The sequence below is a fragment of the Thamnophis elegans genome, chromosome 1, assembly GCF_009769535.1.
Source record: "Thamnophis elegans isolate rThaEle1 chromosome 1, rThaEle1.pri, whole genome shotgun sequence".
In the NCBI taxonomy this organism is placed as follows: Eukaryota; Metazoa; Chordata; class Lepidosauria; order Squamata; family Colubridae; genus Thamnophis; species Thamnophis elegans.
Window position 1 is genome coordinate 13,311,909 of NC_045541.1, and position 144,179 is coordinate 13,456,087.

Here is a 144,179-nt window from a genome sequence, read left to right on the forward strand (position 1 = left end):
CTGGAAAATCAGGGGAAAATCAGCTTTTGCAATCCAGAATCCTCGGAGTATTAAAAGATATATTTGACATCTAACACAGACATTTCAGAAATATCCTCTGAGAAAACTTATCTCATAATACAGTATCTATGTTCTCCACCACCACCCCCGCCAGCATTTTCCATTGTGGAGAAAGCAATTGATACCTGACCTATAAAACGGATCTTAAACAGCTGAGTGTGACATTCATAGCCATTTCATTTTTTTTTTAAAAAAGTAGAGAAATCTAACTTTTAAACAACCATAGACAGTCATTCAATAGCAGCGCAATTCCATGTAATAATCTCCTATGACGGGATGGGGGGGGGTTGGAGAGACAAAGGGTTAGAAATTCAGCAAGATCATTCTGTAGAGCAGACAGAAATATGAGATTCTAGGAATGCTTCTGCTAGAAATCCATTTGAGATGTCCTTCAAATGACAAGAAGATGAATTCCAAGGGATATGAAAGAGAAAACCCCGAAGATGGGGTCTGACTTTGATACATGCTTAGTGTGATAGAATAACTTATTCACCACACAGATCTCTCGGTATAAGGCAAGAAAGGACACGGAGAGAAGAAGGAACCAATAATGTGTCACCTTATCTAAATAAGATACCTGTCATTCCTGAGATATTGTTTAAGCTACGATAGTGGTTTTAGTCAAGAGGAAAGAACAAGATTTTACTGCAACGAAAGCCGGTCTTTTTAAATACAAAGGGTTACAATAAGCCGACATTTCCTGCTTGATGATGGATGCGGAGAAAGAAAGAAGAAATCCAATTTTATTTACAGAGAAGCTGCTGTATTTCTATTTCCTTGTCTTTCAACTTGGAAGTTTATTAGAGCTGGATGAGCACTTTGCACATTGTTGGTTCACACCAGGGAAAAGACTGCAAATTGTTCTGGTTCTTACTGGCCTGAAGAAAAGAATTTCACTCCTATTTAGAAATGATAGCTATTAATGGAGGTAGGCGCGTACACATACATTCGAACCGGCACCGAAATTAGTCAAGTTAGAGGGAAGGAACAAAAGAGGAAGCTATGATTAAGAATGAAAATTAACAGGTGCAGAATGTCTGCAAATGGTAAATGAGTAAGTTCCTGAGAGCTGAGGGAGTTTTGGCATTATCATTTTCACAATGAGAGAAGGACCCAGCTTTCAGCATTTAATCACACCCTAACTATTCAGGTCAGTTTCCAATTCAATAATGAGATAAATGCGACAGGCAGTGAAAAAACTTAAATGGCGCCCTCCTCACCTCCTAAGAGAAGCGTAGGGTGTTTCAAGTGCAGATGTTCCAGCCATTGAAAGAAAAGATCGTGCTTCATCGTTATACTTCAAATCACCCATGTCTTTTTTTCAGAAATAGTTCATTCCAATGCTCCTGGGTCTGAGTTTCAACTAGCTGGACAAATAATTCCAATAGATCTAAAGAATGGATTCATCACCACTTCTATGGTTTCCTGTTCTTTGTCCAATGTTCATCATTTTAAGACAATTAAACAAAACCAGTCCTCATTAAATAGGAGGGGGAAGGAATTCACAGAGGTTTGGCTGTTGTTTGGGGGGTTTTTTTGTTTCTAATATTTCTTTTCTTTGTCCAAACATGGTTCTTAGCATCTGTGGGTAGTCCTCGTTTAGCAACCACAATTGGGATCAACAATTCAATTGTTAAGTGAAGCAGCCACTGAAACTACCACTGTGATCTTGCTTCAGCTTTCTTTTGTTTTACAGACCAGTGAAGGTCATAAATATGAGGATTGGTTGTAAAGTCATTTTATTATTATTCGCAACAACAGAATTGTATCACAGCGGCCAGTTGTTTCACCGGATTTGGCATTGATTACTAGTCGGGCCCCACCCAGGGGCCTAGGACGTCGTAACGTATTTTTGTAATATGCGTACAGATCCAAGCAGTGCGGCTTTTTGCATTTGACTGATGGTGATTTTGTCAATTTTTAACTGTTTTAAATGTAATTCCAGTGCTTTTGGAATAGCACCCAGTGTGCTGATTATAACTGGAATTACCACTGCTGGTTTGTGCCATAGTCATTGAATTTCTATTTTTAAGCCCTGGTATTTTGCGATTTTTTCACATTCCTTCTCCTCTACTCTGCTATCACCTGGTATTGCGATGTCTATGATTGTAACCTTATTTTTCTCAACCAGTGTGATGTTTGGTATATTATGCACCAGTATTTTGTCTGTTTGTATGCAAAAATCCCACAAGATCTTGACCATCTGATTTTCGGTGACTTTTTCAGGCTGATGTTCCCACCAGTTTGTTGCTGTTTTAATATTATAATTTTTGCACAAATTCCAATGGATCATTTGTGCTACTGAATTGTGCTGCAATTTATAATCAGTCTGCACAATTTTTTTACAGCAGCTGAGTATGTGATCAACAGTTTCATCAGCTTCTTTGCAAAGTCTGCATTTGGCATCAGAGGATTTTTCGATTTTGGCCTAAATGGCATTTGTGCTGATAGCTTGTTCTTGCACAGCCAGGATTAGTGACTCTGTTTCTTTCTTTAATGTACCTGCTATTAACCATAACCAAGTTTTTTTCACTGCCCACTTTATATTTTATTTTTTTCCAGAAATTGGCCATGCAATGCTTTGGTCTGCCAACTCTCCATTCTTGATTTTATCACATCTTTTCTGTATTCTTGTTTTGTCTGTTGGACCTTCAATAGATTTTTGTTCTTTACTTCGATTAATAGATGTTCTTGACATTCTTTTAAATAATCAGCCAGTGCATGTTTTTCTTCTTCAACTATTTGCTTCACTTGTAATAATCCTCTGCCACCTGATTTTCGGGGCAGGTATAATCTATCAGTATCACCATGCGGATGTAAACTGTAGTGCATTGTAGTTTCCTGGTTTTTCAGTCCAGAATGTCCAAATCAGCTTGTGTCCAGTTAACTATACCAGCTGTGTATCTTATAACTGGTATTGTCCAGGTATTTATGGCTTTGATTGTATTTCCACCATTCAATTTAGATTTCAAAATTTTCCTAACTCTGTTGGTGTACTCTCCCCTGACAATAGTCTTTACTTCTCCATGATTGATGTTATCCAACTGCAGAATGCCTAAGTATTTGTAGGCTTCATTTTCGCTGCATTTAATTAGTTGGCTATTGGGCATTTCAATTTCCTCACATGTAGTGATTTTGCCCCTTTTTATGGATACAGTGGCACATTTTTCCATGCCAAACTGCATTGAAATATCGGTGCTGAATACTCGGACTGTGTTTGTCAGTGATTGGATTTCTATTTCTGACTTTCCATAGAGTTTCAAATCATCCATACATGATAAGCGAAATTTTTTCAGCTTCTTTAGCTGTTTGGTAGCCTAATTTCATTTTTTTTTTAAGATTACTGATAGTGGGATCATCGTGATGATGAAGAGAAGAGGTGAAAGTGAATCACCCTGGAATATTCCTTGCTTGATATTAACCATTCCATAGTTCTCATTCCCTACTGCCAACTCAGTTCTCCATTGTTTCATCGCCTTTTCAGTAAAGGATGTAATATTTTTGCTAATGCCAATTGTTTCTAAGCATTTTATGATCCAACTATGTGGCAATGAGTCAAATGCCTTTTTGTAATCAATCCAGACCATATTCAAGTTCGTTTTTCTGTTCTTACAATTTTCTAATATCATTTTATCAATTAGGAGCTGATCTTTTGTGCCCTTGCTCCTTCTTTTGTTGCCTTTTTGCTCTACTGGCAAGATGTTGTTTGTTTCCAAATAATCCATCATGTTATCTGCAATAATGCCTGTGAGTAATTTGAAGGTTGTTGGCAAGTATGTTATTGGTCTGTAGTTTTCAGGTGTTGTTCCTTTAGTTGCATCTTTCTGAATCAAGTATGTTTTTCCAGTTGTCAACCATTCATCAATTTGAACCTTTTGTAAAATTTCATTCAGTTGCCTGGCCAATATTGCATGTAAACTGTTCAGATATTTGAGCCAGAAATCATGTAATTGGTCCTTTCTAGGTGATGTCCAATTCTTTACTTTTTTTACTCAATTTTTGACCATCTCAGTTGTTATTTCTAATACTTGCATTTGATTGTTGCCAATGCTTTTTTCAAAGTCATGTATCCACTTTGCTTCCTTATTGTAGTCCTTTCCATTTTTCCCACAATTCTTTCCAGAATTCAACTGTGGCCTGCTTTTCTGATTTTTCACTTTTGGTATCACCATTCACATTAAGACTTTGATAAAAATGCTGTTGGTCTGATCGAAATTGCTGATTTTGTTTATATTGGATGATTCGTGCCTCATATCTTTCAATTTTTCTAGCTGTTGCTGTTATCTGCTGTTTTACAATCTCTACAGCTTCATTGATGTTTCTTGTATCCAATCTATATCTTCTGATTAGCTGATCTATGATTTTGCTGTTTTTAAGCCGTTGCTCATGCATGTTCTTTAAGTTACTAGCATCTGCCCTTAATTTTTTGACTTTTTGTTCTAATCGGATTTTCCACTTTGGCTTTGATGCTTTTTCCGATGTGTGACTAGGTACTTTGATTTTAATGCCTAGTTCATTAGCGACTATTACAGCTGCACTGTACATTAATTGGTTCGTTTCCAAGATGGATCCTGATTCAATTGTTGAAAACACTGCATTAACCATTTTCATGATAGGGACCAAAATTTTCTTAGGCACAGTTTTTAGTGATGGTAAACGCTGCCTTTCCTCATTAAGCAGAAAATGGTCCATGATCTTATCCTTCAATTCTTTTTATTTTTGTTAGTTCATCAGTTAGTTCAGTGATAACTAGTTCTAGTGGTAGTGTTGTTATTTCCTCCCTGACAGCTTCTTCTGGGAGTTCTACTAAAATGTCTTTAGTTGTGTCTTGAATATCAGTTATTTCCGCTTGTGATGTTGTTTTTTTGGTTTTGCAATTTGTCTGAATTTCCTCAAGTTCAACTTCACTAAACACTTTATTCCGTATAATAAATCGCCTTTGATCTGCTAGTTGTTGTTCACTAACATTTCAATCTGGATATTGTTGTTTCCATAATTCATACATTTGCTTTAAATAACCTCTTTTTTCTGGCTCTGAGTTGTAGTAACAGGCCATTATGGCACGGTTTTCATCTGCACTATATTTTTGTCATTTTGTTGGCTGGTCCACTTGTAGCCCACTTGTCAATGGATGTGCAGGGACCTCAACATCCGCCGCAGCCCTTGTTAACCCGTGCGATGACCAATGCGGTATAGAATTTTTATTCATTACTTTCACCATATTGTATGGGTTGGCAGTTTTTTTTAATGGGGCCAGGTTGCCAATCTGACTCCAACCCTCCTCCTTTCTCATCCGGGCTTGGGACCGGCAACGGCGGAGTTGTTGTTGTTGTTGTTGTTGTTATTTTTATTATTATTATTATTATAACAGTCATTAAATGATGCAGTCATTAAACAAGGACTACCTGTAACCTTTTCATCTGCAATACTGTTGGCACTGTGGAGTTTGCCATTAGAAGCAATGATGACCTGCTCATCTCTGTGGCCATTGACTGTCACATAAGATTTATGAGCCACCAAACTGAACCCAACTTTCAGGAATCACAATATTTTTCCAGGAATAACTGAGGGTAGACAAAAATGTCTAAATAGAACTTCATTATGTTGTTGCAAATATCCTTAACTTGGCTTAGCAATAAACACTGGCAGGTGGGGAATGGAGCTGCGATGCTGATCAGCTGGGAGGCCAACAGCGAATGGATCCACTGGGCATCAGAGCTGATCAGCTGGGAAGCGAAGCACCAATCAGTACAGTGCAGAGAACAGGCCAGGAGCTGAGTGTTCTAGGGTGTTTGCGGCATTTGGAAGACAAGGAGGTGGGATAGTCGCACGCAAGGGGATTTAAGAAGCAGCAAAAAGGTCATGGGTAACCCTGACTTTGTTTGTATGTCACTCAGTGCTGGTTTTCCGAGCTTTCCAGGATAAAATGCTTCAAACAAAAACTGTGTTGCTTGTGGTTTCTGGATAAATGTAAGGTGACATAATCATTCATAAAGGTAGCATTTTTTTAGCATTTTGGTGCAAGTTTCAGAAAAACAATATAAATTCAAAATCTGCAACCCATGATGTATTGTTTGTATGCATTTTTGTTTGCCCACTATTGGAGGGACTGTCTTATACCAGGGACATGCAGGCAGGGGAGGTAGAGCCTCACCACTGTCATCCTGAAAAGAAAAAAAATTAAAAGGAAAAAGGCAGAGGTAGTTGCTGCCAGAGTCACAGTGGATGACTCTGCTTAGTGCTTAACTGCAGGAGGAGGTGAGAGAACCACGTGCCTCCTTTACTCTCTCTTTATGATCACTTGAGCAGAGTTAAGCCAGGGTTAAAAGGCGAAAAATTCCTTATGCAAAGGAAGCACGTGGTTCTCTCGCCTCCTGTAGAGGGAATTTTTTAGAGGCTTTTTAGAGTTCCCTGGGAACAACTAGCTCAGTCTGACCTCAGAGCTCTTGCCTTTCTCCTTTTACATGTTTTTTCATGAGTGCAGACAAGAGCAGAGTTGAAATCCTCTCTGAAACAGCTGGAAAAGGTGCGTGTGTGGGGAGGGGTGAGGAATTCAAAAGGTTTGATTGCATGCAGAGCCACTTTGCCTTTTCAAACACACACACACACACACACACACACACACACACACACACAGCTGGATAAAAGTATATAAGCCCAGCTTCACTGATTACAAGTTTGAAAAGGCAACATGGCTCCACCTGCAATCAAAGGCTTGGATCAGAAGGCAGCAAGGGAATGATGGGGGTATGGCAGAGGAGCCATAGGAGGCGAGGTGGTGCAGTGGTTAAATGCAGCACTGCAGGCTACTTCAGCTGACTGCAGTTCTGCAGTTCAGCTGTTCAAATCTCACCGGCTCAGGGTTGACTCAGCCTTCCATCCTTCCGAGGTGGGTAAAATGAGGACCCGGATTGTTGTTGGGGACAATATGCTGACTCTGTAAACCGCTTAGAGAGGGCTGAAAGCCCTATGAAGCGGTATATAAGTCTAACTGCTATTGCTATTGCTATTGCTGCTTTCAAGCCATTGGAAAATACATCCAATCCAACTTCTGTGTTTGTGTTTGTTTGAGAGTGAGTGAGTGAGAGAGGGATCCAAATTCTCTGTGTGTGTGTGTCTGTTTGAGAGAGGGGGGAGGGATGGAGAGAGGGAGGAAAGAGGGGGAGGGAGAAGAAAAAGAATGAAGGAAAATTTATTTTGCAAGGGGGAAATGCTGTTGCTTTAAATCAGAACTGAGCATGCCTGGCTGTGGAATTTTGGGAGTTGAAGTCCACAAGTCTAAAAAAAATTGCTGCCTCACCAGCCATAAAGCTCACCGCATGTCACTGTCTTATACATACTGTATATCAGGTACTGAAAGCCAACTGGTTTTGCATTAATAATGCTTCCCAGGTCTACCAGTTCATAATGCTACTTGTTTTGTGATCCATCATGATGTGAAGTTGTAAAACAATGTTGAAGGTGAGTTCTGCTAGGCAATCAATGAATATTTCATTCACTGAGGGTTTCGCTGTTTGCCCTATCTTTTCATCAATTTGCTGCTCACCAAGCATGGAAGAATCTGATGGACAATGCCTATCTAATTTAGCCTATGTCTGCCCAACATCTCAGCAGGAATAGAGTGTTGTGCTTTTGAACTAGGTAAGCAACATAATCCGATTCCAGTGAGTTTAAGGCTAACATATTCTCTTTGGGTGATGCTTCACAATGCCTATTGTATTATTTTTATTTTTTCTCAAACTCAAGCAGAATCCATTTTAAAAAGTCAGCTCAAGATGACTAAGTTCACTCTCTCCACTTTTTGCCTGTGGATAATGGGAGTTATAGAGGTGCACATTTGGATAGCAACAAGTCAGAGAATACATCTTAAAACTTACATTTCCTGTGAGGGCATTTTAAAGGCCAAGATTTTGAATGTAATCATCTACTACTCTTCTTCTTTTCTAGTGGTGATTAGGGGACTTCATGGCTTTGAATTTTTACTAGACATTGATTTATATTATATTTATAACCTAGCTTTTTTTTCCTTTGAGGTCAAAGCAGCCCAGGGGTGGGTTTCAACGAACCGGTTGGTCGGCGAACCCGGAAGTAAGTAACTTCCGGGAACGGCGAAGGGCCCACCCGCCTGCCCGCGCTCCTTACCGGTCTTTGAAGGCTTCTGCGCTTCCACGCAGGCGCATGGCACATACAGCGCCTGCGCGATTCTCCGCGAGCAGCTGGATGGCACATACAGTGCCTGTGCGAGTCTCCGCGAGCAGCTGGAGCATCGCGCAGGCGCTAAGACGCATGTGTGAACTGCGCGCGTGCATGAGGATGCCGCCGGCCCCGTTCCAACCGAACCGGTTGGAACGGGATTAGCAACCCACCCCTGAAGCAGCCCTATATGTAGGTATCACCCATTTTATCCTCCCAAAAACAAATTTGTGAGGCATAACAATTGTGCTTGTTTGAAAGAGACTGGTAGACTTCAAGCCACCTTGTGAGCCGTCCAATATGCTATATGACTCTGACTCTCAGACTTAAGAACTTTAGATTAGCTCTGTCTTAAATGATGACAGGCATATTGTTTTGATGAAGAAGGAAAGGTAGTCATATTAATGCTCATTTCTAACTGTGCAATAAGTAATTGGGTCATTAACCAGGGCTGGAATGGAGCTATTTTAATCTGCCAAGGCAATTCGCCATTCTTCATCCCGGCATCCCTTCAGTTGTACCATATGAAAAAGTCAATAGAATACGATTCCAGCCTACATATCATAGAGATATCAATCTGGGAGAGGTGCTATAAACCCATGATTAGGTATTTATGCTGCTTTGCCTGCATCCTCTCCTTTCTGGCAACAGCTGTTCAGCCCTGCAGCTGAGGTTCTATGCAAGACTTCAGAGCAATTGAAATGTCTGTTTATGTTTCTTTTTTCATTTAAGGACATGCTTTTAAGATTGTCACTGTTTGAATAGAAGACAGTTATTGAATTGCCAGGGAGCTAATTCGCTGCTAAAAGGAAAGAAAAAAACAGGCAATGTTGCTAAATAAAAGTAGAAACACAAATAAAAAGAAAAAAAATCTTTTTCGGGGTTTACATAAATTTTTTTTTGGGGGGGGATTAGAAACTACTTGAAGGAAAACAAGCTTCTAACTTGTGCTAGAGCTTCATGGTTGAAAGCTTTCTGGGAGCCACTGAAGGAATCATTCTGCTGTCTCCCTCAATGACTTTCCGGGAGTGGAGGACCCGCATTCCGCACCCCCTTCCAAGCCCCGAGTGGCCAGCCTTTCGCCTCCGTGGCTCTCGCTCCAGCCTCATCCAGGTTCCTCCTTGGCGGGCCTGCCGGAGCTCTGGAAGAAAGCAGCAGGAGCCGAGGCTGGCCACTCGGGGCTTGGATGGGGGAGCAGAATGTGGGTCCTCCGCTCCTGGAAAGTCTGGGTAGGGAAGCGGGGCTGGCCCATTTCGTCTCGGGGCTTCTTGTAGACGGAACCGGGGCTGCAGAGACTTGCCCACGGCTGGCTTTTCTGGAGCAGTGGGGGGGGGGGCGATTGAAGCGGAGCTGAGCCTCTTGCCACTACAGGCCTGGCTTGCGGAGTGCAAAAAGGGGAGGGGGCCTCTTGGAACATCCCCCACCCCTCTTTGCCTTTCGCCTCCGTGGCTCTCGCTCCAGCTTCGTCCGGGCTCCTCATTTGAAAAAGTCAGCTTCCTTTATCACTTTAAATATTCTTCAGGGAACTATTTCTGTTTCAACTGGTGAACCAAATAATACATACATGTTGCAGTGAATTTTGGGAAGTGTTCAAGAATAACTATAATTTTCTATAGGAAATTGACCATTTCAAAATGATGTCTCATATTACTATACTTATATACTCAGTCAAACATCAAATATCACTTTATAGCTGCATATTATAGGGGATGAATGATTGGAATTTTGAATTTCTCTCCCCTGCCCCCTCCCTCGGACCCACCTTTTCCAGCTGTGTCAGAGGATCATTTCAACTCTCCTCTTGTCCCGCCATGATGAAAATGTAAAAAGAAAAGGGCAACTTAGGCAAGACCTGCTGCTCCCAGACCAGGAGGCAGAGAACCGTAAAGGAATTTTCACCTTAACCCTTGCTAACTCTGAGCAAGGGTTAAAAGGCAAAAATTCCTTATGCAAAGGAGGCCCGTAGTTCTCTCGCCTCCCCCTGCAGTTAGCACTAAGCAGAGTCATTCTGGCAGCAACTACCTTAGCCTTTTTCCTTTTAATGTTTCTTTCTTTTCCTCATGACACTGGTGAGGCCTCACCTCCCCTGCCTCCCCTGACTGCACATCCCTGCTGACTACTCTGAAGAGGATTTTTTTTTAAGTTTCCTTTGCAAATGAATTGGACACATAAATACCATCTTGAGATCTTCCTTTGCAGAGATGACCTTAAGCACTGCAATTTTTTTACCTGAAGACCTTTTGGAACTTCAGATCTCTCTGAGTGAGCTTTTCATATTGCAATAACCGTCACAACTAAGTGGTGGGATTTGAAGGCATACGGGTGCTTTGAGAGCTTCAAGGGTCCTTGTATACTGTAACATCATCTGCAACTCAAGCAGCTGTGTCTTTTCCTGGCATCACAAAGTCACCCAGCCCTTCTAACTGTAACATGTCCCACTAGCATTATTTTTGAAATAGATGGATACTGAATTGATCTCACACTATAAGCCAAATTACAATATATCGAACTGTTAGCCAATAAGGTGATAGGCATACCAAAGGTGACTTTATATTGACTGATTAATTCCTAGATGACCAATCAATCAAGAAGCTTTCCTCTTAATCTGACTTTGTCTTTTTCCTGCTATTTCATTTTCTTTCATGCAGAAGAGAAGATGGAGAATACTGAGCTCAACCAAGGCCATTTTGTCAAGTTTATTGGGAGAGGGGTTGGAGGGGGTTGGCAAACAATTAAATCGTTAGAACACACCCTATTAAGCCATGCACACTTTCATTGTTCTTATGGAATTAATTATAAATTTCCACCAATTTTCTACCCATTTTTAGAATTGTGAGAACAGTTGAAAGGTTTTAAAAGGGGGTAAAATGGAGGTGCTCTGAGTCTTATAAAGGCTTAATGTCCTCTCCCAACCATATGGGGAGTGGAAGGAGGAAAGGATATACGTATCAAGAGTAAGCACGCGTTGTGCTTCTAGAGTTAGATATTTATTTATTTATCTGCTTATTAGATTGAGGTCACTCTGGGTAGTGTACCATATATTAAACCCAAAAAGAAGGGACATCTTTCATAAAACTCAAGATCCCCAAAGCTCTCAAATAGCCTTATCCTCCAGGAAGGCTTTGAGAGCTGCAACGGATTGCAGAGGAACACACATTTGACAATGAGTTGTCCTCCTAATTCCTACGCCATATATGTCAGAGACTTCTTTATCCAGAACTACACAGATTGATTATTTAACAATTTTATGTAGTCAGCCAATTCCCACCACAGTGACACAGTTACTGCTAAACAGAACTATGTAATACTAACTTAGGGATTGATTGATTTTATTTTATTTTATTACATTTATATGCCGCCCTTTTCCCCAAGGGGGACTCAGGGCGGCTCACAATTCAAATCAGGGTAGGGGGGTACAGACAAGAATAAAAAAGATGGAACATAATAATAAATAATTTAAAAAACACACAGCAGTCACACCATTCGAGACGGGGGGGGGACAGTCTTTAGCCCCAGGCCTGTCGAACAGCCAGGTTTAAGGGCTTTGCGGAAGGCCTGGACGGGTGGTGAGGGTTCGAATCCCACGGAAAAGAGCAATGTATTTAATGAAAACTGATAAAGATGTGCCCTGCCTAACAACACTGGCAAAGAAAGCTCTTGGGAAGGGTTTTAAAAAAAATCCTGATATTCAGAAGTCAACTGAGAAACCCTGTTTGGCCTAGATAGATAACTATTTTAATGCCATCATCAATTCCTTACTGCTTCCATAGAGAAAGGTGTGCAAGCTTTACCTGGGACAAACTAGCATTGTCCCAGCATTCACATTGTTTTCAAAGCAGAGAGTCTTATATAAAAGATGTTTGCAACCACGAAATGGAATACCCTGGGGGGCTCAGCTGTGTATTAGATTATTCATAATTGCAAGTCTCGGCTTCTCTATGAATCAGAGACACTTTGTTGGCATGGTAGTAACCAAACATGACTGGAGTTTTCTTGTGATTTTTCAAGCAGAAAATAGCATTCCTTATTCCCCTTCAGCATGTGAGAATTACCTTGGGGAAAAAAAAAAAAACATGAGATGACAGATATGCATACATACTTTATTAAATATCATTGGCAGTGAAGTTAAAAGCAACGTTCTTACATTTCCAGGACTTTGATTCTAAATGTTAAAAACTATCAGTATTAGGAGACATGTTATGATACCATGGTAGATCTTCAAGAAACCACAGGAGACAATGAAATTTCCATTCCTCAGTGTTGAGATTCACTGCAGGAAGCACCTCATCCAACAAGAGCAATCTCTACTGCTTTCGCTGCTGAGACAAGGATACCAACGAGAAAGAATAGTAAGAAAAAAATGAGATGAGTCAGAGGCAAACCAGAAGTAGTTTCAACAGAGAATTACAGGAGCCAAAGCACATTGTTCTTTGGGATGCCTCCCCCAATAAAAGAGATGAAGAAAATATTCTCATCATTCAACCTGGGCACTGTGGGAAGTTATCATCCAGCCCTCTCCAGAAAATGAAGAAAATCCTAGGAAATATTGAAAAGGCAGAATATTTCTCTGATATGAAAAGAAAGAAACATGTTTAAAAGAGAGAGAATAGTGCCTGTAGCTTCCTGCCCATCCCCACTGTAATGGGCATTAAGAAAGGCAAGCTAGTAATTACATAATAAAGAACTTCTCCACTGCAGCCCCAGGGGGGGGGAGAGTAAAGGCATGAATATTGGCCCTTTACTCAACTGACAACATGGCATCTGAGAACTCAACTAAAACTGGATTCAAACACGCAGCCCAGAGAGTGCCCCTGCAGGGCCTATGGGAATCTGACAACCAATCAGACATTTCTTACAGAGGAACAGGAAAACAGAGAGGTGGGACGAAAACAGGTTATAAAAAGCCTAGCAAGCCCTCCTTGCAACCCTTCTACTCCCACCAACATTGAAAACATGTGATCACCTTTTCGTTCAGGGCTCAAAGCCATGAGCCATGTGGTCCGTCCAAACAATAAAACCATCTTTCCAAGCCAGCCTCCAGGGTCTCAGTGTTTTTTTCCCCACTGGAAATGAACCCAGAAGGACATTCTTTCATCAGCCACACAAATATGGCTTGAGTTTGACTGTTGTAGTTTCTTTTCCAGGGGACTTTTCCTCCAAAAGGTCATATATTTTACTTTTCAGTGCATTCTTGATGCAATTATGAAACCAAGCCAAACCTGCCATGTAAGCAAGATAAGTTCCTCGGTGGGAATTACCTCTACAAAAGCATTGAGAGGATTTCATCCTGATTATGAGCTAAATGATGATTATTATAATCCAATTTGGGTATAGCATTGGTTAATTTACAGTACCATATGGTACAGTGCTGATTCTCAAGAGCACAGTGATATGACAGGGAAGTTAAAGGAGGGGGGAAGAACAGCGAAATAGAACATGTGCAATGGGAAAAAAATGTTTGCCATTAGCATGGCATTTTAGCCCAGTTTTTTTTCCGTGGACAGTAGCTGAAAAAAATAGAAAAAGCAATAGCTTGAGAAGCACTTTTTTCAGTCATTTGGAACAATGCACTTCTACAATTACAGACATCACAGATATTTTAAATGATACTTCGATACCTTTAGAGAGGAAGTGGTTTTAAAAAGGGAAATGAAAATCCTCTTCCAAAGGGAATAAGCAAATAACAAGGAAGTCATTTCATAACACTAAACAGTGCAATAAATGACAAGAAAAAAGCAACCAAGTCCTGGCTGTTCCAAGCAACTGGGGGGAGCTGAGAAGCATCTACCTCCACAGAAATTGTGAATGTTGGTTTTGTTTTAATACGTTGTCTTTGTCTCGTTCCCCCCTTCCTTGTCTTGTGTGAGCCAACCGGAGTCGTCCGGGATGGGTGTGGCATACAAAAGAAAGAGAAAAAAAGGAAGAAAGGAAAGAAGAAAAAAAAGAAAGAAAAGAAAAAAGAAAAGAAAAAGAAGGAAAGAAGAAGAAAAAGAAAAGAAAAGAAAAAAAAAGAAAGAAGAAAAGAAAGAAGAAAGAAAGAAAGAAAGAAAAAAAAGAAAGGAAAAGAAAAGAAAAAGAAGAAAGACAAGAAGAAAGGAAAAAGGAAAGAAAAAAAAAAAAGGAGACAAAAGAAAGAAAAGGAAAGGAACAAGAAAGAAAGAAAGAGAAGAAAGAAAAAAAAGAAAGAAAAAAGGAGGAAAGGAAAGAGAAAAGAAGAGAAAAAAGAAAAAAAAAAAAAAAGAAAGAAAGAAAAGAAAGACAGAAAGAAAGAAAAGAAAGAAAGAAAGAAAAAAAGAAAGAAGAAAAAAAAAGGAAAAGAAAAAAGAAAAAGAAAGAAGAAAGAAAAGAAAGAAAAAAGAAAAGAAAGAAAAAAAAGAAAAAGAAAAGAAAGAAAAAAGAAAAAAGAAAGAAAGAAAAGAAAAAAGAGAAAAAGAAAGAAAAAGAAAGAAAGAAAAGAAAGAAAGCCAGATCAAGACAGGTAGAAAAACACCTTTTCCATGAAGTTGTTCTGCACTCAGGTAAGACGTCAGTGGCCGATAGCTGTGGATATAAAGAAGATAAAGTTTATTTTGAGTCATGCTTAATTCTGGTGACTAACAGGGGCAAACCATACACTTTCATATAAAGGGATTTGCAACTGCCTTTTTTCTGGCATGTTTTTGAATTTTCAGTCTAGCTATGCATTTGATACAGGAGATTCACTGAAATCGTTTTTTAATGACCCCTCTTAGCTTTCCTACAGTACATCTCCCTTGTCAGAAACAGTATGACCTTTTTTTCTCAAGAATTTTTTATTTTTTATTCTCTTGCATACATTTTAAGTATCTATTCACTAATTGTTATTCTTCTTCCATTTATCATTCTTATACATTTATTATTTCATTTAATGAGTTATAATGCACAGTTTGGGTTGCTTTATTTACCATCCCTTCCTTATTTGTAACACTCCTTGTTTTCCCTTTCTTTTCTCCTCTCCCTTCTCTACTTTCTTCCTTCCTCCTTCCCTTCCCCTTCCTTCTTCCCTTACCTTCTCCTACTGCTGCTCTTCTCTTCCTACCCCTCTCCCTTCTCTTCTCTCCTTCCATCCTCCTCTCCTTACCTCTTTCTTCTTTCCCCATCTTCCTTTCATTCTCTCCTCCCTCTCCCTTTCTTTTCTATTGTTGTTAGTTGTATTTCAAAACTCAGTTTATGTTTCCTTGGGATGGTATTTCCGTCAACCCAAATAGATTTAGTGTCATTTCTTATTCCATTACCTTCACTAGTCTACCCTAGTTATGTTCCCTCCCCTTTATATCTCGCTCTTGAATATATGCTTATATATTTAATATTTTCTTTTCTGTTTTCCCTTCTTCCCCCCATCATTTTTCCATGTAATAGTGTATCATCTGCGTTCTGTATCTTCTCCCTACTTTCTTTTCTAGTTTGCTTCCTCAATCATAAAATCTTCCCCATGTCTTGAAGTACTCCGATTCCTCTTATCCTTTATTTTCATTGTCAACCTATTCATCTCTGAACAATCTATATATTTTTATTATCTCTTCGTCTGTTGGTAGCTTATTTAATTTCCAATTTTGGGCAAATAGAATTCTCACTGCTGTAGTTACATGTATAATCAAATAAATATCCCCTTTCTTGAATTTCTCTGGGATAATACCTAATAAAAAATCTCCGATCAAAAATCCATTTCTTGTAACATTTTTTAGCCATACTCTTATTTAGTCCAAATTTTCTTGCTTCTGAACATGTCCACCACATATGATAGTATGAACCTATTGTTTGTTGACATTTCCACATTTTGCTGACTTGTCTTTAAACATTTTTGCTAGTTTTCCCAGTGACGTGCCATCTGTAAAACATTTTGCATACGTTTTCTTTGTAAGCTGTTGACATGGTTAATTTGTAATTCCTTTCCCATAGTTGTTGCCACTTTTCTAGTTCAATCATATAGCCAAAATTCTTTGCCTAAGTTAACATTGTTGTTCTTAATAGGTAGCTATATAGTTCCTTGATTTCTCTTCTTCCGTTCCCATAGTATCTTATCCAACTCTGAACTTCTAAGTTAAACCATACTCCCTTTGATCTTTTTCATATCTTGATTGTATCTGCAATTGTGAAAACCAACCTATACCAGTCCCTTGTTTTCTAATTCTTGTTTTTGTTTTAGTTCCCCCCTTTCTGTTAAGATATCTTGGTATCTAATATTTTTCATACTACTAATATTTGGATGTGTCAATGCTTCCATTGTTGAAAGCCACATTGGTGTTTCTAAATAATGTTTCCCTTTCACTCTTTTCCATATTGTTAATAATCCATTCCTTACATAATGTATTTGAAAATAGCCATGTGCCCTACTTTTATCATACCACAAAAAAGCATGCCAACCCAATTGCAAATCATAACCTCCATTGTCAATAATCTTGTATTTCTCATTAAAATCCATTCTTTCATCCAAACTACTCCCACTGCTTGATAGTACAATTCCCAGTTTGGTAATCCAAATCCACCTCGAATCCTTGGGTCTTGCAACATTTTTATATTAATTCTTGCTTTTTCCCCTGCCATATATATTTCCCCACTATTTTATTCATATTTTCAAAGAATTTTTTCTCTAGTTTTATCGGTATTGTTTGGAATAAGTATAGCAATCTTGGTAATATTCATCTTTACTACTGCTATTCTTCCCATCAATGATAATTGTAGGTTTTTCCATATTTCCAAATCTATTTCTATTTTTTCTCACCTTATAATAGTTATCCTCCTTTAGTGTTACACACCTTGATGTCAATTGAATACCCAAATATTTCACTTTTTCACCACCTGTATGTCCAGTTTCCCCATGAACTCTCTTTTCTGTTTTCTATCATATATTTCACCAGAATTTTATTTTTTCTATTAATCTTCAAGCCTGCTACTTCTCCATATTTTTCTATTATTTTAACTAATTTTGGCCCTGTTTCTATTGGATCCTCCATAATAAACACCAGATCATCTGCAAACGCTTGTAATTTATATTCTTCTTTCTTGACCCTCATATCTTTTACCTCTTTATTTTGTTGTATTTCTCTATTCAAAATCTCTAGTGACGGTATAAATAATAATGGTGATAGTGGACATCCTTGTCTAGTTCCCTTCATGATCGCTATATTTCCTGTCATATCACCATTCACCATTACCTTTGCCGATTGGTTATTATATCTCATTTTAATCATTTTTAAATGATCACCCTCACCAAATCTCATCATTTGAAGTTGCATTATCATGAATTTCCTCTTCACATTATCAAAGGCCTTTTGAGCGTCCAGAAACAACAATGCCATTTGCTTTTCTGGATGAACTTCATAGTATTCTAGCGTGTTCAATACAATTCACATATTGTCTCTGAACTGTCATTTTGGTCTATGTGTATAAATTCATTTAAAAGTCTCTTCATTCTTTCTGCCACTATTGATGCAAAAAATTATAATCCACATTTAGTAGTGGATTATAGTGGATTACTCACCATCCAACAAAAAAGAGTCCCCTTTGCTTGTGGTAATGAGTGAAACTGACAAAACATCGATTTCAGCAATGAATTTGCAAACATTGATTTATTAATCAGCATACACTTATCTGTGCATAGAAACATTGTGCTAGGGAACCTTGCACACACACAAAACACACACACACACAGAGAGAGAGAGAGAGAGAGGAGAGAAAAGAGAGAGAGAGAGAGAGATTTAAATAAGGATTTTTGTTGCTGCAGGATGTGCAGTTGTCTGGAACAATGATTTGGGCTCCTTATTTTCACTGTTCTAAGCTGCAGAAATGATGATCAACCACTGATCAATTTCATCTATTTCACTGTGAAATGATATTGAAAATGCTAGCAGTGTGAAAGTGCCTAGAAACAGGAGCTTTGCAAAAAATCTGGAATATTTTCCCCCAGGCTCTCCATGGAAAGAGAAGGCCAAAGTACTATAGAGGCAGAGAGGAAAAAGGTGACACTTTGAGAGTGGCAACTCTGACTCCTAGTAATAGCAGATGGATTCATCTAGAGTCCCCAGTCACCAGGCATTAGTCAAGGGAAGTTGAATAAATAGATTGCAGGACTATTTGTCCTTGATCCAATAAATAAACACACAGGCACAAACACATACAATGGATGCAAACAAAACAAAAACCCTGCATCTCTTCATCAGATTCATTTTAGGAAAGTTTGCATTGCAATTTTTTTTCCAGTCCTGCCGAGAAAGTTCTAAAAGTAGATATACTTCTTTCCATTTTAAGGAAATTGTCAGGTAGTAAGCTGATTAGGAACCTACCACTGATCCTAACAATTAAGCCACTGTATGCTCCCATCTGTCCTGTTTGATTTTTTTTCTAGACATTTCTCCCCCACATCCTCCAAAGTCATTCTCACATACCATTATGGAAATACAGAAAGTTTTATCCAAAATTATTGAAAAATGTATTCCAATTTTTCCATTATAAAAATTCATTTGTTGATTTCTAATAATTGCAAATGGAAATTATGAGGATACAAACCTATAATCAAGATTTGAGGCAAAAATTAAATCAAGGATTTCAACACTGCCTCCTTCCCAAATAAGGAAAACAATGGAATTTTTACTAAATCAGGGTATAAAATAAAGCCTTCTATTTAATCAAATTCAATATAATAAATTTTGTTGAATTAATATTATGTTGGCTTATCTGTATACATTTGAAAATATCGTTCTAATTTGCTTAGTGCTGTCACAATCCTTTGCCTTTAAAAATGTATTTCACATAATATGATAGATAGAAGAAATCCCAATACCAAATCTTCCCTTCTTACCTCAGAAAAGGATTTTATAGCTATCTGCTCTTCAACATGAGCTTGATTTGAGAAGTAGATGGGTGAAGAACATGGCATGAGCAGATGACGGGTCACTAGGTCTAATCTTAAATGCACCTTCTCTGTGATGTCTCCAACATGGAGGGAAAGTTAGACTAGAGCTGAGAGGATTCATTTCCATTTTCTTCACATAATTATGAGGGAAACACCTTCCTAATGGTAATTCCACAGGCCTCCACCTTTCTACCCTTTTAGAAGGCCACTAAGATTTGGATTTTTACTGAGGGGCTAGGATTGTATGCATGAAAGGTATAGAAAGAGGTTAGCTGAGCTTGCTATGGGGCTTCCCAAGGGGGACAATTACAGCACAGGATTTTTGTTTATTCTGGTTTTATTTTTGATTGTTTTATTTTAAAAAAATAAATAGACTCCATGCACCATGCAGTATATAATGGCAAGATCCTAAAAAGTGGCAAACAATGATCCTTCTTAATGTCTTTCTTAGTATTACAAATATGTGACAGAACTGGATTTTTTAAAATACTCTAATGCTGGAAAACTCTGAAAAGGACATTAGCGATTCTGTATAATGGAATAAAATATAGTATAGCCTGCAATCCTGTGAACACCTCCTACTGAGAACATAGCCCATGGAACTCAGTGGGGCTTACTTATGAGCAAATCCACAATGGACTTAAAATAATACTATTATTATTGTAGCTGGTGCAACGAGTTGCAGAACTTTTCACTGTGTATCAAATGCATGTTCCATTATAAAAGACTGCTAGCCAATCTTTTTAGTTATAATAGTAATAATTAATGTGATTTTTCAAAACCATGTTTTCCTTTTAATCAGAATGCCATTTAAATTAACCTTTTTCCCCCCACCGAGAAACCTAATTAACATCAACTCCCATCGTTGCAAATCCATCCTCGGGGAAACATTTCATCAAAACAACAGAAGGAGCAATGTGCACTCTTTTCCTTTCAGTTCTCCCCAAAGGTCTTGCTTACAATCATTTCTTGGCAATATTCCCATAATGTGACATGGAAAATGGGACATTGAATATTTGATGAGTCACCCCAAAAGAAACTATGCCTGTGCAAATATTCCAAGAAAAGGTTCCTGAGGGCAGAAGGACAGATATTCACTCTATTTGTACACAAACACTGTGCAATATCTAAAACAATCACTTATATTGTTATGTATTGTATATAGTTGTCAGTTGAAGTTCTCAGTCTGGTCCTCTGTTGGAGCGGGAAAATACTCTCTCCTGATTGGTTGTGGGCTGATCAGTTTCCCTATAAAAGGAGCTGTGTCAGTCAGGGAGAAACAGTTGCCTCACAGGCAGAATTGAATAAAGCGCTATTAGAAGTCACTCAGTCCTTGCCTCCATTCTTCACCCAGAACATCATATATTATCTATCTTTTTAAGTTTCTGGTGGCAGTTTGCTTTAGCATTATCCCAGTTGTACACTAGTTAGACAGCAGACATTCTCAGTAAAAATTTTCTCCAAGAGAAAATTGAGAATATGGCAAAATCCAAATCCCCCCCCCCTCAGTTCCAATCCTATGCTAACAAGATTTTTTAAAGAAAACCTTGTCCTTTTGGGGGGAAAAAGGCAATGGTTGGATGATATGACTATATAAAGGAGAGAAGAATGGCTGCTCTCGTAAATCTTAATTTAAAATTATAATCCACAAGAATCAGGAAGAAGAATGGAAACAAGCAGAAAATGTTAGATAACAGGTTTAGCTAGAGATATGACACAAGATTATTTTTGAATGTGTTGCTATTTATTAATTTGAATTGCTATTTGTCAATAACCTCTGAACAAGCTCAGTAGTTGTGTGTTTTATTCAGCTTGGACCGTAAGGAAACTTCTAGAAACTTCAGCAGTCCCATTCATACAGCTTAAATTATCAATCAATATGTAGGTAACATTTTTGTCATATTAAACAAGGCATCGCTTGAGAATACCCATGAAACCAGCAACATCATCTTCAAAGAAAAAAAGTCACAAGGGAAGAAGAAAATAATGACACAGGTATCCTGGATATTCTCATCAGCAGAGAAAATGGCGGCATATTAGAAACACATCTACCATTGAATTATCCACATTAACCAAGTGTTCCTCTATCATAGTAGCCAGTGGCGGATTAAGGCTCACTGGTGCCTAAGCACTGACAAATACTCGATGCCATTCCTTTGTACATACTGTACAAATCTTCATGGATTTTTTTCTTTTCAACTTGTGGTTGCCCCCTTGGGCCTGGTGGCCCCTAAGCACATGCTTTAGTCTGCTTAATAGTATACACCACTGATAGTAGCAACCCAAGAGGAGCCAGTTAAGAACATTATTCACACAGCAGCAGCAGCAGCAAACAAGAACAACAACATCTGCCCATACAACATTTTCGAACAAAACGGATACCCATGCAATTTTATTTAAAAAGTGCCTGACTATTCAACTCACTACTGCACAATCAACACAAGCCATGAAAAAGATAACACTGTCATGTATTAAAAATGTCTCAGAAAGACAGTTGCAACCACATGGCATCACTGTACTAGACAAATCAATTAAAGCCTGCCAAAACATGTTAAGTAAAGCAAAAGACCCAACCCATGGGAAAAAAAAAACACCACAGGAGTCATCTCCAAAATATAGTGTAAGGATTATAACAGCCACTATGTAAGCCAGACAGGCAAAAGACTAGGTGAGCATATCCATGAGCACCATCTAGCAATTAGAAGATAAGATGAAAACTCTCTAGTTTTACAACACAGAGGCAGATTTAATCATAAGAGCCGAGGTGGCACAGTGGTTAGGGTGCAGTACTGCAGGCCACTTCAGCTGACTGTTATCTGCAGTTCAGCGGTTCTAATCTCACCGGCTCAAGGTTGACTCAGCCTTCCATCCTTCCGAGGTGGGTGAAATGAGGACCCAGACTGTGGGGGCGATATGCTGACTCTGTAAACCGCTTAGAGAGGGCTGAAAGCCCTATGAAGCGGTATATAAGTCTAACTGCTATTGCTATTGCTATAATTTCAAATGGAAAACTGTGAGCATCCTAGACCAAGTTAAATGTGAAGAGAATTCCTGGAAGCCTGGCATTCATATAAATATGCCATCAACAGGTACATCAAAATAAATACCATTTATGCATCATTCAAGAGAGATAATAAAAAGTTTAAAAAGAAACAAAAACACCTTCTCGCTAACAATCAATCAGATAAACAGGCATTAACATCAAGATTAACACCAGACAATCAAGCAGTAAACAATAGTCTAATCAAGGAACTACCGACTCAGACAAGCAATTAAGCAATAAACAACAGCTCAATCAAGGAACTACCAGGAAGAAATGAGTATCCCCAACAACACAGACAGATATAAACTACTTATATAAACAGACAGCAAATCCCATTCCTTTCTAGCACTTAAAGATATATTTAGTCAGATAATAAAATGTGTGCAGGAGAACAATCAAGCTCAAACAGAACCAAGGACTCCACAGTTTGGAACTTTTTCACTTCAGGATTGACTCTAAATAGAAAAAAACCAGCATTGTGGTTTCTGGTCTTATCTTTTCCTATATTTTTTTCTTAAAAAAAAAATTATTAACAAACATGTAAAATACACTCACACAAAAATTAGACGTACACCACATTTATACAATACAATATGAACAGGAACTTCCTGTTCTTTATAATAGCAATCATCAATCGATACCACTCACCTTATATTATTTCACGTTCTATTGTATTTCATTTAGCAATAGCAATAGCAATAGCAGTTAGACTTATATACTGCTTCATAGGGCTTTCAGCCCTCTCTAAGCGGTTTACAGAGTCAGCATATCCCCCAACAACAATCCGGGTCCTCATTTTACCCACCTCGGAAGGATGGAAGGTTGAGTCAACCCTGAGCCGGTGAGATTTGAACAGCCGAACTGCAGAACTAGCAGTCAGCTGAAGTGGTGTGCAGTATTGCACTCTACCCACTGCCCCACCAAGAATGATTTCACTTTTCTTAACCCTCTTATTTTACTCATAACTATTATTTTTTTGAGTTTTGTTATATTCCTTCATTGATTTTTGTTTCTTTCCTCCATCCACCTATACCATTTATCCCATATCTGGTAGAATTCTGATTCTTCTTTTCCCTGGATTTCTTTAGTTAGTTTGTCCATTTCGGCACAGTCCATAACCTTTCTTATTATTTCATCTTCACTTGGGATTAATTTGTTTTTCCATTTCTGGGCAAAGGCAATCCTCGCCACCGTAATTATATGTAGTATTAAATACTGGATTTCTTTTTTGTATTTCGCAGACAGAATTCCTAATGAAAAAACTTCCTATATCTTTTTCTATCCATCCTTTTAAATCACTCTCACAGATATGATCGACTGTGTCTTTTAATCAATCTCCTTTGCTCCTGAAAATTTGCTGGTGATTCTTTAAAAGCAAAAAGGGGCTTCTATATTTGTTTTCCTAATAATAAATAAAATTTTGGTTTTATTTTTATATTATTTTATGAGATTGGTGTTTTATTTTTATGTTTTTATTTTATTTAATGAGATTGGTGTGTTTGAAAAAGGATAAAAGGTAGGATAAACTGATTCCCCTGCCAAAAATGACACCTAAGAAATAGTTTCTCAGGGAAGATAGGACACGAGAGTCAGTTTAACCAAGATGAAAATAGAACACAGTATGTTTAGTGAAAATATGTACTAGTAGGTGGAAAGATCTTGGGAAGTGGGGCAAAGAAATGCTATCTAGGGAATAAGATAAGAGACAGCATAGCCTGCAGCTGAATAGCAGATGGGCAAGAGAGTCAAAAATAATTCTTCCTAGTTTTTGAACTTAGAAAAAAGATGGTGGGAGATTTGTCCTTTCACACTTACAAAGTTCTGTTGATGTAGCTTTACAATAAGTTGGAATTAACTGGTTGTGTTTCCCATCTGATCTTCCTAGTAAGTCTGAGAGAATACTGTAATACAATTTGATCTATCTGTGAATCTATAACTCTGGCAATTAAAAAAAAAGGCAAAATTGTTGAAGAAGATGAATTGGAGTTAATGAATGCACATGCCATAGGACACCTGGCCCAGAAGAAAGACTCAAATACTTAGAATTAATGGACGCTCCTGACATGACCAAATTAAAAAAGGACTTCTACCTCTTACACTTGGCCTATTCCAATTCTTCAATATACTGCAAGTATAATTGATTGGACACAAGCTGAGTTAGACATACTTGATAGGAAAACAAGAAAATTAATGACCATGACTCATTTTCTCCACGCCAGAAGCGACGTTGACAGGCTCTACTTTGCCAGAAGTGAAGTTAAGAAAGAATTACCCCAAGTAAATCAAACACTGGAAGAAGAGAAACACAGCTTGAATTATTTTATCACCCACAGTAAGCAATAACACTGATGGGAATTTGTAAAGAAAAAGAGAAAAGGAAAGAAAGCAGACTGAAAACCAGATTAATGCCTGGAAATCTAAAACTTCTTCACAGTCAATATATCTACATGATACTAAAGGGAACTCATATCAAGATTTGTCTTCAAAACAGATTTTCAAACAAGGACCTTAAAAAAAAAAGAAACTGCAGCACAAGGAAAAAGCTATACAAACAAATATCTTCAAAACTGAAGGTATTTTAAATGCTAGTTCATGCTAATTGTATAAGATCAAAGATGAAACTGTAAATCACCTCATTAGGAGTTGTATCAAAAATATCCAATAAAAGTATAAGCAATGGTATGACAGAATTGGAAAAAGCATGCTCTAAAGTATGTAAAAATTTGATTTGTTATATACGCCATCAAGTCATTTTCAACTCCGAATGATAACATAGATTTTCTTCCTGGCCATGTATCTATAACCCAGTCTTTCAGATCTTCCAGTGATGCACCCTTTGTCAGATTGCAACAGTCTGAGAAAATCAAATTCATATAAATGTCATCTGTTCTTCCAGATAACTAAGCAGGGGTAAAATGCAAGAATTGTGAATATCTCTGCTGATGCTAAAGTATTTTTTTTAATTTATTTGTAAAATTTGTTAGCTGCCCATCTTATCTTAGGGTAACTGAGGTTAATATCACATGTTCAGCTGTTTCAATATCTTTTGAAAACTTGGAATATCTTTTCTCTAATAGTAAGTAAAGTAAAGTAAAATATTAACTTTCACTTAGAAAAGGGCTTTCCTTAACTTGGAAATTTTAATAGAGGAAAGACAACTGACCACTCTCCAAAAGCCCTTTGCCACTCAATTCCTACTTCCTTCTTTGATCTTGATGGAAGGTCATCAGCCAATATTAGTAGGATTAAGCTCTCGAGGGGAATATTTTGCAAATAATTTTACATCAGCCTCCGTTGGACAACTTCAGTTTTAAGTATCCCTTTTCTAATTTAAGAAGGGTGTTAGCTGGTAACTTCCAAAAATCTAAGGCCATGGTATTTCCAAAAAGGGCCAAAGTACAATGTATATGTCGCAAGCATAGATCTTAGAAAGTTGGTATGAACTACAACAAGAACACTTTTTTTCAAACATAAAGATCCACCAGGCTCCATTACAATACTTAGGCCAAGATTTTAACTTGAAAAGGTTTTATGGCAGCCTCCTTCCTAAGGTTGGCACAGAGGAGAAAGGGAGGGAAGGAGAGAGGGAGAGGGAGAGGGGGAGGGAGAAATGGAGGGAGGGAGGGAGGGAGGGAGGGAGGGACGAGAGAGAGAGAGAGGAGAGAGACGAGAGACGAGAGAGAGGAGATGAGAGGAGAGAGAGAGAGAGAGAGAGAGAGAGAGACTAGCCCAAGGTCACCCAGCTAGCTTACAGCCTGATGCTTTACTACATCAAATTAGCTCTCTTTAATTTAAATACTAAATACAAAATAGGATCTTTGTCTGAGAGATACTTGTATTTCCTTACCCTTAGGTGGATAAAAAAAAGCAGTGGGAGCAGGGGATAGCTTCAATATCCAAAGTATTTTCTTTCCAACAAAAATGTATTTATTCTTTACAATTAATTTCAAATTCAATACTCAAAATCAAATATTCAAATGTTTTCAGAGTCCTTAATCTGTTTAAATTTTTCTATAGCCAAACCTGGCATTTATTTTAAATCTTAAAACATACAGTATAAAGATTTAATTTCATTTTCTTATATTAAAGTTTGAAAGCACTCATCCAGTGTTCCCAGCCCTGTTATTTTAAAGCTAATATTTTTTTTAAAGTAGCTAGCACACAATTGGAAAGATTAAAGGAAGAAAGATGAGCAGCTTTTCTGCGGTGTCATCCAGGGCCTTTCCCTCCAACAAAGCCACCTCACAAATGAGATTCACATCTTGAAAGATTCAGCTCTTGCAGGATTCTAACCATCCACACAACCCCAGGACTGAAATGGTACCTATTTATCTACTCACACAGAACATGCTTTCAAACTGCTAGGTGGACAGAAGCTGAGGCAAGTGAAAGGAACTCAACTTGCCACATGGTGCAGGACTCAAACTGCTGGAACAAAGACCATCTCCAGCATCATTAAGCCACTAAGCCAACATGCCTCACTAATCTTCCTGTAGTGGTTGCGTTTCACTTTTGCTATTTTCCCTTAAATAGGAGGAAATAATAGTATTATTTTTTAATATTTTTTTATTTTTAATTTAAACAAACACAATCCTTCTTTACATGCTGTAGAAAGTGTATCAGTTGGTTACAAAAAGACTTATGTGCATCTCTTCCACAGTCAACAAACATAATTCATATTAACTCAAACATTTTAATTCAATATTTAAACATGTCACCTTCATCATATCTCCCTTTTCTTTTTTTTATTTTATTTATTTTATTTATTTCTCATATCTACATTCACAGTTATATGATCTCATAACTGTTATTAATAATATGTGTTTGTAACAATTTTTCTCCCCTGCAATTGACAATATAATGAAATTGCTTTCTTACCATCCCATAGACCCATCTTATTTTACAACAATCCTACTTCTTCTTCCTTCCTTCCCTCCTTCCTTCCCTCCTTTCTTTTCTTTTTTTAATAAATGTTTTTTTTAATTTAATTAAAACAAGTACAGCATCTTTCTTTACATCTGTAAAAAATGTATCAATCGATTACAGACAAGCTTTGGTACCTCTCCTCCACGGTCAACAAACATAACTCATATTAACTCAAGCATTATCATATATCCATTTTCATTTGACTGTAATTATTATTTAAAGATATTATAAAAGTAATAATCTGAACAATACCTGCCCACACCAGTGGGAAAAGAAAAATCAAAAGAAAAGGCATAAAGAAAAAAATAAAGCAAAAAAGGACAAAAACGACAAAGGACAAGGCAGGAAAAAAAAAGCGAAACACAGGTATCTATCATAAAAAAGAAGAAGTATATCAACTGGTTCAAACATGCTTTGGTGCTTCTCTTCCATTAGCTCATATTAATTCAAATATCTTAACTCAAATGTTTACCATATTAACATCATTATACCTCCAGTTTTAATTACCTATAGGTTATTTAAACATCCTTCATCCTTAGCTATGCCAAAGAATTAATCCATAACACATGCTGACATTTCATTTACTTACTTGTAAAATCCTCTATTAATATCAAATCCTCATATCCTATTTTAGCTGAACATCCATAATATTTAATCATATCATATATCACAACATTTTCCCAGTATTGATTAACATTTGATTATATGTATTTATCAGTTTTTATAATAGTGATAATTATTGTAATTAATACTCTTTCTGTATAATCCAAAAATGTTTTCTCATATCCAATTATTATTTATCATATCGACTCCACATTATATACATTGCTATCAATATCAATTATTATTCAGCTATATCTGTTACAAAAGAGCAATTAGATTTAGCTAGTTTTCAATGTATTCTTCAATCTATCAGCCAATTCCACATTATATACATTACATCAATATCAATTATTATTCAGCTATATCTGTTACAAAAAGAGCAATTAGATTTAGCTAGTTTTCAATTGTATTCTTCAATCTATCAGCCAATTCCACCTTATATACATTACCATCAATATCAATTATTATTCAGCTATATCTATTACAAGATAAAGTAATCAGATTTAGCTAATTTTAAATTATATTCATCCATCTGTCAGCCTGTGTCCCTCCAATCGCCAAATTTTCTCAAATCAATTGCCATTCATTGGATAATTTACCAAATGTTTTTATAAGCAAGTCCAAACAAGATATCTTCGCACCTTTTGGCTCTGAATGTCAGTGATGAAATAATAATGTTGTCCCGGGCTTGTAAAACTTTTCAAGTTGACTTTAATTCTCAAGGGTGGAGCTTCCATTTCTTCTGCACTCTGTCTCTTTAAATGAATCTTCTTTATAGCTCCCCCCTCCTTTCTTCCTCGAGATAGCCCAGACGCCATTTCTCACATTTTCATGTATTTCAGGAACATTCAAACATTCAACGATCTCAGTTTTTCCTTCATATTTAAAATCAGATGATCCAATTTTCTTTCCAATCTCTGAAAAGATGTCAAAAAGCTCTCGACATGCGGAAAAAAGAATCTGGAGTGGGATCTTAGAAGTATTTTCCGACACCATGATCTGTCACAGTTAAAAATTGCAAGTAAAAACACGCTGGAAACTCGTGCAATTCTTATCTGATCGTAAACACAGCCAAGTAATCAAAATGTCAGATCGTGAAGGGCTAATTAGTAGAAATTGACTTTACGATCCACTTAGAAAGAGTTAGTGGGGAGGACTGCCGAAGGTCCTTGAAGCGTTTAAGAATAAAAGTAGCCACCAGCCATTAAATCCATTAAAAAAGACCAATTCGCCGCTAGATTCTTCTCTCTTTGGTTTCAATTAGCTTAAGCTTTTAGTGCGGACAGTCTCTCTTGAATAATAAATCAGCTTACAGATGACATCACTTCTACCAATTCTTAGGAGCAACCTGCAGTTTCAGTTAGCACGGAGCTAATCCAGAAAGGAATTGGCACGAGGGGTTAATACCCCCCCCCAGAGATTTGCGAACGTCTCTGAGGTCACTGGGTCTCCCCTCACCTTTCACGTCGTCTCCGGGACAGCTAGGGTTCAAAGAACCCGTCCAGAAATCCTTCGGTATAGAGGAATTTCAGGAATAGCCTGAAACTCCATCTTCTCACTTGCTAAGCCCCGCCTTCTTTCCCCTCCCTTCTTTTTATATCTCCCTTTCATTTGACTATAATTGTTTAGCATCCCTCATCATAAAATATACCAAAGTTTAATACAATAACCACATACTGGCTTTTCAATTACTATTTCTAAACTCCTCCACTGACACTAAATCCTTAGTCCTATTCTAGCTAAACATCCATAATAGTTAATAACAAAGTTTTCTAATCCCTCCTTTCCAAATCACTGTTTAAAATTTACATCCAGTTTCTATATTATACCCATATCTCTATATACGTTGTTATTCTTTATCCCTCCTTTATTTGACTATATCCTATATCGTAACATTTTCCCCCTAATAATCAAACTTTAACTGTATCTACGTTTGGTCTTTTTTAAAAAATTAACCTTTATGTATAATCAAAGGGATTTCTAATCTTTCTTAAAATGGGAATTCATATCCAATTATACTCATAATAAACCACTACACATTGTATACATTAGTAACATTATCAATTATTTATTAAACTATATCTATTGTCAATAAATTTCACTAAGTTTAACTAGTTTTAAATTATATCTTCCATCTATCAACCTGTACGTTTCCAATAGCAAAACAGCCTCAAATCTTCTGCCATTTGTGGTGCCAGTCCTCTAATCATGATCAACTTTGTATGGACTCCTCTTAGCAACTCCTTGCTTAAAAGAGCTCTCATGTAAACTTGATGTCCTTCTTCTGTTTCCTTAATCAACTATCTTTGATTGTCAGTAGTGTTATCCATGCTATGCTAATAAAATTTCTCCTTTTAAATCCATAGATTTTTTGTTTTTTTCTTCTTCTGTATCTTGCCCTCTGGGATAAATTTCCCCTCCCTTTAATTCCCCTTTCAGTATTCCACTCTTTCCATTTTCAGAGACCAGGCAATCACCCTAAATATCAGCAAATTTAATCTCTTTTTATTCATTTTCCACTTCAATTTTTTGAGTTTTAACCACCACATTTTGCATTTGATAAACATCCAGCTCTAGCTTGGAAGGTTAAAAAAAAATAAACATAGATTCACAAAAACGTTTGTTTTCACTCTTGTTAGAGATATACTTCAAAGGGACATATGTATGCTTCCCTTCTTATCACTCTCTATAACGAAGCAGTAAGACCTTGCAGTGCCAAGCCAAAACAATCAGCGAAGAAAAGAAAGTGTTCCATTTCCAATACACAAACTCCAATACACAAGCCCTCCAGCCTCCGAGCAAGAGTGTACCATTGCAAATCTATTTTTTTATCTTTTTGTATTTCAAGTTATAAAAAAGAGTCCAATCTTTAAATGAGTTAGAAAAACACCCACAGCAATGAAAGAGGAAAACTTTAGTCCATAGGTTACAGAGAACAATAAAGAAAAATAGAGAAGAAAATGAGTCCATTCATTTCAAAAGGCTTGCATAAATTCCATCCATGAAGATAGCATTTAAAAGTAAGATAACCACTATCCAAAACCATTCCAAATTTAATTCCGCCACTTGTTCTTCTGTTCTCCAATTTAAATTAATTTTAAGTTTTTATAGGCAGCCTCTTTTTAAACAGTAAAAATTCCTCACCAGCTGGAAACACTTTCTTTTTCTGTATCCTTCCATTTGGAGCCACCCCGACTTCATCAGGCTTGGCTGGATTTTTTGTCACCAACTTGAAGAACTTCTCTTGCATCGATCAGGGACTTTGCAATGTCTCTGAGGTCAGCAATAGATATTCTTCCTGTTCACCGTCTCTGCGGGATGGTTTAGGTCCGATTGGACCACCCAGCAGCAAAGTATTGGCTGCAGTCTCAGAGCATCAAGACCACATGTCCATATCATCGGGACGTGGATCCTCCTCCAAAAAATAATAGCATTCTTAAGTTGCCAGGCACAGATTCAATTTCCACACATTGAACTAGCCACATGGCCACTTATTCCCACACATTGAACTAGCCACATGGCCACTTATAAGCCAACTAAAGTAACTGCTTAATAAGTTTCCACACACCAGCTGCATTTGTAGATTTACTATTATATTTACAGTTTGTGGTTTCTTTTTATCACCTTTTCCCCTAAACACCTCAATTTGCTGAATTTATTTCAATCCTATTCTTCCACAGAGGACTATTAGTATTCTCCCCCTTCCCCGCAGGTTGTTCAGGAAATTTGGTGTGCTGCTAGAAACATTGGTAAAGCATGCAGATCACAAAGATACATTGTACTGGAGAAATTTCTAGGGAAACTGTACATATTGAGAATAGGGCATATATTAAGGGCCAAACTCAGATCCTGACAGGTTCGGGAGAACCAGTAGCGGAAATTTTGAGTAGTTAAGAGAACTGGCAAATACCACCTCAGGCTGGCCCCACCTCTATTCTCTGCCTCCTGAGGCAGCTGATTGGGAGGGAATGGGGATTTTTCAGTAACCTTTCCCTGGAGTGGGATGGGAATGGAGATTTTACAATATACTTCCATCAGGAGTGGGAAGGAATGGGGATTTTGCAGTATCCTTCCCCTGCCACTAAGCTATGCCCAGAGAACCGGTAGTGAAAAAAAATTGAATTTCACCGCTGGCAAAACAAGTACATTTCATGTAACTTGTTTCACGTTTGTGATATCAAAAAAAATAACCAAACTTATCAAAATGACTCTTTGGCATAGAAGAAAGCCATACTACCGTCTCTTTCCCTGTCACTACATCTGCAACATTATTGTGAAAAAATTGAAATAGTCATGTGTAAAAAGTTTAAAGCTTCCATATCCAGTAAAGGCAATGACAGTGATCCCTACTTAGAGGAGTTACCTTTGACAGTGGTCATGTCAAATATACTGTTGGGTCATCTCAGATTTTTCAAATTAATTTATAAACATGTGGGACATCTTTACTGTTCTATTATTCTGAAATACCATACTAAGTTTGGAAAGGTTTGAAAAAATGTAAGTAATAATAAAAATGGAACATGATAAAGAAAAATGGAAATTAATTTAAATTAGCACAGTTTATGTTTTCTTTTTTAAAAAAAGATTATGTGAACTTTAATGTAAATCTCCAAATAGTTTGGTGGCAGAGAAAGAACAAATTGTATACATAGTATAATAGATTTAGACATTTGATAAGAGAATCAGACATTTGAAACCTAAGTAAACAGGTAACCTGATGAGAACGCATTTCTATTTTTCAAAGGTGTACTGTGAGAGGTTTTATATCTAAATATATTTTATTCTTTATAATGTGTCCATCTTCCTTTAAAACATTAACAGAATCCATAATGGTCTAAGAATCAGCATCTCCACTAAATAATTGCAAATCAAGCTGAAACTAAATTAATCAAGTAAAATAGCAAATGGGGGGGGGATCCTTTACCCAAATGTCCTCAAACTCCCAAATAGGTTACCCAGACCTAATCCACATATTAAAGGATAAGGACTGCAAAGACAATAGAGTTAATTAAATTAGGGCTTCCAGCAGAATTGCACAAGAATACATACCTACCAGGGGTGGGTTCCTGCCAGTTCTAACCTCTTCTATAGAAGAGTTTCCACAAATCTACAATGCCGTTTAGAACCAGTTCTAGCTTCCTCCCCCTGCCCGCCTGCACATCATCAAGATGAAGAGCGAGAGGAGGAATTCTGGGAGTTGAAGTCCACAAGTCTTAATGCTGTGAAGTTTCAACACCCCTGGGGGTTAGGGGTGCAAGGGTCTTGTAATTTGATGGCTTTAAGACTTGCGTGCTTCAAATGCCAGAGTTTCTGAGCCAACGTTTTGGTTGCTAAGCAAGAGCACTGTTAAATGAGTTTCATCACATTTTACAAGTTGGCCACGCCCACCCAGTCACATGGCTGGCAAGCCACTCCCACCCGGGCACATGGCCAGCAAGCCATTCCCACAAAGCAGGCCACACCTACAGAAGAGGTTCTAAAAAAATTTGAAACCCACCAGAATACCTACACACACATACACATCTCTCAAGTGTCATCCTAGAATCACTATGTAGACACTTCCACATCCCAGACAAGCTCCCACTATAAATATCTGCTGCTGTACCCAATTTCTCTGCAGCCTGCCCCTAAATGCAAACTGTTTTGCTTTTAAAAATAAATATTTCTTCTTTCTTCATAGCTGGATTTTTATTTATTCTTGCATAACCTCGGCTCAAGTTGAAACCCCAAATTATTCTTCTGACAGTACAATATGTAATTTTTGGCTTTTGAATGATTTTCAGCAATAGTCAACTCGTGTGTAGCTAAACAGTAATCTAGTAGCTATTGACAGTTACAGGAATATTATAACCTGAAGGTGCCATGTTTGGTTGGAATCTCAGGCTGACAAGGATTCATAATTCATTTGTGTCACGATTAACTATAGGCTCATCCATTTTCATAAGAATTGCCTTTCTGTCTATTTATAGGGGGGAGGGTGGAATTACAGAAGATCCCCATCTTATGTGCACCTGCATAGAGGTATGTGTTCAAGTATGCATAAAGGCAGGTGGGTGTTGTGATCTCCTGGCTCTTTTGTATATCTTCAGAATCACAAAACTGCTCACCATGGAGAAGATTTTGACACGTGCTTAACTTTAATACTTCAGAAGAGAAGTGAGTTCTAGTGGGAACTAACCTATTTTGCTGAAATTCTGATTAACCCTATCCCTTTTCACTTCAATAAATCTTATTAAAAAAAACTTTCTGTTATTCAGGAAAAGGATTGCTTATGGACCCAACTCTAACAATACTAGATAGTCTCATCCATTTAAACATTGTTCTTTTTCCGCCTTTAGTTTTTATCCCTTCGTGAACTCTCTAAAGGTTTCCCTTATTGTAATTTGCTAAATCAATTGAACTGCCAGATTTTAAAGATGACATAGTAAATGACTGAGGGGATAGTAATAGTCAACATAAGCAATTAAAAATTATGTACAATGAATTGACATATTTTTGTCTTCTTTTATAATGTCCATGTGACCAGGCATAGTATCCATATTCATGACCCGACAAATGCGCAAACGTCAAAAGTGCGCAGACGAAACCGTGGCGCGAAAATCGTGATGTCAACGCGCCCACAACAGCATGCCGACAACAATGCGCCAATAGAAGTGTGATTTACGTTAAGGTAAGGGTTAGGTTCAGGGTTAGGTTTAGGGTTAGGTTTAGGGTTAGGTTCAGGGTTAGGTTTAGGGCTAGGTTTAGAGCGCGCTTCTGTCGGTGCGCTGTTGTCGGCACGCTTCTGCGCTCATTCGTCGGCTACCATTTGAGCTACAGAGTTAACTCCCTGCCTGGGAGGCAATAGAGCACAGGTTCGATTCCCAAAAACTTGGGTATGGCTAGCTGATGAGAGCTAAATAGCTTGAAATAGATCTATACTAGTCTCCCTTTATTTATTTATCAGCATAAATATAACAAATGTAACAAAAAGGCAACAGTAAAAATATTGGGTTTCTGTCTGGATGGACTCTTGTGACGAGCCTAATGACAGAGAGTGGAAGTGTGACCTTCCTCCCATACTTGGGCATACCAGGGGTTGTGACTTTAAGTATATACCTCCCACCCTGGCTGGCTGATAAAGGAGTCGTTCTCTGTAGCTCAAATGGTTAACTCCCTGCCTGGGAGGCAATAGAGCACAGGTTCGATTCCCAAAAACTTGGGTATGGCTAGCTGATGAGAGCTAAATAGCTTGAAATAGATCTATACTAGTCTCCCTTTATTTATTATCAGCATAAATATAACATATATATATATATATATATATATATAATATATATATATATATATATATATATATATATATATATATATATATATATATATATATATCAGGGGTGGGTTTCTCGCCCCGTTCCAACCGGTTCATGTGGAACGGGGCCGGTGGCATCCTCGTGCACGCACGCAGCGCAAGCATGCATACTAGCGTCTGTGCGATGCTCCAGCTGCTCCTGGAGGATCGCACAGGCGCTGTATGCATATTGCGCATGCGTGGAAGCGCAGAACTCGTCAAAACCGGGTAAGGAGTGCGGGCGGGCGGGTGGGCCAGTCACCGTTCCCGGAAGTTACTTACTTCCGGGTTCGCCGACCAACCGGTTCGCAGGGACCGTATGTGTGTGTGTGTGGTGTATATATATATATATAATATATATATATATATATTATATATATATATATATATATATATATATAATATTATATATATATATATATATATATATATAAGCTGGATATCCATTCTATAGAAAAAGAATAGTTCTCTGTGTTATTTGGTGACATTTGCAAAGGCAGCTTGACAGAGATGAGAGAGATAGCAGAATCGATGGAATGGTCTTGTTCTTTTCTGGTTGGCTTGATCTTTGCGGATTACATTTTCATACCACAGATCTCAAAACACTGAAAAGATCACTAAGTCAAAGACATCTGCTTCCTTTTTCCAACTAAATTATATGCACACACACACAAAGGACAATCATCCACAAAGCAGGTTTTTTCTTTCTTTCTTTCTTTCAAGTTTCTACTAACTGGCTGAAGAGCCTAGCTGCTTTTCATTTTAAATGTGAAGATAAGAGTTGTCTCTGCAAGCTACAGTGGAAATCTTTGGCTCTGATTACAGAGGTATTTCATTAAAAGAAATTTGGGGAATATTAATACAATGTAACATTAGCAATAGCAATAGCAATAGCAATAGCAGTTAGACTTATATACCGCTTCATAGGGCTTTCAGCCCTCTCTAAGCGGTTTACAGAGTCAGCATATTGCCCCCAACAACATTTCGGGTCCTCATTTTACCCACCTCGGAAGGATGGAAGGCTGAGTCAACCCTGAGCTGGTGAGATTTGAACAGCCGAACTAGCCGAACTACCGAACTGCAGTCAGCTGAAGTAGCCTGCAGTGCTGCATTTAACCACTGTGCCACCTCGGCTCTATAAGAGAAGTACTTTCATCATATTTCACAACAAGCCTAACATATATTATACATATACTGTCAGTGACCAGCATTTATGAAAAGTCTGCTGAATGGCATGAGATGACAATTTTTTCCCCCCAGGCTAGCTCTAATAAAGAATTTTCTACTCTGATAAACTTACAGTTTATAGGCTGAAATACTGAGTAGGAACGCCCCTTAAAGGGATGAGATATGAAAGCCATGTCTTCCTCTATGGGAATATACCAAACCTGCTAGAGCTTCAGTTCTGCTGAAATAAATGAAAGTGCATTATTTGCCTGTCAGTAAATAAGAAGAACAAGAAAAGGATTCACAATGTAAGACCAGAGGCCGCGTACGATCTCTCTAATTCTCATTGAAGAGAGACTATTCTAATTGAAAGAGACATCAGTTTAAAAAAAAATGGAAAATTGGATCATCAATAAAACAGAGTAATTCATGTGGACCCGAACAAAGTAATGCAAGAAGATTGCAGAGCAGTTTCATTTCCTAGTCAGTTTCATCATCAGGAGATTGTTTCTAAGCAGCCTTGGTTGAGATATATTATTTTCTAAGAAAAAAAGCACTGTCTTAGCAATGTATAGAGAGAGAGCAATGCCCTAATCTAAGATTAAAGAATATTTGCATATACATCACTAACCATATCGCATCCACAATATTTTTCATAAAGTGGTCCTCATGCGAAACTCATGTGAAAACAATCCCGATCTTCTACATCAGACTAAAGCCTATTTTATTTCAGAAGCTTTTTTTTTCTCACAGTGGCCAATATGATGCTCACAAGGTGCTCACAAGCAGGTGATGGAGAAAACTGATAATTAAAAGTATGGTTAACATTAGATTAAGATGACAGGGTGAGGGAAGAGACCTGTCTAGGCTTCCCTAACAGGTTCTCCCAAACTCCTTGTGGCAAAAAACTGTGTGCCAAGACAAAGAAAGAATATAACTAGGACAGGGGTACCAACTCAAGGCCCGGGGTCCAGATCCAGTGCAGAGGTGGCTTCCTACCAATTCGCACCAGTTCGGTAAAACCGGTTCGTCAAATCTACTGAACCAGTTAGAAGAGGTTCCACCAGTGGACCCGGAAAGGTTTATTTAATTTGTATGCAGGCCACACCTACAGAAGAGGTTCCAAAATTTTTTGAAACCCACCACTGACACACACACAGAGACACACAGACTCACACAGAGAGAGAAAGAGAAAGAGAAAGAAAGGAAGAAAGAAATAAATAAAAAAAGGAAAAAGGAAAGAAAAAGTGAGAGATGAAAGAAAAAAGGAAAAAGGGACAGAGAGACAAAAGGAAGGAGAGAGAGAGAGAGAGAGAGAGAGAGAGAGAGAGAGAGAGAGAGAGAACACATGGCCGGCAAGCCACTCCCACCAGGTCACATGGCCGGCAAGCCACTCCCACAAAGAAGTCCACACCCACAGAGTAGGTTCGGAAAAAAATTGAAATCTACCACTGATCCGGTGCTTAGATCTGGCCCATGGAAACAGCAAAGAACCGGCCTACAATGCCTCTGCCAGAGAAAATGGAGCTCGGGAGACCGTGGGCAACCCTACGAGCTCCATTTTCGCTGGCAGAGGGTTGCAGGAGACCACAGGCAACTCTCAACATAAGCGATGTTGTGACTGTCACACCCACCCTGGCCACATCCACCCCAGCCCCTCTGATGCGGTCCTGGGTGAAATCGAGTTTGACACCCCTGAACTAGGAGATGTGAAAGGAAGCAATCCTCTGGAACGACTGGAAGAAAGACTGTTGCAAAAATATAAAGAAGATGGAAAGTAGAAATCAACATAGTCTTGGTGAGTTTGTTTCCAGGAGAAATAGAGAATTATTTATTTGTTTGTTTGTTTGTTTGTTTGTTTATTTATTTATTTATTTATTTGTCTTGTATGCCGCCCACTCCCGGAGGACTCTGGGCGGCTCACAAAAGATAAGGGAAAGGAGGAAAATGAGACAAAGACAACATTACTCAGGCAGGATAGACAATAACAGTAGTGAAACTGAACATCTCGTAGGATTAGAAATGAGGGAGGAGGCTGCTTAAAAAACAGGAAAATATTCAGGGAGCAAATAGTTTTGTGAGGGGAGATGATGGTGATAGAAATGACTTTCAGGGACCCATGATAAAGTGCTAGGAATCTCTGGACTGGTGGGGAGACAATCTACTATGCCATAATTCAGAAATCTCTAAGTGGCAATCCTTTCTGGCAGGCTGGTCAGGAAACAAATTGGTTCAAGAATGATTGAAACTATATTGATATGGACTATAATAACAGAATCTTGAAAGTCTGATTGGGAATTGTTTTTCCTTCCCAGAGAGATAAGCAGGAATCTGTTTGAGTTTCTTTCTATAATACTTCATTTCCTGGACTTTAAGCCTCTTTTGTAAATGCAGCCATAATGTAGCCACGACTGAGCAGGCAAGTTTCAATTCTTGCAAGTCAAGGATTAATCAGGACCACTTAACTAAAGAAGGAAGCTGAAGTGGGGGAATGAAAATAGGTGGAATAAATTAGGATTTGCGTTCAGATTATTTGTTTTCAGATTTACTCACCTGATTCCTGACTTTTGGAATTTGGAAAATGTTTGTTAAGTATTTCAAGGAATTTCCCTCTTGTTTTGTTTTATTTCATTTTACCTAGTTTTAGTTTTTTCTTTCTTTGGTCTTTGGTCTCTTTTTTCCACTGCTATCTGTTATTTTTAAGTTTACTTCATTGTAAACCACCAGCCATCATGAGATTGGAGAGAAAATTGGAATACGAAATTATTTTTTCTGTATCAGAAGTTTGGATTGTCTTAATAAACATGTACTTCCCCCTCCCAGATATGCAAACAATAGCAAGTTAAATAGTGTCCTTTATTGATATGATTTGTTTGAAGTCTATATGACCAGCAAGATGAATGGATACTGCCAATTTGTCTACTGAAGGAGAATTTAACAAGAAAACTTGTACAATCCTTATCATTCTAATCCAAACCATCAGCAAGCCGTGACCCATCAAAACCGCGCTCAACTAAGCCGCGCCTGACTAAACCACGTCGCTGATGTCATCAACAGAGCGACAACAGCCAGCGCGGAGAAAGAAGGGCGCTTTAAATAGCGCTTTGAAAGCAAACCGATTCAACTTAAGGTAAGGGTTAGGTTTAGGGTTAGGTTTAGGGTTAGGTTAAGGATTAGGGTTAGGTTTAGGGTTAGGTTAAGGGTTAGGTTTAGGGTTAGGTTTAGGGTTAGGTTAAGGGTTAGGTTTAGGATTAGGTTTAGGATTAGGTTTAGGATTAGGTTTAGGAGGGGTAGGTTTAGGTTTAGGGGTTAATTTTAGGTTTAGGGTTTACAGCGTGCTTCTGTCTCCGCCCTGTTGTCGCCCTGTTGATGACGTCAGCGATGCGGTTTAGTCGGGCACGGTTTAGTCGAGCGCGGTTTTGTGGTGGAACCCAGCAAGCTCCTTGTAAAGCATGTTATGTCTATAGCAGTCATTGGAACCAATAATTTGCAAATGCTTCAGTTCAATTGGCATCTTCAGACAGGGCTGGGAAATACCTGTATCTGAAAAACAGCTCCCAATGCTGCTGAATTTACAGGCATTCTGGGAGTAAGTGGCTTCCACATTTCTTGTTGTTTGTTTTCCGAAACAATATTTTTTCAACAGTCAAAACGTTCCGCAGCTACAATGCTACAAGTGGAATGCCCACAGCAGTCAGTTCCCCAAAGCCTTCGATCTATTCACAGTCCAATTTCTTTAGGTAGAACAATGACACAACAACATCAGATACCCTCAAACTATTCACTGATTAGTATGGATGAAATATTATAGGTGAAATATTCTGGGAAGTGTGGAGGTTACAAAAAAGGCTATTCACATATTGGATTTCCTTCGGCAAACCAGCATATTGCTTTTTTATTTTAATTTATTTGTCCAGCCATTGGGCACAATGAAGTGGCTGCTTCAACAGCAAATGTGGAGAGATGAGGAGCAGTTGTTGGAAAAAACAATAAGGTGCACTTTGAAAGCTACTTTTAATAATCTAAGAAATTTACGATCCTTACATGTAAGGGTGCCACTTTATAGTCAACGTTGAAATAAAATTCAGTTCTAAATCTGTTTTTAGATACCAGGGTCTACTCTTCTGGAAGAAAAGTCCTGCCTCTTTTATTTTAGACACTCTCCTTCACCTGGAGCCTGGCTAAAGAGTGCTCCAAAAATAAAGGGGGAAGGGAATCTTCTCCTTTTTATCCTTAAAAAACTGTTTTTTATATATATGTGGGGTTTATGTACTTGTGATTCCACAGAGTCCACAACTGTTTACATGGCAATTGGTTTTGCTCTCTATCATGATCCCCACTTCTAGGTTTACAATTCATCTAGTTTAGTCCAAGCAAGGCTTCTTGTCAACATGACAGTCTTCAAAATCACAGGAATTGTGTCCATGTTGCTGTAAAGGGGGATGAGCAATAATTTTTAAGTCTTGGTTTTATGAAAGGCAGAGTGGAGATATCTGCTTAATAAATCATGGAGCACAGGATATGTGGGGAGTGATTGGTAAATTTTAATGCTCCTTGCTCAACTATTGGTTGGACTGAAATGACAGCTGATTGGTTAACAGAGGTCTCCAAACTTGGCGACTTTAAGATGTGTAGATTTCAACTCCCAGAATTCCTCAGCCAGCCAAGCTGCCACAAATCTTAAAATGGCCGGGTTTGGAGACCCCTGGGTTAAAGATGTGTATAGAGATCCTAAATCATCCAGCTCATGCTTGTCCCAAAGATACTTTTTCAAAAAGCAACTGGACTTTCTCTGGGTTTTTTTTCTCCTTAAAGAGATTTTGCTTCTCATCCAAGAAGTGTCTTCAGTTCTAAAGAAACTTCTTGGATGAGAAGTGAAACAACTTCAAGGGGAAAAAAACAAAGAAAGTCCAGTTACTTTTTGAAAAAGCACCTTTGGGACTGGCTTAAAAATGCTCTACTAGGTTGCATGTGGGTTACAGTTGCAAAGAGTAAACGGAGGAGAAGCAATGGCTTAGCTGAGGACATGTCAGGAATGAGTTGCTGAAACAGAATAACACATGGCAGAACTTAGGAGTAGGATATGCTATGTTCGCCTATGCCTCAGGCAGCAAACATTTTGTGCTAGTTGTGCCTTTAATATTGCAAATGACATGTACGAAAAGCAGTATGCAGCATCATTTGAACTGAAAGGTAGGGATTGTGGGACTCTCCAGATGTTGCTGAAGCACCGTTTTTAGCATCCTTTACATACTAGCTGAAGCTGCAGGGAATTATTGTTTTGTTTTGCAACATCTGGAGATTCCCTATTCCTGTGCTAAATAATAATTTTCCCAGTTACCTAATTAGCTAGATAAAATGTCAATTATTTTGAAACATTATATGATTATCTTGGTCACTTGAGCCTTCCTCATATATCTATTTCTCTCGAACAATTTAATTTACAGTTCAGAGAACTGAGAGAAGGAACAAAGATTTCAGAAGGGTACAAATCCTTGGCTAACAGTTACATAAAAAAGCAGTGACGTGCGGTGAGGTTTATGGCTTGTCAGGCACTGACAGTGGTGGGTTTCAAATTTGTTTAGGCTTGTGGACTTCAACTCCCAGAATTCCACAGCCAGGCATGCTCAGTTCCAATTTAAAGTGACAGCATTTGTTTTTCTCCTTTGCGAAAGAAGTTTCCTTCTTTCTTTTTCTTCTCCCCCTCCTTCCTCCCTCTCCTCCTCCCTCCCACCCTCTCTAACACACACACACACAGAGAGAAGTTGGATTGAACTATCTCTCCTACCCCCTTCCCTCTCTCACTCACTCTTTCTCAAACAAACACACACACACACACAGACACACACACACAGAGAGAGAGAGGAGAGTGAGAGAGTGAGAGAGTTGGTTTGGAGGGAGAGCACCAGCGAGGAGACCACAGGAGGAGGCAGGAAGCCAGTCAAAGAGCCATACTGGAGCACACATACTTTCCCCCAGCCCCGGAAGGATCCAGCCCAGCTTCACTGATTACAGGTTTGAAAAGGCAATGTGGCTCTGCCTGCAATCAAACTACACTTGGGGAAGGAGAGCACAAGTGAGCCAGCCTTTGCCCAAAGCCCCACACCAGGAGGATGAAGTTTGAATTCCTCCCCCTTCCTCCGACCCACACATATCTTTTCCAGCTGTTTCAGACAGGATTTCAACTCTGCTCTTGCCTCAGGTCCTCTGAAGAAGCCCAGCCCAAACGAGCGTCCTCTACTACGAGGCAGGAGAACTGCGTGCCTCACCTACGTCAGGAATTTTTAGGCTTTTAACCCTTGCTTAACTCTGCTCGAGTAATCATAAAATGCCTAAAAAGTCAGACTAGATGAGGCACGCAGTTCTCCTGCCTCATAGTAGAGGGCACTTTTTAGAGGCTTTTTTAAACCTCTGAGGTGGCGCAGTGGTTAAATGCAGCACTGCAGGCTACTTCAGCTGACTGCAGTTCAGCAGTTTGGCTGTTCAAATCTCACCGGCTCAGGGTTGACTCAGCCTTCCATCCTTCCGAGGTGGGTAAAATGAGGACCCGGATTGTTGGAGGCAATATGCTGACTCTGTAAACCGCTTAGAGAGGGCTGAAAGCCCTATGAAGCGATATATAAGTCTAACTGCTATTGCTATTGCTAAACAGTTAAGCAGAGTCATCCATGGTGAGGCGGCAACTAGCTCAGCCTGACCTCAGCTCCCACCTTTTTCCTTTTACATTTTTTTCCTTTTCATGATGAGAGTGGTGGGGCTGTGCCTCCTTTGCCTCACCTGACTGCACGTCACTGATAAAAAGCAATACTGCTCTATGTTTTTTTAAAAGTATGAGCAATAGAAAAGTATGAGCAATAGAAGAATAATTAACTGTTAGTAATGACATCTGCATTTTGAACCTTATGAGACAAATACAAAAGTAAGAACTTTTTTGTCATTCGTCATAAATGGGAATTTTATTAAACATACACCGTTTATTTCCTTTTATATCTATACGATAGTGATAAACTTTGACAGATATATGAGATATAGTATAGGGATATATGCATGTTTACTTATAAAAACAAAAATTTGAAAGACATATGTTTTAAAGGACAAATAAATTGGCCAAAATTCATTTGTAAAATAGGAATGTACATACTTTGAAGTTCCCTGAATGGTTTGATTCTCAACATCCCTAATAAAGGAGAATATTGAAAATACCTATTGGAGAAATTCAATTTTGCCATTTCATAGCTTAAATCTGATCTATAGATTTCTATAAAAAAAACTAATGTCTAATTTGAATTTCAATAGGATCTAGTTATTCATAGTTTGAGTCATTTATTATTCTCAATTCCTTTATTTTTTAATATCGGATTACTATATTTGCCCAGAGCTTCTGTACTTCTGAGGCTGCAAAAAGGTCATTTTCATTCATTTGTGATTAGATATGATCTCAGTACTTTATGAATTTTCTAGTCTCAAGAAAACTGCATTAATGGTCACTCTCAGTCATTCTTTTACCTACTAGAATGCAGACTTTGGCAGAAAAGGCTTGAAAAGAATAATGGAAACGCAAATGTGAAAAACAAAATCATGCTTGTGTTACTAAGCTTGATTCATAAGTGGAGCTGTCAACAGATGAGATGACGTTGGAGTAGTTCCAATTATGTCTATTTCCCGGACAAATAGATGATTAGGGGGATTAAATTCTCATACCCCTTTGTTCCTTCTTATTTATTTATTAATTTATTAATAAGATTTATAGGCCGCCCAATCCCGAAGGACTCCGAAGGACTTATGTCCCTTCATATCTGATATGGAGTATTGAGAGGCCTTCAGAAGAAAAGTTAGTAGACTTTTCCATGGATTAGAAAAGATGCAAACAAGAAACTCATATCGATGGAAGGAATGGCACACTCATATGGACTTTAAGCATCCTGCTACCATTTTCAGTAATTCACATTGACTTGTGATTTTGTGATGTGTATGATTTTGTATATGCTTATTGTTATTAACCGAGAACAAATCCAGTTCTTCTCAGTCAAATCTTATGTCCAACGTTGTCCGATTTTTGCACATGTATATTTAGATGAGCCAAGTCGTCAATTTCATTTGAGAAATTGAGAAGTTGGCATGAATCCTTGATGTCTTTTTCACATTTGCTATACTTTTATCATCTCTTTTCTTGCTGATGGTGCAAAAAAGTTCAAGTTTATACTGGTGATCCCAAATAATCTCAAAGCATTAAGAGATGAGAAGGCATCTGTTTTAATAAAACTTCTGACAGTCAGGTGTGATATAAAGTCTTAAAATATGAAGGAATACCTTTCATTAATTTGATGGTTACATGGTGGAGCTCATGGCCTGGCATATAAATAAAGTATTAGCAAACTCCGTCCAATACCCATTGTCCTCTACCATACTTTGAAGGAGAAAAAGTGATTCAGCATAAACCTCAAAGTACATGACTTTCTGTACCACCATAAAGTAACCACATCTTTTTGTGCATAGTTGAGATTTGTGTGAGGAGGGGGTGTCTGTGTGTATGTATGCGTGCACACGCATACATATGTATATTTATATGATTTATACATGTATAGCATAGGTGAACATCTCACAGCATGCATGAAATAGTAGTCCAAGTTAGAATTGTTTCAGTGGTTCTGAGATAATGTATGCCAGCTTCTTCAGAACCATGGGATGTAATCCATCTGGTCCTGGTGATTTAAACTTATCTAGAGTGGATAGGTGTTGTCTTACCATTTTCTTCCCTATTTTGAATTGTACTTTAATCTGTCTTTTACAAAACTGCTTTTGATAGGTTGGACTGTTTTTTTCCCCTTTTGTGTTAAAATAGATGCAAAGAATGAATTAAATTCTGCTTTCTCCCTTCTACCCATCATTTCTCATTGGCATCCTCTCTCATTATGAACCAATCATTTCATTGACCTTTTTCTTCTTGTTTACATGTTGAAAGAAACTTTTGTTGTTGCTGCTGTTGTTGTTATTGTTGTTGTTGATATTTGTTCCTAGTCTTAGTTCATTCTGATCTTTAGCTTTTCTGACTTCATCTTTGCAGATTCAGTCTATGCACTATGATTCTGCTTTGATTATGTGTTCCTCTTTCTATTTTGTATACCTATCTTTATGCGGCCCTTCTGGTTTTTTCTGGGATTTCTTCTCTTTATTTTTCAGTGGTATTGTGCTAGCCTGGGCTTTTATAATCTCATTTTTCAGCGTTTCCAAAGCTTCTTTTGTTGTTCTTTTTATGATTTCCATCCATGGAATACTTTCAAACTCTCTTTATGTTTTTTTTAAAATCAACTATCTTAAAGTCTAAGACACTAGTTTAACATGTGCCTGCATTATGTTGAATTCCAATATCACATGGTCACTCTTCCCTAAAGTTCCTACAACTTCAGCCCCTTCTATCATTTCATCCCTGTTAATGAGAATTAAGATCAGAATAGCTGACCCTCTAGTTTTTTCTCTCTACCTTTTGGGAGACAAAGTTGTTTGCTAGATTCATCATGGACACTGTGTCATTCCAGTTTTTGGCACTGAAAGAAATACAAAATAGATGTTGCTGTTCTGTTGTCTGAGGATGCCTTCAACCATGGCAGTCTAAGGAAAAAAAACATGTGTATTTCCTGCTATCACAAATTGGCGACAAACCACACTACAGGAGAGTTTTATTTTTAAGTTAATTGTTCTTGCGGCTTGGAAATAAGGTACATTACTAATGCCTCCAGTTATGGGAGATCCATTCTTCTTGGCACTTACTTGAGAAAGAATGGAAATTGAACACTTGGGGCCCATTTTGTCTGCTTTTCCATTTGCCCTAAAGCAAATGCACACCTCTAACGAGAGCAATCATCACAATGAGGTCCTCTGGGTTTTTGAGAGTGTTAGCTAGTTTGGAGGTCAGTGTAATTTTGACCAATGGCAGGATTCATGAAACTTAAAGAAGTTATTTTTGAAGCTATACAAAAGTTTCCCAATTATTTTTTGTGCCATCTTGAAAAACAGGCAGATAGGCAGGAAAAAAATTTTAATACATGGACTCCAGACTCAGATTCAGTATCTAGAATCAGATGCCATTAAAATAAGATTTCATTTGTTTTGCCATTCAAAACCCAGAAAGAAAATGAGGGTTTAGGGAAAGCTTGTGTAGAGTTGGTAGATTGGATCCAACAGGGTCTTCTTCCAGGCTGAATGGAATTTATTACAAATCATTAGGGGAAGCAGATTCAATGGGCAGAGTTAAGTTTCAACAGGGATCACCAAGAATACAGTCTCCTCCTTGGATAAGTGAGACTCCAATCACATGACCACATTAAGAACAGGCTCAGAAATCTGAAACATTGCTCAGGAATTCATATTATATCTCTGTAGAAGAGATTAATTAGGGTAGAGCCTTCACTGAATATTAAATAAAAGTTGTCCTAACAACTTAACCTTAATCTTAAATGATTTGACGAAAGTAACCTTAAATGATTTGAGGGCAGTAAATTGATGACAAATGGTGGGGGGGGGGGCTTGAATTAACTACAATGCTTCACTGTATTGTTACTTCAATATTCTTAAAGTCATTCTTTTTTTTAACCTGAGACTTGAAATAGAGCCCTCTGGGTATTTAAAGCATTTAATCTGCTTTAAAATGTTGTCTTACCTATTCCAATTAGGCATCTTGGGAACTTTTATTTAAATTTCATTTTTAACAGCATATTTTCCTTTTGGATTAATCTTTTCCCTGCGAGTGAACTACTGTTTAGTGCTATCTATCCTCTTTATTGTTTTTAGGTTCTTCCTTTCTCTGATTTGAAAATATGTTTTTATTGCTGGCCATCCCCAGGTAGCAACACAACTGACTTGTTACGATACAGTATGCAGAATCTGTAAGCCTAATTTAGGAAAAAAAACACATTTTAAAGCATTTGATTACTCATTAGCACCAAGAACACCAAAGATCCTCATCAGCCAACCAGAATTTATTTCATAGATATATGTCAAAAAGGACACTTGGAAATATCTTTTTTGAGGACTTTCTTTAGACAGAGTGCCATAACAGGTATAGGTCAAGAAGAAAGAACATTTTTATATACATATGTAGGAAGTTAGCACCCACCTCTCTCCTAGGAAAATGAGATATCTTAGGAATTATTAAAAGGACAGAATATTTCCCCTAAAAGGGAGGAAGAAACTCAGCCCCCCCACACACCTTTGTCAGTGGGCCATTAAGGCTGAGCCAATCTATTCTACATAACAAAGATCTACCTCCTTCAGGTAGAGCCATAATAGGAATCCCAAACCCTTTTGTTACCCAGCAAAGTCTCAATCAAGCCTGAGAGTCAGGACAGCCTACCCTGCATGGTCCCATGGGAGTCTGGCAACCAATCAGAATGCAAGCTGAAATTCAAAAGCCCAGAGAGGGCATAAAACCAGAGCATCCTCAGCATCTCTTCCCTTTTTTTCCTCCAGGACTTCAAACCATGTGGCTCTGTCCATCATCAATAGGCCTTCTTTCCAAGCAACTTCGATGAATCCAGTGTCTTTTTCCTCACTTAGAACTGAACCCAGATGGGCATTTCTTCCAACACATATATATCCCTATATAGGACTTAAATAAAACTCTTTTATCGCCATAATAAAACCCTATTACTTCAATCCAGTTCTAAGCAGAAATATTGGCCAGCAAGTTTAGGATTGCATCTGATACCTCTTAATTAGGTATTAAAATTAAAGGTTAACAGTTTTAACCTTTACAATTGCTGCCATTATTTTACTCAGTCCCATGCAAATAACGCTACAAAAGAGAAGACGTTCAATCAGGAAAAAAGAAATCTCTTAGTGACCATCCTTTCACTATCCCCACTCCAGAGGGATAGCAGGCAATTTCTCCTTGTATCTCCAGTTCTCCGAGTGAAACAAGCAGGAATAATCTTCTAACCTTTTATTAGTAAGAAATGTCACACGGCTCAAAAAGAATTCTTCAAATGGAACGTGTTGGGGGTTTTTTGGTCAGTCTTACATTCCAAACCCACTGCTCTACTCGCAGGTTTCAGTTGAACTTTAGTTAAATTGTATTATTTACAGCAGAATCTGTGATATCAAGGTGATAAGAAAGGTCAGTGCAATTTGAAACGTCAGTAGTTTGTGGCATGGCAAAGTTTGAGAATCCCTGTCTTATTGGTGGTTGTGATTTCCTGTGTCTTTGCTGATATCATAGCATTTTAAAAAAGAATTACTGGTATGGCCTGGTTATTGACTAGACGAAGGTATCTTTGGAAGGGCTAACTTCAGGACAAAACAATTGTTGGAACCAGTCACTGCCCAGCATGTGTCGTACCATTAAATGGTGTTATCTGTCTCCTGTATGGAATCACAGTATCAGCTCTTGCATCACTGCCCTTAAAAACACGAGCGGTAAAACTTTGACCTGCAAAGTTCCTTTTGTGGGATTTGTTTCCATCCTCAGATTGACTATTCCACCTCAAAGTAGAGAACGTTCTACAGGGAAGATGAATGCTGCATTGCGCAAAGCATAAAATTTTTAATGGCAGCCATTATGTATAGTTATGAAGCAATTTGGTATCCTTGGAGATGAAAGACACCACGGAAGTGAAAAGGCAAACGATATTATCTCAAGATTTCTGATGTCTTTAATATTACCTGACTTGCTTTTTCCTTCCAGGATCCCAAAGCGCTTTATGGTGTTTTGTTTTTTTTGTATGTTCAAAGGCAACGATCACCTCAAGTGACCTTGTCACCAAGCCTTCTTTCTTATACATAAACATACAAAATGGAGAGACCAGTTCATGACACCAAAGAGCGTAGGTGAACTAAGAAATCACCTTAAAGTGGTTGCAATCACATTGACTCAAGCAGTACGTTATATCCAAATGATTGTTTATTTTTCAGACAGTGGTACAGGATCTCAATAATGCGGGCATGAAAGGTCTTCCTTAGAACAAATGTTTGTGTGTGTGTGTGTGTGTGTGTGCGTGCGTGTGTGTGATGGGAGATACCTGGGGTTGACGAGTTCCCTTCCCCGCTCGAATTGTGTGACTGTTGATTGTTTTTAAATTTTCTCTGTATCCTGTTTGTTGTGTTCGCCTTGTCTGTACTACCCCCCCTCCCCTGGGTTTGTTAGCCGCCCTGAATCCCTCCGGGAATAGGGCGGCATATAAATGAAATAAACCTATAACCTATAACATAGATACAGTTCTCTCAGATGATTAGTTCATATCAGAATGGTGTGAATTGTGCCTTCCAAAATCAAAACCTCTCTGTACATGGAAAGCCCATATGTTAAAACAGGGATCGCAAACCCCCGGGGCCAGGGTCCAATACCAGGCCTCAGCTTTTTGGAACTGGGCCATAGAAGCAGTGGTCGAGCATGTGCATGCAGCTCCACTTGCACAAGTGGCAAGTAAGCATATGCACATGCACATAGCTCCATTTGTGCAAACAGCAGATGTTCTCTGAGCTTGTTTGTTTTCTTGCAGACGTTTCATCGTGCTAACTAGGTAACATCATCAGTGCTAGTACTTGAGAGACCGCCTGCTGCCAATTACCTCCCACAGACCCATTAGATCTCACAGGGTTGGCCTCCTCCGGGTGCCATCTACCAGCCAATGCCACCTGGCTATTACCCAGGGGAGGGCCTTCTCTGTGGCAGCTCCGGCCCTCTGGAATGAACTCCCCGCAGGGATTCGGACCCTCACCTCTCTCCAGGCCTTCCGAAAAGCCGTCAAAACCTGGCTTTGCCGACAGGCCTGGGGGTGATGAGTTCCCTCCCCTCTCAACATGTATGGTTGTGCGACTGTTGTTTACTTTTATTATTTGTATTTTGTTTTTATGTTCCCCTTTTTTCCCCCTTGAATTGTTCGCCGCCCTGAGTCCTCCCGGAGAAGGGCGGCATACAAATAATAAAATTCTAATTCTAAGGAGTGCAGTTTGCTGTCAGTTTATATTCTGGTGTCTTGCATGTTTGTATGGGTAGGGGTCAGTGGTGGGATTCAGCCAGTTCGCACCTATTCGGGAGAACCGGTTCGTAACTTTCTAAGCAGTTGGGAGAATCGGTTGTTGGAAGAAATCTCATTTTGTTTTTTCCTCACTTTACAGGGCTAATCCTGTAAGGAAGGCAGGAAGGAAACATTCTGGTGTTGTTTCTAGTCTAATCTTTATTGCCCTGCTTACAGAAACTGCCTCTCCGGTTAACCCTTATTACATTGTGACAGCTAAGGCGAAGCTCCAATTGACGTGAGTGATGTCAAGTTGGCCATGCCTATCCAGTCATATGACCACCAAGTCACGCCTACCTAGCTGGTCATTAGGGCAGAGAACCAGTTGTTAAATTATTTGAATCCCACCACTGGTAGGAGTGGTCTTAGGGTTGGGCTGTTTACGGATAGCTCTTTGGTGTTTTGATCTTCATAATCAGCATGCAACTACATTTAGTCAATGGCAAGGTTTGTATTAATTTGCTCATTTGTTTAACTGATACCTGGCATGTATTTAAATACAAGAGGAAACATAATTGTCAGCTTTTCCAAGTTAAACTTCATTTTTCAATATCCTACTTTTTTTAAAAAGAAATCAATTTCACATGGAGAAACATTTTCAGAGGAGATGACGCCGTTGGGTGGAGAGCTTCCAGGTTGCAACCCTTGAAATCAGTACTACACCATCTAGTGCAGTGGTTCCCAAACTTGGCAACTTTAAGACTTGTGGACTTCAACTCCCAGAATTCTCCAGCCAGCAGAGCAGAGCTGGCTGGAGAATTCTGGGAGTTGAAGTCCACAAGTCTTAAAGTTGCCAAGTTTGGGAACCACTGATCTAGTGGATATTTCTAACCTGCTGCATTTCTGGAAGCTGAAAACAGGTGGTCTAAATAGTGCAAAAATGCAAATACCAAAAACTAAACGTTTCATAGAACTGATAAATTGAAAATACAACTGAGGATTGATAGTAAACACAATATATTCTGCCTGATCCTACATGGGTTGGAAATGTGTGGTAGTGCTTTGACTTTTATGTAAAAGATTTTGAAATGTAGGTTTTTTAAAATTTCTGGCTTTAAAGACAATCTACATTTGTGGGGGGTTAAACTTATATAGTTAGCATCTTTTTAAAAAAATGTCCGTTTTTATTCTTTTCTAAAAAAGCAGCAGACACTAGAATGAGGAAACATTGGTAAGAATCCAGATACCTTTCCATTTTAGCTTTTATGAGAAAAATAACAACTCCAACAGGAGCTGGGCTAATTTAAATAGCTCTTCTATTTTGAAACTATTAGACTATTATGAGGCTTTTGTGTACTGTACTATACAATCGATGCCAAAACAATAAACATGTACAGCCTCCAAAATAACTATGAATTTTAGTCACCTCTGTTTAATTTCAAAAAAACATCTGCTAAAAGACCTAATGTCCATAATTCCAAATCAACTAAACATACCATTTCCTCTGTTACTCTTCGCATCAAGACAAAAAGGAGTTTCAAAATTCTGAAGGCTGTGAGAATATAGGCAAGTTGGATAATCTACTTACTTTCCCTTGAAAGGAATCAAAGGTAAAGGTTCCTCTCCCACATATGTACTAGTTGTTCCCAACTCTAGGGGGCGGTGTTCATCTCCGTTACAAAGCCGAAGAGCCAGCGCTGTCCGAAGAAGTCTTCGTGGTCACGTGGCTGGCATGACTAAATGCCAAAGGAGCACAAAACGCTGTTACCTTCCCACCAAAGGTGGTCCCTATTTTTCTACTTGCATTTTTACATGCTTTCAAACTGCTAGGTTGGCAAAAGCTGGGACAAGTAACAGGAGCTCACTCCATTACGTGGCGCTAGGGATTCGAACTACCAAACTGCCAACCATTCTGATTGACAAGCTCAGTGTCTTAGCCACTGAGTCACCGCATCCCTTTTTGGAAGGAATCAAAAGGAAAACACTATTTTATTTCCCTGTTTTATGGAGGAAAAATGATCTTGGTTCTTAAATTCTGATTTAATCTACCTGCTAATGAAACCATATCTTTTCAAAAGGCACAGAAGCAGCAATCTTCTTTCCTTTTGCAGAACCCTTTCATATTCAAAATGTGTTTTGGACATTTGGGAGATGTAGCACAAAGGAATTTTCCAGGTGACATTAGCATACGAAAACCAGTAGATCAAGTAGTGAAAGTTATCCTCATCAGAGTATAAATATTCAGTTGGCAGATAAACTTTATCCCATTATTCCAGGGCGATTGGAAGGATGTGATTCATATGTCTCCAAGAATGAATAGCTACCATGGCAGTTACATGTTTAAGGTCAGTTATCATGTATCTTGCACAAGGTGATGGAAAATGGAGCATGGTGTTGCAACATGTAGTCTTCATGACTTTCACCTATAAAATCCTAATCATTTGTATCAAGTATTGTGATATATACATTCAGTGTCATGCCTGGTAAATTCCTTTTTAGCAAAGGACTTCATGGGTCCCTTGGCAAACTAAGAGAAAGGATTCTATATTAAATCAAATATACTTCTTTTATTCTTATTTTTGTAGGTCTATATAGTCATGGAATAATCTAAAATGGGTGGGAATAGCTTTTTCTGGCTTATTATCAGGAACTCCTGTAGATATGGGGTTATGGAACCAGGTAGTCAGAAGCAACATTTGTTGCACAAATTTACATGATTAATAAATGAATAAATAAAATAAAAAGCTCCCTGTTTTGGCTGAAAATCTCAAGTCATCTTACACAGGGTGACACAAGATGACATTATCTTTCTTCTTAAAAGAAAAAAAAATATTTTAAGTGCTTTAAGATTAAAAATCTTATTTTTTCCTCAATTGTCGCACAAAGGACACTAAATATATTTAAAATTGGTTTGCTGATACTGGAGTGGCAAGCCAAGAATTTTAGCTTACTTTACAACTACTTGAACCTCCTCCAGACTAAAAGTTTGTAAACATTTTTTTTTACAAAAATCCCCAGATAGACTATTCTTGAAATCTCCCTCAAGTTGAGTTTGGGATTACATGGATATGAACCAACCAAAATGGCACCAATGAGCATGAATGTATGAAAGCTTTTAGGGTCTCCAAAACTGTTCATTGTCATCAAATAGGGAAAACAAGGGTAGAGAAAAATCCCAAAATAGACCAAAGGCAACATGGAGTCTTCAGTAGGTGTTACAAATAATAACACCTAAATATTACCATGAGATAAAGCAGCCACAATGTAAAGATTACACTATGCTGCAGTGGTGGGATTCAGCCAGTTTGCACCTATTCGGGAGAACCGGTTGGTAACTTTCTAAGCAGTTCGGAGAACCGATTGTTGGAAGAAATCTCCTTTTGTTTTTTCCACTTTACAGGGCTAATCCTGTAAGGAAGGCAGGAAGGAAACACTCTGGTGTTGTTTCTAGCTTAATCTTTATTGCCCTGCTTACAGAAACTGCCTCTCTGGTTAACCCTTATTACATTGTAACAGCTAAGGCGAAGCGCCCATCGACCTGAGTGACCTTGAGTTGGCCACGCCCACCTAGTCACATGACCACTGAGCCCCACCTACCTAGATGGTCATTAGGGCAGAGAACCGGTTGTTAAATTATTTGAATCCCACCACTGCTATGCTGGTAGATTTAATGACTACTTTTTGGTGTGCTTATATTCCAGAAAAATATATCAATAGTGAACTACCATACCTTTCTTTCAAGGAGTTCTGAGTACTGTACTTTGAGGCAATTCGTTTAAATGCTTCATCAGATTTCCCACCCCCCTGGAATTAGTTTCCAAAAAAATACTTTAAAGATGAAATGAATGAGTGCCAGCCTCAGAAAATTTCACACATCTTCCAGTTCTCATTCAGGAAATATGTGGATTTGCTTTTGACCTTTACAATTCCTATAAATGTTCATGAGTGAAGGGTGTTTTTCTTGCCCTTAGATATGAGATGACCAAAGAATGTGTCCATGCATCTATCCTGATTTTTGCTCGCACAATTTTCTTTACAGAATTTGAAGCCTCCCTGGATTTTTTATATTTTAAACGAATGCCACAGAAGGACATCATTTGTTATTCAATAGTAGTAGTAGTAGTAGTAGTAGTAGTACTGTCATTCAAAGGAGAAGCCCAGTCTTGAGAAATTATTGGAGAATTTCTCTCTCACCTAGAAAAATTAGAAGAAATTGTCCATCAAATTGTCTATTCACAATTTGGTAATGAACTTCAAAAGTCCAACTCTGTAATGCAATATCAAAGTAATCAAGCCCTAAGTTAAATATAGAATTATTAAATCATATTAAAAAAGGGTGAAAGAAAATGTAAAGTTCATCTCATCCAATTCCATGCTCCGTCAAGAAATTTACTACTAGCAGCATCCCCCACATACTGTCCATCCTCTCCTTGAATGCATCTGATCTCTCTGTTTCATTACTGATTTTTTTCTTACTATAAGGAATTATTTCCCTTATGCTTATATAATGCTACATTTTAAAAACATGTACAACATGTCATTCTTGCTGAATACATGAGCTGACTTCTATAAAAAGTGCTGAGTTTGAAATGACATGAACTAAAGTTTGAACTGCACAGATTGGTGATGGCCTAGTGTTGGTTTCATCAAACAATCATTTTGCATGTGTGAACCAGAGCAAAGTCTGTCATGTAAATATGTCCCTACAAGCCACTTTTTAGCATTACCATCTGTTGCTGGTTTTGGTGAACTGTTCACATTTTTTGAGCTCTCCCATCATAATTTTTAAAAACAATTTAGTATGAAGTGAATATGTCCATATTTTCTGTAAAAGCAGAAATATGTTCTCAATCCATTTTCCATTGTGCTACCTTCATTTTCAAAACCATGTGTTGAAAAAGCCAGGGAAGAAAAACAGGTGCAGCAGTTCTTGCTCTTAAAATAATAATAATAAATAAAGCAGGTTATTTTCCTGAATTATTGGCTAGGTGTGATTGGACACACAAGGAATATTTCTTCGGCGCATAAGCTCTCAGTAACTCTGGTCCAAAAATCTGTGTTCATTGTGGAAGTTTCTTTCTTTCTTTCTTTCTTTTTTTCTTTCTTTCTTTCTTATTTTCCATTGTATACCCATTTACCTAGAAATAAACTTCAATGAACTCACTTGCATAGGTATAGCACTAGTTTTTCAGGATTTTTGAAAAGGTGAAATCTCTCAATCTTGTGATTATTATGGCCAAATCATCAGTCCCAAACATCGATCATGTTGATTACAAGAAATGAGAAATATAGATCAGTGATCAACAAATAAGATACTGGTTGGAAATGGATAGGTGTCTTGTCTGATATTAACAATGATAGCTGACCTGAATTCTCTATGAGGTGTTTGATGGGTTTGGCCATTATGCAACACTTGTGAACTTCCATTGTTATCTTTGACTCATTTGTAGAGACAGAGTGTTGAGGTCTGAGTTGACAAGGGAAGCCTTCTATCTTTCTTCCATCACCAGCTAAAGAATGACATGTCCTTTCTGGCAAGATAGACATAATTGTCTACTTTTACTGTAGCTGTTACCCATGTTGCCCTCCTTGTGTTATAGAAAGAAGCAAGCACAAGATGCTGCCACCAAAGCTCTCCCAGCAGCAATATGAGATGAATGGGCATAGCTCCAGCAATTTGCTTTCTCAAGGAGAAATCAACACTAGGTTTAGGTTTAGGTTTATTGGGATTTATATGCCGCCCTTTTCCCTGAGGGGACTCAGGGCGGCTTACAACCACAGGGGGGGGGGGTGCAAGGTCAAAAACAAAACAATATGTGAACAAAGAAAAGATAGTAAAACACAACTTTCATTCAACAATCAAACACTCGGGCGGGTGAATTGGAAGCCTATCCCCAGGCCTGCTGGGAGAGCCAGATCTTGAGGGCTGCGCGGAAGGTCTGGATAGTGGTGAGGGTACGGATCTCCATGGGGAGCTCGTTCCACAGGGTCGGAGCAGCAACAGAAAAGGCTCTCCTCCGTGTGGTCGCCAGTCGGCATTGACTGGCAGATGGGATTCGGAGGAGGCCCAGTCTGTGCGATCTAATTGGTCGATTTAGGGAAGTAATCGGCAGAAGGCGGTCTCTCAAGTACTCAGATCCACTACCATGGAGTGCTTTAAAGGTGGTCATCAGTACCCTGAAGCGCACCCGGAGACCAACAGGTAGCCAGTGCAGCTCGCGGAGGACAGGTGTAACGTGGGCGAACCGCGGTGCGCCCACTATCACTCGCGCGGCTGCATTCTGGACTAGCTGCAGTCGCCGGATGCACTTCAAGGGCAACCCCATGTAGAGCCCATTGCAGTATTCCAGTCTAGAGATCACAAGGGCTCGAGTGACTGTTGTGAGAGCCCCCCGGTCTAGGTAGGGCCGCAACTGGCGGACCAGGCGAACCTGGGCAAATGCCCCCCTGGTCACAGCTGACAGCTGGTGATCAAAAGTCAGCTGTGGGTCCAGGAGGACTCCTAAGTTGCGGACCCTATCTGAGGGGTATAAAATTTGACCCCCCAGCCTAAGCGTTGGTATATTAGCCAAATTAATGGGGGGGAAGCACAACAGCCACTCGGTCTTGTCCGGGTTGAGTACCAGTTTGTTAGCACTCATCCAGTTCTTAACGGCCTCCAGACCCTGGTTCATCACGTCCACCGCTTCATTGAGTTGGCACGGGGCGGACAGATACTAGGAAGACATGACTGGCTGTTGTTCTGGTTTCGGTTTATAAAACCCACTCGGGGTGTGTGTTAGGGGTATCTTATCCCCCACAGTATTTTTTCCAGAGAGTGTTTCCAAGTTTCCAAGTTTCCAAGTTTCCAAGTTTAATAAAATTTGTATGCCGCCCACTCCCATTGGGATTCTGGGCGGCTCACAACAAGACAAAGAAACATTTAAAATTTAAAAATAGAAAATACAATATTAAAATTTCCACATCATCCATTCCATCTAAGTGGGGCTGTATATCAATCAACAGCCCCAGGCCTGCTGGAACAGCCAGGTCTTGACGGCTTTACGGAAGGCCGGGAGAGTGGTAAGGGTCCTGATCTCTGTGGGTAGATCGTTCCACAGGGCCGGCGCAGCAACAGAGAAGGCCCTCCCCTGGGGAGCTGCCAGCCGGCATTGTCCGGTTGACGGCACCCGGAGGAGGCCCAACCTGTGCGATCTTGTTGGTCATTGGGAGATAAGTGGCAGGAGGCGGTCTCTCAGGTAGCCAGGTCCTAAACCATGTACGGCTTTAAAAATAACGACTAGCACCATGAAGCGGATCCGGAGACCAATGGGGAGCCAGTGCAGCTCGCAGAGGATAGGTGTAACATGGGTGTATCTAGATACACCCCATATCGCTCGCGCGGCAGCGTTCTGGACCAGCTGTAGTCTTCGAACACTCTTCAGGGGCAGCCCCATGTAGAGTGTCAATTATGCTGGGACATACACACACAGCCGTGTGTGTGTGTGTGTGTGTGTGATAGATAGATAGATAGATGATAGATGATAGATAGATAGATAGATAGATAGATAGATAGATAGATAGATAGATAGATGGATGGATGATAGATGTCTCCTAATAAAAATGCTTTTCCTGCATCTTATTTTAAAGCCAGGTTTTCTCTTCATTTAAACAATAGGCTTTCGCAGCAATTATTTCTGCATTATCACATCTAATTTAGCTGGTAGTTCTGGATGAGGTCAGTTTGAATATGGCTACTTACTATCTTTTTCCAGAAGAATTCACTGTGATATCTGAATCATGCAAGGCCCTGCACACCAATGAGAACTGGGGGAGTTTGCATCTCAGGAGCTCCGTTTAACTGGATTATGGAACAGCCAGTCTGTTCTCATCTAATTCTCTGTTGAGAAAAGCAAATCATGATTCATATGAAGAAAAGCATATGTTCCGAGGCAACAGGATGCTATCAAATTGCATCAGTAACTAAAGTGGAACATTATCTTCCCCACCCTAGCATGTCAAAAAAAAAAAAAGATCAGTCAGAAACCTGCTCCCCTTGGGCATCATTTTCTTTACAAACAGCCACTATTCTGTAGCTCAGGTTATGAAGAAGAGGAGAATTTGATTTGCTGTCATTTAAAATTGAAATTATTTCCAACCTGTGAGAGATTGGGAAAGCTTTAAATTGGCTATTTGTAAATCAGTCCTCCATTTCTCTCCCTTCCAGCACCTATTTTTCTAAGATGCCTGCTTCGGGGAGAGCTAAAAGCACTATGTTATTTATTTTAACCAACTGCGTGAAGAATTCCAAGTTAGGTTTTTGTTGAAAGCGTAGGAAAGAATTGCTTACAAAGGCCAACTCTAATTAACGATCAAAACACTGCTTCAGAACTTTTCATCAAAAATGTAAATAGCTAATCAGCACCAGTCTAATGGCTTTGTTTTTTAATTAGCCCCATGCAAAGCCTCCTTGAGGTTAGAAGAGTTTGGTCTCCTGCCTCAGATTTTGCAGGCTAACCAATAGCTTCAAGCTGATGTTCTTTGAACTGCTTTCTCAGGAAAGAAAAAAAATCCAGTAGCCTAAATGTTACATTTACATATACTATTTTTCACCGCTGTACTCCACAGAGCCCCAGTGATTCAATCCCTGAAGTTAAAAGTATGGGAACAAAATAGTGAGTACTTTGGAATAATAATATAGATTTTTTTAAAGCATTGAAAGTTTGCTTTAGTTATGTTACACTTTAATTTGATTTGATTATGTTAAAGGGCCAAATCTCTCTGTATGAGATAGTGATTCTTCTGCCTCCAGATCCTTCCCATTCTACTGCTTATCCAGCCTGGTAGATATCAGCATCTGTGGGACTGCCTGTAACACCTGGCTTCAGTCGTGGATTTAAAGTGACAAATGAACAATAACAGAACTAGCTCAAGCCTCAGCTCAATATTGTCCTTAGGGCACAATTCTAACTGAACAGAGGAAGAAGCAGTTCTATTTAAACTACTGAGCTTATTTGTAACCCTCACTTAAACCCTAAAAGAACTCCTAGAAAGGCTAAAACAACCAAGAATGATCTGTGTTTGTGTGTGTGTGTGTGTTCCAGCATAACTCTGGAACACCTTGAGCAATTTCAACCAAACTTGGTACAGATGACTTACCCTCTGGAGAAGAATACCGTGGGGGGTAAGACACCCATAACACCCCTTGGGGAAGGTATTCTGTTAAGATAAAGCCTGTTGTGCCGTACTGCTATACTGGCTTCTACCGTACTGTGCAGTGGAGCTGCCATGGTAACGGCTTCACAGTACTCGACAAGGGGGTTCCCTCTGGTAAGGGGGGAAAATCCAACATTAGAAATTATGTTTCCTCTGGACATTTGCCCCCTATAAATAAATACCCGGGCAATGCCGGGTTATCGGTTAGTTGTAAATAAAACAATAATCTGCTCATTAGCACATGAGATTACTGTTTAATTTGTTTCCTTCAAGGGCATGAAGGTATCTATCTCTACCTATATTTTTTCCCTATTTTCTTCTCCCAATAACAATCCTGTGGGGAGAATTAGGCTGAAAGAGAATGATCCAAAATAATTCAGTTTAAGTTCCATGGTCAAATCTTAGCTCAACACCTTAACCACGCCGCTAAACCGTAATAGTTGAACAGTAGCAGATGTTCAAACCATTTATTGTTAATGTGACAAAACACCTAGCAGCTCCTAAAACAAATATTTATTTGGAACGGAGAAGCTGGCAGGCAAGGTTTGCTACAGATGTTCTCCTGTAAAATTGAAGTACCATAAATCATTACTGAGAAGGTCTGTCGGTAGCCATTTATCCAGTTTGGGTAAACTGCAAAGGATTTGGGAAAATGGTTTAAAGGTCGGAGTTGGCCTGTATCTGAAGGATGAATTGGTCTTTTTCCTCCCTGGGTTACCTGTACTGATTCAAATCAGAAATCAAGAGGGTAAAAGTCATGATTTCATAATTTTGCTACATTGAATTTGCAGTATATCCAGCATTTGGTAACCAGAATTCTACATCTGATTTGATATTATGCTTCAAAACAAATCTCAAAACAAAATGGAGATATCTGTGAGAGACTCTTAAATCTGACCTTGTTAAATAAAGTACTTTCTTTAGTAACCATCCTGGACTTCAGTCATCACTTATGTTCGAGACTTAAACAACTATAAAATAAGATACCTGCACTTCATATAAAATAAATGGGATCTATCTATTCCTAAATTCCATGTGTGCATAGATATCCACAGGTCACCAATGTTTCTCTTCAATTTCAAAATATAAAATCAAGGCTCCTGTAGTTAAGAGCCAAAAATGACTCATTGCACTCGCTGTCATCATCCTGTAAGTTATTGATTGCTATGTTGCAGTGTATTTACAGACTGGCATGATCAATATGCTATTTCTGATCCAGTCATTCTTGAAGATTCTACAGCCGGGATATTTTATAGGGAGATTATCCAGCACACGATTATCTATAAAAATTTGAAGTGTGAAATATTACTAGCAAAATAGGTGAAGCAAGACTTTTGATCTATTAATATTGAACAAATTACAGCAGGGTGATGCAGTGCTCAGAGCACTGCAGACACATTGTGAAACGTATTCTCTAATGTAGTTTCCCCAAAATTAATAGCTTCCAAAAGTTTAGGTAGACATAAAAGTGTCAGCGTTCCAAGTATCATGTAGAATTAAATCAGAGTCCAAGGCAAAACGATCCTTAAAGTCCCAATTTAATAAATCAGACATCTTGGCATTATGCTATGAAATCCCAATTCTGGAAATTACATCAGAATCCCACCCAATTAAAAGTTCATGAACTTGTCCCCACACCCACAATCCATCACATGTTCCAGTCCTCTTCTTCCACACGCTAGCACCTACGCCCAACTGCTTCCGATCAGGTGCAAAAGTGCAGAGACAAAAGATGACCTTGAGCTTCTAGAAAGGGATTTTTTATTTTGAAAACAACACATTCTACCCCTTGCTATCCCCCACCCCTTTAATGAGAGTGTGGCAGGCCAAAGATTCTTAAAGGAACCGCTGCAGGCATGATAAAAAGTCTATACAGATTCTCAGTAATCCTGGTTGTGGCTGTCCCAAAGGTGCTTTTTCAGGAGGTGACTGGACTTCCTTGTTTTTCTTTGAAGATGTTTTGCTTCTCTCATCCAAGCTGTTTGCAAAGAATATAAATCCTTCCATTCTGTTGCTTCCTGGAAAAGTGTTATGATCCAGGTGGTCTTGGTTAGGCAAGCCTCCAGAGAGTTCTTTATTTCTCTTGGGAATGGTTAATCAAATGACCCTCCACCAATCAGTAAGCCTCCACCCTCAGTCTTCCAAACATAGTTCATAGATTACCTAGCCAGTCCACAAGGCAAAAGTCCAGACATAAGCAAAGGGCAGTTCCGAAGGCAAAGTTTTCAAGGCTAGGAGAAGACAAGAAGAGTCCTCAAAGCAAGGCAAAGCAGTCCTTGAAGTAAGGCAAAAGAACTCTTCACAGCCAGGCAAAAGGACTGAGTCAAGGCCAGAGATGTGTCATCTGAAAACAAACACTTGTTCCTGGCATCTCCCTAAATACTATTTCCCTTATGAGCCTTGTGAAGAGGGTTGGGGCACCCTCCTCCTGATTAGCTGGGCAGACCTTCTCTGACTCTGACTCCTCCCCATTTTCCGCATTCTGGGATTGGGCGGGGAGGCAGCTGCTCATCTCCTGAGCTTCATAGCTCCAGAGCTCTGCTCTGCTGCCTGCCCCTTCCCTCTCCTCCCCACTTGCTCAGTCATCCTGCACCCTTTCTTCCTCCCTGCCTACTCTCCTGAGGCCCAAGGGACCCAAGATATCTTGTCCTCCTCCCCAGGTCATTCCTCTTTAACCATAGGGACTGTGCCATCCCTCTCTGTCAGTCCCAGCTCCATGTCCTCCTTCTCCTCTGACCCAGGCTCTGATGAGGTCATGACAAAAAGCACCTTTAGGTAGACAGTTCACATCAAGTGAAACAAGGTGAGGATGATGGAAGCAACAACTCACAACATCCACCAGGTTAAGCAAAATAGCTGTTTTGCAATATTTCTTAATTATAGCAAGGCCTATCCCATGTGACCAGTGGGATTATTTAAAAACTTATTTACATTGGTAAACAATAGACCTACATCCAGTTTCTCACTATATTTCAGGGTCAGAGTATGAATGCATTCTCTCTGCCCAAGATATGTTTCCAAGTAAGGTCTACACCAGTGGTGGGATTCAAATAATTTAACAACTGGTTCTCTGCCCTAATGACCATCTGGGTGGGTGGGGCTCAGTGGTCATGTGACTGGGTGGGGCTCAGTGGTCATGTGACTGGGTGGGCGTGGCCAATTCAAGGTCATGAGATGGACACTTCGCCTTAGCTGTTACAATGTAATAAGGGTTAACCGGAGAGGCAGTTTCTGTAAGCTGGGCAATAAAGATTTAGCTAGAAACAACACCAGAATGTTTCCTTCCTGCCTTCATTACAGGATTAGCCCTGTAAAGTGGGAAAAAACAAAAGGTTCTCTGAACTACTTAGAAAATCACCAACCGGTTCTCACGAATAGGTGCGAACTGGCTGAATCCCACCACTGGTCTACACAGATGAATTAGTTGGTAACCTATCACCTTTTCTACTTTCTTGGGAAAGGCTTCCCAACTTTCATGAAGTTAAATATTCCCAATGGTCACATCGACAGGCCTAGTTATAAGTAAGAAGAAAAGGTATACAATTTGGAGGTCTTTTTGGTCTTACAGTTGTGAGACAGGTGGCTGCTGTGGCCAGTAAGGTGTTTGCCCAGCTTCGTCTGGTGCTCTAGTTGCAACCTTTCCTTAGATTGGAGAGCCCTTCAGAAAGTTACTCATGTCCTGATAACCTCAGAACCTGATTAGTGAAATGTAGTAAAACATGGGGCTGACCATGAAGACTACCTGGAAGCTTCAACTGATGATGCAGTGGCTCAGGAAGTGATATAACACACCTCTATTTTGTGAGCTAAGCTGATTGGCAGTTTTCTTCTGGATGCAATTCAAGGTGGTGGTTGCTACCTATAAAGCCCTTAATGATATTGGGCCTGGTTACTTGAAAGATTGTCTCCCTTCCATAGTATCTAGCCAAATAGTTCAATCTCTGGGTTCCATCAGTTAATTTATGCCACTTGTTGGGACCCTAGACCACTTTCTCTGTAGCAGCACCTGACCTTTGGAATGAGGTTCCTCCTGAAATTCAAACAACTCCCACCTACTGTTATTTGGGGGGGGGGGCTGAAGACATGGCTCTTTACCTCTAGATCTTTGGTAAGAGCAATAGTTGCGCCTTTCTTCCTTTTCTTTGCTCCAATCTGTGTTTCTTTTCTCTGTCGTCTCTGTTTCTTTATTTTGTATTTTTCTTTGTTCTCTTTTCCTATTTTTTTAAATTAACAACTAGTAAAATGTTTACTAGTTATTGGGGTTATGTTACTACATTTAGCAAATTATTTAAATTATTAAAGAATCTGCTTTCTTTTTTAAAAAATATATTTTTATTCTTTTTAAACAAAACAACCCATACAAAACAAAGCAAGAGAGGAAAGAATAACAACTTTCCTCCATTTCATCAAGCATGTCATTTGGTTACAAGTTTTTGTGCATCAATTCTTAAACTTAAATAATCTGCTTTCTGTTATAGTTATTCCTCATGGGCTAAGAAAATCAAACTGCAGCCAATAGCTTGCCATTTTCTACCTCTGTAAAACTGGGCAGCTACTTTTATACCTGTATTACTTATACATGTGGTATACATCATGCCACTTTTCAAATAGGATGTCATCTACTTCTAAGGCTTTCCCCAATGTGGAAAAAATAATGTTTAATATGTATTTATGGGTATATGATTTTTCACTTGAGTGCTTTTAAGAAAACTAGCTATTATGGAAGCCCAGGTAATGTAGTCTCTCAGTGTAGATATTTAGATATTTAGATATTTTTAGATATTTTATTAATATTTATAGGCTGCCCTTTTCCCCGCGGGGACTCAGGGCGGCTTACATAAAATAGGGAGGGGGGGTATAAACAATAAACATAAAACAATACATAAGAGTAAAATAGTACACAACATTCATTCTTCATTCGGGTGGGGACAGATTGTGATCTTATCCCCAGGCCTGACGGGATAGCCAGGTCTTGAGGGCTGTGCGGAAGGTCTGGACGGTGGTAGCAATAGCAGTTAGACTTATATACCACTTCATAGGGCTTTCAGCCCTCTCTAAGTGGTTTACAGAGTCAGCATATTGCCCCCAACAACAATCCGCGTCCTCATTTTACCCACCTCGGAAGGATGGAAGGCTGAGTCAACCCTGAGCCGGTGAGATTTGAACAGCCGAACTGCAGAACTGCAGTCAGCTGAAGTAGCCTGTAGTGCTGCATTTAACCACTGTGCCACCTCGGCTCTATATGGACTATCACCTGGTTCCTGATATTTGTAAAGGAGAACTAATTCATGTTTCATCGTAATTCACTGAGGTCAATTCACTCCAAGGTCAATCAGTAAGCTTTACAATTGAGCAATGATTTGGCAACTGTTTTTCTGGGCTATGTTCAGCATATATTTGAAACACTTCATTGGTTCTCAAAAACAATGTAATCCCTTTAAAACATCATTCTGTGATCTTGGTGAGCATTATTCACTTTCTTCCTTCCAAAATCAATGCACAAAGGAGCGGGAGGTGAGGTCCAACCTTAGATTTGCCTTCTTCCCCCACTCCCATTCTTCAGGGGTAGAAGATTGTGGCCCCTTTAATTTCATTCCAATCTGAAGAGATTGTAGAACAGCCACTTACTTGTAAACTGGAAGAATGTTAGTTTGTTCAAAAATTGGGGAAAATATTTATTTTCCTTTTCATCCTGCCAATTTTTCAGGCCATAGATTTTGAATATAGCACAGATGTCCATTATCAAAGATTTTGAGTAGAATGTAAAATTGTTCAGCCAGCTATTAATATAATGGTTATTTTAACAATAACTTTTTGAGGGGGAGACAGGAAGTCTGACAGCAAAAGAATATTAACAATATCTTTAATTGTCCTTTGAATAAAACTATATTGATCTAAAACTTATACAAGCCTCAGCCAAAATGAGATTAGGTTATTCTTGGTTGAGCAAGAACACAAACCCACCCATTTCTGTTTAACAGACCATGACTAAAACATTACAGCATTGTGAATGGACACAATCTTTACCTAAACAGATGAATTGATTAAGTAGTTGCAAATTTTCCCCATCATTTCAGTGGCTTTTGTTCCTTTAAATAAAACTTTGTTCTTTTTCTATGCTTGCTGTCAGGGTGAATGCAGTACTGGAGAAACTTAAAATCTCTTGGGAGATATCAGAAATTGGAATTTAACAGGAAGAGTATATTGCTACCTAAGGCCAGTGTTTTAACCAATACAGTGCACCAAAATGCTTTCAGTCCAATAAAGAAAGACAGCAGTTGAATGCAATTGGGTGTTTCTTTTGATTTCCACAGTAAAGAAATCAATAATAGAACCGTTGATGAGTTGGGGTTACATTTGCTATGAAAAGTATCTTTCCAAATTTAATTTTTACAGAATTGATCTTGGAAACTAAAACATTGCATACCATTTATAAATATATTGATTGTAGTGCTATTTCACTGAAATCCATAGACATCTATAGTAGACTATAAGGTGATTTCTCAACAGCAGTACAATAGACAGTTTTGATTTATAGAATTATAGTGTGCCTTGAGAATATATTTTTAAAAAATTAACATTTAATGCCATCTGATATGAACCTGTAGACAAAAATCCACTTTCCTCCTAGATACTATTTTTTCCAGATAGCTCAAAGAGATCACATCAAACAGCAGCGAAACACCATTTTTACAAAGTTCCCAGAATTCTATTACCATGGCAGAGCCTCCGTTCAAATCAAAAAGAAAATTGAAAAGGAGAGCTGCTTAAAAATGCCTGATATCAAGCTGAAAAACTTGGGGTAAGAAGGCATCCTCCAGCAGATTACCTTTTGGCATCTCTTGGGTGTTTTTAGAACAGTGGTGTCTTTCAAACAGCCTCGTGATTTCTGTTCATTTCAACTGGAGACACTTTCACCTGGAGACACTTTCTCCATTACTCAGAGCAACAAGAAAGAAGTAAAGCAAATATTAGCAATTTAGCTTCCTTGGTCTCAGAAAAAAAGATCCGAAAATGCATCTGAGGAAACCGAAGCCTTCTCCCATCCCTCAGGTAAGCCTGCCCAATGATTTTCCATTTATTCATGAACATTTGAGATGGGATTCTAATGCCACATATAGCAGGTCCTATACAACAGTGAACTGAGTGATATAGGTAGAAGCCCTTCTGAATCTCTCCTAAAACTTCCCATCTCTTCCCCCCATTAAAAGTGGGAGTTGTACTTTCCACAAGTACTTTTCTGTTTGGCTTGGTGGTGCTATTTTCAGGAAAAGAAGACACTTCCTTGAAACAGGATTCAACTGCCAATAATAACTACTGCAATGCGCTATATATGAAGCAGCCCTTGAAGTGTATTCAGAGACTTCAACTCATCCAGAACGCAGCCGCACAAGCGATTGTGGGTGCACCTTTGTACACCCACGTTACACCTATCCTCCGCAAGCTGCACTGGTTACCGATCAGTCTCCGGATACGCTTCAAGGTGCTAGTCGTAATTATAAAGCCCTTCATGGTATTGGATCTGGGTACTTGAGAGACTGCCTGCTGCCAATTACCTCCCACAGACCCATTAGATCACACAGGGTTGGCCTCCTCCGGGTTCCATCTACTAGCCAATGCCATCTGGCTACTACCTGGGGGAGGGCCTTCTCTGTGGCAGCTCCGGCCCTCTGGAACGAACTCCCCGCAGGGATTCGGACCCTCACCTCTCTCCAGGCCTTCCGAAAAGCCGTCAAAACCTGGCTTTGCCGGCAGGCCTGGGGGTGATGAGTTCCCTCCGCTCTCGACTTGTATGGTTGCGTGACTCTTGCTTATTTTAATTATCTGTATTTCGTTTTATGTTCCCCTTTTCCCCTTTTGAATTGTTCGCCGCCCTGAGTCCTTCCCGGAGAAGGGCGGCATACAAATAATAAAATTCAATTCAATTCAAATTAAGTTCTATATAACAATGGAGGTAGGGAAACAATTTGTCCTTTACTTCAAGGGAAAAAATATTGTGTTACTTATATATTTGCTGAATGGTCACCTGGGATGGAAATTTCACCCAGTTCTAATGTTCCAGCTCTCTTCCACTGTTAGTAAATCATGTTCACCCTCCCTATCTTTTTTCCATTTGAATTTTAGCCCATTCTTTTTTTCTTTGTCTACATTAGGTAAATACAGAGAGAGTGTCTTATAGATTTGAAAACAGCTAAGATTGTCTGCAATGCTGATTTGCTCCATATGCACTGCCAAAACTGGTCTTTTGACAATTCAAGTTCTGTCTTTCAGAAAAGCCAAAGCAGGCAACTAGAACTTATTTTATTTTAATTACTTTTTATTTTATTTAGTGCCCCAATCTGTAAACTCTGGATAGCATCCAAGAGAGCAAAGCTACGGAACAAAACAAAACAAAACAATACAAAACAGTAGTAGTAGAAATTCCATTGATGAGAACCAAAAGCACTGAATTCTGTTAACAGCACAGCGGAACGCTGTTATTTTAATAGCTTCATGAAATGCCAGGCAGATGGAGACTGCTGGAACCTCTAGAGGCAAGGGCTTTCATAATACAGGACTTCCAACAGAGAATGTCCATGCCATCCTCTCCTCGCATAGAACAGATACTCTAAGCAAACTTTCTCACACTATTCTTACCAAATCTCACACTTCACTGGCTGACCTGCTCATCTTTGTTGTCACATGAGCTGTGCAAAATTTCCAAACATACTGAAATACAGTCTCCCGTTGCTTGTGTAGGCGAGGTCAGTGCAAAGTAGCATAATTGTGTTTTTATTCTTTCCCACCCGAAGGCAAGCAGGAGAGAATTTGTATAAAAAGGAAGGGGGTGGGGGTGGGTGCTCATCTATCCATCTGTTCATCAGCATGGTAACTCTCCAAAAACAAATCCCCAAATTTGTTGGGGTGGCGAGAAGCTGCCAATCCCATTCTCAAAATCAAGTTCAAAAACGACCTGGATCAGAATAGAAGCTTGAGGGGCTAGGGGGAGAATTACTCAGATGCCTATGAATGGCAGTTCAGATGCCCATGAATGGCAGTTCAGATGCCCATGAATGGCAGTTCTGTATGGCAGAGTCATTTGGACGGTGGCTTAGAAGGTTGCTGATGCTCTAGTCTAAGCCTCTATCTCTCCTCCCTGCCAAACTTTCCTCCTTATGTTGCCCAGTAGATACTTGCAGACAGATACAAAGCTGAGGTTAATAACATAAGTTTGAAAGAATTCCCTGTCATTTTTCTTCTTACTTCTCTCAATGTCCCAGAGTTGCCTCTAGTGAGGTGTGTGTGTGTGTGTGTGTGTGTTAAATAATAAAATAAACCCCTCTTTTATCCTCTCTCCAACATGCTGAACATCTTGAAAGTACCTTGGGAAATGCTAGCATACATAGCTCCATTATTTCGCTTCACTGCATAGCTTCATTATTGATTTCTACTAACTGTGTGATCTCATATGCTGTCTAGGCCAAAAAGTCAGTGAAGCGAACCCATCAGGGGCTAAACATTCATTTGGCATAAGCTGGGAGGCATGTTCTCTAGGTAGTGTTCTAGCCATGTCCTTTGGCACCAGAGCCATCTATTACATAGCACCCGCTGATACCTTTGGTTTATATCATGCCTTTAAAATATTATCAAGTGTCTGACATTCAAGTGGTTGAGCTCTAGTAGGTCACAAATCGGTTCTTAGATTTCACCACCCAGACTTCACAGGAGATAAATTTTTAATCCAGCACATCATTATTCCATATGTGGTTAGGCGATGAGAAACTCGGTGTACCCATTCTGAAACTAGTGTGGTATTCGGTTATCTGGGAACAGGAGCAGAAAACTTATTTTAATCACTCTGTGTGTGCTTTTTCTGTATAATTTATTTTCCCAAAATGTATGCATGTGTGTGTGAGTGGGGAAGCTAACTCCAAAATACTGTATTTTACCTATACTCCATAATGGGAAAGCATTGAAAATTTCCCTGCAAATGTATGCATTTATCTCTTACCAGGGCCTTTCTGTATAGCTAGAACAGGGCCCACTGAGGAAATATTTTAATCACGGACAATGCTTGGTTAAACAGCTCTATGGCTTCTGCAAGTAGAGTCAGGCCAGAATACCTTGAAGATTTATGGAATTCATAACAGAAGGAAGGAAGAGTTTCATTTGGCCTTGGAAGTCATATGTTATACAAAATAACGGCAGTGCAGTTCAATACCAACTCTATTCTTCAATTTCTTAAAAGAGGCTTTTCCTTGTCTATCCAATTCATGGGTATTTTAGATTTTCCGTGTGATGATTTGCAATGTACTTGATGGTTACTAAAAGGCTATGTATATATGTAATGATGTGATATACTGTATAGAGATAAAGACCTTCGCTAACATTCTCTCTGGCTTTTTATGGTTTTTCCTCAGAAAGCTCCATGGAATTAATTCACCTGAAATACATAGAGGTGTGAGACACCAGGAAGACTATTGATCCCTAGATAGCAGTAGACTTATATACCGCTTCATAGGGCTTTCAGCCCTCTCTAAGCGGTTTACAGAGAGTCAGCATATTGCCCCCAACAATCTGGGTCCTCATTTTACCCACCTCGGAAGGATGGAAGGCTGAGTCAACCCTGAGCCGGTGAGATTTGAACCGCTGAACTGCTGATCTAGCAGTAGCCTGCAGTGCTGCATTTAACCACTGCACCACCTCGGCTCTTGATAACCAGATAAATGGTTCCACAATAAAAGATACATCACTCAGATAGCAATAACACTTAGAAATATATACTGCTTCATGGTGCTTTACAGTCCTTTCTAAGCGAGGGGGTCATCATATTGCCCCAAAGTTGCAAAAAGAAATATTTTGACTATATCTTTCACACGTCATATAATTCCCCCCTCCCAATTTCCCACAGCATTAAACGTGGCAGGCCTGAAGGCCCAATGCAAAAGATGGCTTCCAGGCCTTCCTCATTTTACTGACCTCGGAAGGATGGAAGGCTAAGTCAACCGGTTCACCGACAAATGTGCACCCGACAAATGCGCGCCAACAAAACCGCGGTGACAAAACCGTGATGTCAAAATCACACCCACAAAAGCGCGCCATCAACAAACAACATAGTGGGACGCGAAAACAATGTAATAATCCTAACCCTAAACCTAACCCTAACCCTAACCCTTACCCTTACCCTTACCCTTACCCTTACCCTTACCCTTACCCTTACCCTTACCCTTACCCTAAACCTAATCGCACTTTTGTGAGTGCGGTTTTGTTGGCGCGCTTTTGTGGGCGCGCTTTTGACATCGCGTTTTTTTCACCACAGTTTTGTCGGCGCGCATTTGTCGGACGCACATTTGTTGGGTCACGAAGTCAACCTTGAGCTAGTGAGAATTAGCAAAATTAGCCTGCAGTACTGCATTCTAACCACTGCGCCACCATGGCTCTTGATATACCTGGCTACGCAAGGACATTCCAGAATACCAGTTCACCAAAATCATATTCTTCTTTAAATAACTTTAGGAGCCATATCTTTTGTTTTAGAACATTAGGATCTCTCTGTGTCATCATGTACTAAACCTGTGTCACTCTTCTGATTCCAAAGCAAAAGGGACCTTTGGAACATATGTATGTCAAATGCTATACTTAGCTGCACTCTTTAAAGCAGCTACTGTATTTTTGGACTATAAAACACTCTTGATTATAAGACACACCGAGCTTTGGGGAGGAAAACAAGAAAAAAAAACCTGCCTCTGCCTCCCAGCAATTTGCCTCCTTGCAGCAAACAGCCTGTTCAGCTTCAGCACAGCCTGATTTAGCATGAACAGCTGATTGGTGGTTGAATCTGCCTTCTGAAATACTGCCTATCAGCGGTTCCAGGCTGTGGAGATTGCCACCACTGTCGCCGCCCATTGCCGCTGTCGCCTATTGTCACCTCCATGTGGCCCATTTTTTGCTACCGCATGTCCCATTTTCAGCCTCCTGTGTCCTATTTTCAGCCCATTCCAGGCAGTGGGAATCGCCACCACCATGGCCTATAGACATTTCCTGGAACGGGCTGAAAATGGGACACGGGAGGCCAAAAACAGGCCACACAGAAGCCAAAAATGGCATGCGCGGAGCCGAAAATGGGGCATACAGAGGTGGCAATAGGTGGCAGTGGCGATGGTGGGTGGCAATGATGGTGATGGGCGGTGGCGATCCCTGCAGCCTGGAACAGCTGATAGCCACTATTCTGGGAGGCAGATCCAACCACCAACCAGCTGCTTGTGCTAAATCAGGCTGTGCTGAAGCTGACCAGGCTGTTTGCTACAAGGACACAAATTGCTGGGAGGCAGATTTAGATTTAGATTTAGATTTAGTTTATTTGTATGCCGCCCTTCTCCGGGAGGGACTCAGGACAGCGAACAACTCAAAGGGGGGAAAGGGGAACATAGAACACAATACACGTGATTAAAAATAAACAAGAATCATACAGCCACACAGGTCGAGAGGGGAGGGGAACTCATCAACCCCAGGTCTGCCGGCACAGCCAGGTTTTAACGGCTTTCCGGAGGCCTGGAGAGAGGTGAGGGTCTGAATCTCCGCGGGGAGTTTGTTCCAAAGGGCCGGAGCTGCCACAGAGAAGGCCTTCCCCCGGGTAGTAGCCAGGTGGCATTGGCTGGTGGACGGAACCCGGAGGAGGCCGACCACCAGAGGCTGAAAAGTGGGGGCTGGTAGGTGGGCAGGGCTTCAGCAACATTCATTATATAAGACACAGACATTTCCACCTACTTTGGGGGGAGAGTGCGTCTTATACACCGAAAAATACGGTATTTGGCTTAAGGAATTGTGGGCATGTGCTATGGAGCACTTTTTGTCTTGGAATCTAAATACATCCTTGTATGTATAGAGGTAGCCCCATCTTATTGAACCTCTCTGGGCTAAAAAGCTAAATAGGCTCATAAATTTAGATGAGAGAATTTCAGATGTGGAGTCTAGATTAGGAAGTTCCAAAATGTCCCAAGCAATAGCAATGGCAAACCATGACTCTACTACCCAGACATATTTTGGAAGTCACCAGAAATCAGCCTTGACTTAGAAAAGAATTTTGTTACAATTGCATATAAAAGAGGAACTTGTGAGGTTTTTTTTCACCTTTTCTTCAAATATTATCAGGATATTTCACTTCTTCCAGTGACGTGCAGTCAGGTGAGGCAGGTGAGGAACAGCCTCACCCCTGTCATCATGAAAAGAAAAAAAATGTAAAAGGAAAAAAGCAAGAGCTGAGGTCAGGCTGAACTAGTTGCTGCCTCACCTCTTTGATTGGCTTCCTACCTCCTCCTGTGGTCTCCTCGCTGGTGCTCTCCCTCCAATCCAACTCTGTGTGTGTGTGTGTGTGTGTGTGTGTTTGAGAGAGAGTGAGTGAGATAGGGAAGGGGGTAGGAGAGATAGTCCAATCCAACTTCTGTGTGTGAGTGTGTGTTTGAGAGAGGGGGGAGGGAGGGAGAGAGGTAGGAAGGAGGGGAAGGGAGAAGGAAAAGAAAGAAGGAAACTTCTTTTGCAAAGGAGAAAAACAAATGCTGTCACTTTAAATCGGAACTGAGCATGCCTGGCTGTCAAATTCTGGGAGTTGAAGTCCACAAGTCTAAAAAAATTTGAAACCCACCACCACTGTGTCAGTGCCTCACCAGCCATAAACCTCACCGCACACGTCACTGACTTCTTCCTATTCTTTCTCTGCTAGTAGAAGGACCTAGTTAAAAACACAATGAGAAATTGAGAAGAGATACCTGCTTCTTTCATCTCCTTTTCTAAAGGCACCAAAAATGACAAGAAATTAAAGTTAACTCTTGAGCCGTGGTAAATAGCTGCATTTACCAGGCCACGTAAAGTAGTCTAGCATTAGTAATTTACTTGTAAAGAAGGTTGCAATCTTGTTTACAGAGCATGCCTTTCTGGTGAATCCCTGCTCATCAAATTAAATTATAGTGTACAGAAACCGACAGAAAATATATAAAAATAGATGCCATATTCCCCTTTGGAAATGAAGGATATGTTTCAGTTTTAAGAATTTATCTTTTACTGTTATTTCATTCAGTCCAGAAAAGATGAGCAATAACTTATGGGACATGAGGTCACCTTTAAAAAAGTACATCTATGGGTGTTATTAAGGGACGCAAGTGGCTCGGTGGCTCAGTGTCTAAGATGCTGAGCTTGTCAATCAGAAAGGTTGGCAGTTCGAATCCCTAGTGCCGCATAATGGAGTGAGCTCCTGTTATTTGTCCCAGCTTCTGCCAACCTAGCAGTTTGAAAGCATGTAAAAATGCAAGTAGAAAAATAGGGGCCACCTTTGGTGGGAAGGTAACAGTGTTTGGTGCACCTTTGGCATTTAGTCATGCCGGCCACATGACCATGGAGACGTCTTCGGACAGCGCTGGCTCTTCGGCTTTAAAACAGAGATGAGCAGCACCCCCTAGAGTCAGGAATGACTAGCACATATGTGTGAGGAAAACCTTTACCTATAGGTGTTATTAGATACAGACATTGCATTGCCTTGATTAATTAATTTTAAAAGATTAATGGCTGCCCAATTCCAGATAACTTGCCACATTAAAAGTCACATCACACACATAAAATCCATAAAAAATACACCTCCACTCCCATGGCTTCAGCAACACAATCAAACTGATCACTTGATCAACCCCATCTCCATTCAGGGGCCCCAGGGCCACTGACAAAACCATATTTTTGGGGCCTTTCAAAAAGCAGCAGGGAGGAGCCAACTGCACCTCAGGCCAACAGAAGGAAGGGGTCAACTTCATCTCTATGTTCCACAGAGAGGGGGACACCACCGAAAAGGCCGTTTTACATGGTCCCATCACATGACAATCCCTAATCAATAGTATATAATACACCCTTCTTTGCAGTGGTGGGTTTCAATTTTTTTTATTGCTGGTTCTGTGGGCGTGACTTATTTTGTAGGTGTGTCTTGGCAGTCATGTGATCAGGTGGGAGTGGCTTGGTGGTCATGTGACTGGTTGGATGTGGCCAATTTAGCCGTCCATTTTGCCAATTTAGCAGTCCATTAAACCCCCTTTTCTATTCTTTTTAATACTGCATGAAGTTTTTGCTAGGGTTTTCTTTTTATTAGGTGGGAGAGGTTGGCAATGCCTGGGGATTTCTGGGAATTGCTTCTCTGTGTTAGAGGCACCAAAATAACCAAGTTGATATAAGGTCTCCTGCTGGAGCAGGGGGGTTGGACTAGATGACCTCTGAGGTACCTCCAAGCCCTGGATTGCTGTGCTATTTCAAAGCATCCTCTGAAGCTGCATCTAGTGCCAGGTTTGTGGTCCTTCCTTCCTCTCCTTTTTCTCTGTCTCCCTCCCTCCCTCTATCCATCCATCCATATCTCATTCACATTCTCTACCATCTTTCTCCCTTCCTTCCTTCCTTCCTTCCTTCCTTCCTTCCTTCCTTCCTTCCTTCCCTCCCTCCCCTCTTCCTTTCTTTCTTTCTTTCTTTCTTTTTCTGCCTTCCTTCCCTCTTTCTCCCTTCTCTCCCTTGTTCTTTCTTTCTCCCTTCCTTCCTTCCCTCCCCCCTCTTTGTTTCTTTCTTTCTTTCTTTCTTTCTTTATCTTTTTTCCTTTCTCCATAGCTAGGGGGGTCTAGCGAGACTTACCTGAAGGCAGGAGGAGGCAGCTCAGTTGGGGTGCAGGGCAGGCACCACTTGGCAGCTTAGGCAGGGAATCCCCCTAGGAGGTGAGGAGTGACTGAGTGGTGCTGGTGAGCAAGGCGACTGACCGGAGAACCAGTTCGGGGGTGAGGCAGGCCTCGGTCGCTGCCAACTCCAGCGATCCAAGCTGCCAAACCACTACTGGTTCAGCCAAACCGGTCCAAACCAATAGGAACCCACCACTGCTACCTTGCCATCCTGGTAGGTCAGGTGGATGTAAATAGGAAAATTGTGATTCTTCAAATAGCCTGGCGCCAAACCAAGTAGCATTTTAAAGGTGATAACCAGCACCTTATCTTGTATGTGGAAACAGATTGGCAGCCTGTGCAGCTCCCACAAGAGAGGTAACAAATGTGTATGTCTAGGCTTATACGAAACTGACTGCTGCATTCTGAACCAACTAAAGCTTCCAGATATTCTCCAAGGGCAGCCCTATGTAGATCACATTACAATAGTCCAGACATTGAGGGACCAGGGTGGAAGTAACTATGAGAAGGACATGCTGATCTAGGAATTGGCATAACTGGGGAACTATTGATGGGCAACTATTTAAGGCAGCAATCCCTTTTTAGCTATTCTAGAAAGTAACCATGGCATAACAAGTCCTTGAAACTGACAGTTATTGGGAGCAGGAACAATTTGAGTCAGATCTTCTGAGAATCTTTTGAGAACCAAGGGATTAGAATACATCTAGGGAGGCCCAGATTAACATCTATCCTCAGCCGTGAAGAGAAAACCTAGATGTTGGCTATGATTCAATCAACACTGGGAACTGTACAACCTATTTGAGATTACTAAATTGTTTGTTTATTTCTCACATGACACCCTTCCTTCCTTCCTATCATTAATCCATTTATTTACGATACTTTTCTCCTTTTCTGGTCTTTGTGCACCAATAAATAAACAACAAATCAATACCATATTTGCATCATCTTACTGTTATTAGTAATATTTATTGTCCATGGGTTTATTGGCTTTTAATGTTTGTAATTCACTCAGAAGTCACTCAAAGCAAGATGGGCGGTAAACAAACAAACTAAATAAAATAAATAAAATAAACTAAATAAAGTAAACTAAATAAAATAAACTATATAAACTAAATAAAATAAACTAAATAAAATAAACTAAATAAAATAAACTAAATAAAATAAACTAAATAAAATAAACTAAATAAAATAAAATAAATAAAATAAAATAAATAAAATAAAATAAATAAACTAAATAATAAACTAAATAAACTAAATAAACTAAATAAAATAAATAAACTAAATAAGCTAAATAAACTAAATAAACTAAATAAACTAAATAAATAAACAAACAGAAGGAACAGCTAAAAAACTATATTAGAACAAACTCCAAATAGATTGTGTTCACAGCTCATGTATTTATACATTCCAGTTAATAACTCCCCTGCCACGTAACTGAACGTCTAAAGTTCACCGTTAGAATTTACAGATGTGTTCTGTGTGCAGAAAGGACTCTTGCTTGAACAGGCAACATTGCTCAGTTTTTCCATTTTTCCATCCATGTTATTCTCCCACATACATATGCAGTATTCCCGAAGGACATTGGGAACATGTGGGGCAAATGCGGTGTATTCCAGCCAGGAGGACAATGAACCAAGAATTCATAAATAAGACACTTCTCAATCTTGCTCTAAGGGGGGGGGGGAGAGAGAAATCCTACATTTGTAAATCTACATTTGTGTTTACAAACTGGCTGAAAAATCTACTGTATAAAATTTGTCTCCATTACAACTCACAACAAAATTGTCTATAAGCCCATCAGATCAGTTCTCCCAGCCCTTTCCTAATGACTGCATTGGAAATGATTCTACAATTGCTTCTTATATTGATTCTTCTCTTTTGGAAGATGCTATTCACTGGAACATAAATCCAAGTAATGTTAATAATGGTCTCAGCTTATGTTTCCATTCATTGTAAAGAAGGGTCACTTGTCCAAAGTTTATTCAGCAAATTTGATGACAAAGTAACCTAAAGTTGCCAGTGTTTGATTGCTTGTATTAAAAGAAATCTTGCAGTTTGAATTCCTCAAACCATATGCAGACAGCACACAGGAGGGGAAATCTCCCAAGACATATCTAGAAGTAGCATGTGTGCTTGTAATATATTGGAACAGCTGCCACAATATATTTTGCAGTATAAAGACTAGTAGAGACACACTCTGCTAGAGAGAAATTCCCTGAGGATGATCTCCAGCACAAGTCCGAAAGCTCAGAAGACTAAAACTCTGGTCCTGGTGACCAACCCAGATTGGATCCTGCAACATTATCCTGGACCTCATATTTGTCTTCATTTGTGAAAGACTAGTAATTCTGAGATTCTATTTTTTTGGGGGGGGGATGCCTTTGTCTGATGCTCTGGGAGGGGAACTTAAATGCCTTTGGAGGACAAAACTTAGCAATCACTTTATACTTTCTTTACATAAGAAGTTTGTTCGTAGGAAAAAAGTGGAGTGTATTTATATCAGCATAATGATTTATGTAGAAGCCGATAAAATAATCATTTATATTGGATTGGGGGCATACCAGCTGTGGATGCTAAGGGACATCCATTTACACATGCTGTAATTAGATAAGTAGGCTAATCTCCCATTCTCTACGTTCCCATCTTAAATCAGTTTTTCCCCCTCTTGCTTTTGGGAAGATTTTGGTTTAAGCTGAAACTGTGGCCATCAAATGAGTGCATATCTCTATAGCACGGAGTGCCTTTTAAGCAGAAAAGCTAGATATAAATATTAACAAAAATAAATTTGTTCTAGGCATGAGGCCAGCAAGAAGAAAGTGATGTCAGCTCGAGAGGAGGTTGTGGCAATAAAAGCTCTGATGTTTCTTCTTTTACAGTTTCATATGGTAGCTGCTTCTCTGATACAGCATGAAATGGTTACTTGTGACGTTCTCCTATGGCTCTTCAAATTGCTGAAATACCAATTGAAGGAGAACTGCCCATCAGGAATAATACTTTTGGCTTTTGGGCAAAGAACTAGATTCATTGAACAATCAAGCAAAAAAAATGGGCTCCTTTGCTCAACGCTCAACGGAAAATCCAGAGACTGAGTAAACAACTTTTTGCAAATATTTTTACATTTTTAATTAAAGTTATCTTAAAAGTCATATTTAATCATAATAGCGAGAGCAGCAAATACATTCTCAGTTGCCTCTCTGCAAATATCCTATCTCATAAATTAGGCTTTGTGGTATTTAATATTCCAATGTTCTTTTACTGAAGCCAGGAGAACATAATGTGAGAAACTAGGAAAACTAAAATGGGAAAAGCTATAAATGAATGGATCGGCTTGTATGTTGCAAAAGTTCAGCAGGCATCTTAAACTTATCTGTTTGGTGGGGTGGGGAGACATTTTGTGGGTAGCTGATTAACACATTTGTTTGTTATATTTTTATTTTATAGGGAAGAGAAGATCCAGATTTTGCATGGAGTTTCCTGCTTTTCCTGATACTGCTCCTTTCTCATATGTCAGTTTCACACTTGTCTAGAACAGTGTTTCTCAACCTTGGCAACTTGAAGATGTCCAGACTTCAACTCCCAGAATACCCCAGCCAGCAAATGCTGGCTGGGGAATTCTGGGAGTTGAAGTCTGGACATCTTCAAGTTGCCAAGGTTGAGAAACACTGGTCTAGAACACTGCTTGCTATTTGCAATTTAGACATTTGTTCGGAAAAGGAGAGAAAATGCCTCCAAATTATGCAATCTCACCCTCTTCCCCCCTCTCTCTCCCCAGTCTTGCAAGATTGCACTACCAAAGCAATGAAAGGAGAATATTTCATTGCTGAAAGAAGAAAAATACTGAAAGTTGGTAGTAGATTTACAATCTACTTTATGTAGGAAAATGAGGGTGATAAATTGATACATCTATAAAAGAGAGAATCGCCCCACCGCTGCTATTAGAAAAAAAGGTTCAGCAGCTTCATCTTGAGTCCTTTGATTGCGTCATCCCATTACTGCCCTTGACCCCTGGAAAACATCACAGTGAGCCCTATGTGGCTTGATGCACCATGTAGAACATTGACCCTTTCCTTTAGAAGCTCAAGAGATCAAACTTCTTCATTTATGTAACTGATAAATGAACATGAATTCCTGCTCTCAACCCAATCATGCCACATTCTCTCAGAGATAGTTCATCAAAGGTCAAGACTCCGCTCAAATCCCATGATGGACCAGTTTCATAACATTTTTGCAAATTTCTCTAACTACTGATGAAGAGAGAGCACATACTTTTTTGACTCCTTTTCCCCAGAACTTTAGATTAAATAGTTTGTGACAAAATTATAAGTCTCTTAATGATTTGGAGAAACGCTTACATTTACATTGGCACAAAAGTGATTAGTCTCCCACAACATCAGTGGTGGGTTTCCAAAAAAATTGGAACCTACTCTGTGGGTGTGGCCTCCTTTGTGGGAGTGGCTTGCCGGCCATGTGACCTGGTGGGGAGTGGCTTGCCGGACATGTGTTCTCTCTCTCTCTCTCTCTCTCTCTCTCTCTCTCTCTCTCTCTCTCTCTTTCCTTCCTTTTGTCTCTCTGTCCCTTTTTTTCTTTTTTTCTTTCATCTCCCTCTCACTCTTTTTCTTTCTTTTTTCTTTTTTCTTTATTTATTTCTTCCTTTCTTTCTCTCTCTCTCTGTGTCAGTCTGTCTGTCTCTGTGTACGTGTGTTTGTTTGTGTGGCAATGGTGGGTTTCAAAAATTTTTGGACCCTCTTCTGTAGGTGTGGCCTGCTTTCCGGGTCCCACTGGTGGAACCTCTTCTAACCGGTTCAGTAGATTTGACGAACCGATTCTACCGAATAGGTGCGAACTGGTAGGAACCCACCTCTGCACAACATAGATATATTTTTTAAATGTAGCCAGACAATGCTTATAGGCAGAGAAAGAAGAAAAGGCCTATAGGACAGTTTGATTTTTTTTTCCTTTTCCTATTCTCTTTCCTCCTCTTCATTTATCAATAATTTATCTTTATTTATCTTTCCCCCCATTGCTTTTCAAAGTGTGGAATTCAATTCCTCCAGTTAAGATTAGTCCCTATGCTCTCATTGTTTCAGAAAGCGCATCTCTTTAATTCGGCTTTAAAAAAAAACTAATAACAAGTTTTAAAACAGTGATTTGTTATTATTTTGTTATAGCTTTGATGCATTAATGTAGATAAATCAATAAGGATTTTAATTTTTGTCTGTTTATCTTTGCTGTTGGTCTGCTAATTGTGACATTTGCCAAATAGCATTGTACATCCACATTTATTTATTTATTTATTTATTTATTTATTTATTTATTTGTCTTGTATGCCGCCCACTCCCGGAGGACTCCGGGCGGCTCACAAAAGACAAGGGAAAGGGGGAAACAAGACAAAGACAACATATTAAAAACAAAACCAACATTCATAATTTCCGTGGAGGTAGATGTTTCTCAGACCCCCCCCCCGCCTGCTGGAATAGCCAGGACTTGGTGGCTTTGCGGAAGGCCGGGAGGGTAGTAAGGGTCCGGATCTCGACAGGGAGCTCGTTCCAGAGGGCCGGAGCTGCAACAGAGAAGGCTCTCCTCCGGGGAGTCACCAGCTGACATTGGCTGGCAGATGGAATCCGGAGGAGACCTAACCTGTGAGATCTGATTGGTCTGAGAGAGGTAATTGGCAGGAGGCGGTCTCTCAGGTACCCAGGTCTGATGCCATGTAGGGCTTTATAGGTAGCGACCAGCACCTTGAAGTGGATTCGGAGACTAATAGGTAGCCAGTGCAGCTCGCGGAGGATAGGTGTAACGTGGGTGTACCTTGGTGCACCCACAATCGCTCGCGCGGCTGCATTCTGGACTAATTGGAGTCTTCAAACACTCTTCAAGGGCAGCCCCATGTAGAGCGCATTACAATAATCCAGTCTTGAGGTCACAAGGGCATGATTGACTGTCTGAAGGGCCTCCCGATCCAGGTAGGGTCGCAATTGGTGCAAAAACTCTCATTGTTTTTGGTACCCACACTAGTAACAGTTACAGTCAGATATATTCCTCTGAGATTAACTCTCTGTGCTTTGGAATATCCTTTTCTAAATGAGATGATACATTGGCTTAATTACACTTCCCATTGACTAGAGCAGGGGTGTCAAACTGGCGACTCACGGGCCAGAGGCATCATGCAGGCCACGCCCACCCCCACTCCGTCAAGGGAAAAAAAACACCATTTGAGATAACGTGGCATCATGTGATGCTATCGAGTTTGACACCTGTAGACTAGAGGCTTAAAAGTATCTCTACAAATCAGAGGTGTGTTTCTTCACTCTGAAAAATATTTTTTAAAAAATGAAGACAGTTTATCCTCTTTGCATCTTCCCTCCTTGAACAAACCTTTTCTACACTGAACCTCAGCCAGGTAAAAGCTGCTTCACCGCCAAGGTGAACCTGCACCAGTGAAAGGCCTTCAGTGTCTCGAGCAATGTCTCCGGCTAGTTCCAAATTTTTGGGGAACCAACCAAATTGATCATGCTGTAACCATAGATTTGTGCTTAGGACAAGCTATAATCGTATGATTTTTTGTGGAAATGCTTCCATAGAGTATATGCAAAGGAAGTTTGACTGCCCTTTAGTTCAATCATTATCAACCTTCACAGATACACCAAACAGGAAACTTGACTAAATATGCTAATTCTACTTTATTGTAAGGTTAGATTAACAGACTCTTGCTAGTCTAAAGCAGTGGTTCCCAAACTTGGCAACTTTAAGACTTGTGGACTTCAACTCCCAGAATTCTCCAGCCAGCTCTGTTGCAGAATTCTGGGAGTTGAAGTCCACAAGTCTTAATGTTGCCAAGTTTGGGAACCATTGGTCTAAAGGTACAAACTTTCTATTGCTACTTTAAATTGTTTGATCAATTAGGGCAGGCCCTTCCTAAGGTTCTACCACTGTGGTCTTCTCCCTTTCTTGTCTGATTGTTTCCTGGCTAGCATCTCTTTCCCTCATTTTGGAAGGTCATCCACACATTCCATTACAATCATTCAGAGAAGCTTGGAGAGCACCTGAGCATTTTCCTGGAAGGGAACTGGAGGCTAATAGTTCAGGAACTTCAGTCCAGAAGTTCAAAACACAAGCTCCTTCAAAATTTCTGGACAGTGACATTGGAAAAGGTCATAATCAGCAAAATGACATACGGCGTGTGCAATGACATGTGCAAATTTGAAAAGAGTGGAGCTTAATCTTTTGCCAACTGTGAAAGATATATAGGATATTCCCTACAGGCTCTGTTGCTTTTAGGTTCAACCCTTGAAATGCAGCAATAGCAACAGCAATAGCACTTATTTATTTATTTATTAATAGGATTTGTATGCTGCCCAATCCCGAAGGACTCTGGGCGGCTTAAAGTGACATATAGCACTTAGACTTATTTACAGTAAATAAGTGTAAATAAGTGATTTACAACGTAAATAGATTGCTCCCAATAATCTGGGTCCTCGTTTTACCTATCTTGGAAGGATAGAAGGCTAAATAAACCTTGAACAAGTCAGAATTGAACTCCTGTCTGTGGGCACAGTTAGCCTGCAGTATTGCATTCTAATGACTGCACCACCACAATTCATTGGAACACTATGCCTGCCTCATATGGAACACTAATTATAAACTGTGAAGAACTGGCTATATTGAAATTATGTTCTAGTAGATTTCATCAGGAATGTTCTCTATCAGAGCAAGTTGTCCTCCTCACTATCTACATTGTACAGTTGTGAGGAGGATTATATTGATTTTACATAATCTGCTGTCACTTCAACCTGGAAACAGTATTCTAAAAGTTAGCTGTATCCTATTTCTTTCCAGAGAGTTTATTTTGCTAGGCAACAGGCACAAATAACTCTCCCCTCCTGTTTTATTTCTAATAGTTTCTTTTTGCATTACTTAATAAAAGCAAGAGTAATGGGGCAGTTCTATTGCCCAATGACAAATCCACATCTCTGCCCTGCCCTGCATGACACATCAAGGCCATTTCAACAAGAAGAAAGGTTGGAGAACAATAAACCCTCAACAGAGCTAGTTCAATACATTCAGAACCTCTTTATAACTGTATTATACTGCAAATTTAAAAGTTAGACCTATAGTAAGAGGTTTGTCTTAAAGTTGATGTTATGGATTTATTTATTTATTGGTCAACGAGTACAAGGAAACAAGTGTCAGTATAAACATAGACATGGACACATGAAAAATGGCACAAATAGATGGATATAAATAATCAAAACATAGCCATAAACACATAAAATGAGTACATATTTTATTTATTTATTTATTTGTTTGTTTGTTTGTTTGTTTGTTTGTCTTGTATGCTGCCCACTCCCGGAAGACTCCGGGTGGCTCACAAAAGACAAGGGAAAGGGGGGGACGAGACAAAGACAACATATTAAAAACAAAACCAACATTCACAATTTCCGTGGAGTAGATGCTTCTCAGCTCCCCCCTGCCTGCTGGAACAGCCAGGACTTGGTGCTTTGTGGAAGGCCGGGAGGGTAGTAAGGGTCCGGATCTCAACAGGGAGCTCGTTCCAGAGGGCCGGAGCTGCAACAGAGAAGGCTCTCCCCGGGGAGTCGCCAGCCGACATTGGCTGGCAGATGGAATCCGGAGGAGACCTAACCTGTGCGATCTAATTGGTCTGAGAGAGGTAATCGGCAGGAGGCGGTCTCTCAGTAGGGCAGGGACAGTAGGCTTGCTGGTGTGTGTATGCACACCCCCTTAGGAACTCTTAAGAAATGTGTACGGTCCACAGTAGAGGGTTTAAGGAAAAAAGTATGGGGTTAGAGGAACTAACAACAGGATCAGGAAGAGTGTTCTAGACATTTACTACTCTATTGCTGAAGTCGTATTTTCTGCTATCAAGATCAGAGCAGATTACATTTAAATTGTATCTATTGATAGACCTTGTGTTATTGTGGTTGAAGTTAAAGTAGTCATTAACAGGTAGGACGTTACGTCCATGTCAACTTGTCATCACATTTTCCTTCAGTGTTTTTCAAGTGCTGTCCATGCAAAGCTTTGGCTTTCCATCTATTTAATCTGTCATCCAGCTGTTTTTCCTTATATTCTGCCTTCGTTTTTGTTGTTTTTATGCTGTTCTCCGTTTTCACAGCCTGCAGCAATTTTTCTATACTTTGGTTCATATAATCATTCAAACTTCATTTTTCCTCTTCTACAGTTTGATGGATTTGCAATAGCCCTCTGCCCCCTATTTTTCTTGGCAGGTACAACCTGTTGATGTCACTTCAAGGATGTAAAGCGTAGTACATATTCAAAAGTTTGCGTGCTTTCTGGTCCTGGTTTTCCGGTTATTATTATTATTATTTTATCCTTGTCCTCACTTCTTATTTGTTCCGGAACTCAAAAAGTCATTGACAGCAATCCTTTCTTCTATTTTGCTCCACTACTTTACAAGCCTATTTTACAACCCTGTGATGTAGTTTCAGGGGTGAAATTTAGCAGTTTCTGACAGGTTCTGGAGAACCATTAGCGGAAATTTTGAGTAGTTCGGAGAACCCGCAAATTCCACCTCTAGCTGGCCCCAGAGTGGGGAGGGAATGGGGATTTTGCAATATCCTTCTGCTGCCACACCCACCAGGCCACGCCCACAGAACCAGTAGTAAAAAAAAATTGAATTTCACCACTGTGTAGTTTCCAGGGTGGAGGGTGAATCTGAACCTCAGATTCCCCACACCTAGTCCAATTCTACATGAATGGGTGTGCACCAGTGGTCGGATTCAAATAATTTAACAACCGGTTTTCTGCCCTAATGATTTCTTCCGACAACCAGTTCACCAAATTGCTCAGAAAGTTAACAACTGGTTCTCCCGAACTGGTGCGAACTGGCTGAATCCCACCACTGGTGTGCACACAAAGAGAAGTGTGTGTGAGAGTGTGTGAGAGAGAGGGGGAGGGAGGGAGGGAGGGAGAGACAGAGAGAGAGATATTAGGAAAAAACATTTTCTCAATAAAACTACTTTATAACCTCGAGAGACCCTACAATACTGTAATTCTATCACTTTTGTTGCATTGAGAGATATCTTATCCTTCCCTCCCTCCCTTTCTGACATTCCTTTTGCTGGATAGAAAGCAAGCTGATAATGATAATTAATATAGTAGTGATTTTTAGAGAATCATGACTTTGCTGCGTATTTTTGGCCAAGTAATTGAAATAGCTGATATTTCATTTGCATACCAAAAAATTAATAAAGCTCCAACCATCTCTGATTTTGCATATTATATTCGTTGAACTGTCAGAAATCCTGAAGGTTTTTTTTTCTCCCATTCCCACTTTGCCCACCCCCACCCCCAGCCATTTCTCTAGATGACGTCCAATGATAATAGCTGTAACATGATGGGAAATTAATTGAGAGAACATTTGTACTGTGCCATAATTTTATAATCCATTTTACTGCCTGCTATTAGCAGGAATCCAAACCCCCATGGGTGCTTCAAGTGAATATCTCTCTCTTAGCAGAAGTTACAGTCTAGAGGTCAGAATGTTAGCTCCTTCCATCAGCCAGGTGTCAAATCACTGTCAAAAGTAAATTATTGGCTTTTTTTATTATTATTTTACCTTCCAGCCTTGTACTTTGGCATAGGAGTTGATTTGTAGTTTGCCACGGGGGACAAGAGAGTGCTGGTGGCCATTTGAGGCCTCTTTCACATAGGTACTTAGCGGGATCATTATGTGTTAACTTGAATCCATGCAGCTGTGTTTGTGATTGAGTGGCCCATTATAAACATTAAAATGGCATTATGAAATCATGGATTCTGACTCATCTGTAGCTGTAGCAATAACTTACTACAACACCATATGTTTTCAAAAGGGAGAAGAGCAGGGCAGGGGGGGAAAGAGCTGTTTGGAGTCAAAGGAAGCTTTTGTTAAGGCAAAACAAATATATCAATCACTTTATTGTCACTAAGATCACAACCACAGATTGACAAACATAGATTTAGATTTTAGATTTAGATTTTAATAGCATTTATAGGCCGCCCTTTTCCCTGAGGGGACTCAGGGCGGCTTACAATAACAAGGAAGGGGAGTGAAGACAAAACATAAAAAGAAATGTGCAATAACTGAAAAATACTAAAAACACAACATTCTCTCAGCATTCGGGAGGGGCGGAAGAGTTTATCCCCAGGCCTGACGGGCTAGCCAGATCTTGAGGGCTGTACGGAAGGCCTGGACTGTGGTCAGGGTACGAATCTCCACGGGGAGATTGTTCCATAGCGTCGGAGCAGCAACTGAGAAGGCTCTCCTCCGGGTAGTCGCCAGTCGGCACTGACTGGCGGATGGAATACGGAGGAGGCCCGCTCTATGCGATCTGATGGGACGAAGGGAGGTTATTGGCAGAAGGCGGTCTCTCAAATAGTCAGATCCACTACCATGGAGCGCTTTATGGGTGGTAAGTAAGACCTTGAATTGCACCCGGAGATCCACAGGCAGCCAGCGCAGCTCGCGGAGGATAGGTGTTATGTGGGCGAACCGAGGTGCGCCCACAATCACTCGCGCGGCCGCGTTCTGTACTAGCTGAAGTCTCCGGGTGCTCTTCAAGGGCAGCCCCATGTAGAGCACGTTGCAGTATTCCAGCTTAGAGATCACAAGGGCTCGAGTGACTGTCGTGAGAGCCTCCCGATTCAGGTAGGGCCGCAACTGGCGCACCAGGCGAACCTGGGCAAATGCCCCCCTGGTCACAGCCGATAGATGGTGATCAAAACTCAGCTGTGGATCCAGGAGGACTCCCAAGTTGCGGACCCTATCTGAGGGGTATAAATTTTGTCCCCCCAGCCTGATTGATGGTACGGTGGTCAAATTATTGGGAGGAAAACACAACAGCCATTCGGTCTTGTCTGGGTTGAGCACCAGTTTGTTTGCTCTCATCCAGTCTTTAACAGCTTCCAGACCCTGTTCCATCACGTCCACCGCTTCATTGAGTTGGCACGGGGCGGACAGATACAGTTGAGTATCGTCCGCATATTGGTGATACTTTATCCCGTGCCTCCGAATGATCTCGCCCAGCGGTTTCATGTATATGTTGAATAGGAGGGGGGACAAGACCGACCCCTGTGGCACCCCACATGTTAGGGGCCTCGGGGACGATCTCTGCCCACCCACCAACACCGACTGCGACCTGTCCGAGAGGTAGGAGGAGAACCACTGCAAAACAGTGCCGCCCACTCCCACCTCCCGCAGTCGTCGCAGAAGGATACCATGGTCGATGGTATCGAAAGCCGCTGAGAGGTCAAGGAGAACCAGGATGGACGCAAAGCCTCCATCCCTAGCTCTCCAGAGATCATCGGTCAATGTGACCAAAGCAGTTTCTGTGCTGTAACCTGGTCGGAAGCCGGACTGGAAGGGGTCAAGATAGTTTGCTTCCTCCAAGGTACGCTGAAGCTGGAGGGCCACCACTTTCTCAACAACCTTCCCCACATAGGGAAGGTTGGAGACTGGACGGTAGTTATTAAGAATAGCTGGATCCAGAGACGGTTTCTTCAGAAGGGGTCTCACCACCGCTGCCTTAAGCTCGGTGGGAAAATGCCCCTCCCGAAGAGATGCCACAGCAACCGCTTGGATCCAGCCTCGTGTCACCTCACTGCTGTTGGCAACCAGCCAGGAGGGACACGGGTCCAGTACACAAGTGGAGGTACTCACAGCTCGCATAGCCTTGTCCACATCCCCAGAGGCAACTTCCTGAAACTCAACCCAGAGATGGTTTGCCAAGTCTTTCCCCTGTGTCTCAGCTGGCTCTGCAAGAGTGGAGTCCAGGTCCGCTCGAAACCGGGCAACTTTGTCCGCCAAGAACTGAACATACTCCTCAGCCTTACCCTGTAAGGGGTCCCCCGTCTCCCTCCTATTTAGGAGGGAGCGGGTTATCCTAAACAGGGCGGCTGGGCGGGACTCGGCGGACGCTACCAAGGAGGCAATGTATGTTCTTTTTGCCGATCTTAGAGCGCGAGTATACTCCTTGGTGCATGCTGTTACAAGTGCCCGGTTCAATTCGGACCTGTCTAATCTCCACAGGTGCTCTAGGCGTCTCCTCCGGCGCTTTATCTCCCGGAGCTCCTCGGTGAACCAAGGAGGCCTCCGGGGGCCGCTGACCCGGAGGGGCCGTAGTGGCGCAATCCGGTTTAGAGACCCCGAAGCTGCCGAGTGCCAGGCAGCGACAAGGGTCTCAACCGAACTGTGGGCGAGAGTATCTGGAATAACCCCAAGCTCCGTCTGGAACCTAATGGGGTCCATCAGTCGCTTGGGGCGGAACCACCTGGTCGGTCCCTCCTCCCTACGGTGGGGGTTTGGCCTCCGGAAGTCTAGCCTCAGTAGGCAGTGGTCTGACCATGACAGGGGTATGATCTCATTACCCCTCAGACCAAGATCGTAACTCCACTGCTCCGAGAGGAATACGAGGTCGAGCGTGTGACCCGCTGAGTGGGTTGGGCCTCGAATTACCTGAGTCAAGCCCATGGCTGTCATGGAAGCCATGAACTCCTGCGCTCCGTCAGAGCGTTCACCGAGCGAAGGCAAGTTGAAGTCCCCCAGAACTATGAGTCTAGGGAACTCAGCTGCCAGCTCGGCTACTGACTCGAGGAGCGAGGGGAGGGCTGCTGCAACGCAGTTGGGAGGCAGGTACGTAAGCAGCAGACCCACTTGACCCTTGAGGTCCAGCTTCACCAGCAGGGACTCACACCTGACAAGCTCCGGAGCAGGGATCCTACGAGGTACTAAAGACTCCCGGACTACAATAGCCACACCGCCACCCCTTCCCTGGGCTCTCGGCTGGTGTAGCACCTGAAATCCGGCTGGGCACATCTCTACGAGGGGGACTCCTCCCTTCGTGCCCAGCCATGTTTCAGTAATACATGCCAGGTCTGCGCCCTCATCAGTTATCAAGTCCCGGATGAGGGGGGCCTTATGAACCACAGACCTGGCATTTAGCGACAGCAGCCTGAGACCAGGGTCCTGATCACTCGCGCCATCTGACCTTGGAGTGGGACTCCTAGGGCCGGAAGGAGGGATCTCTGTAATATAGTGAACCCTCCTTCCCCAATGATGGCCTGCCCTAAAGTCCCCGCCGTATCTGCCTCTCCCTGTTATGACCGCAATGCCCCGACCCTCTCCCGTGGATATAGCCCCCCCAACCACCCCAATGGCCCCCATATAACCCGCCAGGTCCTCCGAATCATTCATACTCAAACTCTCACACAAGCAGTCCTCACTAATAGAATAGAATTAAAACACAAATACAGCTAAATAAAGATAAAAGTGAGATCATTCATACAACCAGACAATCCCATGCACTCAACATACCAGTTAAAATTAGAAAATGATAGGGTTGCGCAGGTTCAAGATAGTATTAAGTTCGTAATAGTCCAACGTAATAGTCCAACGTAATAGTCCACCCTCTCCTGAGGGGGGGAGGGGATCACACCCTAATGGGGGGCTTCATAGAGATTCAGTACTGTTTGATCTTAGATAATTGTGATTGCCCTTTCCTTGCCCAAGCATGTTTAGATCCATGCTGCAAGTTGTTTTAAGAGTGCTTGTCAGGTGGGATGAAAAGGCTGATATAAATGTTTTCTCCAGATGTACTAAGATAATAGCTGTCTGGTAGTACCATTATGGAAAAACAGCTAGAGCTCCTTACAAAATTCTCTGGTACATTAATTTCAGTGTAGCATATATGAGGTTTCTTAAAAACTATAGGAGATAAGTTGCAGAATTTCTTTGCAACAGCCATTATCAATGCAATGTCCTCCAGATATACTGTATGTGACTACAATTTTTCTACGTTCCCTATTGCAGAGATAGGAAACTGAGATCTTTCCAGATGTTGATGAACAACAATTCCCAGGGTCCATTACAATTGCCAACCTGGTGAAGCATTTCTGGCATAGTTGTTCAGCAACATTTTGGTAATGCTTGGTGATTTTTCTGAAGCTGTTGTCTAATACATAGACAAGGTAGGGAATACAACAGCAAAAGCTGTATTACGGGATTAGTGTGCGAGTAAACTCCAGATACAATTTGAAAAGCTCTAAATTGTTGCTATGATTTTTTGTTCTTTTTAAGAGCTTTGTTCCTGACACCATCCTTGATTTATGTTTTTTTTCATCACATATAATATAATACTTGATGGCCAGATCATTTATCTGATCATGTCTTATAAATAACTTATAGCTGAATAGTTGACTTCACTTTGAAAAACTTGAATCTTAACATTATACTATAGAATCATAGAGCTGGTGATAGTGTTAAGTATTGTATTTTTGCAGCTGCTCCTGGTTTTAAAGAAAATAAAGATGAGTTTTATTTAGTAAATAAAGAAAGTGATGCAGAAGTCTAAGCTACTCAGATCTAGCTACAACTACGAGACAATAGGGAGAAAAAGTAACTGAACTATGTAAGTCCACCTCAAAAGAGAAAGATAATTGAAATAGGGAGGAAGTAAATCAGGAGTCCCCCAATCTGTAGACTGGCATCAGATCATAGGTACCAGAAACTGGGTTGTGCAAACAAGCAAAACTCCATCCACGGGATGCAGGAAGAACGCGAAGCCACACCCCCTCTGGTCCACAGAAAAATCTCTCTCCATGGAACTGGTCCCTCGTGCCCCAAACCAGTGCTGGGATTCAAAAAAATTTACTACCAGTTCTGTGGGTGTGGCTTGGTGGCTGTGGCATGGCTTGGTGGCTGTGGCAGGGGAAGGATACTGTAAAATCTCCAATCCCACTCCAGGGGAAAGTTATTGCAAAATCCCCATTCCCTCCCAATCAGCTGAGACGTGGAAGGCAGAGAATAGATGGGGCGGGGCCAGTTAGAAGTGGTATTTACCAGTTCTCCGAACTACTCAAAATTTCTGCTACTGGTTCTCCAGAACTGGTCAGACCCTGCTGAATACCACATCTGCTCAAAAGTGATATAAGTGATGAAAATATGTGTCTATTCTAGGGGAGGCAAAGACATACAAAGGAAGTTCTTAGTCAAGAAATAGGTACTTAATAGAAGAGCAGAGACCTATCTGTATGTAATATTCAATAGGTTTATTGGTTGCATGAAACATTGAATTCCAATCTTAAGTGCCAAATAAAATCTGGGACTCCAAGCTGTAACCAGCAAAATGTAAGATCCGGTAGCATTAGAAGTAAGACAATTCCTCTCTATCCTTCTGGATTTTCAAAGAATGACATGTCTGATATTAATATATGCTCGGTATTAATTGTGAAGGATAATGCAAAATACAGTATCTGCAAGTTGGATTAAAGCTGCAGAATTGTGCAGTGTCAGAATACAATTTAATAATGTAGCCATAATCAAGCCCAATCTGTCATCCACCTTCAGCATTACTACGGTAAGTACGATGGTCACACTTCTTTGCATGTGTGTGTGTGTGTGTTTGTGTGTGTGTGTGTGTTTTATGAGGAAGGTCTGAAAGAAGCTGCTATAGTACATCTCATGTTCTTACTTCGCAGCACATTTATTACAGTAGATATTTTTTTAAAAAAATGTGTTATTTTCCATTTGTTCTCTCCTTTGCCAATTTGTTATACCACGTCTTCAGAGAGGAAATAGAACTTTTGATGTATTCTTGATAGAACACAGCTTGAATGTAACTTTCTGTATGCCAGTTGGCAGGCAAAGACTATCATGAATGACAACAGACACATAATTGGCTGAAAACATCTTCAGAGAAAATGATCTTAAACAATAGGGGAAATATATGTTATTTGCATGCAAGAAATCACTTAAATCCCTAGATTTTTCAACTAAGTTTGGAAGCTGATTGGATTGGCCATCTAGTTCAGTAGGTCAGGATAAAACAACCTTGCTGACAGAAAAGACATGGGGCATACAATTTGGTGTCTTCTAGAAGTTTTGCGTTGCAATCCCCATTAACATTTATTATTAGCGAGATTTACTAGGATCAAAGGCAGTTGCAGTATAAAACATTTGATTGGCTGCTTAGAATTTTTTAGAATTAGAATTTTATTAACATTTATAGGCCACCCTTTTCCCTGAGGGGACTCAGGGTGGCTCACATAAAATCAGGAGGGGGAATACAAACAATGACATAGACACATATAAGTAAAAATAATGAGCAACATTCATTCATCATTCGGGAGGGGCGGCTATCTTTGTCCCCAGGCCTGACGGGCTAGCCAGGCCTTAAGGGCTATGCGGAAGGCCTGGACGGTGGTGAGAGTACGAATCTCCACGGGGAGCTCGTTCCAAAGGGTCGGAGCAACTACTGAAAAGGCCCTCCTCCTTGTAGTAGCCAGCCGGCACTGGCTGGCCAATGGAATTCGGAGGAGGCCCAATCTATGAGATCTAATTGGTCGCAGGGAGGTAATTGGCAGAAGGCGGTCTCTCAAGTACGCAGATCCACTACCATGCAGGGCTTTATGGGTGACTAGTAGCACCTTGAAGCGCACCCGGAGATCGACAGGTAGCCAGCGCAGCTCGCGGAGGATAGGTGTTATGTGGGTGAACCGAGGTGCACCCACAATCACTCGCGCGGCCGCGTTCTGGACTAGCTGAAGTCGCCAGATGCTCTTCAAGGGCAGCCCCATGTAGAGCACATTGCAGTATTCCAGCCTAGAGGTCACAAGGGCCCGAGTGACTGTTGTGAGAGCCTCCCGATTCAGGTAGGGTCGCAACTGCTTGACCTTAACTTTAATCAATCAATCAGAATAGAGCTGGAAGGGACAGAATAGAGTTGGAAGTCTTCTATTCCAACCCCTTGCTCAAGCAGGAGACCCTATACCATTTTAGAAAAGTGACTGTCCAGTCTCTTCTTAAAACCCTTCAGTGATGAAGCACCTACAACTTCTGATTTCACTGGTTAATTGTCTTCATTGTTAGGAAGTTTCTCCTTAATTCCAGGTTGCTTCTGTCCTTGATTGGTTTCCATCTATTATTTCTCATCCTGCATTCAGGAGCTTTAGTAAATAAGTTGACCCCTTCCTCTTTGTGGCAATTCTCAAATACTGGAATACTGCTATCACATCATCCTGAGTCCTTTTTTCTAGACTAGCCAAACCCAAATCCTGCAACTGTTCTTCATATGTTTTAGCCTCCAGGCCTTTAATCATCTTAGTTGCTCTTCTTTGCACTTTTTCCCAAAGTCTCAACATCTTTTTTGTAATGTGGTGACCAAAACTGATCCAAAGGAAGAACAACTAAGATGTTTAAAGGCCTGGAGGCTAAAATATATGAAGAACAGTTGCAAGATTTGAGTTTGATTAGTCTAGAGAAAAGAAGTGTTAGGGCTGATATGATAGCTTTACTCCAGTATTTGGGAGATTACCACAAAGTGGAGGTCAACTTATTTACCAAAGCAGGACAAGAAACTTTAAATCTTGGAAAACTCCAGACCTGATATACGAAGAGATGGTAAAGATAACTTGAACCCCACTTTTAAAGGAGCCTCTGGGACTCTTTAAAGATAGACAAAGTACAGATTGATTAAAATGCGATCTTGGTATGTTAGGTAAGTTTGTATTAAATCTAATCCTTCTTTTTCATAGAATAGTTATGAGCAGGTATCAATTTTAGGTTTTCTACTTAACCTCCCTGTACCAAATTAGTGAGAACACTTTTTTTCATTCTTTTCTTTTTTCATTATCCTACATTCTCCTTGCCTTGATGCCAGGCAGGGAACTAAGAGCAACTGAACTTGACATTCCTCCTTTTCTTGCCATGACATTTCCCCATCCCATTGTTGGCCTTCAGCCTTCTTTGTATAACCCTCTCCCAGTACTAAATGTTTAACAAACTCATTCTTCTTAGCAGGGTCACCTGAATAACTTACTTCAGAATTATTTTGGAAACTGCCATTAGGCAGTATGCCTTCAGTATTGAGCTTTCCTATTAACTGCGTTGTCAATTTTATTTCAAAATCAAAATTCACATGGAAAGAGTCTTCAGGAATGCTGTTCTTTTCACCCAGCCTATGGGAAACCATAGGCGGTCACAAGCCCGGATAAATGGTGAGTGTTGGTTCCCGTGGCGACGGAACCGTGAAACAAGCTGAGAATCCAATGGCAGGACAACACACGGATAAACAACTCTGTAATCCGTGACATTCTGCCTTTGGCCTTCACAATGCAACGGTCACTGCCTTGTGGACATTGACATTTACGAAGATTAAGTCCAAGTAAGTCCAAGTCTGTTCTTTTCATCTTATGGTACATAACTATTTCAGACTATGTTTTTCTATCAGATAGCTATGCTAGTAGGCTTGAACTTACTCTGGACATAACCTGGACTTAATTCAATGATCCAATGTGATTCTATCTCCTTGCTTCATCTTCAAATAGACATCAGTAGTAATTTCCCAGCTCATTGGGTACACATTCATCTTAATGCAGCATCAACATTTTAAATGATGATTCATTCCATTCATTTAATCCTCCAGAGACCGTACATATTAAGGACATGAAAACAGAATGGAACTTTATTTCCGGAACTTCACTAGCAGGTATTTCCTGCTTATTAAGAAGAGAAAGAGAGAAAGAAAGGGGGGGGGGAGAGGAAGGATTATAAAGTAGAATCTATCAATGCATAATTCTATCTTGCTCTTTTGCTTTTCACTAAAGCAAAGAGCTGAGGGACTATTTCTTTGGGAGGGAACTTAGTTCAAAAGTTTAAGTCAGCTAAAAGGAAATCTTCATGCAAAAAAGAAATTATCAAAAGAACAGCTATGGTGGGTCAAATCAAGTACCGTAATTCATTATACCTGCTTCTCAAAGTGGCCAACTAGATGCTTCTTTGAGATCTTCAAATCTACCAGAAAGATGATATACTCCCTTGTTGCTGCTTCTAGCGACTGCTTTCAATTACTTACTGAAGTTGCCATAGAGTGCTTGGGCCTAACAACCGTTCTCAGATTTATGATGCCATTTAAATGGCATCTAATCTATTGACCATCAACACCTTTTTATGCAATGAATTAGTCCCTACAAGGCAAATTTTCTTTGGCATATCCTGATTTTAATCAAATTCAACACATTGTCCCTAGTTCAGGCTGCATCATGCTAGAGCGAAGAGAGAAAATACCATTAAACCATGCCCCATTTCATAAACTTTCCTATGCTAAAAACCCACATCTGCTTTAGCTTTCACTTAAAGGTGAAAGGTGCCCTTTGATCATTTGTCTTATCTTTTCCAATCCACATTTTAGCACTACTGTAGGTAAGGTAGATATTAATCAGAACACTATACAATATTTTCAACATGATAACACTATAGATAACAATTTACTATGTTATATTATTAAAACTGGCATTTTGTAAAGGTTTAATTAATGCTAATGTTTATTACAACAATCATATTACTGACCACATTCTAAATCCTTTTTCTAGAAAGTAATTATCCCCAAAATTTTCTCAATGCAGGGAGTTGATATTTTCAATTATCCATACGTGGCCCTGAGTGTGCTTTTCTTTATTATGCAGTATCTGTTACTTGTGAGTTAAGACTCCATCCCTCTGAATTTTACAAATGGTTTGGTTGCCTGTTGATTGGAACTGGAATCAAGAATAGCTGTTTTATACAGAGACATCTACATCCTTAAATGTTCAACTCATGAAGACTGAAGATCCTACTATTCTGTCTGTCACAGTGAAGATGTCAGAAACATGACTCTGAGTTAAAGCTCAAATTAGATGCTGTAGTGTTTATTAGACAATAAAGGGTTTCCTAACTCTCATTTGACAGTTATTAATATTTTCTGCATCTACAAGGCTGTAATTTGGAATGATTTAATATCTACATCCCATCCTTTCCTCTTATTAGCAACATGCCTACAATCCATGAATGTTTGTCCTTTCTACTTCTGATGCTTTTGAAGCTGGTTTGCCTTCAGCTACAAGTCCATATAGACCTCTTTTTTTGTACATAATATACACAAGAAACAGCCAGTCAGAGAAGCAATATGTTCTGAGGCAAGGTGATAAAAGAGCTCTATATTAAATGCACCAAGTGAAAATGTTGGAGTCAAACTCAGGTTTATGAATTATCACAGGATCACCCATGATATAGGAAGTCTGTAAGTAGAAGCAGTTATTACCTCAGCTGAACTGAGACATGGACAAAATGAACTTAATTTTCTCACCCATTAAAGATCTCCCACCCACCCCAAAAAAAGTTCTAGGACTTTCGTTTGTGGCACAATTGTTGCTATTCTACTAAATAAAACTAAAAATACCTTATTATATTGAGCAAAACAGTAGACGAAATGAGCATACTTGGTAGTCAAAATAATATCCTTCATATTAAACATTAAATCCAAATTACAACAATTCTCACAGAGTATTTCAATACAGCATTATCTTAATTCAGCTTTATGTTGATGAGAATTTTGATGTGCAGTACTGAATTGGATTATTCTCACACTCAGAACAGCACAGAATAACAGAGTTGGAAGGTTTGTAGGTCATCTAGTCCAACACCACACACACAGAGAGAGACACACAGACACACACACACACACACAGACGCCCAAGCAGAAGACCCTATATCATTTCTGCAGGCCTGTTTTATTTTATTTATTTGTTTGTTTATTGCAGATCTTTGCAATTTTCACCCTGCAGCAACAAATTCCAGAGGAAAGCAACGTTTCAATAACGAAAGACTATTTGTAGCTCAAGGTAACTCTGAGCCAAAGCAACACTTAAACCGATGTTTAAATTTGGGGATCTCCAAAGTTGCAACTTCAAGACTTGTGGACTCTGACTCCCAGAATTCCCCATGGCTAGCTCCAGGAATTCTGGGAGTTGATGTCCACAAATCTTAAAAGTTGCCAAGCTTGAAGACCCTACTTTAAAGTTAACCAAGGAAAGCAGAAACTGACCTCTCCAGTAGAGAGAATTTCTCTGCCCTTTTTAAGCCCTATCTATGCTCTTGCGCTCCAGCTGCCCTCCCCCCCACAAAAAAATTAAGAGAATATAGATCATATGGGTGAAACTTGTTCATTCCATATGCTATTTGGGTTATTTTTTTGTTTCTATTTACAAGTGTCCTAATATAGCATTCCTTTAAGTAGGTACTCAATGGAAGGTTTCCCATTCCTCCATGACTATATTTGGTCCCATCAACAAACCTGTGTATTCTTTATTTCTATTCTTTGTTCTGTTTCACCAGCCACCCAATACTTTCTCATTTTGTGGACCTAGTTCCTTGAAACTGTTTTGAATACTTAATGAATAAATGAATTAAATTGTGGGATTGATTATATCCCATCAGATCAATACTGACTCTTAGCAGCCACATAGTTAGATTTTTCTCCAGGAAATTAGTTAAATTACAGATGGTAAATTGCTTTGGATGCTGAATAAATATTGTTAATTGTGAACTGTTTCTCTCAACACTTGAACCATAGTTACCTGCCAGTATCAAAAGTGTAAAGAAGAGTTTTTGTTTAAAATCAGGAAGTGATGCATCAGGATGGAGTTCTCATTCCTATTTTATTTCTTAATTTTCATTGCAGGCAATACTACATACAAAAAAAAAAAAAACCCCACAACCTCACACCAATTTGAAGACAGTTTCCAATGTCTGCAAACTGCACTGGAATTTTACCAAGTTCTTCATCCCATATTTCTGGAGTGATTACCACCCTAACCAATGTATTTTGTTTCTGCAAAGCCCCCAACATTGCAAAATAGAGCAATTTGTAGCCTCTAGAGAGCTTTCGTGTCAACTGGTGCTATATCATGTAGCCCGTGGGAAATGGAACAGAGGTATTGCTGAGCGATAATAATAAAAATACAGCTACTGTTTAAAAGAATTATTCTGATTTATGTGGCATTAAAGAATACTATAATATCCTAAGCTATTCACATCATATAGTGACTCCATGCTCAAAATGTACTGTGCACTCAGTGGCTATTGAACATAATGACCTATTTAAATGGTGGTCCAGGCAACAAAAATTTACTGAGATTTTTACAGTATTTCTAGAAAAAAAATAGCAATAGCAGTTAGACTTATATACTGCTTCAAAGTGCTTTGCAGCCCTCTTTAAGCAGTTTACAGAGTCAGCATATTGCCCCCACAGTCTGGGTCCTCATTTCACCCACCTCGGAAGGATGGAAGGCTGAGTCAACCTTGAGCTGATGAGATTTGAACCGCTGAACTGCAAATAGCAGTCAGCTGAAGTGGCCTGCAGTACTGCATTCTAACCACTGTGCCACCTCGGCTCTATACTGACAAGGAAGTTGGAGGTGGGGTGGGAACATCATGGAGCATGCTACCCAGTGTATCAACAATAATCATTTATCATTCATGAGCTAACTCCCTCCCACAATATTGCAGCTGGTGCTACCATGTCTGCTTACTGCCTGCCCTGTCTTAAAGGATTAAAAAAAAGCATCTTGTTCTTTTTCCCTTGGAGATGCATTGCAGCCTACATCAATAAGATTGCTTTCAAGCAATATTTGAGTCCGCCTTCTGCCTACAGACATTATCCTTTTTTTCATTCTTGTATGTATACTGTGTGAAATTCTAGGAACATTCGCCCTTGAAGATGTAACTTCTTCTCACATATATAGCTATTTGGAATACAGCAAGACCACTGCCCATTAATATCATCCTTTGGTCCTTTCATTTATGATGCCTAGACTAGAATCAACAGTTATGGATCTACCAATTAATTCAAGAACTCTTCACATTAGAAGATTAGATCATTCTTTGAATGTGGGAGTAGACAACATTAATAGCAATAGCACTTAGACTTATATATCACTTCATAGTACTTTATAGTACTCTCTAAGCAGTTTACAGAGTCAGCAAATTTCCCCCAACAATCCAGAGCCTCATTTGACCAACCTCAAAGACCTCAATCTTATGGCTGAGTCAACCTTGATGATGATTAATGTGGGAATACACAAATGTTTGCAGACTGAAAGCAGACCTGCTGTTTGAAAAGCTTAAGCGTTAAGGTTAGGGTTAGGGTGTTAGAGTGTTAGGGGGTTAAGGGGTTAGGGCAGTGGTCCCCAACCCCCGGTCCGCGGACCGGTGCCGGGCCGTGGAGTACCTGGCACCAGGCCGCACAGTGGCCGGGGGCCATGATCGCTGCAGCGGCCGGGGGCCATGCAACGGCCGACTCTTCACTCATGCAGCGCCGTCGCTGGAGGGGGGGAGCTGCGCGGAAGCACAGGAGCAAGTGAGGTGAGGAGGAAGAATCCCCTGCTACTACACCACCTCCGCCCCCTCCCCGAGTCAGCCGTCCCCTCAGTGAACGCCTCCGCCTCTTTCTCCTTTCTCGCCTCAGTCGGCTCGCCTGGAAGCGAGGCGAGGAGGGGGCGGACCATGCGCTGGAAGCGGAGCCCTTGGAGGCCGCTCTCTTCTTTTTCTCGCTGTCCTCCTCATTCCTCTACTTCGTCTATGTGGCGCCCGGCATTGGTAAGGGTCGCGTGGCGTGGTTGGAGAAAAAGCGGCTCAGTCGTCTCCGAGTTGCCCAGGGAGGGGCGGCGCGCCCGGGACGGAGACGGCGCTTCCCCGCCCGGCCTTGGCTTGTGAGAAGGAACAGCGGGAGAGGTAGAGAGAGAGAGAGAGAGAGAGAGAATGTCGGGCAGCCGAGGGCGGGGGGGGGGCTTTTGAGGGGAGATGGGGGGTGCACGATTTTGGCGCGCGTGCGCCCTCCGCGGGCATGGGTGGGGGGCTGAGAGGAGTCTAACGGTAGCGCAGGAAAGGGGAGGGTATGAGCGCCACCTGAGGTGGTGAGGGGCAGTCGCCAGATTCAGGCCGCCGCTGCCGCTATTGCAGCGCACGGTGGAAAAGCGGCGGTCTTGCCCACCCCTTCCCTGCCTCCCGCCCGCTCCAGTTGCCGCAGCCAGGGGTGGGGGCTTGGTGCCTGAAGTCTCTTGCCTCTCTTCCAAAATTTCGCCAACGGGCATCGGTGAAGCGCGCTCTTTCTCTTCCTCACAAAACACATTTCCTTTCCCCCCACGCGTAGTTATTGGCGATATGGACTCTTGGAGGCTGCGCTCCCGGGTCGCGTTTCCTTTTTGCAGCCCACGAGAATGCCTGGTTCTGAGCCTCAAAAAACGAGAGTTCTCTTAAGGCTGCAAAAAAGGAATATACTTTGGTCCTTGAAGCGCTTTTCCTGTTATTTGGACATTATATATATACGTACGTACATACGTACGGTATGTATATATGCATGTATGCATGTATGCATGTATGTATGTATATATATATATATATATATATATATATATATATATATATATGTATATATGTATATATGTATATATGTATATATGTATATATGTATATATATATATATATATATATATATATATATATATATATATATAATGTCTGTAGTCCATAATATAGTGATGATTTAAAAAAAAATTAGTTGAGCACATGGAATCTTTTTTCTTTTAGTATATTTTGGAGGTGGGGGCCCACTTTGTTATTTAAGATAGTATCTCCTTTTATATATGGTAGTGAAGATACCTAATACTCCCACCCCCTATTTCCCCCACGACAACCTTGTGAGGTGGGGGGGGCTTAGATAGAGTGAATGGGCTTAATACTGTATTCTTTTTACATTGCTATCCTCTGGCTTATTTAATTTTGCCCTTGCTCTTTTTATCTTTGACCTTGATTAATTCAGCTGTTTATTCCTTAAAATCTACATACAAAATGGAAGGTGGGATATGATTCAGGTGTTGAATTGGGAAGGTGGATTTAAAAAGTATGTTTGTATTCCCCCATTTTTTCTTTTACAAAAAAGCATCATGGAAATATTTGCTTGATATATTTTTAGCTCATATTATGGTAGTAATCAAAACAATCTGATATATAAACAATCAATGTGTCGTCGCGAACAACGTCCCCCCCACCCCTGCGTGCGCTCAGCAGGCCACGGTAAAATTATCAAAGGCTGACTGGTCCGCGGCGATAAAAAGGTTGGGGACCACTGGGTTAGGGGGTTGGGTGTTAGGGGGTTAGAGGATTGGGGGTTTAGGGTTAGGGTTAGGGTGTTAGAGTGTTAGGGTGTTAGGGGGTTAAGGGGTTAGGGGGTTGGGTGTTAGGGGGTTAGAGGATTGGGGGTTTAGGCTTAGGGTTAGGGTTAGGGTGTTAGAGTGTTAGGGTGTTAGGGGGTTAAGGGGTTAGGGGGTTGGGTGTTAGGGGATTAGAGGATTGGGGGGTTAGGGTTAGGGTTAGGGTTAGGGGGTTAGGGTTAGGGGGTTAGGGGGTTAGGGGGTTAGGGTTAGGGTTCTTAAAAATAAGTTAGTCCAGGAGCAAAATATTTTAATTAAATTACATTAATTATATATAGTTTATATAATTGTTAATCCCATATATTAATAATTTTTCATTTCTATCATTTTAAAAATTGCAACTTGGTGACAACTTAAAGAATAAAGAAAGGATGCTTGGAGGTGCAACATTAAGCCAAGAAAAAGCTGAGGTGTAGATATTGATGGGGCCCCATGACACTTATGATCCTCATGTAAAAATTAGAATAAAAATTAGCCTATTTTGGGGATTAAATGGCCAGAATATCATGACTGCCCCAAAATTTACTAACTGAAAATATCCATTTTGGGCAAACACACCAAGCTCACCCTGGATGTCAAAATCATTGCTAGTGCATGATACCGTCAAATAAAAGTCTGTTTTACTTGCTAATGACAGTGGCAATTGAATATCTTTCCTTTGACCCAGTTCCACCTCATCTAGATCAGGAGATCTAGGGCAAGTTGAGCCCTGCAAATTGAAATTGCAAATCCCATTATCCCACAGCACTAGCCTTATCAATTAACTCCTGTGGAAGAGCACTTTAGAAATACATAGCGTTAACTAGGACTGATGGGATTTGAATGTCAACAAAGGTGACAGATTATCTAGATGGAGATTGGAACTCTGTACAGTAGCAGGAAGACAGGTTTTTTTTGCCACTCCACCTGTGTCTAAGGTATCCATCTGAGTAGCCACAGATATATCGAACTATAACTCAGCTGTGCTGGAGCTGATGGGAGCCAATATATCTTGCCATTCCTGGACTAGACATCACTGTGATGTGGAATTAGCCTTTGAGAAATGAATCTAAACTTCCGAGTTACCTGTTTCTATTTTTTTAATGTATTTATTTATAAATCATGTTTTGCTTCTGTTCAAAGCTGTTGCAAAACGTTCTGTACTGTTTAGATCAGTCAGTAATTTGCTGGCTTTGTTTTTTTTTTTTTTAATATAAGGCAAACTATAAAATGCCTTATTTAAAATATGATCCAGTATGGAGCTGTGAAATTCAAGAAACTTTCCTATATGATCATCTTACAGAAACACTTACTGGAGTCACAATTAATTTTTTCACAATTCAAGTTTACTACAATCTTTCAAGTTTTTAATTTTAAATGGAATGCAATTAATTTTAAAGAATGCAATGCATTAGACAACAAACACTTCATAACAGGGATATCCAAAGAACTAAATTACAGAGATTGTGTGCACAAAATAAGACAACAAACACTTCATAACAGGGATATCCGAAGAACTAAATTACAGAGATTGTGTGCACAAAATAAGTGGAAATTTAAATTTTAAGGAGCAAAATTTATTTAGCTATCCTCTAATGTCACACCTGAAACAATGATGTGGGAGGAGATTTACACTTCTTCAAATGTGAACTTAATTAATGCACTCCCCCCCAAAAAAATATATATAATCTGAAAAGCAGCTATATTTTGATAGTTACAAGACACCCCCTGCTCAATAGCCTGAATCTAAACACTACAGATAGAAGACTTTAAACATCTAAATGTTTAACTATGGCAACCAATCCAAGAATATCCTCTAAAAGTACTGTCTTAGAAAGCTGCAGGTTGGTCAATTAAATCCACAAATCCAGACATTTACTGCAAGTTACTCTGATGTTGCAGAACTCTTGGATCTTGGCAAATTTGACATTGATAAGTTCTAGTTTTGTCTTAATATGATCTCCCCAGACTAAAGAGTGATAGGGTTAAGGGAAGATCAAGGTTTCTGTTTCATCCAGTCTCCCAGCTAATGTAGTTCAACTCCCTTTCATGCTGAGTGGGTGGCAGCTAAGTTTGTAAATCTTAATCAACATGGAACACTGTGTATAAATCTGTTCTTACTTCTTTTATACCTGCAGAAAAAGATTAAAACATTTTCCAGTGAGGTAGATGTATGTATGCATTACCTATTGCATAGACCAATATCCACAGGCATATGTAATGCTTGGAAAAATATAATGAGATAACTTTTACTTCCAGTCATAATTACAACCTAAAATTAATATTAAAACTTTCTATAGAAAAAAAAAACAATGAGGACCTATGGAATCTAAGAAACCTGGCACCAATTGATAAAGGTAGTGAAACTTAAGAATGCTCATTTTGGAAGTGTCTTATTAGCCCCCATTCAACTATGGATTCACCTAGAAGTCCATGCTATATCCAAAAAGAGCTATGGGAGCTCTATGGCTTACAGATCCTTATTCTACTCTCCAAAATATGGTCATAGTGAAATGATTTTGTTGAGCAATGAGGAAGGAGTACAAATTAGGAGATAAACCTAATTGTTTCCTGGTATTGTTATTGTTGAATACTAGCGCGGGAAATACAAGCGCGGGAATAAGGACTCCCTTCTGATTGGTTCCCGGGCGGAGCCGGTTCAATCCTCGCCCCGATTGGTCGAGCTACTCGACGCCCATAGGCTCCTCGTTCAAACCCGGAGGTATAAATGTTTGGCGCGAACCACGCCACGCTGAATCGTAGTCACTCTATTCTCAATAAAGGTTGCTGTTTGTATACCCGCTTGTCGCGTCCTTTCCCTTCGCTCCAAGATGCAAAACTGCGACGAAGGTGGATTCTGATTCCCGCGACCACGGAGAAGAACGAGCCAGCTGCCACCGCGTTTGAACCAGCACGAACGCTATCCTCAGGCTGAGAACTCCGGCAGCGAACGCAAATTTTTCTCCGCCCTCTTCCTCCCCCTCTCTGGCTCCACACCACGATGGCAACAGCGCTTCCTCCTTCGCGCCATTCGGATCCGCCGGAGAATCATGGGACGGCTTCATGGAGCGTTTCGAGTGCTATTTAATCGCATCGAAGAACCAGGCACAGACCGACGAGGAGAAATGCAGCTTCTTCTTGTCCTGCTGTGAGCCTTCCATGTTCGCCTCTGCGAGAGCCCTGGCCGCCCCGAGGCCAGCCTACAAACTCGGGTGGGACGAGCTGATGTCCAGGCTGAGGAACCACTACGCTCCCTCACCCTCTCTGATCGCACGCCGCTTCACCTTCCGCCGCCGAGTGCAGAAGCCCAACGAATCCATCAGCCAGTTTCTAGAGGCTTTGCGCACAGTGGCCGCCCAGTGCGATTTTGCAGACCTGGAGGAGAACCTCGTGGAGCAGTTTGTATGCGGGGTCCGCGACGTGCATTTGCGCAGCCGCATGCTCCGGAACCACAAAATCACTCTGGTGCAAGCCGTGGAGACCGCGCGAGCAGCGGAGCTCTCCGAACAATCCACGGCCGACATCGAACGCCTCCAGCCGAAACCCCCCGCGCAAACCGCCGCGGGGGCCTTCCACCCAGACGAACCTCATCGACGACCTCTCTCCTGCTGAAGACGGGAGGAGGAAACCGTCGGACAAATGAGGACGCAGCCGAAGCGGAGGCCACACCAGCAACCACCGACGCCCGCTCAGCCAGTCTCAAACGCACCTTGCCGCGGATGCGGCGGCCGCCACAGCCGCGCATCCTGCCCGTTCCGTTCCGCTGTCTGCCGCCGCTGCCGAGGAGAAGGACACCTCGCCAGGGTCTGCCGGGCTCTCGTGCCAGCCCCATCGTTCTTGCAGCCCAGCGACCAGCGCCAGGCACCGCAACGCCGCCAACAGCCACGTCCCGCAAGGCGAGCTGAGGACTGCCACTCAACCTACCAGCCCTCCAGCGCCGACTGCGAGGTCTACCAGGCTTCCCACGTTCCCGCCGGCGATCGCAAAATCAGCACCGCCGTCCGACTCGAAGGTCAGCTTTGCCGAATGGAGGTGGACTCCGGGTCTTCCCGTTCTCTCCTATCTTGGGCCCTGTTTTCCCGCCTTTGTCCCGGGGTTCCCCAGAGCCAATTGCACCCCGTCGGGGTCTCCCTCCTAGACTACCAGGGAAATGGGATTCCCACGGCAGGAATATTCCACATCCAGGTGGAATACGGAGACTTTAAGGGGAAACTCCCAGTTCTAATCGTCAGGAACGATCTGCCCGCTCTCCTTGGGTTGGATTGGTTTCCCGCCTTGGGCCTCACCATAGAGGGGGTGCACAGGGTAGTCCCCCTCACCATAGATAGCGTTCTAGATGAGTTCGCAGATGTGTTCGATGGGAAGTGGGCTGTTATAAGGGCACCCCCATTTCCCTCTGCCTCGATCCCCAGGTCGCTCCCATTAGGCTGAAGGCACGTAGGGTCCCCTTCGCATTGAGAGCAAAGGTAGACGCTGAACTGGATAAGCTATAGAGCAAGGGGTGATCGAGCCCGTAGATCACGCCCGTTGGGAAACCCCCATAGTCCTCCGGTCAAACCCGACGGATCGGTGAGAATATGTGCCGACTATAAGTCGACCATCAATTTGGCCTTGCAGGCAAATCCATATCCGGTCCCCGTAGTGCAACACCTACTCCACTCCTTAGGGCAAGGCCGCATTTTCGCCAAGCTAGATATGGCACAGGCCTACCAGCAGCTCCCCGTAGACGACGATGCGGCTACAGCCCAGACCATCGTCACCACCGCGGGGCCTTCCGTTGCCGCCGCCTCCAATTCGGCGTTTCGGTTGCCCCGGGGATTTTCAGAGCCTCATGGAGCGGTTGCTCCACGGGCTCCCAGGCGTCGTTCCCTACTTCGACGACGTCCTGGTCGCAGCCCCCAGCCACTCGGAACTCCTGAAAATACTGCGGGAGGTTCTCACACGTTTTAGGGAGGCAGGACTGAAACTAAAGCGCAGCAAATGCGAAATTGCTGTTCCCAAAGTAGAATTCTTGGGGTTCCTCATCGATGCCCAAGGCATCCACCCCACTCCTTCCAAAGTTGCCGCCATCAAGAACGCACCCACACCCACCTCTAGGGCGGAATTGCAGGCGTTTCCTGGGCTTTTAAATTTCTACGCCCCTTTTATCCCCATAAGGCGTCGCTGGCCGAGCCGCTACACCGACTTGCTTGACCGGTCAGCGACCTGGCAATGGGGTAGCCGTGAAGCGCACGCGTTCGCGGCTATAAAAGACATTTTGACCTCGTCGGCAGTCCTAATCCAATATAGCGATAGGATGCCCCTAGTTCTGACTTGCGACGCCTCTCCCTATGGCATAGGGGCGGTCCTGAGCCATGCCCTCCCGAACGGCTCAGAGGCCCCCATAGCTTTCTATTCCCGGACACTCTCCTTCACGGAGCGGAACTACAGCCAAATCGATAAAGAAGCCCTGGCTGCAGTGTCCGGCATTAAGCGGTTCCATGACTACCTCTATGGTAGGAATTTCACCCTTGTCACAGATCACAAGCCGCTCCTGGGGCTACTGGCAGGCGACAAGCCAACCCCCCCCCATTTTGTCTCCCCGCATGACACGCTGGACGGAGTTCCTAACGGCGTATTCGTATACGCTGTTATACCGTCCGGGTAAGCAGCTAGGGCACGCAGACGCCCTGAGCCGTTGCCCTTTGCCAGAGACGGACACAGCCCACGTGCCCGCTCTCTCTATTTTGTCCATCGCCGAATCCGACCTCCCCGTCTCTGCCGCGGACGTCGCAGCTTGCACAAAGGCTGACCCCGTCCTATCCCAAGTAGCTTCATGGGTTTTGAGGGGTTGGCCCACGGAAAAGGTAGCGGAAGGATTCCGACCATTTAAAAACACGACAAGCCGAACTCGCCCTTCACGGGGGTTGTCTTGTCTGGGGGGATAGGGTAGTGATCCCCACAGCCTTGCGGGCACGAATCCTGCCCGCAACTCCACAAAAACCACCCCGGCATAGCGCGAATGAAAGCCTTAGCCCGTAGCTATGTGTGGTGGCCCTTGCTAGATTCGGAAATTGCAGACTACGTAGGCCGATGCAGGATCTGCCAAAACTCTAGGCCGAATCCCCCCACAGCCGCCCCTCGTGAATGGGAAATCCCTAGAGGCCCATGGTCCCGTTACACATTGACTTTGCCGGCCCCTTCCACGGCCGAAACTTCATGATAGTAGTTGATTGCTTACTCCAAGTGGGTGGAGCTGGTAATCATGACCTCCACCACAGCAGAGAGTACAGTGAGGGCCCTTCGTAAGATGTTCGCCACCCATGGGTTACCGGATGTGATAGTCTCAGATAATGGGCCCCAGTTTACCTCCACCACGTTCCAAGAATTCCTGGCCGAACAAGGAATCAGACACGCTGCCACAGCCCCGTATCACCCAGCTAGTAACGGCCGGGCGGAGGCGCGCAGTTCGCTCAGCCCAAAGAAGCTTTGGGCCGCATGGACCAGGGCGACTGGCAAGAAAGAGTGGCGGCTTACCTCTTGAGCCAGCACTCCATACCCTGCCAACGACTAATAAAAGTCCCGCGGAGCTCTTGATGGGTAGGAGATTGCGAACCCCCTAGACAGGCTCCATCCACTTTATGCAGGGGATCTGCCGAGCAACCTGGGGGCCCTCCCTTCACACGCGTTTAAGTTAGGGGATCCTGTATGGGCCCGCTCCTTTTCCGGGGACCCACGGTGGGTTCCCGCAACCATCACAGCTCTGACTGGCCCCTGTTTCCTTCAGGGTCGGCCTGGCCGATGGAACACAATGGAGGCGCCACGTGGACCAGTTAAGGCGACGCCTCCCCGCGGAAACAGACGGTCCGAGCCTCTCAGACACCCGCTCTCAGCAGGAGCCACCCTCGATGACCTTTCCCCCATCGGACCGCCTCCACCCGGGGAACGGGGGACAAGCCGATACGAACCTTTCGGACAGACGCGCCTCACCCGGCTACTCCCTTCCCCGAAGTCCTTATCGAGACTCTGAACTACACCCCAACCAGACTGCACGGGGCCACTGTCGGACACTCCGTTGCCACGGAGACGCCACCCGGACAAATGGACATCGGGCACGGGGCCCGGGGCCAGCGCCATCTCACGGGGCCGCGTCGCAGATTCACCGCCCCGCCACGGGACATACCTCCGCCGGCGGTTCCCCCCCCGACGACAACCGCCGGGGAGCCACGAAGGTCGGGACGAGAACGTCACCGTCCCGCCTACTTACAAGACTATGTTTGCCCTTCCAAGGGGAACTCTTTGACTAGGGGGGGAGGGGGTGTTGAATACTAGCGCGGGAAATACAAGCGCGGGAATAAGGACTCCCTTCTGATTGGTTCCCGGGCGGAGCCGGTTTCAATCCTCGCCCCGATGGTCGAGCTACTCGACGCCCATAGGCCTCCTCGTTCAAACCCGGAGGTTATAAATGTTGGCGCGAACCACGCCCACGCTGAATCGTAGTACACTCTATTCTCAATAAAGGTTGCTGTTTGTATACCCGCTTGTCGCGTCCTTTCCCTTCGCTCCAAGATGCAAAAGTTATTATTAAATGCTCCCCAACTCCCAGCAACTCTAGGCAATTACAAATAAAGCCATTAAGGACAAAGAAAAAAAATGCAACAATAAAAACGAAAAGTAAAGTGGACAAGAATTATAAACATACAACAGGAACAAAAAGAAACAAATCCACATCATAAGTGCAAGAACTGGGAGATGGGGCTGACAAAAATAATTCAGATAATAGGCAGGACCAGGACAAAGAAGGGATGGGAACCAATAACTTAATTGCTTTGTTTCTTTTCTTTTGTATAAATAAATATATTGTGTTTTGACCTCCATATCAGGTTTACAGGTTTACTATATTCCAAAGTGAGCAACATAATTTAACTGGCTGTCCTGGGAAGGATTGGAAGAATAGGAACAGATATATTTGGATATATACTAGCTGAGCTTGTCAATCAGAAAGGTCGGCAATTCGGTGGTTCGAATCCCTAGCACTGCATTACAGGGTGAGCTCCCATTACTTGTCACAGCTTCTGCCAACCTAGCAGTTCAAAAGCATGTAAAAAATGCAAGTAGAAAAATAGGAACCACTTTTGGTGGTAAGGTAACAGCGTTCTGTGCGCCTTCAACATTAAGTCATGCCAGCCACATGACCATGGAGACATCTTTGGACAGCGCTTTGGCTTTGAAATGGAGATGAGCACTGCCCCCTAGAGTCAGAAATGACTAGCACATAGTCCTAAAGAGCTCTTTGCCTGTCTTATAAAACAGCCTTCTTTTTTTCCCCGAGGCAAAAAAAAAAGAGCATTATCTACAGCCTCCTGCCCATTGATCCATTCTCTGAAAATGGGAACCTTATATTATTGTTTGGGAGCAGTGTATTAAATGCAGATGTGTGCAGCTAAAATGAATTCACATCATGAATGAAGGCAAATATACGTGTTCCAGGATAATGTTGCAGGATTCAATCTGGGTTGGTCACTTTGACCAGAGATTTAGTCTTCTGAGCTTTTGGACTTGTGCTGGGGCCCATCTTCAGGGAATTTCTCTCTGACAAGGAAAACAAAAACTTCATTTCCTGAAGATGGGCTCCAGCACCAGTCTGAAAGCTCTGAAGACTAAATGTCTGGTTCTGGTGACTGACCCAGATTGGATCCTGCAAGAATTCACATCACCAACAAAAGAAAGGAAAATGCAATTGAAAGGAACAGATAGAGAATGTAACATTTGTGGATTTCCAGGGACCTGAATCCCATTTTATTCTTACCCTGGAGCCACAAATGCAGGAATCCTGTAGTCTACTATCCAGAGGTTTTGGTCCACAATTTCCAACAGATATCCAGTACATCCAGGACTTATGGCCTAAGGGAACCAGTCAGTGTCTTTTATAGAATGTTATTATTTTGGTTTCGGAAGATTTGTTAGGATATTGCTTTTCTACACATCTCCCATTTGGCACATCACTTCCTTCTGTAATAAAGCAACTTTATCTAAGCGCCTGCCCTTCATTATTACTTTAGACTCATTAATTTCCTTTACAATAAAAAAAAACACAGAAATGCAGTTATCAGAATCTTCTACATGTCTTGGTTGGGTTATTGTCTTCTCTCGTGTGCATGTCACTACAGTAATCTTCTTCTAATTAAAATTCATTTTATTTTTCCCAAGTTGTTTAAGACAGAAGATAACCTTTCTCTTTTTTTAAGCTAAACCAAATTAAAACAAAAACAACCCCCCCACCCCTTCCAAATAGACTTATTTTTGATCGGGCAGTTTTTATCTCCCTGTTTTATATAATCATTCTCATTAGAAAACTCGATCTTCCATAATAACAGAGCTTTTTACCAGAAACCTTAGCAATCTCGAGGCCCTTGTCACGCAGCATTGAAAGCAAATGCTTTTTAGTAGTTGCAAAGCATATTTATTTGGCAATGCAACCTTTATTCGAAGTGAGTCATTTGTTAAGTCAGGCACAAATTCCGTGGACTAGACCTGAATAGATATGGCACAGACAATTGTTGTGTACAACAGATTTTCTTCCTTTTTTAGAACTGTTCTAAAACAAAGATTTTTGCTATTATTAAAGATGAACAAAAGCTCACAAGATGTTATTTTCATTACAGTTTGGGTACAAAACATTTTTAGCACCGAAAGAGGTCTTTGTCAATAAGGAGAAAGTGGGCAGTGTATACAGAATTTCCAATACTGGAAAATATATCCCTATCTGTCTAGAAACATGTCTGCTTCGTTTTGTCTAGAACTGGTTCAATACATCTAAAGAAAAAAGGAATGTGGTTTCCATAGTTGAAACCCCTTTAGTACAGATTGAAAGGAACTTGTGGCTTGAGAAAGGACAGATTCTAAAGCAACATACCACCCTCGATCAAGGTTAAAGGAAGAGATGGAACAAAACCTATCAAGAGCTATTGAAGCATTTAGAGAGTCAGAGTGAAGTACATAACTGACTGGTGTAATAGCTTCCTGGCTATGTCATATATAAGCTTTAGAAGCTTTGCCAGAAAATATATATATATATTTTCTGGCAAAGCTTCTAAGTCTATGGTGCATCATTAGTTATCATAGAAAGTGCTGTATAGTACAGTACCCAGAATATGCAAAGAGTTTATATATATATATATATATATATATATATATATATATATATATATATGTATGTATGTATGTATGTATGTATGTATGTATGTATGTATGTATGTATATGTGTGTGTGTGTGTGTGTGTGTGTGTGTGTTTGTGTGTGTGTGTGTATATGTATATGTATATGTATATGTATATGTATATGTATATGTAGGGAGGGAGGGAGAGAGAGACAGACAGAGAGAGAGAGAGTTATGCTCTGTTCTACTAGGTCCACGGAAATTGGTTCAGCAATAACATGAATGACAGATTCCATTAAATATTAGTAACCTTTGGTTTTCCAAGGAATGCAGTAGATATGGAAGGAAGCCTCTTTCATGTAAGCTAGTCTCGAACTTGGACAGCCTCCAGGCATATTTATTATTTATTAATTAAATTTCTACAGCACCCACCTCACTATCCAAAGTAAGTTCTGGGCTGCATATCAATATAGACTTCTGACTTCTCTGAAATTTTCAACCATGGCCCAGCTAACTGGGAATTTCTTGCTTTCTTATGTCTAGATAGTGCCCAGATGGGGGGTGGGAAGTTGTTCTAAGCAACAGCAACTAATATTCTCCCAAGCGACGGGGCAGACTAATGAAAGCAGCATTGCCAATACTGTTGGCAACATTTTGGGCAAAAGCCACCAATTCCTATAGGCACCCTTAAATATGGACCATTTATACCTACTTCACAAGACACTGTTCTCTGCACTATTTCACCAAGAACAGAAGAGGTGTCTGAAAAAGAGAATGCAGAAATGTAAACAATATAAAGTAGAAACTGTGCTCACAGCCTGAATGCATAATCCAGATTTAATAATAACTTCTATCTTAAAATAATGCCAATGAGTACTTTTCATGTCCCATTTCTTACACTGAAACATGATAAGAGTTAGACTCAAAGGTGCTTTTTTCAAGAGGCAACTGGATTTTTTGTTTTTTCTTGGAAGACATTTCGCTTCTCATCCAAGAAGCTTCTTCAGTTCTGACTGGATGGTGGGGAAGAGCTGAAGAAGCTTCTTGGATGAGAAGCAAAACGTCTTCAAAGAAAAACCAGAAAGTCCAGTTGTCTCTTGAAAAAGCACCTTTGGGACAACCATGACCTGGATGACTGAGAATCTCCATAGATAAGAGTTGGAGCTATTCTTACAAATGTTATCTTTACATAAAGGCATTTCTTTCTTATAAACAGGCTGTGATGTAAAATACACAAAAAACGGTGTTTCATATTATATTAGCTGTTAACTATAACTTTCAACAATGTAGACTTTGAAAGTTTTATTTTTCAATAATCATTTCTCCTTAATTGCAGCTCTGGGGATGGAGATTTGTGTTTCTACTTTGGTGTAAATATAAATGAAATAACATGAAGGGGGGGAATCACACTGAAAACGAGTTTAATTACAAAACCAATTTGCTCCAATGGCATAAAAATAATATTAAATAATGTTAAAGCATGTAGCTGCTAAGTCCCAAATAAACGGGGTATAAAAAAAATGGCAAATGTCTCTAGAAAAGATCTTACAGCACTTAGTGCACTAAGCACTGTAAAATGTTCATAGGGATGTCATTACGTTAAATTTACCAATTTCAGCTAAAAAAATCCAGAAGACTGCTAAATGGTGCAAGATGTCAGGTGTAAGAAACCAGGAACCAGAGTTGTTCAAATGAGTACAAGTTTATTCCATGCTAACTGCCAACAAGAATCTGAACTATTAATGGTCAAGGCAAATTGGCAGTAGGAAAGAGTCAATACAATTCAAGGAGGGCTAAATCACTTGTAGGTACAAAGGGACTCGCTTTGAACACACATTTTACCAATGATGGGATTCAGCCGGTTCGCACCTATTCGGGAGAACCAGTTGTTAGCTTTCTAAGCAGTTCGGAGAACCAGTTGTTGGAAGAAATCTTATTTTGGTTTTTTTTTTCCACTTTAGGGCTAATCCTGTAAGGAAAGCAGGAAGGAAACATTCTGGTGTTGTTTCTAGCCTAATCTTTATTGTTCTGTTTATTGCCCAGAAACTGCCTCTCCGGTTAATCCTTATTACATTGTAACAGCTAAGTCGAAGCGCCCATCAATGTGAGTGATGTTGAGTTGGCCACGCCCACACAGTCACATGACCACCGAGTCACACCTACCCAGCTGGTCATTACGGCAGAGAACCAGTTGTTGAATTATTTCTATCCCACCACTGCATTTGACCCCTCCCTTGGGCTCAGTCTACACAAGATAGATATATAAAAATTGAGTCTGTGTTTCTTTAAAATTGTTCCATCTCTCCAGTCTGTGTCGAGTAGCCCTAATTAAACAAGTTTTTCCATCCCATCCAAACAGATGCGTTATTAACAATTACTGATGAGAGGCAGGGAAGATGTCCATGTAGTGATATTTTAAAATGATAAAAGAAAGCCAACCAGTAGGAGGAATGGGCAACGTTTGAGGCACAAAATGTGAATCATTAATTTTCTGAATATTAAAATAAAAGCTCTCTCTCTGTCATTCCTTCACACCAAGCTTTGTTTTGTGCATTGGATTTTCAGGATAAATCCTCCAGAGATATCTTTCTGAGATAAATTGAATGAATTACCTAAACCTACTCCATCGCAGCACAGCAGGAGTATGAACAGAATCTAATAGAACAGGGTCCAGTTTTCTTCCATTGAAAATCCACAGAAAAAAGCATAGCTTTCTGAATGGTGTAACCAACCCACCCTGCCCCCAATATATACCTATGCGATTCAACCTAGAAATAAGGAGAAATTTTCTGACAGGGAGAACAATCAACCAATGGAACAGCTTGTCTTCAGAAGCTGTGGGAGCTTCATCACTGGAGGCTTTCAAGAAAAGACTGGACTGCCATTTGTCATTTGTGTAGGGGCTTCTGCTTGAGCAGGGGGTTGGATTAGAAGACCTACAAGGTCCCTTCCAGCTCTGTTAATCTGTTAATATTTAAAATCCCAAAGAACATTTGGGGTGTTTGCAAAACTGTAAAGGGTAGTTTCATAACAATAAAATCCTTATCCAGTGGGGGCTGGAAGTCTCAAGTTACTTCTCTGAAAAACTCACTGGTTCAAGTACCCTTATCTTCTGCATACCTCCTATCCTTTATCTTCCAGGGGAAATTCTCCCCTGGGATTCTCCCCTTAACCCCAATATGTGAGAGGCAGGGATCTTAAAACCTGTGTTAACTAATTTAAAAGGGAGGGGGGTAGGGAAAATGAAAAAAAAAAAACCTCTCTAATCTACCTCCATGGTCCTGTCCCATTGTGATGTGTAACTAAGGGTTTTGGTGTTAAAACAGAATTTTTACGATCATGAAAGTATCATACATAGTACAACCAATAGATCTTGGCAAACAAAACCTTTTTCAATGCCAAAAGAAAATAGTTGTACTAGCTCACCTTTTGAGAGTTCCTTTCAAAAGCCAGTCAATTGCAGTCAATCTTATTTCACATAATTAAAATGGAGCAGTCTTGAAGAAGGGACTCCAAGAATGATCTAAGCATCTACGCAGGGTCATGGAAGTACAAGCAGTCCAGAGGGGGGTTCCTACCAGTCCGCACCTATTCGGTAGAACCGGTTCGTCAAATCTACCGAACTGGTTAGAAGAGGTTCCACCAGTGGACCCGGAAAGCAGGCCACACCTACAGAAGAGGTTCCAAAAATTTTTGAAACCCACCACTGGTCCTTGGATATGATTATTCTACACTATCATGCTCCTATTTATAAAACTCAGTGCCTCTGTGAAAGGTAAGGATGACTACTGCATTTGTGGTGCAATCAGAACATTGAGTGTTGAAGTTGTTTTAACGCAAACCAAAGATGCCTTTTGAAAAACAAGTTTACATCATATTCTTCTGCATGCCAGTGCTGTGTGTGATTTAAGGTGGTTCTGACAAGTGTCGTTGGCATCTTCATATCCAGTCACATGGGTGGCAAGCCACTCCCATCCAGTCACATGGGTGGCAAGCCACTCCCACAAAGGAGGCCACACCCACAGAGTAGGTTCGAACAGTTTTTGAAACCCACCACTGAAGCAGTCTTATGGAATTCTTAAAGGATTTCAGAAGTTTTTAATTGTTTCGCAACTGGTGAGAAATGATCTAAATACCAAATCTTACTTCAGTCCTGGGAACCAAAGGAAGCTTCAGAACAATTTTTTAAAAGAATTAAGCAATTGATGTGTTTGTTCAGCCATAGTTATCATTCAAAGACTCCGGGATCAAATGGTGACTTTGCTTACTGTTTCAGGCCAGGATCCCAGATCACCTGGCAGAGCTCTCCTATGTAGTCAAACCAAATAGATTTGGCTATGATAAATCAGGAATGTTTTATAAGCAATTCCTCTGAATTTTATTACTTATAGATTATACTACAGATTTTAGGAAAGGCTCCATATGTGTACAAAAGAAAGAAAGAAAGAGAGAGAGAGAGGGGGGGGATAGATAGAAAGAAAGAAAGAAAGAAAGAAAGAAAGAAAGAAAGAAAGGCTGCTCTATAGCCTCAGGAAACCAATATTTCCCAACATCTTCACCATCCTGCTCCCTACCGAAAGGTACATAACAGTGTGTTTCTTCTGTACTTTTTATATTATTATTAAAGTGACTGTACTATGCCCCTGGCCTAGATTTCGCAGTCATGCAGTTGGTGGGGAAAGAGCACTTGGAAATACTTGTGAATTTTAGCCTGTAAAAGAAAATCTGGCAAAAAGGGGTTGAGTTTATGTTGCATTGGGAATGGCTTGAAATTGAACAAGTTGAGGTGGACAAAGCTGGATGGTACTTATGACAAAAATAAAATAGATGAGTGGGAGGGGAGAATAAGTTACAATGCCCAGAGTGTTTGGAGAAGATGACACACTTGTTTCTCTGTTTTCTCAATTTTATCTCAAGCACTCTTCCTCTAGATAAATAAATGCTGTTATGTATTGCATATAGTGTATATAGTTGTCAGTTGAAGTTTGCATCCTGGTCCTCTGTTGGAGCGGGAAAATACTCTCTCCTGATTGGTTGTTTGGCTGGTCAGTTTCCTATAAAAGGAGCTGTGTCAGCCAGGGACTTCAGTTGCCTCACAGGCAGTATTGAATAAAGAGCTGTTAGAAATCCCTCTGTCTCGCCTCCATTTTTCATCCAGAACTTAACAAACGCATTTTAGAATTAGAATAGAGTAGAGCTAAAAGGGACTTTGGAGGTCTTCTAGTCCAGTCCTCTACTCAAGCAGGAAAACCTATACAATCTTAGACAAGTGACTGTCCAGTCTCTTTTTAAAAATCTCCAGTGATGGAGCATCCACGATTTCTAAAGGCAAGCTATTCCACTGGTTAATTGTCCTTACTGTTAGGAAGTGTCTCCTTAATTCCAGGTTGCTACTCTCTTGGATCAGTATCCAACCATTATTTCGTTTCCTGCCCTCTGATGCTTTGGATAATAATTTGACCCCCTCTTATTTGTGGCAGCCCCTCAAATACTGAAAAACTGCTATTATGTTACCCCTAATCAGTGGTGGGTTTCAAAAATTGTTCGAACCTACTCTGTGGGTGTGGCCTCCTTTGTGGGAGTGGCTTGCCGCCCATGTGACCGGATGGGAGTGGCTTGCCGCCCATGTGACCGAATATGAAGATGCCGACGACACTTGTCAGAACCACCTTAAATTACCTCACACACAGCACTGGCATGCATAAGAATATGATGTAAACTTGTTTTTTAAAAAGCATCTTTGGTTTGCATTAAAACAACTTCAACACACACAATGTTCTGATTGCACCACAAACTCAGTAGTCATCCTTACCTTTCACAGAGGCACTGAGTTTTATAAATATCAGCATGATAGTGCAGAATAATCCTATCCAAGGACCAGTGGTGGGTTTCAAAAAAAATTGGAACCTCTTCTGTAGGTGTGGCCTGCTTTCCGGCTCCACTGGTGGAACCTCTTCTAACCGGTTCGGTAGATTTGACGAACCGGTTCTACCGAATAGGTGCAAACAGGTAGAAACCCACCTCTGCCCCTAATCCTTCTTTTCTTTACACTAGCCAGAACCAAAACCTGCAGCTGTTCTTCATATATGGCTTAGTCACCAGGCGTTTGTGCCATTTTATGGCACACTAATTACTTTAACAATAAAATTATATTTTCTTGCCAAGTCAGCCATCAAATGGGAGCTTTAGCAATAGTTAATTGTTTTAATTGTCAAAAAGCTGTACAAAATAAGGGGAAGACAAGCAAATCAGATTTCCCAATATTGACATACATGATCAGCTGAAGTCTGAGTCTTTATAATATGGGAAGATATTTTTTTTTGAAAAATGCAGTTTATATGGAATATTAACAATCAGTGTTCAAATGCTTAGGACTGCATATTTTTAAACAGATTTAATGTTCACACTACTGTATAAAGATGATCGTATGAAGACGGCTGCATACAACAGCTTCAACTTTCCCTTTCCTGTATTTATCTAGAGATAAAGTAGACAAAACAAGTTTATCCATTTCATCCATTTCATCCATACACGAGGAACAGCAGGAAAAAAGTCAGACTCACTTATGCATATATAGTTTTAATTTGCCAAAAAACTTCAAACATAATATGTCACACAATCTTAGTAAAAGGCTCTATGAAGATTAGTTCCCAAAGTTTGATCCAGATTAGAAGGAAAAAATGTCCGTCTGTCTGGAATCCACACTGTATGTCAGACATTAACACGATTGACTGTATTCAATAATAATAGCATTTACACAACATTGAAGCAGTTCTGGATGAGACTTTCTGGAGAACTAGGTTGAAACTTGAACACGCGGCCTAGGATCCAGACTTTATTTCATATGCCCAAGTGACATCTACAGGACAAGTTTCACCTGCCTGCCATCGTCACCAAGACTGAATTATTTATTTCCTATTCCCAACTTTCTGTGGATTTTTTTTTAATAGAATCAGAATTGTTTACAGAGTTGGTTGTGTTGTGCCAGTCCTGATCAGTAAAAAGTGTCAGAGATTGTTAAGTGTTAGTAGTGAGGAAACCACTCCAGCAGACAATAGGCTTTCTATTCACACTGTTAATGGTGTGAAGAATTCATTTCAGCAGTAAAATGTCATTTCTATTAGGGAGTGAGATTACACTCATGAAAATAGAATGAATACAGTTGCCACTCATTTTCCCTGGGTAATATTTTGAGCCAGTCTATATAGACTGAAGTAAGGAAGGGGCAAGAACTGACAACCAAGTAGTGTTCTTCTGGTTTAAAGAATACTTGTTGATTTTTGTTTAATATAATATAAAAGCTGTTCAAATCCAACCAAGCAAACCTTTCTAAGTTTGCTTCACTGCATACTCTTACGACAGGATTCCCAATTTTCTAGTGATTTCAGAAATGAGTTTTGTTTCCTAAAGGAAATACTGGAGATCATTTCCACAAGCCTCAGAATTTCTGTCTTCAAATGAGGACTTTGTGGGAAGTTATCATCCAGCCCTCTCCCAGAAAAAATGAAATATCCTAGGAAATATTGAAAAGGCAGAATATTTCTCTGGATATGAAAAGAAAGAACCATGTTTTAAAAGATAGAATAGCTCTCTGTAGCTTCCTGCCCATCCCCACTTTGTCAATGGGCCATTAAGAAGGCCAAGCTAGTCCCTTTACATAATAAAGACTTCTCCACTGCAGCCCCAGGGGGTGGGATTAAAGCATGATAATATTGGCCCCAACTCCCCACATGGCATCTGAGAACTCAACCAAACTTGGATTTAAAACGCAGCCTAGAGAGTTGCCCCTGCATGGCCCTATGGGAGTCTGACAACCAATCAGAATACATTTCTTACACAGGAACAGGAAACAGAGAGGTGGGACTGAACAGGTTATAAAAAGCCCAGCAAGCCGCTCCTTCAGCCCTTCTCTTCTTCTCCACCAACATTGAAACATGTGATCACCTTTTCTGTTCAGGACTCAAGCCATGTGGTCCTGTCTACCAATAAACCATCTTTCCAAGCAGCCTCCATGTCTCTAGTGTCTTTTTCCCCACTTGGAGCCGAACCCAGAAGGACATTGCTTTCATCAACTTGATAAAGAAATAGTCTAAAATGGATGTTTTTGTTCTAGCTTTTAAACCTTTTGTTTGGCTTTTGTGCCTTTGTTAAACTTTCTTTCCCTCCCTACCTTTGAGACTTGGCTTTTGGCCTCTGTCTTCTTTTATAACTTCTGTCTCAAGTTAGGAATTCCATTCTTCCATATGCCAACTGCTAGCAAATGATATTGGGGGATTAAAGTGCAGACACCCCCCCCCCCGCCCACACACACACAAAAGTATATTCTAAATTTCCACTGCAGCAACGTGTTAAAAGTAAATAGCACCCTTTTGAAAATGGAGGCTTTGTAAATGATTTCAGCCTCAGCAAAGGCAACTTACACACTGACAATTGACTGGATGTGAATTTTATACTCTTATTTGCTTCCCTCTTAGAAGAGGGAAAGCACTGTTGCCATAGCAACTGTCACATCAAAAAGAACTCGGACAGGAGATATATATATACTTCTTAAAGTAAAGGTATGCACCAATATAGAGTGAGTTTTCCATGATTTCTTTATAGTAGTCAGCTTTCTCTAATGGAAATAATCTCCTTCATTTCTTCAGATCAGATTTACCTATAGCTTGTATAGACTTAAGCTTGGGATCCAATTAACTACCATTCCTCTTCCAGTACAGCTTCTCAAAGGCACAAGAATGATAGAGAAGTTGATCACATTTTTCAGGACATAATATTTAACTCTAACAGTAACAGTAGTTCATTTCAGCTGCAGTTAATTAACCTCAAACACAATAGTGTCAGCGTTCCAAGTATCATGTAGAATTAAATCAGAGTCCAAGGCAAAACGATCCTTAAAGTTCCAATTTAATAAAGCAGACATCTTAGCATATCTGTGTTAATCCCAATTCTGGAAATGACATCAGAATCCCACCAAGTTAAAAGTTCATGATCTTGTCCCCACACCCACAATCCATCACATGGTCCAATCTTCTTCTTCCATGCAGGCACCTCCACCCAGCTGCTTCCGGTCAGGTGTGAAAGTGCGGAGACAAAAGACGACCTTGGTCTTCTAGAAAAGAATGACAACAACACATTCCACAATCCTACTCCTGTCTATTCCCCCCTCTCATCAACTATACTATTGAAACAGCATAATAAAATGAGACAAAGTGTGGCAGGCCAAACTTCTAAAAGGAATATAATTTCAGGCCTGACACTAGGACTACTTGATTTAAATTGCAAAAATTCAGACGACCTTTACATGGCACCAAAGAGATCCAGGAAACATTAAATCTTAGCCTCTGTCTAGTAATCTTCCAGAATTTCTTAACACAGACTGATAGGCCTTACCTAAACAATTAGTTTTATCTAGCAAAGTTTCCTAATGTAGAAAGTTAGCACCCACACCTCTCCTAGAAGAATGAAATATTAAAGTATTATTTTGAGAAATATTAAAAAGGGAGACATATTTCCCTGGGGAAGAAATGGAGCAACATGTTTTTTTTAGAGGCAGACTCACTCTTCATAGCCCTGATCTTTATTAATACCCCTCAGCACTTAAAAGATAAAGAGATGGAAAGCTCTATTCATAAGCAAAGTCCCTGCAGCAAGCCAACAAGCCCCTTCATTGCTTCAGCCCAAACCTCAACCAAATTTTGCTCGGGCAAACTCCTAGGATGGCCCCATGGGAGTCTGACAACAGCCAATAGAATACATATTCTTGCACAGGTACAGGAAGCTCAAGTTCAAAACCCAAGAGAAGGTATAAAAACCCCTCAACCTCAACTCCATGTGGTCGACTGTCCAGAACCACACATTGCTTCTGCTTCACCAATAAATGGATCCTCTTTCCAATCAGCCTCCAGCCTACATTTTATCTCCAGTGCCTTTCTTCCGGTTTGGAACTGGACATGGATGTTTCTTTCAACACTAAACAAAACTTGGGTTTATCCAGAGGTGGTATTCAGCTGGTTTGGACCGGTTTGCCCAAACCAGTAGCGGCGAACTGCCACCCACCTGGCCACCTGCCTACCTGCCCCGGTTCCAAAATGTCCTATGTAACCTTGTTTTCAATGCCACGCATATATGTGTATGCCACGTGTGGGGGCAAAGCGCATGCGCAGAAGGCACCCGTGCGATGTGAGCATGTGCACACACCAGTGGTGGATTTCAAAAAAATTTGGAACCTACTCTGTGGGTGTGGCCTCCTTTGTGGGAGTGGCTTGCTGGCCATGTGACCTGGAGGGAGTGGCTTGCCGGCCATGTATTCTCCCTCTCTCTCTCTCTCTCCCTCTCTCTCTCTTCTCTCTCTCTCTCTCTCTCTCTTTCCTTCCTTTTGTCTCTCTGACCGTTTTTTCTTTTTTTCTTTCATCTCTCTCTCACTCTTTTTCTTTCTTTTTTCTTTTATTTATTTCTTCCTTTCTTTCTCTTTCTCTCTCCGTGTCAGTCTGTCTGTCTGTCTGTCTGTTTCTGTGGGGGGGGCAGTGGTGGGTTTCAAAAAAATTTGGAACCTCTTCTGTAGGTGTGGCCTGCTTTCCGGGTCCACTGGTGGAACCTCTTCTAACTGGTTCGGTAGATTTGATGAACTGGTTCTACCGAATAGGTGCGAACTGGTAGGAACCCACCTCTAGCACACACTCACAGTTGTGAATCAGTGGTAAACCTTCCACTACTGAGTTTATGTAAGGCAAGTGTTTTAACTGATTGATGGTTGCTAAAATATTCAAATGATTTCTTATGGTTACTTTGAATGTTCACTTTAATTCAGTGTCCCATATTACACAAGAGAATACAAAACCCCTGTGCGTTTCAAAGAGATCAACCAAAGAGTAATGGACAATTAGAATTCTTTGTGTCTCTGTGCTACCTGTTGCCTGGACTTTTGCAGACTTTTGCAGCCGAGATCCCACAGCAATATAGGAGAGTTAAAATCAGTTAGACTCATGGGTGGGTTCAAGAAGTATTTGAGGGTTTATATCCATTATTGGGGTCTGACACCAAAACTGTTCCTGAAACAGATTTCATTGTGACAGAAAAAATAAATAATCATGCCACCTTCAGATGGGGAAAAAAACGATGGATGACATTTGTTATTTCTCAGAAAATATCAACATATAGGAAGAAGAGAATCACGGAGAAGCTCCTTTAAAAGCTGAAATACATCTTTGCAGTGTTTGTTTAGATTGCTTTTGGCTTTTCTTTTCCATTTCCAAATCATATTTGAAAATGGACCTTTTGGCAGGCTCCTAGAAGAAGGCTTGTTTTGATTCTAGGGAATGATTCTCAACATGCTGGTTCTTGGGCAAAGGAATAGTTCATAGAGGGATAGTTTGCCAAGTACAAATGCCATTTTCATAAATTAAATTCACAGAAAACACAACAGGATGTACTTCAGCTCATGAGAATTCAATCAGAATATTATTTCGAAAGAGCAAACAATGATTATTTTATAAAAATGAAGCAGACTTTATGGGGAGTGCATGTGATGTATTAAAATCAAGTTGAAACAGATGCCAAGTGACTCTGGGATTAACTGAAATCACAGCGTTTTCAAGCTGCATTCACAATTTCAGTTCCAAAGTTGTTTTATCTTTTGAATTATGATAGTCTTCACACCTTGACAACTTCGATGAGGTTCCAAATCAGTGACATGACTTGAGATTTTTCATATGACCCATCACTGCATTTGGTCCAGAAACCATATGTAAACACATGGGAGTCACTTAGACTCAATGAAAAGTTTTAAATGTTAGGAAATAGAAGTCTCTATGCATGAAAATGTTATTTGGAACATTGGGAAATGCTATTTGATATGTTTGAAGAGCCATTGGGGGACCAGTAATTTTGTGGAGGGTCTCCTCCCAAGGGAGACTCCAAAGCAGGGTTTCTCAAACTGTGTAATATAAAAAGACTTCCCTTGAACAAAGCCAATTTTTGGGCACTAGAACTTGTCCCATGATCTTCATCAGGGTTCTTTTTAAGAGGTTCCATGGCCTCATTAAATGTGAAAAATCAAGTTCTCCCATATTATGTTAGATGGATCTAACTCTTCTTCAAGGCTCCTTCATGGTATAGCATGAAACCTTAAAGCCATCAGCACTAAAGCCTGTAGGAAATTAGCACCCACCCCTCTCCCAGGAAAATGGAATATTTTAGGAAATATTAAAAAGGGCAGAATATTTCCCCTAAAAGGAGACAAAAACTCACCCCCCACCTTTGTCAATGGACCATTAAGGCCTGAGCCAGTCTATTCTACATAACAAAGATCTACCTCCTTCAGGCAGAGCCATAATAGGAATCCCAAAGCCCTTTCATTACATCATCACCCAGGAACAGCTCAACTAAGCTTGGATCTCAAAAGACAACTTACAGAGTTGCCCCTGCATGGCCTCATGGGAGTTTGACAACCAATCAAAATACAAGCTCAAATTCAAAAGCCCAGAGAGGGCATAAAACCAAGCGACTCTCAGCATCTCTGCCCTTTTTCTTCAAGATTTTCGCAGCCACCATGTTTCCAGTGTCTTTCTCTCCACTTGAAACTGAACCCAGAAGGTCATTTCTTCCAACAAGCCAATAAGAGATTTTTCATCATACACTAAAATAGGCCTGAAGGATTTTTCCCCCCCACTTACTCTTCACTGGGTGGCCTGAGCATCTATCTAGAGGAGATATGAATGCTTCTAATTCGACGAACAATTTTATAAGATATGGGATTTGTTTTATCAGTGGCTGGGGGAAAAAACTTGGAAATCAAAAATGTTTTACTCATGTTCTAACTGAAGGAGTTAAATGATAACACAGTCATGCTGTGAAATAGATTAACAACGATATAATGAAAAACTGATTCATCTATCAATTGAATACTTTAGAATTTTTTGCTTTAAAAAGGATAAGGATAACAACGATTTTATGTATACTTGATAGAGGATTGGTGATATAATGTATAACCTTAAGAACATATTACAATGATATCTTGTTGTTGATAAATAATTGTAATAAGGAAGAATTAAAAATGGGTGTATATATATGCAGCGACTATTTAGAATATTTGTTGAAAAATGAAGGAATAAGTTTTCTGTTTGAAGGCATGAGGTACAAGGTAACGCTGAACATAAGCAAACCTGATAGTTGATTGGTGGAATTATGTATAATGGAAAATAGTGATATATAAATATAAATGTTTGGTTAAAAAAATCTCTTTTTTCGCATGGGGATTATATACAGGTATATTGTTATCAAATAGATAATCAAGAATGTAAACTATGAATTATAGGGGAAAAATAATACTAATCGTAATTGAACATATACTGTACAATGTGAGGTATTTAGTTATACTAGATGGAAAATCTGTGATGGTAAATGTTATTCGAGAATATGGATGTTAAAACACCTGTAACCAAATGACATGCTGTATGTGATGATGCTTTTTTGTTGTTGTTGTTTTTTCTTTGTGAATGTGTTGCCTGTGTAATAAAAATAAAAATTTATATATATATATGAATGCATCTAATTTCAGATCTGCCATGATGGTATAGGGAAGTTTCTGTAAAGTTATAAATCATGTAAGAATTCCAAGAGTTGCTGAAAAGCCAAGAAACCTGCCAACAAGACTGTGATACTTGGAACAAAGAAACCTTTCATAAAATTTCAGTTTATGAGGCTTCTGAAAGTTGGGGCGCTTTTGGTCACCAGGTGTAGTGAAGTAGATGTAGTCAATTGGTTCATTGTTCTCCAATGTTCTCACTATAGAGAACTGCACACCAGAACAACTAGACACAAGAACAGTTTTTCCCAAATGTCATCACTCTGCTAAACAAATAATTTTCTCAACACTGTCAAACTATTTAGTAAGGCTGCATTACTATTACTATTAGTCTTCTCATTTTTCCTATCACCCATCTCCTCTCACTTGTGACTGCATGACTGTAACTTTGTTGCCTGTATCGTTATGATGCTTATGATTGTTTCCTAATATGATTTGATTGCTTATTTGTACCCTATAATTATCATTAATTGTTGTACCTTATGATTCTTGATGAATGTATCTTGTCTTTTTATGTACGCTGAGAGCATCTCCACCAACGACAAACTCCTTGTGTGTCCAATCACACTTGGCCAATAAAGAATTCTATTCTATTCAATCTGGGATAGCATTAATTAGCACTAAAAGTGTAGCCAAGCTATTATAGACCCCAGATTGGGATGACTGAGTCTCAGTGATACAAGGAAACATGATAGCTACACAATTAATTCTCTTGCAGATTTATTATGTATGACTGAAAAAAATTGTGATCCTAATATACTCAATTCTTCGTGCCTCATCTTTTTTTCTTCCTGCATTGCAACTGCAGAATGCCTAACCATACATGTGACATGAAGGTCTTAGCACCCCATCTTCTTTGCAACAGAGCTCCATCCTACTTCCTGCCCCATGAAATCATTTTCCCATTAAGAGATGTGGGTTTGCTGCAGTGGCAGGTTTCAAAAATTGTTCGAACCTACTCTGTGGGTGTGGCCTCCTTTGTGGGAGTGGCTTGCTGCCCATGTGACCGGATGGGAGTGGTTTCCCGCCCATGTGACCGGATATGAAGATGCCGACAACACTTGTCAGAACCACCTTAAATTACTTCACACACAGCACTGGCATGCATAAGACTATGATGTAGACTTGTTTTTTAAAAGGCATCTTTGGTTTGTGTTAAAACAACTTCAACACACGCAATGTTCTGATTGCACCACAAACACAGTAGTCATCCTTACCTTTCACAGAGGCACTGAGTTTTATAAATATGAGCATGATAGTGTAGAATAATCATATCCAAGGACCAGTGGTGGGTTTCAAAAACTTTTGGAACCTCTTCTGTAGGTGTGGCCTGCTTTCCAGGTCCACTGGTGGAACCTCTTCTAACCAGTTCGGTAGATTTGATGAACCGGTTCTACCGAATAGGTGCGAACTGGTAGGAACCCACCTTTGGTTTGCTGCCAAAGATATAATGGGAGGAAGGGAAGAAGCATAAAGATTTTCTCATTTTGCTTTTCTCCTGTATCGCTCACAACACCTCCAAACCATGTTTGTGAGCCACAAGCTAAGTGATTAGCTATTCTCCAAACTCTAGCCTGAATCAGTGTGAAGCCTTCCTAATTGGACAATAACAACCTGAGTCATAGCCACATATGTTGTTTAGAGCGACACCTTTCAAATGAATATCATGGGCCAAATATATAATAAAAACAATAAATCTGGGAAATGCAATAAAAACAATACGTGACAGAAATTAGAAGAAAAGACACAGCACAGAAAAGGTAGATGGTCATTCTTCATCTTGTTAACTCTAAAGAACAGAATGTGTGTCAGTGTAGGAAATCTTAGAACTGAAACAGCATTATAGTCCATTGTTTTGATCCCCCTCTTCGCTAATGCACAAACGACAGTCAGACAAGGCTTGTAAAAGAATGTCTTTATCAGTCGTGGCTCAAGCTGGCTGAGAACTTAAAATAAACGTAGATAAAGTCTCTGGCAAAAAGTTACACAGCAAATGCAAAACAAAAATGCTTACAGCAAACCAGGTTGACAGAAAACAAATCACTTATCCAAGTGCCTCTTTGAATCAGGTTTACAGAAAGCAAATCACTTATCCAAGTGCCTCTTTGAATCACGAAACTGAACTCACGAACAAACAACGATGAACCACGAACGACGAACAACAAACGACGTTGACTTCTGCCACGAAGGCATGGCAGCATCCGTCTTTTATCTGCAGAAGACGACCCTAACGAGCAACAGCTGCTCATTATTCCTGCATCCCGACGCAACTCACAGCAAGCTTCTTCTGAGTCACAAAAGCCCACTATTTATTTATTTATTTTAAAATAACACCATTCTAACTTTATGGCAAGAAAGAAGTACCTTTTCAAGCATTTTGTCATCCACTTAAGTAATAAATGGGCAGTGATGATCACAAGCAATTTTTCATCTAATGACTTCCATAATTTTCTTTTGTTACATTTTATAAGCCATCTTCATAAGGATATTTGTCACTAAAATTAACTAGCGGATTTTGCATTCTTCCTAAAGAATGTTCCACTCTTTAGATGTCCTTAGTAGTGCATTCTTCTTGTAAGGGGGAGGGGATATTAAATGATTTATTGACAATGTTGAATCGTTAACTGGAGATTTGAAAATGTGACTCTTTAAGAAGCTCAAAGTTACAACTACATGGCCCATGTTTAAGGACTATGGATCACAATGCCATTGAAAACATTTTGTGCATGTTTTCCATTTCAAGCATTTTTCTTCCCCATCCAAAATCAACCAACAAAAGAAACCCAACACTGATCATAGTGATATAACACAACAGAAATCACCAAATCTATATCTTGTAGGTAAAATGTAATGTAGGAAATACAATGAATAAAAAGATCCAAGGAAATAATTCCTTCTTTCATGTTTTTAGTGAATTTGTCACTTTAACTACTGTTTTTGTTTTGGTGTTTTATGTCTGGTGCTCTAAACTCAAATGATACTTTTGTAATGATTGACTTTTGAAAAGTCACCTTGAGCTCTATAGAGGTAAGTTTTAATTATTATTATTTTTACGATTGTCTGTGGGATTCAGGCAGTTCGCACCTATTCAGGAGAACCGGTTGGTAACTTTCTAAGCAGTTCGGAGAACTGGTTGTTGGAAGAAATCATATTTTGTTTTTTTCCACTTTACAGGGCTAATCCTGTAAGGAAGGCAGGAAGGAAACCTTCTGGTGTTGTTTCTAGCCTAATCTTTATTGCCCTGCTTACAGAAACTGCCTCTCCAGTTAACCCTTATTACCATTGTAAAAACTAAGGCGAAGTGCCCATTGACCTGAGTGACATTGACTTGGCCACGCCCACATGATCACATGAACACCAAGCCCCACCTAGCCAGCTGGTCATTAGGGCAGAGAAACTGGTTGGTAAATTATTTAAATCCCACCACTGATCTGTAGGTGTGTGGTACGTGGTTGGGTGTGCATAATGTCACATATGATTATATTAATATTTTTACCCAGACCCACTTTAGATTTTCTTTAGAAGTTGTTCCAGTAGAAGAGGTACAGAGATCATGTGGAATTATAGTATCCTGGCAGTTAGAGATTATATGTTTTCCCTCTGGCAGCCTGCAACATTCCTAACCTGAATTCCAAGATACCAAGAGAAGACCTCAAAAGGAATTTCTCCTATGGTTTTTTATCCCAATAGTGGTATTATTGCTACCATTTTTGACATTCCTCTCTTTGAGAAATTGTTGGAGAATTTCTCCTTTCCCTTCTTCCCCCATGACTGTTACCTTCCCACCTATTTTTCTACTTGCATTTTTACAGGTTTTCAAACTGCTAGGTTGGCAGAAGCTTGGACAAATAACGGGAGCTCACTCCGTTACACAGCGCTAGGGATTTGAACCACTGAACTGCTGACCTTCTGATCGACAAGCTCAGTGTCTTAGCCACTGAGCCACCACGTCCATTAAAACAAGAAAAACAAAGGAGAGTTAAAACTGGTTAAGTTTTATTGTGAACATTTAGAATAGCTTCATAATAAAACTTTTTGCATGCTGAAATTAACTTTTTAAATCATTAATGGCCCTGAACTTTCTCTTACATTAATTTTAGTTATTTGACTGTATGTAATCACCTTGTTCATTAGCAGGTGGCACAATTGGCTTTGATCTTTATCTAATGCTTCATCCAGTAAACAGAAGTAAAAGAAAATAAAACTGTGGCCTTTTAATAGATCCAAATGCACTGTTTGACTTAAGACTTGTAAGAGCCACCACATGTAATCAAAAAAAAGAGATTAAAAGCAGTGAAAGAGATGCTACTGTATGGGAACACCTCAGGAGTCTTGATGCTTGAATTCATTTAATCAGAATTCATAGAAAGTTACTGGAGGCAGAAAAGAGCATTAATCAGCATGGTGTAACACAGAGAGGTTTAGTCCCAGTTAGTGGTGGCAGCAGCAACCTGTTTAAGGTGCTGCACACTGAGAAAAACAGGGGATTTTGCTGTGAAATAAATGAGGTTTGAGACTCTCAGCTTGTAAGGTGAGTGTGCTATGGATCGGCAGAAGTACATTCTTAAGAGCCAGATGGAGTCTATTTATTGTGGCAACATTTAAAAAGCTTCTTAAACAGAAATGCCTTCCATGTGGAAATAGATAATGCCACCTTCACCCAGAACGTTTTAGAAGGAATCAATAAATTTATCTACACTTTTGGCAATAACAACCAGAAATCAGTGAGGCTGTGCTGTGTTTTATACACACTTCCATCTAGAAACATTGTTCTCTAATTACTGTGTTCTGACTCCTTAGTTTAGCACTTTTTAATTATTATGAAAATTTATAAGGCCACCGAACTTACTGACAGTGACTTGGGTGGTTTAGAGAAGTAAACCCCCAAATACAAAACTCAATAATAAGCCTTTATTTCATAATAAACTCTGGCAGCAACAATCAAAGAAACCACTTGATGGATTCTTTATCACCCTGTGGTCCCCAAGCCCATTGGCAAAACAATGTCGAAAGAGTATCAAAATGGAGACCAATCTTTAGCTTGATATAGGAATTCCAAGAAAGTTTCATCATGCAATAAATTTGAACTATTCTCTTGCTTTGATACAAATGAAAGATTTAGACAAATCTTCCTTTTAATGCTGGAAAGATGATAAATGTAATTAAGATGAATTTAGCTCCAAGTTTGATTTACATTTTGAGAGGATGTCTTATGTTTATTTCATTCTGTTATTTAAAATGAATTTATACGGTACTCTGCAAGATTTTCACTGTGTAAATTGCAAGTATCAATGGAGAAGCATATTTAACTTTCCACACTTTCAGAATTATTATTTGGAATTTGCTGGTCACTGGCTGGAATACAAAATTTTATTTAAAAAAAAGTCCCTTTTCAGACACAATTTCAGAAATATTAGACTCCTAGAGCTTCTCAAATAAGATTCCTATTTGTGTAAGAATCAGTTGTGTAAAAATCAGTTTCCCCTAATGCCATTCTATATGTATGGAAAATATTGGACCACAAATATAATTTGGATCCTTTTATCCACATAAATCTTACAGAATAATTTAATCTGAGATCAAAAACATCTAGAATATGAGGATTAATCAATTTTACAGAATAATTTAATCTGAGATCAAAAACATCTAGAATATGAGGATTAATCAACCCCCTCTTTATTTTGGATGTACTTAAAGCTGAGAAAACATCTTTTAAAACTTTTGCAGAATTAGTAAAATAAAAATCTTGAGCTTGATTACACTTAAGGAATGTTTTTTCATACATATTTATTCCAATCAGATACTTGTTATTTTTATTATTTGTTTGAGATGCTTTTCAAGCTCCACAGTACTCTACATGGGACTGCGCAGAACTGAAGAATCTTCTTGGATGAGAAGCAAAATGTTTTCAAAGAAAAAAACCTCAAAAAGTCCAGTTGCCTTTTTTTTGAGATGCACCTTTGGGACAACCATGACCTGGATGATTGGCAACCTCCATTCACATTTGCCCATGAAGGTGAAAATTCAGCTGGTGCAGAATGTGATAGCACAAGCAAATATCAACTAAGGAATGTTGGCTAGCAGGGTCAGGAGAAGGGCCTTTTTTAAAATCATAGTGCCCACCCTCTGGAGTAGCATCCCTCCAATAAATTAGATTGAGACTCTGTCTCAGTTGGCCTTCTATAAGGCCCTAAAGATATACATAACTTTTGTGTTCAAGCCTAGGTCTGGGTGTGGAATACATTTCTGAATGTTTGTTTATGGCGTTATGGTTTTCCCTCCAACTGCTATGATTTTTAAAATCTTTGTATATGTTTATTATCATTTTTAATATTGCTAGCTCCCCATTTATGTGAGATGGGAAGCTGTTCTAAACACCCTTCTCCATTCAGGAATGAAAGCCAAAAGCCACGTAACTAAAAAGGTTTCTTTTAATCAGTCCAAGCTCTTGTTGGCTGCAAGTCCAAATAAACAAAGATAATAGCTCTGGCAGAAAGTCCTATAACTCACAACACAACGCAAGCCACTTATCCAAGTTAGCTTTTCTCGATATGTGAACACGAACAAGCACAATCACTAGAACAGGAACGGAACTTTGACTTCTGCAACCAGGGCGTGGCACCAGCAGTCTCTTTATACTCAGGAGAGGATCCCAATGAGCAACAGCTGCTCGCAATCATCTCCTGTAAGTACTCAGTTGTTCCTTCCGTCGAGTAACCCTTCGACGGGGTGCATCCTGCAACAACTCCAAAGTGTTTCCCTGAGCACTCCCTCTGATCCAATGCTCTGCCACCACCTGGTAGCCAACGACTCCTGCCGGGCCACAACAGGAAGCCATATATATCTACCAAATAAATACATAAATATCATATAAAATAATTAACTAGGACTCCTAAACTGTAGACTTCATTCATAGGAAAATTGTTATTAGTTATTAATGTGACCTCTGGAACAATCAAGTTGATAGTTTTAGCCTGTTAACCCAGTGGAAGTTTTCTTGGATTAATGTTAAAGATTTAAAATGGGGTTAACATCACAAAAATATTTTTGTGTACTTATTGAATGATTCTGATGTTTAATAAGAGTTTTTGCAATACATATGAGCTGATATTAATTCATACAATCTGGTCTTTGTGAACAACATGCCCACTAGTTAATGTCCCGCCATTTGTATGGATTACTTTTTTATCTAAAGATAGGGCTAGACTTGGTAAATCTCTGCAAGATGTGATGGACTGCCCAAGGGAACACACAGAGCAATGGAACACAGTATAAATCTTTTATCTGGGATGAATTGCAACATTAGAGCAATCATGATTCCTTAATTTCCAATTGCTCAGCTCCTACCCAAGGTTGAATCCTCAGCATCTCTGGGCATGACTAGGAACATCACATGTCAAACCCCACCCATACTTGAGAGACCGCCTCCTGCCAATTACCTCCCTACGACCAATTAGATCCCACAGATTAGGCCTCCTCCGAATACCATCAGCTAGCCAATGTCGACTGTCGACCCCTCGGGGGAGGGCCTTCTCTTTGGCTGCTCGGGCCCTCTGGAATGATCTCCCCGTGGAGATTCGGACCCTCACCACCCTTCAGGCTTTCCGCAAAGCCATCAAGACTATTCCGGCAGGCCTGGGGCTGATGAGTTCCCGGCCCCACTTGAATTGTTGTGATTGTTGTGTAGCTTTTAATCTGTTTTTTGTATCTTGTTTCTGTCTTGTTTGTTTTTTGTATCTCCCTCTTCCCTACTTGTTTGTTAGCTGCCCTGAGTCCCTCGGGAATAGGGTGGCATACAAGTATAATAAACATACAAACATACAAACATACACCCCCAGAAATGCTGCTATCTGGTAAATCAAGGGATTTACTTAGCCTAAGACAGTGTATGTCTCTCCAGATAGTTCGTTCTCACAATTTCTACACATATAGCAAACCATGGTATACAGTCTTAAAACTATTCTAATGAGAAGCCAGTTGATAATAACTCCTCACTGTCAACAAACCAACAGAATGTTTAGGCAGACAGACAAGTGATACACAAACTATTCATATAAACAGATGTGTCAACCTAGCTGTTCGTCATTGTTTAATGTTTGAAAAAAGGCACAGCACTGCCATCTCGCCATCTCACGATGTACAGAAAAAGAAGATGCTGAATCACTCACTAGGTTCTCCCTTTCTGTTTAATTCCTTGTCGGCATTGGGAAGGGAGGCTGAACAGAAAGACGGAGCGGGGAGCTTGGTTTCTGCTGAACCACTGAGACAGTTTAATAAGCTGTCATTCAGATTGTGATGAAATGGAACAATCAAATCAATACTTAAATAAATGACCACTGACATGTGGATGGAGAGCAGTCAGGAGTTTAATATGATTGGCAATGACAATTGGCAAGGAGGTACTTTAAAAAAAGAAATACGTCAGATTATTTCCAGGACACATGAATTTCTGCCAATGTGATTTCAAGGGTGGGAACATGTGGCCCTTCAGATATTGCTGAGTTACAATTCTGATAAATCCCAGTCGGACAATCCAGTTGGAATCAATCTCTCAATATTCAAAGAGGTAAAATTCCAAAAATTAAAGTTTTGGAGATAAACAGAATATTAATTAGTACAAAATATCTAGAGTTGTGGTAAATTCCAAACTACCTTGAAGTCACACAAATTACATTTTGTTACAACTCAGCTTAGATATTCTGAGCTAGTCCAAAGGGAAAAAAACAAACCTTAAAACAGTGGATACATTTCAGGGTTTTACTGAGAAGAAAAGAAACTTCTAAAATTATTCCATCCATTATGATTACCAGTCTCTCACTATGGCAACCCTCTTATTTAGTAAAGTACAATTCTGAAATATGTTGTGTGGGTGTATTAAAGATGTTAAAGACTAGCCTTTGAGCTTCTACTCAATGGGACATTCAACAGTCCAAAGCGGCATAACTTGCTTTGACATCCTTAATTGTATTCTCCAAGGCCCTGGGTAGTTATGTCTAGAGACCAAACTCTAGTCTAGACATACAATATTGTTTTTTACCTTGAGCAAAGTGGCACCAAACCTGTAGTCAATAACTCATTATTTCTAGCAGACCAATTTGGAGGCAAAAAACAAAAAAGCTCCTGAAATAGACGACACAGCTGTTGATCTTTCACCAATTTCTCAAAAGAGAGCTTGATGCTTCACCTTCTACTTTCTGACAACTTTCTCCCACTGTTTTTCACCTCCAAGATTGAAATGGCAATTTTTTTTCTTTCTTTTCCTCCCACAAACTTTGAGAGGTGTTAGATCTCAAAAGCTAGAGCCACTAAGGAATAGATAAATGGAAAATATTCCATTTTTTAAAAAAAAAATCGTCTGTCAACTTTTGTTGGGCAAAATAACTGCCATAGGGAGAGTTGATACAGGTGATCAAAATACTTTATCCATCAGAAGTAGCAGATGAACAGATCGACAGAATAACAGAGTCGGAAGGGACGTTGGAGGTCTTCTAGTCCAACTTCCTGCTCAAGCAGGAAACTCTATACTATTTCAGACAAATGGCTGTCTGAAATCTGTCCCTAAAAACCTCCAGTGTTGGAGCAGCCACAACCTCTAGAGGCAAGTTGTTCCATTGATTAATTGTGCTAACTGTCAGAGAATCTCTCCTTAATTCTAGGTTGTTTCTCTCCTTGATTAGTTTCCATCTGCTGCTTCTTGTCCTGCCTTCAGGTGGTTTGGAGAATAGGTTGATCCCCTCTTCTTTGTGGACATCCCTTAGATATTGGCACACAGCACTTAAACTTATATATAGCTTCATAGTGCTTTTACAGCCCTCGCTAAGCAGTTTACAGAGTCAGCATATTTCCCCAACAATCTGGGTTCTCATTTTACCGACCTTGGAAGGATGGAAGCTGAGTCAACTTTGATCCTGGTGAGATTCAAACTGCTAAACTAGAGCTACTAGTCAGCTGAAGTTGCCTGCAGTACTTGCACTCTAACCACTGCACCACCTCAGCTCTGAACTCACAGACGTTCACACTTTAGATGACTACATACAATGTATTAGCTTCAGGTAGTATCCAGGTCCACACATTCATTGGTTGCCAGAAGGAATATTTGGAAGATTGGTATGTATACATCCATCTTTCCTCAAGATCTCATAGTAGAAAGATACAGAGGTTACATTATGACCTGGCCTAATTATAGGGTTTAACGCAACATTCATACCTATTGGGTTATCTGCAACTGAGGAGTCCAATTGGGCTATCTGCAACTGAGGAGTCCAAATAGGATCAAAAGTGATCCCAAAGTGATCTCCAACCGATCTGAAAATACTACACTGTATGAGAAATAGAGAAATTCTACCCGCTCCCAAGAAAGTGAAAATCTTATAAACCCCATATATGGAGGTATGATATAACATCTGGCATAATGTAACATCTGCATATCTCCACTATGAAAGTTCAAGGAAAACAGGATGAATACACCATTCTGAAAAATAGGGCTGTTTTCCTAGAATATTCAATAAGACCTGAATTAGGAAGCTCACTACACAGTCTTCCTCTTCTCTGTTAAGTGTATATGCTTGGCATATACCTACCTACATGCTTATTTGCTAGTATTTTCATTGTAATGTTCCCACCACCCATGACCCGACAAATGCGCGCCGACGAAACTGCACCGACAAAACCACGCTGACGAAACCGCGCCGCGACGAAACAAACAACATAGTGGGACGCAAAAACAACGTTAGGGGTTAGGGTTAGGGTTATAACATTGTTTTCGCGTCCCACTATGTTGTTTGTTTCATCACGGCGCGGTTTTGTCAGCGCGGTTTCGTCGGTGCGCATTTGTCAGGTGCGCATTTGTCGGTGAACCCCCATCACCACCCATTTCTCTGGAATGAAGGTGAAAGTACAGAATTCTGAGTAGTTTGGGGGAAAACTGCCACCTTCCTTATCTTCATCATGCTATTCAAGATTAGGAGGCTGATGGTCTGAGACTACTGAATTTTGGAATCACTCTTTCCACCAAAGATTCATCTAGACAGCTATTTGATGAGTAGGTCACTACGTGATTGCCATGAGATACAGAAAATGTCATTCCATTTTGCCACTGAGAGAGAACCATATTACATCCTCAGATTGTTTTGTAAAAACAAAATAGGCAGATCTCTCCTGGGAACATATTTGCCAGGTGACATATGTCTACAATGAAATCATTAAAAGATAATTTGCAAATTTAACAGGGATTCCTCTGTAAAACATTATTAAGTTTTAATACATAAATTTCTGATTGCAGTCTTCAGAATATAGATTTCAGTCTCACGTAATTTATTGCGCTTATATTATTTTCTAGAATCTTTTTTTGTTTGCTGTATATTCTGCCTTCTTTCCTCCAAAACCACAAGTTTACTTCCACAAGGATCCTCTTCCATTTTTTTCCCCACCCGACATCAATCCTGTGAAGAAGGTTGGATTAAGAGATCTGGCTGGTCAATGTGTTGTCAAGTTGGCTTAAAGCAGGCAAATTAAGGTTTCCCGACTCCTTCTCTGATTACTCTCATGTTTGATTTGTAATCTACCAGAAGGTATTCCAGAACTGTTTGGGCCTGGTAACCCTGGTTAAAAGATTAAAATGGGACTATTTATTTAAATAGTCGGGAACAACTAGCACATATATGCGAGGGGAACCTTTACCTTTACGTTTATTTATTTAAAACATATATTATTGGGGAAGGTGGATTTCCTATAATGCACCATCCAGATCTCCGGTGAGGGTTATTCTAACTGAGAATGAGTGATGGCAGCATAATTCTACTAAAGTAGAACGCTTTCATTGGACAAATTAAATTTAGCCAGAAACTAGGGAATTAGGGTGGGAAGCGAGAGATCCTGGGAAAAGGCCTGACAGGGTACCATAAGTGTCAATGATAGACACTCCTTGCCTCCTTCTTCCTTGCTCCATGGTAGATATTAAAATCTAATTAATTAAGTTTAATTAATCATGTCTTGGATACACATATCAAAGGAAGAATGGTTAATGTGTAAGACTAAGAGTAAAAAGACCCAAGTCCACTCTCAGCCACAGGCATTCTTTGGGAGATTTGGGGCCAGTCCAGTGGTGGGATTCAGCCAGTTCGCACCTATTCAGGAGAACCGGTTTATTAACTTTCTAAGCAGTTCGAAGAACCAGTTGTTGGAAGAAATCTCATTTTGTTTTTTCCACTTTACAGGGCTAATCCTGTAAGGAAGGCAGGAAGGAAACATTCTGGTGCTGTTTCTAGCCTAATCATTATTACCCTGCTTACAGAAACAGCCTCTCCAGTTAACCCTGATTACATTGTAACAGCTAAGGCGAAGCGCCCATCGACTTGAGTGACCCTGAGTTGGCCACAGTCACATGACCACTGAGCCCTGCCTACTCACCTGGTCATTAGAGCAGAGAACCGGTTGTTAAATTATTTGAATCCCACCACTGGGCCAGTCACTCCCTCCTTCACACCAGAACACCTCACTGGACAGACGTTGGACATTGGTGAGAGCATTGGAGGAGGATTATATCCCTCAACCAGAACTCTTGAAGAAAGATAGGACATAACTCTTAGAAACAATTGAAAAACATCAGGACTCTCAGACTGCATCTGGAGAATCATCTGCCCTGCGTCACAAACAACGTTTTTGAATGAACAATAATAACAGTCAGCCCAAAGCAGGAGATTAGTGGGTGAAGAGACACCGTCATTTGGTCACTGTTAAGATTGTGCTTATACTTAAAGCAATCCACCCACCGAAATCTCTCAAAATAAATGATACAAAATCGGCAGGAGAAATCCCCAGGACTAAACAGTTCAATGTTGTGTTGTTTTCAACTGCATAGACATTTGTCACCATATTCTGCACGAAGAACACATGCTGTGACAATATTTATTAATGCCTTCCATCACTTTTGGTGCAAAATGCTGTTGCTAGGGGTCCTCCCACCTTTCGTGTGCCTTTATGTAAAGCACAGTGGCAGTCAGTGCATATTCTGATACCGTCTGTAGTCCCATATGTAAAACCTTAATCCTTAAGGTTATCTGTTGCAGCTTCTTTGACCTTTTTTTTGCATCTGAATTACCTCACCTCGGCCTCTTCACAAGGAACACACAATATGTGTGCCTTAGGAGATAGTAACACCCTGAAAACAGTGGTGGGATTCAAATAATTTAACAACCGGTTCTCTGTCATAATGACCAGCTGGGTAGGCATAGCTTGGTGGTCATGTGACAATGTGGCTGTGGCCAACTCACGTCGATGGGCGCTTCGCCTTAGCTGTTACAATGTAATAAGGGTTAACTGGAGAGGCAGTTTCTGTAAGCCTAAAGATTAGGCTAGAAACAACACTAGAATGTTTCCTTCCTGCCTTCCTTACAGGATTAGCCCTGTAAAGTGGGGAAAAACAAAAGGAGATTTCTTCCAACAACCAGTTCTCCGAACTGCTTAGAAAGTTAACAACTGGTTCTCCCAAATACGTGCGAACTGGCTGAATCCCATCACTGCCTGAAAAGAATAAGAAGGCAGAGACAAAGGCCTTCCACTTGCTATTTAACAGACCCTATGAAAAACATTTATTTATCAAATGTAGAGACTGTCCATTTAACTCACAGTATGATTCTGGGGCAGACTTGTTTTTCAAGGGCATGTCTGTCAAGATATTGTTGGAAGAAATGTCCATCAGGGTTCAGTTCCAAGTGGGGAGAAAGACACTGGAAACATGGTGGCTGTTTGGAAAGATGGTTTAATGATGGACAGGATCACTCGGTTTGAGGTCCTGGGCAAAAAGATGAAGAGATCCTGAGAGTGCCTCGGTTTTATGCCCTCTTTGGGCTTTTGAGTTTGAGCTTGTATTCTGATTGGTTATGAGACTCCCATGAAGCCATGCAGGGATAACCCTGTAGGTTGTCTCTGTTCTAGGCTTGGTTGAGCCTTGCTGAGTGATGATGTAATGAAGGGCCTTTGGGCAATTCCTACTATGGCTCTGCCTGAGGGAGGTAGATCTTTGTTATGTAGAATAGACTGGCCCAGGCCTTAATGTCAATACAAAGGGGGAGTGAGTTTCTGCTTCCATTTTAGGGGAAATATTCTGCCCTTTTAATATTTCCTCAAATGTTTCATTTTTCTAGGAGAGGGGTGGGTGCTAACTTCCTACAATATGAACAATCAATGTGTATTTTAATTATTCTTGAGTTTCTTGTAAAGAATGAGGCTGCTTTTTTCTAAGAAACTCCATAACAGACTGGAGAAAATGTATATATTTCTGCACTACAACTGAAATCAGCAGTCATTATCTTGGTCTTAAAAAAATATTCAACCACTCCTGAAGCAACTCACTGTATACTGGATCTGGCAGATTTCAACAACTATAATTGAATGATCAGCACCTCCTTTTTTGACATCTCTTGTGAGATAAGGTATTTGAGAGAGCAGTGGCTGACTTCAATCAAACTTCACAGCTGACTTTGGGGCAAAAATTGGGGTCACACTATAAGAGTGTATATCAGCTCTACAAGAGAGAGATGGGAATCAGTGCCCAAGCTCCTTTTTTATTTGTACATAGGTAGTTTTATTTTCCATTTTCATTTTCTTACAGTCACACATATACTGTACAGAACCGGGGCCATATAACATTAAACAATAAACACAGCCATTCCTCTTGTCAATAATACCCCCCAAAATAGAAACCCAATGTACCTCTTCGACCCTCCATACACCCTTTCTTTCGCCCCCCTCCAACTTTCCGTCTTCCCACCATCATTCCCCTCTACCCTACTTCCCCTCCCCCTCTACCACGCCTCTCTCCCAATACACTCCCTCCCTTCCTTCTCACCCTCCCTCCAATCCTCTCTCCCACCCTCTCTACCCCTCTTTCTTCTTTCCCTCTACTCCTCCCTTCGGTGTATTTCTACTATCTATTAATATATTCAGCTTGTCCTATTTTTACACTGGAATTAAAGAGCAACAGTATACAAGTGCAATCGTGTTACTTTAGTATCTAGCACATACTATATATCCCCCCTCCCCCCTAAGACCCCACCTCCTTTCCCCCCCCCCCGACTTCCCAGAGCCCGTACACGGTGTAGCCCAAGCTCCTTTTATCTGACCAGTGCCTTGGTAGCAGCTTTTCAGCTTGCTCTTCAAGGCCATTCCCTTTACCCCTTATAGCCTACATGTTTGGACAAAGTCGGTACTTGGCCTTTAAAAGCTCTGCAAGGGCCACACTCTAAAAAAAAGTTATACATAGTTGTTGTATGGCTAAGGACAGCAAAATGTTGAAACCAGGTCAGAAGTCAAAATTGATTTAATTTAGATTTAGTCCAACTAGTCAATATTATTACTTACTATGTAAATAATAGTCTTCTTAAGTCAGTGTTTCTTTATCTCAGCAACTTTATGTTGTGTGGACTTCAACTCCCAATTCCCCAGCATGTTGGATGGGGAATTCTGGCAATTGAAGTCCACTCAAATTAAACTTATTGAGGTTGTCTTAGGTCATATTTAGAATTATAATTCTGCTGCAATTTTTTAGCAGAATTCGACTTTGGGGAGCTATTTATGGCATGGAGAACACTTTATGGGATGAGCTCCCATAAAGCAAGAGGGATGTGATTATTTTATTATTATTATTATTTTTTGCTTAACATGGACTTCTCAGCAGTTTTCATTGCTTCGCCTTCTGATAGGATTTCCAAGCTGAGTATAGGAGATACCTACCTTTTTGGTAAGACCGATAGTTCCTGTCCTATCAAAAAGGGCAATTTCAGAAAGCGGCGGTGTGGAACTAGGGTTTTGCAGTTATGTTTTGAAGCTCTGCAGAATTTTTGCTCGTCAACTATCTCTTAATAAATAAATTGAACCCTAGGGAGTGAAGGTTTTGGCAAACTAACTCAGTCTAGAACCAAGACAAGCTTGCCATATTGACAGTACAAGATGTTGGTGATGCAATACTGGAAGAAGGAAGACTTGCCTACAACTCAAGAATGGACATTGAAAGTCACAAATTTAGCCGAGATGGCTAAAATATCGGCATATCTTAAAGATCATTCAAATGAAAGATATAAACGAGACTGGAAAAAATGGATTGACTATATACAAAATAAATACGGGACCAAGAAACTCCAGTTAGCCTATGCTTAAGATCAGAAATGATTTAAATTGTTTAAAGTTGGTTCAGCAAGAAGAAGCTAAGGTCAATGTAGAATGTTATTAAAAAAATTTTCTTTTTTTCCCCAACAGATTTTAGACTGTGTTTGTTAGAAATCCATACCGTGTACGGGTTCTGGGAAGTCGGGGGGGGGGGAAGGAGGAGGGGGGTTGGGGGAGAGGGGGGAGGGAGGGAGGGGTATATATTAGGCTAGACAAGAATTTGGTGGTAAACTAGAATTATTTTGACATACAAAAAATTGTACTTCGATGTCTTACTGATTGAGGAATGATGAAATGTTTGCCTTAAAAGAAATAAAACTTTTGAAACGACAGTAAAAGAAATGTTTTAAAAGAACATAGAGTATACTGTGCATATTGCTGTACATACAAGAAGAAGCCTAATGCAAACTTCCTGATTTCCCCCTAGTTGCTATGCAACAGGTATGCAGAGAAACTAATAAGACTTGTATCAATTCCTGACACTAACCCTGTCTGAGACTTGAAGGAGCAGCCTTTGGGCATAATCCACAGCCATCAACCATTCTAGGGTCCCTCTTGCTTCTAGTCTTACATTTAAACAAAACTGCACAATCATTCTGAGATTTTGCTTGGTGTGGCCAGTATGCACACAAACCCCTGTTTTTCTTGCACAGTTAGATGTTGGTAAATATAGAATGATGCCAGAATAAATCTATCTTCGCTCACAAGACAAACTGCTTGCATCCAATAGAATTCATGCTCAGTTAAGGGAGCATGGAATTGCAGCTTAAAAGGAAAAGCTGGGCAGAACTGCGCAATAAATAATTTCATCCAACGTAGCTGCCAGTGCTCTAAGTCAGCTCCACTGGATTGGCTGGTAAATGAGACAATTCCAACCATTTCCTCACTGTTTATATAAAAATGTCTCTCAAAGGATTTGCTCAGACATTAGTGGTCCTCAGCTTTGTATTATTTTGTATTTGAAACTGGATTCTCCCTTATTATGATTCACTTTTGTTAAAACCAGGCATTCTAGAATCATCTCAAAAGGAGTATGGGTTCTAGTGGACAAGTAAACAAAAGAAATAAAAAAAATCTTTATTGATATGTTTCAGTTTATGATCAAGATGGACTGTGCCTATGTAAAGAGTCTTATTTTATCTTGTAATATTTTTAGGTTTCGTCTGAGCTATTCCTCCGTAAGATGTTATGAAACATTTACTGCTCATACCGGAACAATGCTTTTAACAGAAACAAAACCTACTGTTTGAAAGCTGTTCTTCCAGACCTAAATAGAATTCCTTGCAAGTGCCTCACTCTTTTTACCAGTATTTAATAGGATTTAATGAATGTGGCTCAGTTTAAATTAATTAGCATATATTACCAGTGGTGAAATTCAATTTTTTACTACCAGTTCTGTGGGCGTGGCTTGATGGGCGTGGCAGGGGAAGGATACTGCAAATCCCCATTCCCTCCTCACTCCTGGGGAAAAGATATTGCAAAATCCCCATTCCCTCCTCACTCCTGGAGGAAGGATATTGCAAAGTATCCATTCCCTCCCCATTCCTGGGGGAGGATATTGCAAAATCCCCATTCCCTCCCCACTCCTGGAGGAAGGATATTGCAAACTATCCATTCCCTCCTACTCCTGGAGGAAGGGTATTGGAAAATCCCCATTCTCTCTCCACTCCTGGGGGAGGATATTGCAAAATCCCCATTCCCTCCCCACTCCTGGGGGAAGGATATTGCAAAATCCCCATTCCCTCCCCACTCCTGGGGGGAGGATATGAAAAATCCCCATTCCCACCCTACTCTGGAGCCAGCCAGAGGTGGAATTTGCCACTTCTCCAAACTACTCAAAATTTCCGCTACCGGTTCTCCAGAACCTGTTAGAACCTGCTGAATTTCACCCCTGTATGTTACTCAAACAGCTAATTAAAATTTATTGGGGCTCAAAAAGAAGCAGAAATAAACCAGGGAATACTTTTACAAATAATTCTACCGATTACCTGATATATGGTGTTAAATAATACTGAATTATGAAATGATTTAATGCACAATGGCAATGCCATCTGATCTGGCGGGAACTCTGACCACCTTGCCACCATACTTCTGCCTTTTACTACAGACAACCTTTGGCAGCTGTTTCAAAAGCTTAGCCTGGAGAGACAAGCAGAGCTGAGGAAGAAATTCGAGATTTCTACCATGACATTCTTTGGTTTAAGAGAGTGATGGAAGGAGAAACTCTGTGAAGCTTTCAAGTTTCTGTTGTTATAGCCTACATCAATAAAGTAGAATTCTAAGTCTTTCTTGGTCTATCTGACAACAATATTTGTGGCAGTTCCTCAGTTGTAGCTTTTTCCTCCAGAGGGAAATGCCAAACTCCACTTTTTATGACTTTTAGAGTTCTCCTGTACTGCAGCCTTCAGCTGCTTGTTTCCCTGTACATAAACCAGAATTGAAAATGAATCCTGCTTAAGAAATCATTTTCTGGGATTTTATCCTCTATTTGTTTTTACTGATTCTGATGACGATTGAATGTCGCTTCTTCCTAAATTTCTTTTCTAGAAGATACAAAACTGATGGCAAAAAATAACCCAGTAGTCCATCAAGTCCAAGCTTTGAGCTCTTGCTTGCTTGTTTCTATTTTATTTTTAATTTATTAATTAACTTATTGTTTTTAATTACTATTATTTTATTGATTTATCTTCCATTTATTTATTGTTGGATGATGGACATGTGCTTATCCCAAGCATGCTTAAACTCAGTTACTGGTGACTAGTCCATTACCTCCACCGGAAGTTGTTTCCAAGCTCCACTATTCGTTCTGTGAAGTAATACTTTCTAACATTACTTTTGAACTTCCCTTCTATCTGTTTGAGATTATATGCTCCATGCTTTTTATTTTTGCTTAATATTGAAAATACTGCCTTCTAGAACCTTACTCGCACCCTTAATATACTTAAAGGTTTCAGTCGTGTTCCCCCTTTCCTTTCTGTCCTCCAGGCTGCATATATTCAGTTCCTCTAATCTCTCCTGATATGTTTTGTCTCTCAGATTTTTTGTTGCCTATCTCTGGACCAGTGGTGGGTTTCAAAAATTGTTCAAACCTACTCTGTGGGTGTGGCCTCTTTTGTGGGAGTGGCTTGCCACCCATATGACTGGATGGGAGTGGCTTGCCGCCCATGTGACCGGATATGAAGATGCCGACGACACTTGTCAGAACCATCTTAAATTACCTCACACACAACACTGGCATGCATAAGAATATGATGTAAACTTGTTTT